The 144,179-nt window shown below is 39.8% G+C and overlaps 2 protein-coding genes and 3 long non-coding RNA genes across 6 annotated transcripts in view; 3 read left to right on the top strand and 2 right to left on the bottom strand.

Annotated features, from left to right (window-relative positions):
• The window catches only part of LOC131487518 (uncharacterized), an 8,555-nt gene extending 6,032 nt beyond the window's left edge, over positions 1-2,523 (bottom strand). The window contains exon 1 of the long non-coding RNA XR_009249798.1: positions 1,885-2,523. This is a non-coding gene — a long non-coding RNA (uncharacterized LOC131487518). The remainder of the gene's footprint in view (positions 1-1,884) is intronic.
• A 33,922-nt stretch (positions 2,524-36,445) lies between these two features.
• On the top strand, positions 36,446-86,214 carry LOC131487517 (uncharacterized). The gene is made up of 3 exons (XR_009249797.1): positions 36,446-36,729; positions 85,246-85,318; positions 86,058-86,214. It is a non-coding gene; the product is annotated as an uncharacterized LOC131487517 (long non-coding RNA).
• Positions 79,380-86,281, bottom strand: LOC131487516 (uncharacterized). The gene is made up of 4 exons (XR_009249796.1): positions 86,139-86,281; positions 84,069-84,114; positions 80,128-80,219; positions 79,380-79,972 (listed from the first exon to the last, which is right to left on the bottom strand). It is a non-coding gene; the product is annotated as an uncharacterized LOC131487516 (long non-coding RNA).
• Positions 86,282-86,437: 156 nt separating this feature from the next.
• PSMA1 (proteasome 20S subunit alpha 1) lies at positions 86,438-99,341 on the top strand. 2 transcript variants are annotated; one of them, XM_058688320.1, is made up of 10 exons: positions 86,438-86,550; positions 87,835-87,879; positions 88,385-88,486; positions 88,607-88,710; positions 90,740-90,828; positions 91,688-91,758; positions 91,904-92,033; positions 92,943-93,022; positions 96,605-96,715; positions 98,974-99,341. In XM_058688320.1, the coding sequence occupies exons 1-10, from the start codon at positions 86,548-86,550 to the stop codon at positions 99,028-99,030; spliced, it is 792 nt and encodes a 263-aa protein (XP_058544303.1). In that variant the 5' UTR covers positions 86,438-86,547; the 3' UTR covers positions 99,031-99,341. The 2 variants fall into 2 exon arrangements, with proteins under 2 accessions (XP_058544303.1, XP_058544304.1); XM_058688321.1 differs by having other exon boundaries at positions 86,445-86,608.
• A 4,451-nt stretch (positions 99,342-103,792) lies between these two features.
• Positions 103,793-140,424, top strand: COPB1 (COPI coat complex subunit beta 1). Its single transcript, XM_058688319.1, has 22 exons — positions 103,793-103,924; positions 104,639-104,788; positions 109,220-109,449; positions 110,098-110,267; positions 113,538-113,652; positions 114,885-114,977; positions 117,781-117,918; positions 120,444-120,563; positions 122,382-122,489; positions 122,579-122,725; positions 124,370-124,515; positions 125,738-125,834; positions 126,905-127,065; positions 128,173-128,293; positions 129,549-129,776; positions 129,934-130,113; positions 133,235-133,379; positions 134,672-134,791; positions 137,237-137,382; positions 137,924-138,013; positions 139,188-139,343; positions 140,023-140,424. The coding sequence occupies exons 2-22, from the start codon at positions 104,698-104,700 to the stop codon at positions 140,080-140,082; spliced, it is 2,862 nt and encodes a 953-aa protein (XP_058544302.1). The 5' UTR covers positions 103,793-103,924; positions 104,639-104,697; the 3' UTR covers positions 140,083-140,424.
• The last annotated feature ends 3,755 nt before the right edge of the window (positions 140,425-144,179 follow it).

The following is a 144,179-nucleotide window of genomic DNA, read 5'->3' as shown; positions in this document are numbered from 1 at the left end:
ACCTCTAGGACATGACAAGGAGTGGCCCAAAATTGTGTTTGTCCCAATATTTCCATCTTTGTGTTGGGGACCTGGAAAGGCTTGAATCTAGATATTTGAAATGGCCTGAACATAATAGTCAAAGAAGTAGAATTAACACGATTAAGTACACATCGCAAAAATCAGGTAAAATTTATCAAACTTGCAAATCTACTCCACACCTTCTAGGAAGGGAATTCATTCCCTGAGCAAACATCTATTGAGCATCATGTTTCTAGATACTAGTGACCCTCAGATGAATGAGACCCTGACACTGTCTTTGGACATCGTATAACCCACTTTTTATATGCATAAATTGGGATTCTCAAACATTTGCTGATTAGTAAAGTTTTCATGATGGTATCTTTAGCAATTGATCCTATTTTGTCTGGGCTGTATTATTATCTGTAAAGCATTGTTGGTGTATGCAATGATTTGAATATTTTGTTTGAACCTAGTTTACAAAAGTGAGTGGAAGGCAGAAAAATAAAAATGCTAATACTTATGGCTGAGTAATGAAAGATGGAAATTATTAAGGATGCTAAAAGCAGCAAATATGTGGCCTCAGTTACATTTCTATTGGACTTAGGCTGGTCGACTATTTAGTTACAAGTGCAAGAAACAAATATGCTCAAAATGCATAGATGTAGCAACAGAAAAAATAGATCCATAAAATTATGAATTGGAAAACAGCATCAAGAAATGCCCCAGGAATCCAAAGGCTAAAAGAAGCTTTAGTTCCATAGCTTTGTGAACTAAAAAAGCTGATACATACAGCTCGTGGCTTGATTCCTCTATGAGGGGGAGGAAAGAGGCTGATGCTTAACTTTCTCTTGAGAAAGTCAGCATACTATGTCATGTTTGATTCCCTACAAAATCCCCTGAAAAGAGCACCCTTTGCAAGCCCTTTCTAGCACTAAAATACATTTCTTCTGACTATTTTTTTTATTAAATTTTTTTAACGTTTATTTAGTTTTGAGACAGAGAGAGACAGAGCATGACAGGGGAGGGGCAGAGAGAGAGGGAGACACAGAATCTGAAACAGGCTCCAGGCTCTGAGCTGTCAGCACAGAGCCTGACGCGGGGCTCGAACCCACGGACCGTGAGATCATGACCTGAGCCGAAGTCGGACGCTTAACCAACCAAGCCACCCAGGTGCCCCTCTTCTGACTATTAAATGTCCTTTCCAATAAGCGGAGAGAAATAGAATTTGAAGTAAGATATTACTTTAGGAAATTCATTTTTGTGTATATTTGGTATTTAATTTATGCATGAAATATTCACTATGGTATTAGAACATTTTCAGTTTCATATAACAGAAAAATAAGTATGGCAAAACACTATGGCAGGTACTTTGAATCAACACAGTCAAAAACAAGTTTCCCTTTTCTTCACACTGCCCATCCTGAGGAGCTAGTCCTTCTCTTGAGAGAAGGCCAGACCAGGACTCTCCTAGATAATAAAAGTCTTCCGTGGGGCACCTGGCTGGCTCAATTGGTAGAGCATGCGACTCTTGATCTCAGGGTTGTAAGTTCGAGCCCCATGTTGTGTGTAGAGGTTACTTAAAAAAATAAAACCTTAAAAAAAAAGGTCTTCCAATTATATCTAGTCATCTGAATAGTCCTATTTTGTTAATCAAAATGTTCAGTAATTTAAATGTAATAGTTTAAAGTTCAAATTCCATTTAAAGTTAAAGTTTCTCCCCTTGACAAAGTGCTTGCAGTGAAAGATAGGTCTTAGCCTCGTCTCTGTTCCCCTACTTGATGCTTCCCCTCCTCCGTCCCCACTTGCCCCCAGGCTGCCTCTGGATCCTCCAATATTAAAACAGAGAGAGGAATAAGAACTGAAGGGTAGGAAATGTCTTACCTGACTGGCACCAAGGTACTTTGGTATTGGTTTCCTCTGGCTGTGGCAAATGTTTAAAGCTGTCTTTTTCTGGTGGATGTTCAAAGCTGACTATTCTTCTCGTGGGTGGTTTCATGGGTACTTTGGAGGCTCCCACATTGAACTGCCTGTACTGTGGGTGAAACATTTACCTCCCGCTGGTCACTTCTATTTCCTCCCACAGCAGTGGGAGTCAGGTGAACCAGCCCTTTGTTGGGGTCACTTCATCTTTTTGAGTAGGACTCTTGAGTGAAATTTGAAATGGCTCCAGGTTGGCTGTCTTCTGCTGAGCCCACATCTAATCCACAAGAAACACTCACTATCTTTGTCTCTGCTTTCAGCGTAAAGGCAACTGGCACTCAGTGCAAGCTGGGTTCTGTCTTTCTCTTTTTCCCTGTACTTTAGCTCAATCGCCACAGCTCTTGTCGTGCCTATCCAAGTTCATTTATTTAAACTTCATTACCACTTCGTCCACTGTATCACCAAGAGTCGTTTTTAGTACCTGTCCAAATATGGCTTCTCCAGGACTATCAGCATGATTTCCATTCTTTCTTACAAAAAAAAAGGGTCAAATTATAAGCATTTTTGAGATAATAAACTTATATGATTATTATTTTATATGTTATTATTATATATATAAACAAGTTTCTGTAACTATCATTCTTTCATTCCTTTGAAGGTCTAAAAGGAGCTGGAAAGCCTGGCACAGAGCTCTCTGCTAATGAATGAACACATCAAGCCAAGGAAGAGAATATGAAACACAATCCACTGTTAGCTCTTAAACAAATGTCCCAGAGAGGTGATGATGATAGGACAACTTTCCTTGCTACTTCCAATAGCTTGATGATAGCCCAGCCTTTTCACTGCCCCCGGCAGCTTTGTCCAAGTGCTCAGTTCTGGAAAACCATCTCCATTATAGTAATGGAGATTGCCTCTTCAACCAAAGTTTAGTGGTTCATGGGTTTCTCCATCCTGCTGGATCCCCTTCCACTAATGGGAGGAATCTGAGAGATTCCTGAGTTTGAGATAGGACCCATATACCTATTTGTGCTATGCTTGGTGTGAAGCATGAAACCATGCATACACAGTGAGGAACCAGTGCTCTATACTGAGAGTGAAAGGCTTTGCCAAATTTTAGGTGAAAGTGAAAGGTGGGGACTGGTGGCAGGTCAGAGTGGGGGTCAGTCTCATTATTTTTTTCTGACTACAAGCTCTTCACAGGATTTTCTCATGTGTGAAGTTACTGGGCACACACTTTGAAAGGTCTCACTTAGTCATGGTTCTGTGCACAGATGTTGGGAGTTAGAACTTGGATTTTAATCTTCATTCTCCCACAAACTAAAAGTGTGGCCTTGGACAAGCTACCTGAGCAAATTCATGGGATGAGGGGTAGAAGTGCTCACTTTTACTTTTTTTGAAAAAATTTTTAAAAAATGTTTTATTTACTTTTGAGAGAGAGAGAGGCAGAATACGAGCAGGGGAGGGACAGAGAGAGAGGGAGACACAGAATCCAAAGAAGGCTCCAGGCTCTGAGCTGTCAGCACAGAGCCCGATGTGGGGCTCAAACTCATGAACTGTGAGATCGTGACCTGAGCTGAAGTTGGACGCTTAACCAACTGAGCCACCCAAGTGCCCCTACTTACTTTCATTTCTTAAAGCATCTGAAAATCTGTTGAAATCAGAGTCTGGAGCCCATGGCTATCTTATCTTATGTAGACAGGATTATCTGGCCAGGGAGAACCCCCTACTCTATTTTTATGGAGTTGCCATGCCCCTAGAGTTACCAACAACTCAAGATGAGTCTTCCAGAAAGGAGACTGAATCAGTAATCAAAAACTCCCAACAAACAAAACTCCAGGACCAGATGGCTTCACAGGCAAATTCTACCAAGCATTTAAAGAACAGTTAATACCTATTCTTCTCAAACTATTCCAAAAAATAGAAGAGGAAGGAAAACTTCCAAATTCATTCTATGAGGTCAATATTACCCTGATACCAAAACCCAAAAAGACACCACCAAAAAAGAGAACTACAGGTTAGTATTTTTGATAAACATAGATGCAAAAATCCTCAACAAAATACTGGCAAACAGAATCCAACAGTAGATTAAACAAATCACTCACCATGATCAAGCGGGATTTACTTCCTGCAGGCAAGGGTGGTTCAGTATTCATACATTAATCAATGTGATACATTGCATCAATAAGAGAAAGGATAGGGGCACCTGGGTGGTTCAGTCAGTTAAGCATCTGGCTCTTGATTTTGGCTCAGGTCATGATCTCATAATTCATAAGATTAAGCCCCCTCGTCAGGCTCTGAGCACACAGAGCCTGCTTGGGATTCTCTCTTTCCCTCTCTCTCTGCCCCTCCCCCTCCACACTCTATCTTTCTCAAAATGAATAAATAGACTTTTTTTTAAAAAAAGAGGAAAAGGATAAAAAAAATCATATGATCATTTTAGTAGATGCAGATAAAGCATTTGACAAAGCAAAACATCCATTCATGATAAAAGCCTTCAACAAAGTAGATTTAGAGGGAACATACCTCAACATAATAAAGGCCATATATGAAAAACCCACAGTGAACGTCATACTCAATGGGAAAAAAACTGAGAGCTTTCTCCCTAAAGTCAGGAACAAGACAAGGACATCTATTCTCACCACTTTTTATTTAACATAGTGCTGGAAGTCTTCACCACAGCAATCAGACAACAAAAAGAAATGAAAGGCATTCAAATCGGCAAGGAAGAAGTAAAATTTTCATTATTTGCAGATGACATGATACTCTGCGTAGAAACCCCTAAAGACTCCACTAAAAAACTACTAGGACTGGTAAATGAATTCAGTAAAATTGCAGGATACAAAATCAATGTGCAGAAATCTGTTGCATTTCTTTTTTTTTTTAATGTTTATCTTTTTAAACCTTTTTATCCTTTTATACTTAAAAAAATTTTTTTTAATAATTTAATCCAAATTAGTCAGCATATAGTGCAACAATGATTTCAGTAGTAGATTCCTTAGTGCCCCTTACCCATTTAGCCTACCCCCCCTCCCACGACCCCTCCAGTAACCCTCAGTTTGTTCTCCATATTTATGAGTCTCTTCCGTTGTGTCCCCCTCCCTGTTTTTAGAATATTTTTGTTTCCCTTCCTTTATGTTCATCTGTTTGTCTCTTAAAATCCTCATATAAGTGAAGTCATATATTTGTCTTTCTCCGACTAATTTTACTTAGCATAATGCCCTCCAGTTCCATCCATGTAGTTGCAAATGGCAAGATTTCATTCTTTTTGATTGCCAAGTAATACTCCATTGTGTGTGTGTGTGTGTATGTATATATATATATATATATATATATATACCACATCTTCTTTATTCATTCATCCATCAATGGACATTTGGGCTCTTTCCATACTTTGGCTATTGTTGATAGTGCTGCTATAAACATGGGGGTGCATGTGTCCCTTCAAAACAGCACAACTGTAACCTGTGGATAAATACCTAGTAGTAAAATTTCTGGGTCATAGGGTAACTCTATTTTTAACTTTTTGAGGAACCTCCATACTGTTTTCCAGAGTGGCTGCACCAGTTTGCAGTCCCACCAGCAATGCAAAAGAGATCGTCTTTCTCCACATCCTTGCCAACATCTGTTGTTGCCTGAGTTGTTAATGTTAGCCATTCTGATAGGTGTAAGGTGGTATCTCATTGTGGTTTTGATTTGTATTTCCCTGATGATGAGTGAAGTTGAGCATTTTTGCATGTGTCGGTTGGCCATCTGGATGTCTTCTTTGGAGAAGTGTCTATTCATGTCTTTTGCCCATTTCTTCACTGGATTATTTGTTTTTTGGGTGTTGAGTTTGATAAGTTCTTTATAGATTTTGGATACTAACCCTTTATCTGATATGTCATTTGCAGATATCTTCTCCCATTCTTTTGGTTGCCTTTTAGTTTTGCTGATTGTTTCCTTTGCTGTGCAGAAGCTTTTTATTTTGATGAGGTCCCAATAGTTCATTTTTGCTTTTGTTTCCTTTGCCTCCAGAGAAGTTGCTGCAGCCCAGAGCAAAGAGGTTTTTGCCTTTTTTTTCCTCAAAGATTTTGATGGCTTCCTGTCTTACATTGAGATCTTTCATCCATTTTTAGTTTATTTTTGTGTATGGTGTAAGAAAGTGGTCCAGGTTCATTCTTCTGCATGTCGCTGTCCAGTTTTCCCAGCACAACTTGCTGAAGAGACTGTCTTTATTCCATTGGATATTCTTTCCTGCTTTGTCAAAGATTAGTTGGCCATAGGTTTGTGGGTCCATTTATGGGTTCTCTATTCTGTTCCATTGATCTGAGTGTCTGTTCTTGTGCCAGTACCATACTGTCTTGATGATTACAGCCTTGTAGTATAGCTTGAAGTCCGGGATTGTGATGCCCCTGCTTTGGTTTTCTTTTTCAAGATTGCTTTGGCTATTCGGGGTCTTTTCTGGTTCCATATAAATTTTAGGATTATTTGTTCTAGCTCTGTGAAGAATGCTGGTGTTATTTTGATAGGGCTGTTGCGTTTCTATACATTAATAAGGAAGCAGCAGGAGAAATTAAGACAACAATCCCATTTACAACCGCACCGAAAATAATAAGATGCCTAGGAATAAGCCTAACCAAAGAGATAAAAGACCTATACTCTGAAAACTATAGGACACTTATGAAAGAAATTGAAGACAACACAAAGAAATGGAAAAACATTCCATGCACATTGATTGGAAGAAAAATATTGTTAAAAGGTCTATACTACCCAAAGAAATCTACACATTTAATGCAATCACTATCAAAAACCAATAGCAAGGGTACCTGGGTGGCTCAGCTGGTTAAGTGTCTGACTCTTGATTTCAGTTCAGGTCATGATCTCATGGTCCTGAGATCAGTCCCTGCATCAGGCTCCACGTTGTGCATGGAGCCTGCTTGGAAGTCTCTCTCTCTCTCTCTCTCTCTCTCTCTCTCTCTCTCTTCCTCTGCCCCTCTTCTGCTCTCCCTCTCTCAAAATAAAATAAATAACTAAAATTGCTTTAAAAATTACAAAAAAAACCCCCACAAAATACCAACAGCATTTTTCACGTAACTAGAATAAAAAATCCTGTAATTTATACAGAACCACAAAAGACCCCAAATAGCCAAAGCCATTTGAAAAAGAAATCTTGCAAAAGAAAAGCAAAGCTGGAGATACCATAATTCCAGATTTCAAGTTATATTATAAAGCTGTAGTAATCAAAACAGTGTAGCACTGGCACAAAAATAGACACATAGAAAAATGGAACAGAATAGGAAACCCAGAAATAAACCCACAATTGTATGGTCAGTTAATCTTCAACAAAGCACGAAAGAATATCCAATAGGAAAAAGTCTCTTCAACACCTGGTGTTGGAAAAACTGGTCAACTACATGCAAAAGAATAAAACCGGATCACTTTTTTATACCATACACAAAAATAAATTAAAAATGGATTAAAGACCTAAATGTGAGACAGGAAATCATAAATATCCTAGAAGAGAGCAGAAGTAATAATGTCTCTGACATTGGCCATAGCAACTTTTTTCTAGATATGTTTCCAAAGGCAAGGGAAATAAAAGCAAAAATAAACTATTGGGACAAAATTAAAAAAAAAAAAAAAAAGCTCTGCACAGAGAAGAAAACAACCAACAAAACTAAAAGGCAACCTACTGAATGGGAGAAGATATTTGCAAATGACATATCTGATGAGGGGTTGTATCCAAAATATATAAAGAACTTACACCAACCAACACCCAAAAAAATAAATAATCCAATTAAAAATGGGTAGAAGACATGAACAGATATTTCTATGAAGAAGACATCCAGTTGGGGGCACCTAGCCAGCGCAGTTTCTTGATCTCTGGGTGGTGAGTTTAAGCCCCACATGGGGTGTAGAGATTACTTAACTAAATAAAACTTAAAAAATATATAGCAGTAGATACATGAAAAGATGCTCAACATCACTCATGATCAGGGAAATACAAATCAAAACTACAATGAGACACCACTTCACACCTGTCAGAATGGCTAAAGTCAAAAACACAAAGGGTTCCTTGGTGGCTCAGTTGGTTAAGTACCTTACTCTTGATTTTAGCTCAGGTCATGATCTCATGGTTTGTAAGACTGAGCCCTGAGTTGGGCTCTGCATTGATAGCATGGGGCCTCCTTGAGATTCTCTCTTCCTCTCTCTCTCTCTCTCCACCTCTCTCTCCTTCTCTCTCTCAAAATAAAGAAAATAAACTTTAAAAAAAAACACAAGAAACAAGTGTTTGCAAGGATGTGGAGAAAAAGGAACCTCTCACACTGCTGGTGGGAATATAAACTGGGGCAGCCACTGTGGAAAGCAGTAGGGAGTTTCCTCAAAAAGTTAAAAACTAAGGGGGCGCCTGGGTGGCTCAGTCGGTTGAGCATCCGACTTCGGCTCAGGTCATGATCTCGCGGTCTGTGAGTTCAAGCTCCGCGTCGGGCTCTGTGCTGACAGCTCAGAGCCTGGAGCCTGCTTCGGATTCTGTGTCTTCCTCTCTCTCTGCCCCTCCCCCGCTCATGCTCTGTCTCTCTCTCTCTCTGTCAAAAATAAATAAACATTAAAAAGAAAAAATTTAAAAAAAAGTTAAAAACTAAGAGCTACCCTATGATCTATTAATCACACTACTGGGTATTTACCCCCAAAATACAAAAACACTAATTCAAAGGGGTATATGCACCCCTATGTTTATTGCAGCGTTATTTACAATAGCCAAATTATGGAAGCAGCCCAAGATATGTGGAATTTAAGAAACAAAACAAATAGCAAAGAGAAAAAGAGACAAAGAAAGGGAGGGAGAGGGACAAACCAGAAAAGAGACTCTTAGCCACAAAGAACAAACTGATGGTCACCAGAGGGGAGGTGGATGAGGGGATGGGTGAAATAGGTGATGGGGATTAAGGAGTGCATTTGTCATGATGAGCACTGGGTGATGTACAAAATAGTGGAATCACTCCATTGTACACCTAAAACCTGAAACTAATATGACACTGTACATTGGCTAAACTGGTATTAAAATAAAATAAATTGGGATGTCTGGGTGGCCAGTTGGCTAAGCATCCGACTTTGGCCCAGGTCATGATCTTGTGGTTTGTGAATTTGAGCCCTGCTTCAGGCTCTGTGCTGACAGCTCAGAGCCTGGAGCCTGCTTCGGATTCTGTGTCTCCCTCTCTCTCTCTGCCCTCCCCCGCTTGCGCTCTGTCTCTGTCTCTGTCTCTCTCTCTCAACAATAAGTAAACATTAAAAAAATAATAATAAGTAAATAAATTTTAAAAAAGAAGAAAGAGAGAGATGGGTCTGACCTGGTCTCCATTTTCTCTCGGCTATAGCCAGAGGACCTCAGACAAGAACTCAGGCAGCCAGCCCCCTGTTTTAAAGTGGAAGGACAGCAGACACTGCAGGTTTCAAGTAGGAATTTCAAAAGACCCAGGGACAGCCACATAGCTGGGTACCCGGCAGATGAGAACTTAGTTTAGGAATGAAAGGGAAGAATCCCTAAACTCCTCAACCGAAGTACTTTGGGGACTGTTACTCCAGTATGACACCACTGATCTGATGGCCTCTCCCCTCACGCTCACTTCTGACACCAGTCCTGCTCTTTCCAATTTAAACAGCACCCTTGAGCTGGCAGCGATCCACCCTGGTTGCAACACCCTGTGCACACTGCATGCGTAACTGGGGCCCAGCCCCTGCTTCCTGAAACAGTCAACTGACAGTCACCTGAAATAGGGAGTCGTGGCTAAAATTCTGAAACAGAAAAACACATGGCCGTGAACAACGCTGTTCGCTGGTGATGAATGATTTACTTCCTTACCTACAATTTAATCCTCGAATATGCCTCTCAAGACATCTGGCTTACAAATAAATAAATAATAAAGCACATAAGAAAGCTAAAGAGCTCATATACCCTTTTTCTGCTTTGCCATCTCATGGTCCATGTTAGCTCTGTCTAGTTCTGGGCATCACATGATACAACACCCCTACCTATGCTTGGCTCTTCAATGAACAGGCCAATCTTTCCAAGAAGTCCCCAGGCAGACTTGCCTTAATGTCTTGCTGACCAGAAATGTATAAGGTGACCTTTTCATTTCTACACCATTCAGTAGCAGGGCGATAAGCACGAGGCAGCATGAAAGAGGGTGATTTACAAGGGCAAACATGGGGTTCTATTAGAAAGGGAAGAGAGAGAACCATGGTGAGTAAACAATACCAATGTCTACTCATCCACTGAAAATCTGCAGGCTCCTCTGTGCTACAGGCCAACTTAATTTTCTGCTGCCTTACTTACTCAGGCCGACATACTGAACAGTCAGATTTTGCTGAAAGAAAGGTGATCTTTGTGCCATACTAGCATTACCTTTAATCATTTATTTATTCATTTTTGGGTCTCTTTCACTTAGATACTTTTCCTCTTCCATTGCTTTTTTTGACAATAACCCTGGGCTCTCTTTTCTTCCCCATTGAGAAAACCTTTATTCTTTCATCCCACCACACCTCTTAGGTATATTAGGCTACATGGGATTACAGTGGAATTATGTTATTGACCCATAAATAAAACTCTATGAACTTCCTAATAAAATGGGTTAGAAATGTTATAATGATATTTCAAAAACATATCCATAAAACTCTAAGAATATTCCACCAAAAAAAGAGGATTCTGTGGTCACATAAGTTTGGGCAATGTTGCATATGCTTTCTTTCCTTCTCTTATTGATTATAGACTCAGAAGGTCTGAGAAGTCTTGCAGTTAATAAATTAACTCAGAATTAGTTCTGAAATCAAACTGCTTATGTTCAAATCTGGTTTCTACCACCTTCTAGGTTGTGTAAGTGTGCTGTAAGCCTCTGTTGCGTCATTTGAGAAAAGAGGAGTCTGATGGTATTATTTAACGGGGGTTACTGTCAGAAGGTAAGATAATCCATGAGAAGCTGTCAGCACAGCTTTTTCTCCTTCATTTAACAAATATTTAGTGACTATCTACTATGCACCACAGTCCCAGGTCTCATGGAGCCTGCAATCTAATGGAAGAACAAGAGGACAGACAATAAACAAGTAAATAAACAATAATTTCAGGTAGTGACAAGTACTATGAGTAAAATAAAATGTGGCGATGTTATATAATAACTAGGGGGGGCACCTGGGTGGCTCAGTCAGTTGAGTGTCCAACTTTTGATGTTGGCTCAGGTCATGATCCCAGGGTTGTGGGATCGAGCCCTGCATCCAGTCTCTGTGCTGAGCTTAGAGCCTGCTTAAGATTCTCTCTCTCTCTCTCTCTCTCTCTCTCTCTCTGTCCCCATCCCCTGCTTGTGCTCTCACTCTCTCTCTCTAAAAGAAAAAAAAAATAACTAGGATGGAAATGGCTGGTTAGGATGGGAAGATTGGAGACCGCATTTCTGAGGAAGGCACTTTATCTGAGACCCAAGATAGAATGAGACAGGAGTTATCTCTCCACTCATTCAGTCATTCATTCAACAAATGTTTATTGAGTACTTACCATATATGGCAGGGCTGTTTTAGGCACAGAAGAATAAACAAAATTAGGTAAGAACCCCTGTCCTAACTAACAGAGTTCATATTCCAGAGTGGGAAGACAAAAATAAAAAGGAAAATATATAGTGCACCAAAATGGTATTAAGTGCCATGGGGAAAAGCAGGGGGAGACTATCTAATTTTATTTTATTATTTTTTAAATCCTTTAAACATTTTTAAAAATAATTTTTAAATTTTATTTTTATTTTTAGAGAGTGATAGATTGAGAGAGCACAAACAGGGGAGAGGAGCAGAGGGAGAGAGAGAGAATCCCAAGCAGTTTCCACACTTGGCATGGCACCCTATGCTTGATTCCAACCCCAAGAGTTGGAAACCAACTGAGTGGAAAGCAAGAGTTGGATGCCCAACCAAATGAGTCACTCAGGCGCCCCTTTGTAAATTTTCTAAAAATGTTTGTTTATTTTGAGAGAGGGAGAGAGTGTATGTGTGAGCAGGTGCGAGTAGGGGGAGAGGCAAAGAGAGAGGAGAGAGAGGATCCCAAACAGGCTCTGCACTGCCAGTGCAGAGCCTAATGTAGGGCTCCATCTCATGAACCACGACATCATGACCTGAGCCAAAATCAAGAGTCAGATGCTTAACCAATGAGCCATCCAGGTGCCCCAAAACTAATTTTAAACTTTACAGTTTAAATAGGGTTGCAGGCATCCCTCATTGAAAAGGTGACACATACCCAATGAAAGACCTGAAAAAGATGAGGAAGTAAGTCTTACAGAAACCTAGAGGAAGATAATTCTAGGCTAAAAGAAGTGGCAAATGCAAAAACCCTGGAGCTAGAGCACGCAAGCCTGATATATTCAGAGCAGAACAAGGGGAGAGAATGCTCAAAGGAGAGTAAGTAAACAGAGAGTGGTAAGAAAGTGCCAGATCATGGAAGGATAAGCAAAGGTCTAGAGGAAAATTCTTCCAGGCAGATGGAATAACAAGTGCGAAGGCCCCGGATCAGGACCGAGGTTGGTCTATCTGAGGAAGAGAAAAATGGCTGAAAACTAGAGTCTACTAAGCAAAAGGAAGAGTTGAGCTCCAAGATGTCATCTGAGTCAGATCATGTAGAGCCTTATGTTATAATGACAGGCCAGTGTGTGAAATGTATATCTCTATGTTTTTCTAAAGACATTGAAAAAATAGCTATAACTATTGTTGGTATTCATGAGACATTATTCTGTGGCACAGATTGTGAAATGCTGCCTTAGGGCCAATTTTAACTAACACTCTTCCTCACCCCCCATATCAATCAATCCCCAAGTGCTGTGAATCACACCACAGTAGGACCATCGCAGGAATTTGCGAACAGGTCTCCCCAAACTCCACTTTTCTATTTCTTGGGTTGCGGAAGGATCAAATCACTCCTCTCCTCAAAAATTTCCTGATTTTTTTACTTGCACAATCAAGTTCATGCTCAGTAAGTAGAAAGGATTTCAAGGTCTCCCTCTAGGTGTCCCTCCACAGGTTCCTGTTAAAGGAGAGGGCTGGACAAATTGTGCTCTAAACATACATGCATGATCAGAGCCCTACCATTAGTCACGCCATTCCCTCAGCCTGTGCTCCCCTTGTTTGCTTTCATTGCTTGTTGGAAGTCTTCTCTTCCTTCAAAGTCAGCAGAGTTGATGCTCCTCTGAAGTTGGGCTTGATATTCGCAGGCAGAGTCAGTCCTCATTCTTCCAGCCATGTATCCATCCATGTTACATGTGTCTCAGTTTGCTGTGTTTGCCTTTCCATAGACGTAGTTGTTATCACGTCTCTTATTTCCATTACATTGCAAGCACATTGGAAGCAAGGGCTTTATTTTTGTCATGTTTCTTAGAATTAGTGCCTAAGACAATTGCTAGCACGGAGCAGGTGCTCAATAAGTTGCTGCTGAAATAAAATTTTAGAGGCAAGAATGCGACAAACAGCTTTACATAAAGCACTGGGACACAAAGAGAGTAATATTATAGTCATGCTGTCAAGGAATTTATAAATCAATAATGGTAGCTACCATTGACAGAGTCCTAGCTACGGCACAGGCACCATCCCTACAGTATGGCTGGGCTTGTACGCTATTTAATACTTATAACAGCCCAATGAGGCAGGTGTTGTGACCCCCCCAGTTTACAGAATGAAGTTAAGTCACTCGTCCAAGTTCATAGAGTAAGCAACAGGATTTAGTTTTACGTCCCTCCAGCTTCCAAGCCTTTGCTCTTTTTTACTATCTGTTGTAGCAATTGCGAATCTATCCTGGAGAATAAGTAGGTCTTTCAGGGGAAGGGAATTTTTTTTTCACAAAGGATTCGTTACATAGATGAATGGAAGAATGAAGAAGCCAAATAGGGAATGGAAAAGCAACCCAAAGATTTAGCAAAACCAAGAGGCTTCTCCCCTTGCTGCACAGGTGACACTGGGAGAAGACAGTGTTACCAGAGCCCAGAAACCTGGGCTGTCAGGCAGAGGAAGCCAGAAACACTGGTGAAACTGTCCAAGGGAGAGCTGGGGCCAGGTAGGGAGAGGCTGTCCGGTGGGACCCTGCCAGATTCCACAGAAAGCAGGGAAAGAGTGAGGAATACTCTGGCTTCTCCCTTCTGTTTCCAAGCCTCGATGGTGTGTCCCATGGCCTTAACGATCAAGAGCTCATGGAGGCAATACAAGAGCAGAGCACAAAAGGGTGGGGTTGGATCGAGACCAGCACAAGCATGCTACCTCTCTACCTGAGACGAAAGGACCAGGAAATGACATAGTACTCAATTTAGAGTTAGGAAGAACGGCAAAAATATTAAGCAAGTTCAGAAGAAGGGGAGATTTGTGGTAGCTGCAGTAGTAAGGGAGAGACTCCACATATATTTAAGTCAAGAAAAGAAAGTGGGTGTTTCTGGTAGAAAGAACATCTAGGTATTTTCCTGCAGGTAAAGACTACTACTCATTGTTCTTAAAAGTCTTTCTACTCAGGAGATAAAAGGGAATATCTATGATATAGGCACACAGAATAAAGAATAAAGAAAAGTAAACACACACACACTATCCAAGCTCAAGAAGCAAAACATCATTATCTGCAATTAGAAAATTTTTTTTGTGGTTAAATCAACATATATTTACAATATATACAAATGTGTGCATACAATAAAATATGCCATTATGACCATTTTTAAAATTTTATTTATTTATTTTTAGTAATCGCTATACCCAACATGGGGCTCAAACTCTTGACCCCAATATCAAGGGTTGCACACTCTTCTGACTGAGCCAGACAGGTGCCCTCATTATAACCATTTTTAAGTGTATAATTCAGTGGCATTAGTTACATTCACAATGTTGTGCCCCGTCATTACTCCTTCTGACACTTTTCATCACCCCAAAGAAAGTCAGTTACCATTGAGCTATAACTTTCTATCCTCTCCTCCCTAAACACACTGGTATCAATTTACTTTAAAGTTTTTTAAAAAATAAGATGAATTAATGAATGATTAGCAGAATGTTAATAGATACATAGACATGCAGTAATAAAATGTTACCAGATGGAGAGACATGTATAATGTAACAGTGAAATCTAAGTGGTGGGTATATAGGGGTCCTGTAAATTTTTTTCAACTTTCTCATATGTTTGAAATTTTTCTCAGTAAAATGTGGGGGAAATTCTACCCTTAGGCGTAAGCCACAGAGATTTTGACTTAACTGGACCTGGACATTAGAATTTTTAAAAAGCTCTCTGGATGATGCCAGGGTGTGACCAGGATTGAGGACCACTGCATTAAAGTATGCCATGGGATGATAGAGTAAGAGTGGGTACAACAGGGCATGGGGTAAGCAAGAGGGGTGCAAAGGCAAGGAGGCCTCCAGGCTGGGCTCTGTGCGCTTTCTGTGGCTGGACAGGCAGATGGCCCAGCTACCTGTCAAGGAGGCAAGAAGCTACTACCTAGCAGGTAACTGAGAATGCGGAATTGGTCAGGGTTCTCTGAAGTTCTAAAATGAGAATGAGAAGTTTATACTTAATTTAAGCATTTAATTTGGCATGATTCATCCTTGAAAATGTTTCCTATAGCTTTTAAAAAGAGTGTCAGGGGCACCTGGATGGTGCAGTCGGTTGAGTGTCTGACTCTTGATTTCGGCTCAGGTCATGATCTCATGGTTCATGGGTTCGAGCCCCGCATTGGGCTCCATGCTGACATTGCAGAGCGTGCTTGGGATTCTCTTCCTTTCCCTCTCTCTTGGGTCCTCCCCCACTCATGCTCATGCTCTCTCTCTCTAAAAAATAAATAAACTTTAAAAAAAATTTTAATAAAAAGTGTCTATTTTTTCAGAATGACAGTTTTATCATATTAGCTCCCTTTCATCTTGAAAACGGTTCAAGATCCACTTTTGACATGTATATACATACATTTTCATGTTTTTCTAACTCATCTTAAAACCATTTTGGGGGGATGAAGAGATGGGCCTGTTGGAGCAGAAAGAAAATATTGTAACCTGGGTGGCAATGGGCTCATGTGTCAGCTAGGAGAGAACAAGCAAAAGCTAGGCCTGGGTAAAGCAGGGGCTGGCAGTCAAGGTTAGCTGTCAGGCTTGGAAATTCGACAATGCAAAGAAGCATCTGCAACCAAACCAGTAAAATTGGTGACTGATGCTCCCCAGAGAAGTGATATCTATCCTGCCCAATCAAGATATAGGACACTACTCTGCTTTAAGTGCAAATATCCTCTGTAACCCTTCTTCCGCCCTCAGCTATTTTAAACTTTTACTCTGGGGGTTATGGTGGTTTGTAAGGTTGTTTGTTCCTGCAGTAAATGATCCCAGTTCATTTAACCATGTGAAAGGAGACAGGAACATTAACATCTGATCCCTTGTCATGGGACCCTCACCTGGCTCAGTGCAAATGCCAGCTGGAAGCAGAACAGGGCCCAAGGGCAGAGGCAGAATGGCACATGAGGAAGAGGACCAAAGGTCAGCCACAGAGTAGCTGTATCACAGGTGAGATCTAAGGGGAAACTGCTGAACTAAAAGCAGGAAGCAAACAGAAGTTCGGGAGCCAGAGGAATGCATGAGCACACATCAGGAAGGGGGTATGAAGATAGGAAGGGAATCGGGAGTGTTGTCTATGAATGAAGCTCGCTCTTGCTGGGGGCTCTCCCTGGAGAGCTGGGGGTGAGCAGGAAGGATTTAAGAATTGCGTATTATCACATAGCCTATTAACTGAGGCTCGTTTTGATGACCCTGAGCCTCCCAGAAGAGGCTAAATGTGGTATTTCCCATTTTGAAAGCAAGGGAAGTATATAAAACATTTTAGAAAAGTAATTTAAAAACATTTAAAAAAATAGTAAGAGGTCCTTTTATGCTAGAAAGGCTAACCTTCAGCTGCCAGGAAAATTCACGTATGTGTAATCCCACATTACCCCCATAAATCTAGGTAGCTGTGGCAGCAATTCAGAGAAGTAGAGGCTTAGCCTTTTAAATTTGGATGTCTCCTTTCTCCCAGTTAGACTGACAGCTATTTTCATTTCTCCCTCCTTTTTGAGTTGTAAGGTGTATTAACATTCTTGTAGAGCTTTGATCTAATTTAGAAATTTTGGAAACTTTCAAGGAAGGACTCCAATGGGCTGGCATAAACCATGTGTTTGTTTGCTATGTCCAGAGGGCTATGACACTGTAATTGGTCCCCCTGCGTACCATCATTGAGGGGTAGGAGGGAGAAGGAGTGGAAGTGGGAGTGGGGGTGGGAGGACAGAGACCTGAGGCCATATGGAGTAGCAAAGTAGTCCCCCAAAGGAAAGAGGCTACTGTTTTCAGAAAGAGGAGTGTGGGAAAGAATGCTCCGCAGATATCTACCACAATCTATCAAGTTTACACAGGTAATGTGTGAAATAGAGACCTGAACCTATGTTCGTCTACCTCTAAATTTTTTTTTTCTCCCACTGATGTGTCTCCTTTGCTAGGGGAAAACATTTTCAGTTGCTGCCAGACTCCTGGTATTCCACTGTGTCTGCCCTCTCTCTCCTATCCTGCTTTTACCCCCAGCCTGGAGTCCGCTTGGGTGGAAATGCAGCATATAATGGGCCCAGAGTTAATCATCTGCAGGTTTCCCCTGATAAGTCACAGTATGTTTGCTGCGCTCCTTCCAAGAGTCAACAGCAGCTGTGGGGATGTGCCTAGAGTGGCCTATGGCATTCAGAGCACTGGCCCAGATGGGAGGCAGTGTGCCGGGGAGCCTATCTGAACACCACCATCTGGAATGCCTCTGTTGCCCTGAAGGCACTTGTCTGCATCCCCAATGGACACAGCTTAGAGATGCCAAAAATGGAGCCAAGTTCACTGGATGTGCAAATGGCCTGACGTCAGTGGAATTTGCTCATAATTTAGGCCTCATGTGTGATGCACTGTCTGAACTCAAAGATCTGTCAAAATAATCAGGGAGAAAGAGGAGGAAGGAAGAAGAAAAAGTGGAGGAAAAGGAGGAGGAAGAAGAAAAGTAAGAGGTGCAGGCAAAGGTAGATGAGAAGAAGAGGAAATCAGGACATGGCTGGGAGTTGTGGCAGGACAGGTTCAGCTTTGGACTCCTGGGGCCAATGGTCCCTGTAAGTTTGTTGAAAGCAGCAGTGCCAAATAAAACATGGCCTTTTAAAGCACGGAATTACGTGAGAGCAGAGCTGTTAAAATCCATGCAGCAAAAATCCAGCTGGGCTTGGCCAGTGCCGCAAAGTACAAAATGATGATCAGTTGTTCTGCCAAGACCCAAGGTTCCTCAGACATGGTGGCCTGAGCAGAGTTTTTAGGATATATGTCCAGATCGCCATTCTTTAAAACAAGGAACTTGCTATTAAGAAATAGACATCTGTCGTTTTCGCTCGCCCTGTGTCCAGAGGTGAATTTATTGGGAAGCTCACAAAATTTAAGCTTCAGAGCCCTTCACTTGCATGGGTCCCTAGAAGTGCCGGGAGATTCTAGGAGTTACAGAGTGTTCTAGATGGGGCAAGGAAACTACGTGACAGGAAGCTTTTTTATAGATAAGCATTTCTGATAAATACCCTAAGTGGACCTCAAAAGAAAAGAACCCAAATCTCCCAGATTCCAGAATGATTAGATATTTATCCAGCTGTGCTCCAGGGACAAGGAAAGCATAGGGTCTCCCTGCTACTCCACCAGCTTAACTCTCTTCCCCGACTCTCCAAGATTCCAATAATTTGTTGTGGTTTATTTTCTCAGTCTAAATAAAATTCAATTTCAGATGTATTTTTTAATTTGTAATTTTATGCTAATTTTATTAAAGAGAGCCCAAAGTACAAAGCTTCAGGTTCCACAAAAATCCAAATCTGTCCCAATATGCCTCAACTGGTTTTCATCTGGTAACCACACCCTACTTTGCCTTTGTGGAAAGGCCCTTCTGCTCACTCAGGGGTAGGTCCATGGCCTAGGTCTCACCAAACAGAGAGACAGAGATTGGTTGAGGAATAAGCATGGGATACAATTTAGGCCAAGAGGAATTGGAGCTAGAATGCTTGCTGGATGTTTCTACCATGGTTGTTCCTTTGTGAGAACACAAGTCTGACGTTGCCAACAGCCATTCTGCTTCTACTAGAAGAACCTGCCTGAGAATAAAATTGGATAAGAAAGAAGAGCTGGGAGATGAAAAGATCTTAGCCAAGTGGTAATCATGTGACTTTGTGCTCCTGAAACCAACTATACTGAAGCTGGTGTACAGGGGCTCTGGGCTTTCCAGATAGACTAGCCAGGAAAGCCTTTTTCGCTTAAGCTAGTTTGAGCTGGGTTTCAGTAATTTGCAACTGAAAGAGTCTTAACTAATATGGGTTCCAACAGGTGAGAAAAGGATAACTATTATTATTTCTGTTCATAAGGTCGCACTTTGGTGTATTTGCCTCTTCTTCCCCCAGCTTTATTGAGATGTAACTCACACATAACACTGTATAACTTTAAGGTGTACAATTTGATGCTTTGATAAAATTCCTTTTGTATTTGCCTCTTAATAGTTGTAATAATAGGTAATGCTTATTGAATACTCTTATTAATGAAATAACCCATTGTAACTTTAAAACAACCTTTTTATCATACCCATTTTACTAAAGAGGAAATCGAGGCACATGGAAGTCAAATAACTTGTCCAATTGGTATGCACTCTGGTTTTAGACCTTGGATTGCTAATCACTACACTGTGTTGCTTGAGCCTACTGATTCAGAGGTTACTAACATCATTTTAAGAGCTCTCACACCATGACATCATTAGCTGTTGCCAGCCTATGGTTCAGATGCCCTGAACAAATGTTAGAGGTGGGCAATATGATACACTTTCCCCAGAATTGCCTAAGAGTGGCAGGTACCAAGAACATAATAAACTCTTAACCAATACATGTGTGCTGGCCAATAGGACCCAACATCATATCATTCTTTTGTTCAGGAAATTCCTAAATGGCCTCTCACACGTATTTCCCTTTGTCCTCTTTCCCTTAATTCATCCCATAACTACATAGCTCCCTGGTATCAGTACTGACATTTCTAGTTGGTAGCTCACCTGTCCTCCTCAACCCTTCAGATGTATTGTCATTGATATTGATGGGGAACCCCAACATAATTCCACTTCCACAGTCTTCATGCTGAACATGGGAAAATGGACTGAGGCCTCCCAGTTTGTCTTAAACCAATACCACTATGCCCCCAAACTGGATAACTCCATTTCCTACAATTCTGTCTTGTGCTATTCTGGACTTATTTCTAGGACTGGCTCTGTGTTCTTCTCTGCCTTTAGCTGCAGCCTGACAAGTTTACAAAGAGTAAAATCCTGGGTCTCACTGTCACCAAACCAAGTATCTCAGACTTGAATCCATGATCATCTAGTCCTTTCATTTTTCAGGAAACATTTATTGAGCACCTACTAGGCACCAGGGATTCAGGGATGAATGTGATACAGTTCTTTCTGAAAGCTCTCAAACTATTGAAGAGAGAAGTTGGATGGGACAGAGGTCAACAGTTCCCATGAACAGAGTGACTTGAAATCACAGTACAGGGAGGTGCCAACTCATGGAAAGGATTAAAGGGGCTTGTTGATGAAGAATTGCAGATGAAATGGCAGGGAAACTGGTCTTGAAGTGTTGGTAGGAATTAGCAGGCAGAGAAGAGAGAAGAGGATTCCAACCAGATGGAACAGCATGTTCAAGGCTAGAAAAGCAATAAAGAACATGCCTTGTTGGGAAATAACAAGAATTTTGGTGTGGCAGGAGGAGACAGTCTTTCAGAGGGAGCAGTGAGAGAGGAGTCTAAAAAAGTAGATAGAGGCCAACTTTTGACAAGTCCTAGTGTGCAGTATTAAGGAATGTGGAATTCATTCAGTATTCATAAGGAGCCTCTGAAAGATCTCAAGCAGAGAGTGACATGATTGCATTTGTATTCCAGATGGACTGCATGGACAACGCATCACACCCTTGCAGTAATTAAGCCCTTTTTTCCAGCCCGGCTCTTCGGATTTGAGGTTCTTTGGATTGACCCAACTCTCAGCCTCCATGATCACTACTGTTTTTAGATGTTTTTCTTTCCTTCCCCAAAGCATAATTAGCATACCCTAAGGATCCCCCTTTCCCATCAGCCTGGGTTATAATATTCCTTCAGAGAAGTACTTCTCAACCATGTGTGGTTGTGTGCACTATGGGAAGGGTCTATCATTTTCATTTGGAGGACGTTTTCAAAATACGCATGCTTTTGCCGTATCTTCCTCTCTTTTCCTGAAATTGTGATAGGCCTAAGTCTTGGGAAGATGGGCTGGGTTGGGTGGGGAGACCAGCATTGTGGAAGTTTATTCTTTTAAAGAATAGAGATCTGGCCATGGGAAGTCTAATCAAGATAATGTCCCTCTAAATTCCATGGTTGTTATTAAAATACTACAAAATCGGGGCGCCTGGGTGGTGCAGTCGGTTAAGCGTCCGACTTCAGCCAGGTCGCGATCTCGCGGTCCGTGAGTTCGAGCCCCGCGTCAGGCTCTGGGCTGATGGCTCAGAGCCTGGAGCCTGTTTCTGATTCTGTGTCTCCCTCTCTCTCTGCCCCTCCCCCGTTCATGCTCTGTCTCTCTCTGTCCCAAAAATAAATAAAAAACGTTGAAAAAAAAATACTACAAAATCTGCATTGATATGCTCGCTTCGGAAGCATGTATACACAATCTGCGTTGATGTTTGAATAATATCAATGTAGCTGGTTGAATGGTGGCCTCCAAAAAGATATGTCCATGTTCTAATACCCAGCTCCTTTGAATGTTACCTTATTTGGAAAAAAAACTCTTTGCAGCTGTGATTAAGTTATGGGTATTGAGATAAGATCACCTTGGATTATCCTGGTGGACCATAAATCCAATGATGAGGGTCCTCATAAGAGACAGAAGAGAAGATGAGGACAACAAGGAAAGACCGTGTGAAGTCAGAGGAGGAGACTGGAGTTTTGCATCCAATAAGGCAAGGCATGTCTGGAGCCACCAGAGGTTGGAAGAGGCAAGGAAGGATTCTCGTCTAGAGCTTTCAGAAGGAGTATGGGCCTGCTGACAACCTGATTTCAGACTTCTGGCCTCCAGAGTGATGAGAAAATAAATCTATTGTTTTCAGCCAACAGGTTTGTGGTAATTTGTTATGGCATCTTTAGAAAATGCACACACTCTCTGTTTAATAGGTTATGCTCAATAGTCACTTTTCAGAGAGAAGACAATTTTCTTTTTTCTTTTTATTTCTTTTTTTTTATTTTAGAGAGAGATGTGTGAGCAGGGGGGAGGGGCAGAGGGAGAGAGAAAGAATCCCACGCAGGCTCCACACTCAGCACACGGAGCCTAATGTGGGGCTCAATCCCACCATCCTGGGATCATGACCTGAGCTGAAATCAAGAGTCAGACTCTCAACTGACTGAGCAACCTAGACATCCCAGAGAGAAGACAATTTTCAAAAGTGTCCTGTATAATGGTGTAATGTAAATAAATTTGGGCAAGGTAACTTAATCCCTTTGAGCCAGTTCTCTCACCTACGAACATGTAAATAATAGCCCTATCCTCTAGAGTGTTTAGACTATTAAACCATATAAAATAAAACTACCTAGCAGACAACTAGCAAAAAAGGCAGGTGTTCAAAGATGTATCCATTTAAGAGTAGGACCCATCACATACAGCACAGACAGACACTCTGGTGAAACCAGGCCTCCCAGGTGAGAGCAGGCTGGTTAATGTGCAAAGTCAGGACCTATATCAGAATCTCTTTTGAATGTAACCACTTGACACCCATCTGGCGTCAGCTCCTGTTCTCACCAACTAACCACTGCCCTATCCCCCAACCTTCTCTACTTCCTGTTTACGTAGATAGCTGCTTCCTGGCCACGGGAACTGAACCATTTCAGCCAGACTGCTTTTCCCCTGGACCTATGCCAAGAATACTTTCTTTGCCCAACTCTAATTCTGCTTTCTTCTTGTCTTAGAAGCCATCATATTGCCAAGGAGCAAATCGCTGCTCCGAGACTCCACAGTCACACAGTTGGTTCTCTTCCTGGCTATTGGATTGAATCAGATGGACATGAGAAAAAAAAAATCAACTATTATATAGGCATCAAGAAATCTGCCCATCCCTGCTCGCTGCAGCCCCTCAGGCATAACCCTGACCTGTTTGTGCGAAGCTATCTTGACAAAGGCTAGTGGGACAGCAGTTGGTTGAATTCCACTAGAATGCCAGGTTGGGAGGTAGTTGAAATGATTTGATTTGTGGTTCTCAATATGAGGCCAAGAAATAAATAAACAAGCAAACATTTGGAACTGGAGGGTAGGCATGGGTAGTTTGAAAAAAAAAAAAATCCTCAGATGATAATGCTTTTCCCCACAACTCCAGGCTTATCATCCTTAACACTGTAGATAAGAATGGAAATTCTGGAGTCTGAGTGGATTCCAATTCTGGCTTTGACATCTATGAGCTGTGTGACATTACATGTGTTACTTAATCTCTCTGTGCTTCCGTTTCCTCATCTGTATAACAGTGGTAGTAATACCTCCCTTCATCACAGAATTGTGAGGAATGAATGAGTTAACATGTGAAAAACACTTAGACTATGTAACTGCTATTATTGTTACTTTGATTGAATTTATTGACCTGCTGGAGGGAGAGGAAGTTGGTCAGAGGCTGGGATGCCTGAATTAGTGATTTGAAGGTGATACAGGTAGAGGTGATGGCAGAGTTCACGGTATGACAGTGGAAGTGGCTAGTGGAAGCTGAAATGGAAGAAAGATCATCATCGGAAGGAGGAAGTATGGAGTAACAGAGAAGCGCATGCTCTCTGGGACCTGAGTGCCTGAGTTGAGTCCTGCCTTCACTACTTAACGGTGACAGGACCATGAGCAGATTACTTAATTGCTTCCTCATTTGTAAAATGGAGAGAATTACAAGAGTGACCTATCTTACAAGGATGTCATGGAATCAAATGAATTAATACACGACATGCTGATTACTTAGACTAGTGACTGGTCTAAGTGTTAGCTTAGTGTTAGCAAGTGTTAGTTCTTATTCTTACCATTTTTTTAGTTTACTTATTTTTTTTTTTTTCAGTAATCTCTACACCCAGTGTGAGGCTCAAACTCATAATTCCGAGATCAAGAGTTGCATGCTCTTCCAACTGAACCAGTCAGGTGCCCCATTATTCTTACCTTTTTCTTTTTCTTTTTCTTTTTTTTTTTTTAGATGAGAAGGTCAAGGAACTGAGAGGCCAACTGTTAGCTGGATGTTGGCATTATCCAAGGTGACAGCAAGGTCTGAGGTAAACAGGAACACTGTGAGCCCAGTGTAAAAGTCTTCAGTGAATGAGATGACCAGGAGGCTGATAGCAAAGCAGTGAGAAGGAGAAGAGTAATAATAACCAAATGGCATTGGCTGCTGGTGTGTGGGTCTTTCACAAGAATGTAGAAGCATGTGCTGGGAGCAAAGAGGACCCCACCACCATATCTTGGCCCTGAATGGAGGAAACAAAATAAAGCCAAGAGTTAGAGGGAACAGTCAGAGAAGGTTCTGAGGGTCCAGAGGGTTCTCTGTTAAGGGAGTGATGGTCCTGATGGCGTGGTAAGAGTCTGGAAGTTGGAGGAAGGATTAGGGTAAAGCTACCTTTGCTAAACATCACAGTAAGTGCTATGGACAATAAATGGTATAGATCAGCACTATTGACTAGAACCTTAGGCAGTGATGGAAATGTTCTATATCTGCACTGACCCATATGGTAGGCACAAGCTGCATGTGGCTATTGAGCCCTTGAGATGAGGCCAGTGCTATCAGTGATCCTAAATAATAACTGAGGAATTTTTCCCTCAATTCAGATGTAGAACCCCAGGCCCCACTTTCATCTACTTAATTGGAATATCTGGGGCTTGATCAGAGGTCCCCAGGTGACAAATATCCAACTAGATTTAGGAATTGCTGCATAATCTAAGGAGATTGGAGGTAAAGGGTATCCACTTGGGTATAAATATAGAAAGGGCTATCATATAAGGTCTGATTTGGGAGGGTTTCAGCTTTTTAATTTATTCTGAGTGGCATGGATCACATTGATAGTCTTGTTTTCATCACGTTTGGCTTCATTGATATGATAACATTTAAAACTAAAAGAATGTAAGAGTACAGAAAATTGTATTATGTTAAAGGTTAGTACTAGTGCTCCTAATAGGGGAGAATTAACTGCTTGAGATGAAATATTTGGATAACTGCTTGAATCTTGGTAAAACTTGGGTTGAATGGGGGCAAGCAAACCAAATGCAGATCTAGAAACCAAATGCAGAAGGCTGGAGGCAGAGAGGATTAGGAAAGTAGGAACCTCTAAAAATTCCCAAAAAGTAGGTGGAGGGGCAGGGGGCTTGTGTTACTCCATGTTATGGAACCAGGTAGTTGAGGCAATCTTATCTAGCTTGCACTGGTCAGGGAAGCCTCAGCCTTCATCAGTGTAACAGCAGGAAAGAAAGCAAAACATAAAATGGTCTGTGGGTCCTGCTATTAGAACCACCTGACTCTTAGGCTGGCCACATAAGCCACTGTGCACTCATGGGCCTCTCTGCTAGTTTATCTTGTCTCTGGAGCTGGTCAGAGTGGCCTGGTCATCTCTGGCCTCAGCTCTTATCACTCTCTTGAGGGCTGTCACAAGAAACTCTGTAGATGATAAGTACTGTAGGTCCTAGAGTCTAGGGGGTTAGGGAAGAGAGACAGCAGTGTGGGCCTGGGTGATTAGGTATCTGATTTGCCCTTGAGAGAGGCCAAATTAAGCCAGGCGGGGCCACAGGCAAAAGTGAGGCCCCAGAGGTAGGGACAGCTTCAGGGAGCAGGGGTCCAGAGTTCCCCAGGGCCTCTGGGATATAATTGAGACAGAGAAAAAGAACAAATGTATTCCAAGAATATATGTCAGCAGTTGAGCCTTAGCAACCAAATCTGCAGTAAGTCCAAGGAACAAGGTCAAAAATGGGAGACGCCCAATGTCAGAAGCAAGTAAATGCAGAAACTGAGCAGAAGACAGGGTCAAGGCAGGAATGAGCGAAAGGTACAGGATTTCTGGCCACAGTGTTGGTTACCTGGGGCTCCCTTTCTTCAGTGGGATGTGGAGGTTGGGGGAAAAATGTATGCCCAGCACATTAAAACATATCTTTTTGTAGGTGTGTTCAATATACATAAAATTTACTATTTTAACTATTTTTAAGTGGGCAGTTCAGTGGTATTAAGTACATTCACGTTTGGAGTGCAACATCGCCAGTTGTCCATCTCCAGAACTAAAGCTCAGGATCCACTCAACAACTCCCCATTCCCCCCCCTCTCTAGGCCCTGGTCACCACTGTTCTACTTTCTGTTTCTATGAATTTGACTATTCTGTGTACCTCATATAAGTGGAATCATATAGTAATTTGTCCATTTATATCTGGTTTATGAAACATACCTTATAATATTCCCTCCAGTTCCTAAGGAGCCTGTTGTCAGATGAGCCCTAAGTTGTGCCTCTAATTAGGTCTTCAGATAAACCAACCATCTGCCCCTTGTCCACCACTGGTTGTGATTCTCCCCTTGATGGAGATGTGTGCAGTCAAGGGGAAGAGGGTCCATTTCTCCCTTTCTGTTATTTCTGCTGATGTTGTCAATTTGCCTCCTCTGTCCCCCAACCTTGATCACCATACCAGTGTTAGCTCTATTTAATCATACCATGGCTCTCTCTAACCCTAAAATGGAATGAAATTGCTCCTCTAAAAAGTGAAAGCATTTCCAACAAATCTTAGATCATCTGGCATCTAAACAAGTACATTTGGGCTCATATAACCATGAAGCTGTTTTAATGAACTAAGGTTTGATTTGGTCTGGGACTCACTTGGTGACACCACCTAACTCAGCCTCCCTCACCTATCTTATTTGGGCCCATAGCAAGATGGATATGCCCTTCAACTGCCCAGCTCCACTCCACTCTCACCTAAAGATAGTCCTCTTGGGCTCTTGGCTGGCTCACTCAGTGGAGCATGGGACTCTTGATCTTGAGGTTGTAAGTTCTAGGCCCACGTTGGGTGTAGAGATTACTTTTAAAAAAATCTTAAATAAATACAAAAAAAAAAAAAAAGATAGTCCTCTGATTTTCCACCATCAGGCATCTGCCCTCCTCCTAGGTTTATGGCCTAATTCATCATGCCCTCTCTGTTCAAGGGTGTCAACCATATCCTTAGGGTCCCAGTCATTAGTTCCCATGGTCCTCTATACCATTTCTCCCAGAAGGCCTAAAAGTCTTCATGCAGATCAGACCACTGGTGGATGCTGTGACATCCCAGAACTCACAAGATGATACTCAGTTGAGTCTCACCATGACCCTTGTGGCTTGTGAATTTTATTTTTGAAAGAGATGATGGAGGGGCAAGTTGAAGACTGTAGTCTCATGACCAGACACTGTCCGGGGCTTTTCTTTAAAGGCTCTTGCCAACCAGAGAAGTTTAGAGACTATCGCCCTCATGGTCTGAGAGTAAACAATGAGGAGAGCTTCTCATTTGGGCTTTAGCAAAAACTGTGATTCAGACTCTAATTCCTTCATCTACTAGTTGGGTGACCTTGGCAAATGATTTAATTTGGTTAAGCCACAGTTTTCTCATTTGCAAAACTGGAATAATATAGCACCTAGTACAGAGTGTATCATTTTGTATTAATATTGGCTGTGAGAAACAGAAATACAATATAAGTGATTTAAACAATATTTGATTTCTCCTTCGAATCAAGTCCTGAGTTAGAAAATACAGAGTTTCTTTACAATCTCCTCAGGGACCCGGGTTCAGCTCATTGCTCTTCATTTCCCAGTGTGGGCCCCACCCTCATGGTCCAAGATGGTAACTAGAGAGGCAACCATCGCTTCTGTGTTCCAGGAAGCAGGATGGGGGAAAGGATGAAGAAGAGACGAAAGGCATGTACCATTTATCTTTTGAGGAAACTTGCTAGAAGCTGCCATATAACACTTCTGCTTGTATTTCATTGACAAGAGCTTAGTCACATGGTCACACCTAGCTGTAAGGGAGGCTGGGACATTCCAGGTAGGCTTGGGCACAGCTAAAACTTGGGAACCCTATTACTATGGGAGAGGGGCAAGGTGGATTTGGGAGGACAGTTTGAGGCTCTGTTAAAGATTCAAGTGCTTGTAAAGATTCAAGAGCTTCATCAATTAATGTTGACTATTTTTAATATTCTTCATTGAGGGATTACCAAGGAAGCAGGGATTACCAAGGAAGCAAGGGATTACTCAGGGAAGCAGGGGTAAGAGTATACCCTGAATGAAGAGAAAATGTAGCTTTCATTTTATCTTTTGTCTTTTTTTTTTTTAATTTTTTTTTTCAACGTTTTTTATTTATTTTTGGGACAGAGAGAGACAGAGCACGAACGGGGGAGGGGCAGAGAGAGAGGGAGACACAGAATCGGAAACAGGCTCCAGGCTCCGAGCCATCAGCCCAGAGCCTGACGCGGGGCTCGAACTCACGGACCGCGAGATCGTGACCTGGCTGAAGTCGGATGCTTAACCGACTGCACCACCCAGGCGCCCCTTTTTTTAAAGTTTTTATTTAAATTCCAGTTAGTTAACATGCAGTGTAATATTACTTCAGGTGTACAATATAGTGATTCAGTCACTTCCAGTGACTACATCACCTGGTGCTGGTCACCACAAGCATACTCCTTACATCACCTATTTCACCCATCCCCTCTCCTACCTCCCCTCTGGTGACCATAAGTTTGTTCTCTATAGTTAAGAGTCTGGTTTGTCTCTCTTTCTCTCTCTCTTTTTTCCCCTTTGCTCATTTGTTTTGTTTCTTATATTCCACATATGATGGTTTGTCTTCTTTAAGATAGTGACTCACCCAGACATGGTAGCCTAGGAGGTGCTGACTTAAAATTTTCAAAGTTGTTATCTCCTTTACAGATTTAAATAAGTGATACTCTAATGGGACTGTACTTGCTTTGAGAGTCTTATATTGACTCACTACAAGCCAATCAGTGGTATGGCAAGGCAGACTCTCAGAAGGGACCATATCAATATCCGAACTGCATATAGTCCCTAAAAGGGACAATTTTCAAAATATCTGTGTACCTCCTCATACCCCATTCACCATCACCGTCAGGGTTTCCTTTTGTGTAGAATCTTCCACTGTCTAGGGCCTGATCAGCACTCTCTCTGACATGAATCTGACTTCCCTTCTGCCCTCAGCTTATATTCTGTGTGTGGTGCAGCAAAGTGCCTGGAGAATCTTGCTTCTTCTCTACCTTAATAATTCTTGCATCAGTCACTAACTTGAGGTGATCTCATTCATTCTAGACAGCAAAGCCCCTGATCACATTCAGAGAATAACCAAAGCATTGGAAGAACTGGTTAATTAATTGGGGACAATTAGGACAGATTTCCACAGTCCCAGAGATATGGTGGCCATATTCTAGTCTAATGGCCTTCAAGAGACTATTGTAGCAGAACTGCACCCCATCTTTTTTTCTGTTGAAATATTACATTGCATCCCAGTATGTGGAACGAATAATAGCAGAGCTGGCCTCATTGAAGGTGGGAATGAGCCCACTGCCCAGCCCACTGGGCTTGCCTCTTACCTAGCACCTTCACCCCCCATGTGAGGAGTCCCTGGGTTCCTCAGTAAAACTCTAGGGCTCACTCCAGTAATATCAGTTTCAACGTTCCCATCCCTCGCTTTAAGGGCTGGTCAGGTAAAGGGAAAAAAAAAGGTTTTAGAAACAGACAGTCCAGGAGTGAAAGGTTGAGATCTTACTAGCTGTGTGATTTGTGGGTCACAATTTTCCCAATTTTTTTTTTTAAATGTTTATTAATTTCTTTTGAGAGAGAGTGCAGGCATACGTGAGCAGAGAGGGGCAGAGAAAGAAGGAGAAAGAGAATCCCAAGCAGGCTTGCTGCCATCAGTGCACAGCATGACATGGGGCTTGATCCCATGACTGTGAGATCATGACCTGAACTGATATCAAGAGTCACATGCTTAACCGACTGAGCCTCCCAGGCACCCCACAATTTTCCCATTTGTGAAAGGGCGATTATAAAAGTTGCTTTCCTGCATTGTAAGGAGAATTAAAGTAAGTTTAAGAATATATAGTTTCCAACACCAAAGCAGGTTCTCAATAAACGTTTTCTTCCCCTTAGGGTAAGATGACATCTAACACATCTTTTGGGTTTTTTTTTAAGTTTTTATTTTGATTCCAGTTAGTTAACATACAGTGTTATATTAGTTTCAGGTGTACAGTATAGTAATTCAACACTTCCATACATCACTCTGTAGACATCTAGCATGTCTTAACAGATGTTTAAGATCTTTTTCCCACTGCACTGACCACTGTGTGTGTAGATGAGTGTGCCTTCGTGCATGTGTCTGAGAAGGTATGAGCATGCCTTTATGTACATATCTTAAAAAGTACAGGCACCTGCGGGTACTTTTAGGCACGGGTAGCTAATGATTATTGTAGTTTGTATAAACTGTCCTCAGGCATTAATTGAGTTAAGGAAAGTACTATCAGATAAGGCTGTGACATAGAATGGACAGATAAGCTTCTTATGTTTGAAAATATTCATCAAAGAAAAGCTGGATCTATTAGCCAGCTATCACAATAAAAAATCTGAATATTGTTGAAGAAACAAAGAAAAGTTTCTGCTACCCACCAGTTTGGGCAGGGAAACCAGAGTACTCGCAGGCTCAGTATACAACACCTTAGGTCACTTGATCCTCAATATGAAGGTCAAGTGAAGGGAAGGGAGCCAGTGAGGCCAGAGACCAGCTCCTCCAGCATGGGATTCAAGGACACCATTCACCAAGAGGATGGCTCAGGCCTGGTATCCGAGGGAGTTCACTAAATTCTAAATTCTGGTTTAGAAGCAGAGAGCAGGGCATAACAGATAATAGTTGTTGAAGGCGGAACAAGGGCACCCAAAGATATGCACATCCTATCTCTAGAGCCTATGAATATGTTACCTTACATGGCAAGAGAAATTGTGGAACGATGGCAAGAGTTGCAAATGAAATTAAGGTTACTAATCAGCTGACTTAAAAAAATTTTTTTAATGTTTATTTTTGAGAGAGAGAGACAGAAAAAGTGCAAGAGGGGAAGGCGCAGAGAGAGAGGAGACACAGAATCTAAAACAGGCTCCAGGCTCTGAGCTGTCAGCACAGAGCCCGACAATGGGGCTCGAGCTCAGGAACAGTGAGATCATGACCGGAACTGAAATCAGACGCCCAACTGACTGAGCCACCCAGGTGCCCTTCAGCTGACTTTAAAATAAGGAGATTATCTTGGATTATTCAGGTGTGCCCTTTGTAATCATAAGAGTCCTTAAATATGGAAGAAGGAAGCAGAAAAGTCACAAGGAAATGTGATAAGCTGGTGGAGGTGACTCGATGCCTGCCATTGCTGGCTTTGAAAATGGAAGGGGACCATGAGCCAAGAAATGTAGATGGCCTCCAGATGCTGGAAAAGTAAGGAAACAGATGGTCCCCTCTAGGGCTTCTAGAAAGCAACACTTGATTTTACCTACCAAAACCTTTATTTTATTTTATTTTATTTTATTTTATTTTATTTTATTTTATTTTATTTTATTTTTTTATTAAAAAAATTTTTTAATGTTTTATTTATTCTTGAGAGCGAGAGAGACAGAGTACAAGTGGGGGAGGGGCAGAGAGAGAGAGGGACACAGAATCCGAAGCACGCTCCAGACTCTGAGCTGTTGGCCCAGAATATGATGTGGGGTGGGGCTCAAACTCGTGAACAAGAGATCATGACCTGAGCCAAAGTCAGACACTTAACGGACTGAGCCACCCAGGCATCCCCCAGTACCTTGATTTTAGCCCAGTGAGGCTGATTTTGCCCTTCTGATCTCTAGAACTATAAGATCATTTTTTAAAAATAAAGTTTATTTATTTATTTTGAGAGAGAGAGACAGACAGTGAAGTGGGGGAAGGGCAGAGAGGGAGAGAGAATCCTAAGCTGCCAGCACAGAGCCCAATGTGGAGCTTGAACTCACAAAACCATGAGATCATGACCTGAGTCAAAATCAAGAGTCAGATGCTTAACCAGTTGAGCCACGCAGGCACCCCTCTAGAACTATAAGATGATGTATTTGTGTTGTTGAAGCAACCAAGGTTTTGATCATTTGTAACAGCAGCATTAAAACTAACACAATGGGTGATGGGCAAAACCTGGGGGACAGGGGGAGTATGCATCAGTGAGCCCAGCTGTGGCAAAGTAAATGTCACAGAGACTGGGGAGGTAAAGCCAAATGTGTCAGGGCTTACAGTAGCTTAATAGCCAGCTCTTTGGCTAATTGTTTCATTTCTTGGTTAAACTGGTGATGGCCACCCCTTACTATCCAAGCCTGTAGAGGAAGGGTAGCAGGCAGTGTGGGCAAACTTGCCCAAAGTAAGACTTTTGTGTTTTTCCTAGTCAGTCACACTATGATCCTGAGAACTAATGGTCGCTAGAGTCCCCATTATAGTCACTGCTGGGGAATTCTGTGGGCTTCCTGACACTTAAACTATCAGAATTGCTTCTCAGACAGACTGTCTGAGTGTCTGTCTTCCTCTTATGAATTCTCAGAAACTCAAAACTCAAGTCTATTTTGCTTCCATCCTCAGAGCTGAGAAAAAAAGGAAATACCTCACTATGTGTAAGTAAATAACACAAGATGATCATGTTAGTAATGATAACGATACCATTTGATTTTCCTAAGAACACTTTACGAAACTTTGTAAACCTCATTTCTTTTAGTCATTATGATCCCATAAAGTACGTACTATTATTATCTTCAACTTACAGATGAAAGAACTAAAATCCAGAATGATTAAGGAACCTGCCCCACAGTACAGAGCTAGCCAAGTGGTAACCCAGCTCAATCTTACTCCAAAGCCCATGTGTTGTCTCCCATGGCTGTAAGTACCACACTACTTCCCCAGAATTAGCTGCAGATTGGAAGGCTCCAGTTTTCTCTAGCTCTCCCAATACCAGGGCAGAGGTTTTGACTGAACATTACTTGTTGTGACTAAAATAACAAACATGGTCCAGAAACCTAACAACATTCTTTCAATCCTAACCACCATGCTATATTGGTGCTCTACGTGCCATTCTCTTTTTAGGCTCTCCCAGCCAAATATATCCATCTCTTCATGGCCTGACTTCCCATCACCTCTTCCTTATTTCTTATCAAACCCCATTTGTCATGACTAATGGAGGAAAGAAGGGGAAAGCAAATAGGGCAGAGGAAGAGAGGGACTGGGCTATGCTGATGCAGTGGTAAACGTCCGAGTCCTTTGTGAGAAAGGGCAGAACGGGGCGCCTGGGTGGCGCAGTCGGTTAAGCGTCTGACTTCAGCCAGGTCACGATCTCGCGGTCTGTGAGTTCGAGCCCCGTGTCAGGCTCTGGGCTGATGGCTCGGAGCCTGGAGCCTGTTTCCGATTCTGTGTCTCCCTCTCTCTGCCCCTCCCCCGTTCATGCTCTGTCTCTCTCTGTCCCAAAAATAAATAAAAAACGTTGAAAAAAAAATTTTTTTTTAAAAAAAGCAAGGGCAGAACTGGTGCCCAGCAGCTCTAGAAACTGAAAGCTGGGGTCTTTTAGTTCAGGACCAAAACTAGCTACCAGCTCATGCTTCCTTTTCCCTGTATGCCTATAGCCTAGTCCTGCTGGGGATTCTGAGATCCATCTTACCAGAAGTAAAGAGGTAAGCCATAGGAGAAAACATGAAGAGAAGTGAAAAAAAAAAAGAGGCAGAGAGATTCAACAGAATGTAGCTCCAAGTCAGTTTCATTTACAATTTCTTGATGGCTTGCCCTGAAAATCCCACCCCCTGCTGTGCCTGCCCTGCTTTGTGCCCTTAAGGATTCCATACTGTCACTGGCCTTCATCAGAACTCTTTCTCCCTGGGGAAGATAGATGTCAGTCTAGGTCCCCAAGCCTTCATCCAACAAATATCACTGAGCACCAACTCTATGCTAGACAGTGCTCCAGTCACAGGTGATTCAGAGATGACCAAGGAAGATGTTCCCATCCAGATGAATCTTTCAGGATCAAAGTCTTATGTAAAGGAACCCAGAAAGCCTTTGCAAAGGCAATTAACTGGACTCTCAGAGAAACCAGAAGGTCTAGGCTTTGAAACAGACTGACACATTTGTTTTACCTCTAAAGTTCCTTAAGTCTGGCAACTCAGACCCTCCAAGTGCATGCTTAATCTTCAAGGGTGCAGGTTGTCACGCAGGGAACATAAAAGTTTCACGTTGGATGCCAACTCTGATCAACTGGTAGTGGTTGCCTGGAATCCTATCTTGAGGACTGTGAAACCCCATCAGGGCTGAAGCAGGAAAAGGGCTGTGGTAGATGAGCAAAGCCTGCCACATATACTTAAGAGATAAGTGGTGACTAACTGCTACACATTACTCTCCTAGCCCTAACATAGATTCTACTACGTTTTCCACAGTCATTTCCTACCTGCTCATTTCCCAACTAGGCAACAAGTTCTAGAGAAGGCGGCATTGCACAGTGGAAGGAGCACTGGAAGCTGTGCAGAGAAGTCTTTCTTTCTCTTCTGAAGCATGGCATGGTGGAATGGAATGAGCACAAGGTGTCCAGAATCAGAGAGGGGAGGCTTTGGAGCTAGGCAGCCACTGTTCCGATCCTGCACGTGTGACAGTGATTCTTGTTTTTCATAGTAGTTACGCTCTGTGAAGTCTCTACAAACACTGAATTAGCAAATACTGAACTATTATTACTCCTAGGGGAAATACAGGGGTAGATTCCTGCGGGCCTCCAGTCATGACATTTTCATCAGCCAATCAATGTATAGCTTTCGTGCTATTTAAATTTCTGTTTAAAGACAGAACATTTAATGTATATTATTGACTCACCTCACAGCCAACAGCACTGTAACTCTTGCCTAAACAAAGCTTATCTGACACATATTTTCAGCGTAAGGCACGTCACAGCCTTCGTGGGCTTAGGAACGCCAGACAGCACTTCAACATTACAACTGAGGCCATTTTAAACAGTGAAGTCATCAACAAACAGCACAAAATGTGAAAAATGTAGCACTAAATACACTGCAAAACGGAAACTTGTTTACAGTGTGAGAGCTGAAACAGAAAGGTTTCAGAGTGTTGCTTTTTTTAGGTTAGCTGGGAACATGCACGCTGAACAACTCAATTTTTTCACCACGCTGCACAGGTCTGTAAATACTGCGAAAGCACTGGGGGTATTGATTTAGGCTTACAAATAAATTTTAGTGAGTAGGCAAATTTGCAAATACAGATTAAGTGAATAATGAAGACGGACCGTACTTACCCTCTTTGAGCCTCCCTGTGAGCCATAATGCTACCTCCCTGACCCTACAGATTAAATGAGAGAAGGTATGTAAAATGCTTCACATGGTTCCAGCTAGTTTTTTTTTTTTTTCAACTTTTCATTTGTTTATTTTTTTTGAGAGAGAGAGAGAGAGAGAGAGAGGGAGAGAGAGAGAGAAGGGAAGGGGCAGAGGAAGAGGGAGAGAGACAGACTCTCAAGCAGGCTCCACACTGTCAGCACAGAGCCTGATGTGGGACTCGAACTCACAAACTGTGAGATCATGACCTGAGCTGACATCAAGAGTCAGACGCTGGGGCGCCTGGGTGGCGCAGTTGGTTAAGCGTCCGACTTCAGCCAGGTCACGATCTCGCGGTCCGTGAGTTCGAGCCCCACGCCAGGCTCTGGGCTGATGGCTCGGAGCCTGGAGCCTGTTTCCGATTCTGTGTCTCCCTCTCTCTCTGCCCCTCCCCCGTTCATGCTCAGTCTCTCTCTGTCCCAAAAATAAATTTAAAAAAACGTTGAAAAAAAAAAGAGTCAGACGCTTAACCGACTGAGCCACCCAAGCACCCCTCCAGCTAGTTCTTTATCCCATATATTTGCATCTTCACCTTTTATACCTTGTCTGCCATGCTCAATCCAGAGGGATAAGTAGGCACCAAGAAATTTCCAGCCAAACGTACCATTTTTATCCCTGGAGCATTAACCAAAAACGACTCCCACTAATGCAAGCAGGAAGGAGGTATTTCAAACTTTTACAAAGGACACGCTCTGGGAGCTCTAACGTGCAGTGGTCAGCACAGCCAGGACACCCCAGGATGGGACTGAAACAGGTAGGTGAGATGCAGTGGTGTGTCTTGTGGCCGTACCATCTGCCATCCCTGCTTCTCTCTGAGCACCTGCTACACTTTCTGCTTCTCTTGGTAGACAGCTTTCTGCTCCTCTCTCTGGCTTCCTTGTACCCTCAGAATTTTGGCTCAAATGTAGTGCTGGCTCTTACAGAGCTGATTCCAGCCTGACTTTACATGGCTGGGGCACACCTGTAGTCTTTGCCTGTCTAGTACTGTGTCCGGTAACACGGGAGGTGACTGTACCTCTGGCTTCAGGGTTGGCCCGTGACCCAGGCCACTGACTTTCTCCTGAGAATTTGATACTCTTAGTTATGGTCTATCACTTCCTTCGTCACTTTGTATATCTTTTTTGCTACCTCGTGAGGCTTTTGTTTGCTCAGAGCTCTTGTTTATTCATTGCTTCTGCTTACTCATGAAGTCTGAATACTGCCTTCTCTCTGTGTCTTTCAGCTTATGCTTTCACTGATCATCTTTTCTTATTTCTCCAGTTCTGATTCCTGAAAGAGAAAATCATTGGCACAGTTAATTGCCATCTTCTTGAGCGAAACTTCCATGCCAGGATACTCTATAGGCTCATGTCCAGCCTATTGATCAGCTGCTCCTAGGTAAGTGCCTCCCATTGTCCAATAAGCCGCAAGCAGGGTTGTACAGGTGGGAGGGGTGCATGTGGTATGGAATGTGGTCACCTATGTTTATGGATCAATATCAAGGTGGTTATCCAGATGCCTGTGGTTTTTTGTTGTTTTTTTTTAAATTTTATTATCAAGTTGGCTAACATACAGGATATACAGTGTGCTCTTGGTTTTGGGGGTAGATTCCCATGATTCATTGCTTACATACAATACCCAGTGCTCATCCCAACAAGCACTCTCCTCAATGCCCATCACCCATTTCCTCTCTCCCCTGCCACCCCCATCAACCCTAGTTTGTTCTCTGTATTTAAGAGCCTCTTGTTGTTTGCCTCCCTCCCTCTCTGTAACTTTTTTTCTCCTCCCTTTCCCCTGGTCTTCTGTTAAGTTTCTTAAGTTCCACATATGAGTGAAAACATATAATATCTGCCTTTCTCTGACTGACTTACTTCACTTAGCATAATAGCCTCTGGTTCCATCCACATTGCTGCAAATGGCATGATCTCCTTCTTTCTCATTGCCAAGTAGTATTCCATTGTATACATAAACCACATCTTTATCCATTCATCAGTTGATGGATATTTAGGCTCTTTCCATAGTTTGGCTATTGTTGAAAGCACTGCTATAAACATTGGGGTGCATGTGCCCCTATGAATCAGCACTCCTGTATCCTTTGGATAAATTCCTAGTAGTGCTATCACTGGGTCGTAGGGTAGTTCTATTTTTAATTTTTTGAGGAACCGCCACACTGTTTTCCAGAGCGGCTGCACCAGTTTGCATTCCCACCAACAGTACAATAGGGTTCCCATTTCTCCACATCCTCGCCAGCATCTGTTGTTTCCTGAGTTGTTAATTTTAGCCACCCTGACTGGTGCAAGGTGTTATCTCAGTGTGGTTTTGATTTGTATTTCCCTGATGATGAGTGATGTTGAGCATCTTTTCATGTGCCTGTTAGCCATCTGATGTCTTCTTTGGAAAAGTGTCTATTCATGTCTTCTGCCCATTTCTTCACTGGATTATTTGTTTTTGGGTGTTGAGTTTGGTAAGTTCTTTATAGATTTTGGATGCCAACCCTTTATCTGATATGCCCTTTATCTGATATGTCCTTTGCAAATATATTTCCCATTCTGTCAGTTGCCTTTTAGTTTTGTTGATTGTTTCCTTTGTAGTGCAGAAGTTTTTTGTCTTGATGAGGTCCCAATAGTTCATTTTTGCTTTTATTTCCCTTGCCTTTGGAGACATGTCAAGCAAGAAATTGCTGCAACAGCTGTCTATGTTTTTTGAACACCCCGAGTCCAATCTATGAAGAACACCTATTAACTCTACTCGGAAATGTATTTAGAATGTAATCACTTCTCACCATGCCTGCTGCTGCTACCTGTTCCAAGCCACACTGCCTCTCACCTGCCATGAGGTCACCTGCTTCTCTACTCTGTACTCTATTCCTCACATAGCACCCAGAGTGATTCCTTGAACACCTAAACCAGGTCATGTCATTCCTTTGCTTCACATATTGCAATGTGAATTTCACTCAGAGCACGACCTAAAGACCTGGCCCCCGTTATAATCTGACTTCATTTTTACCACTTTCTGTCTTGCTTACTCTGCTCCAGCCACACAGTCTGCCTTGCTTTTCCTCATATCATCAGGGCATACTCCCATCACAGAGCCTTTGCTCTCACTGCCCCACCTGTCTGAAGCATACCCCCCCAGATACTGGCTTGACCGACTCCTTTAGATCTTTACTCCTCCACAAGGCCTGCCTGACCAACCTATTCAATACTACACCTGTAGTATCAAATGCAGTACTGTAAGTACTATAGTATTAAACACGATAGTTCCCCATATCCATTCCTCTTCTCCTGCAGTACTTTTTGTTCCTCTACTTACCGCTTTCTAACATACTATCTAAATTATGCATGTTATTTATTGCATGTCTCCCCCCAGCTAGAATGTAAGTTCCACAAAGATAGAGATCTTTGTCTGCTTTGTTCCCTGATGTATACTGAGGATTTAGAATAGTGCCTGGCCCAAGCACTCCATAAATATTTGCTGAATTAAATTGAATTCCTCGGTAGGGAGCTATACACGTGGCAGTTACACTAAGGTTTCTCCATGCAATATAGAAGATCTCTTTCAGGGAAATTTATAACACTAAGTGCACGTATTAGAAAAGAGGAAAAATCTCAGATCAATCATCTAAGCTTCCGTTGAAGAAACTCGAAAAAGAACAAAATGAACCCAAAGCAAAAGAAATAATAAATAGCAGAAATCAATGATTTTTTTTAAGTTTCTATTTAAATTCCAGTTAGTTAACATACAGTATAATATTAGTTTCAGGTGTACAACATAGTGATTCAACACTTCCATATAACACCTGGTGCTCATCACAAGTGCCCTCCTTAATCCCCATCACCTATTTCACCCATCCCCCCACCTACCTCCCCTCTGTAACCATCAGTTTGTTTCTATAGTTAAGGAACTGTTTCCTAGTTAATCTCTTTCTTTTTCCCTTTGCTCATTTGTTTTGTTTCTTAAATTCCACATATGAGTGAAATTATATGGTATTGGTCTTTCTCTGACTGACTTACTATGCTTAATACCCTCTAGCTCCATCCATACTGTTGCAAATGGCAAAAGAAATCAGTTTTTTTTTAAAACAATACTATGAACAACTCTACATACATAAATTTGACAACTTAGGTTAAATGGACTGATTCCTTGAAAAACACAAACCAACCAAACTCGCCCAATGTGGAATAGATCATTTGAGTAGCACTATAACTATTACAGAAATTCATACCTATTAGGATGGCTAAAATAAAAAGTAACACCAAATGCTGTTGAAGATGCAGAGAAACCAGATCGCTTGCTGGTCCCACTGCGGGTGGGACTGTAAAATGGTACAGCCACTCTGGAAAAGTTTGGTAGTTTTAAAAAAACACTAAACATCCATGGGGCACCTGGGTGGCTCAGTCAGTTAAACATCTGACTTCAGCTCAGGTCATGATCTGGCAGTTTGTGAGTTTGAGCTCCATGTTGGGCTCTGTGCTGACAGCTCAGAGCCTGGAGCCTGCTTCAGACTGTGTCTCCCTCTCACTCTGCCCCTCCCCCACTCTCTCTCTCTCTCTCTCTCAAAAAGAAGTGAACATTAAAAAAAATTTAAATTAAAAAATTAAAAAGAACACTAAACATACAACCCCATACAACCCAGCAATTGCACTCCTGGGTGTTTATCCCAGATAAACGGAGACTTCCGTTCACACAAAAATCTTTACATGAATGTTTATAGCAGCTTTATTTATAATAGCCAAAAGCTGGAAACAACCCAGATGTACTTTAGTGGGTGAATGGCTAAACAAATCGGGTATATCCACCCCATGGAATACTCAGCAATAATAAAAAAACAAAAAACCAAAACACATTATTGATACATGCTACATTTTGCATACTATGTGAAATTACACAAAGTGAAAAAATTATGAATTTTGAGAAGTTAAAAAAAGAATTATGTTATGTGGGAAAAAAAACCAAGAAAAGTACATATTGTGTGATTCTATTTATAGAGCATTCTTGAAATTCTACAACAAAATTACAGAAATGAAGAACAAATTGATGGCTGCCAGGGATAACAGACTCAGTAGAGGTGAGGAGAATGGGACAGAGTTGCCTTATAAAAGGGCAGCATGGGAGGGGTGCCTGGGTGGCTCAGCTGGTTAAGCTTCCAACTTTGGCTCAGGTCATGACCTCGAGGTTCCTGGGTTCAAGCCCCACATCAGGCTCTGTGCTGATAGCTCAGAGCCTGGAGCCTGCTTGGGATTTTGTGTCTCCCTCTCTCTCTGCCCCTCTTCCACTCACGCTCTTTCTCTCTCTCTCTCTCTCTCTCTCTCTGTTTCAAAAATTAATAATGAAACATTAAAAAAATAAATAAATAAAAGGGCAGCATGGGGATTCTTGTGGTGATGGAATGTTCGTATCAATATCAATACCCTGTTTGTGATACTGTATTATAGTTTTGCAAGATGTTACCAATGGAGAAACTGAGTGTATTAGTTAGGGCTCTCCAGAGAAACAAGAACAGGGTTGTAGATACAGATGTGAATATTGATATAGATAGATAGATACAGGTATGTAAGACGGGATTGATTGTAGGAAATGGTTTGCATGATTATGGAGACTGCAAGTCCCACGAGTATGCATATTTATTTGTGTAATCATGTACATCAGACACAGGGAACTATTTGGAAGAAAAGACACCAAAATAACAGTAGTCATCTCTTAGTAGTAAGATTGTGAGCATTCTTTCCTTCTTTTTTCTTTCTTTCTTTCTTTCTTTCTTTCTTTCTTTCTTTCTTTCTTTTCTTTCTTTCTTTCTTTCTTTCTTTCTTTCTTTCTTTTTAAATTATGGGCATTTTCTTATTTTTGTATAGTGGACACATATTACATGAGCAATTTTCAAAGTACACCGTATTTTTAAGACATTGTTTAGACCAACCTTTAATCCATTGCCTGAAAACCTGCAATCAATCTCCAAATAATTAGTCATTTCAGTCTTTTATATCATAGAAATTAGTATTTCCCAAAGTGGCCGAGGTAGCTCTAATTATTAGAAATGAGAGCTGCTGAAAGCAAACGTCTGTACTGACTGTGCCCTCAGAGGGTTTAAGGACATGGATTTGGTGTTAGCACAGGTCAATTAACTTGGCTCATTCCCAGGGAAAAAGGGGGAAGGGACACCCCCCAATGTTCACAAAGGCTATGCATTACTCAAACATTGTCCACAAGAGACACGGAACATGTGAATGTGACACAAATCCATCTCTGCTCTGCACCCCTTCTCACACTGGACAATTCCTCATTTCCTCAAGTGGTCAGCAGGGAACATAAACAGATTTGAAAATATGTAGTTGTTACAATCAATAGCCAAAAATGAAAGCATGAAAAAAGCAATCCATTCACAACCAAGACCTTGAATGCCCACTTAAACTTTTAATGTCTGCCTAACACAAACCATAAAGAAAACCCCAAAACCTTAATGACACAGTAAAAGGAAATCAGACAAGATGGGGAGTTAACCTTGCTCATAACTGGAGAGACTAAACAAATGTGAAGGTAACGCTTCCTGTTGACAGACTTTATGCAATGCTAATTAATGGAGCATTAAGAGTTTTATAACTATAAAATACAAAACAATGGTACAATGCACCTGAAAAGAAGCGTACAAACGGTTAGTGTTCTGGGAGGAAAAAAGATCATGTTTCAGAACTTCCCTTTCCTGCATTTAAAAACACTGTGATATCACAGACCAGCCATGATCAGAACTCTCGGGCAGTTCAACTCCCAGTTGACGGGTCTGTTCTGAATCAGCATGGTGAAGGAGAACACGCGGGAAGAGGCCAAGGCTGACGACCACAGTGGGTGTCTCGGGAGGGTTTGTTTGTGAGACAAGGTACCTCAAGTAAAATGAAGCTTATTTTAAGACTCTGTCAAGTAATTTCACCTCACTGAGGATGGAAGCAGAATAGTAGGACCTCAGTGCACTAAAACCACGGACCAAGGCAACTCTCTCCACATCTGAAGGACCCTTCCTGGTGCCTCCCTGATCCCCCAGCTCTGGGCACTGGTTAGGCCATATCACAGTCCACGAAGTTCCAGCTCCTGAAGCAGCAGCAGCCCTGCAGGATGTTCATGCCACGTCTTCCCTTTTGTTCTGCTAGTGTGGGAGGCAGTAGCTATTTCCTGAAATATAAATCTCTGGTCTTCCTAGCTTCCCCTTTTGCTGCTTTTCCAGCTTTCCAACTGCTTTGTAACAAATTCCCTGAATTAAATCCCTTCTGTTTAACATGTCTACAGTGGCTCCTCTTCTCCTGACTGGACTCTGATTGCTACCTGGCCAGCTCTAGTGCTGAGCTTGGTTTGGTTGTTTTGAGCCAGAGTGCGGAAATCACAACCCGTTTCTCTTATCAGCAGGTATCCATTTCTGAGCCAAAAAAAAAACCAAAAAACAAAAACAAAAACAAAAACCAAAACCCCACATTCAGGGCATGGCTATCTTGAGTAGATGGTTTGTCAGCCCAAATGATCTGGTGCAGCTGAGAACAAGACAGTCCAGAAGTCGGTAGCGCTGGGGATGGATGGGAAGTATGGGGGTGAGGAGGGTTGATGATTGAGGAAGGATAACAAAGAGATTTGAGCAGTTGCCCCAACACAGCACAAAATCTGATATCAGAAATCTAGAAAGGAATCAGTGAGTGGTAATCACTGTGGTAACCAACTGGGTCAAACACCAATGGCAGGTACAGTTGCAGTCACAAGTAGTAGAATCCAGAAATAGGACTGAGACAGGCTGGAACAGGAGATGGAAGACACTTCTGAAATGTCAGGGGCAGCTATCAGAGATGTGCTTACACAGTGGTCTGCATAGTGGTCAAGCATAGTCACATAACGGACTTGAGAGGAATTACCATTTGTCTGAGTTTGCCCCCAATGTGACATATTCCCCAACCTACCCTTTCTTTTTATTTTCCTAATAACTGCATTTATTTCATAATTAATATTTTTGTTTTCTTAATTTTGTTTGAAGAGTTTCTCCTTTTTTAAGCAATAAAGTGATATGTTAATTTTAATGTAATGTATATTAGAATTTATAGATAAATGACAAGAAATGTATATAGTTCATCTGTAATCCAACCCTCCAACGTTAACCTTTCAGACTATTTTTATGTCTCCATATTCATATGCATATGCCTATGGTCCTATGTGTATATTTTATTATTTTTTTATTTTTTTATTATTTTTTTTTATTATTTAAAAAATTTTTTTTTTCAACGTTTTTTATTTATTTTTGGGACAGAGAGAGACAGAGCATGAACGGGGGAGGGGCAGAGAGAGAGGGAGACACAGAATCGGAAACAGGCTCCAGGCTCCGAGCCATCGGCCCGGAGCCTGACGCGGGGCTCGAACTCACGGACCGCGAGATCGTGACCTGGCTGAAGTCGGACGCTTAACCGACTGCGCCACCCAGGCGCCCCTTTTATTATTTTTTTAATGTTTATTTATTTTTGAGAGAGAGAGAGAAAGAGAGAGGGAGAGAGAATGTGAGTGGGGGAGGAGCAGAGAGAGAGGGAGACAGAGGATCCAAAGTAGGCTCCATGCTGACAGCACAGAGCCCAATGTGGAGCTTGAAATCACGAACCATGAGATCATGGCCTGAGCCCAAGTCAGATGCTTAAACGACTGAGCCACCCAGGCACCCCATTATGTGCATATTTTAGAACCAAAATTACTTCCCTTCTTAGGGGGAAATATGAGGGAAGAGTCTTATAATACTGGATTTTTAAAAAATGTAGACAGATTGAGGGGCATCTGTGTGGAGCCTGCTTGGGATTCTCCCTCTCCCTCTCTCTCTATCCCTTCCTCCTCTTCTCTCTCAAAATAAACATTGGGGTGACTGGATGGCTGAGTCGGTTAGGCATTTTACTTTTAATCTTGGTTCAAGTCATGATCTCACGGTTTGTGAGCTCCAGCCCTGTGTCTGTGCTGACATTGTGGAGCCTGTTTGGGAGTCTGTCTCTCCCTCTCTCTGCCTCCCCCCAACCCCACTTGCTCTCTCCCTGTCTCTCAAAATAAAGAAATAAACTTTATAAACAAATAAATAAATATTTTTTAAAAAGTAGACCAATTAACCAAATTAGAAATTTGAGAAATAAATTCAAATCCACACAATAAATTAATACATGAAAAAATTGTTGAAATAAGCAACAAATAAATGATTCCCTGTCAAGCCATAGGGGAGAAACTAGATATTACTTAAAAGAATATAAATATATTAAAAGACTAGAAATATATAACCCACTATATTTTGCCACAATAGATTTGGAGGAGTTTAATAATTAAACTGAAATCTATTTTCATTTGAAGATAAAAATTTCAAAAATGTATCATAAAATACAGAAGACAATCCAATAATATTTCTTTCCTAAAAGAAAACAAGGTATCAATGTTGGCATATTGAAACTCTTAAAGAAATCATTACTGGCAAGATTAGTGTGGTTTTTATGCTATAAAACATAAAGCCAACTATTTAATTAAAAAGTGAATTCAAGACAAAGAGCAACAGAATGAGAAACCACTGAAAAGAAATGTCAAATAAAGTTTATTATCTATAATATATAAGGGACTGATAAAAATATAAAAACTCAGTACCCTTTTAGGGAAAGATAAATAGCCAAAAGATATAAATAACAAAAAAATTTAAAAGTAAATAAACACCTGGGAAAATTCCCAGCCTCAGTAATAAGGAAGGAAGCTGAATTTAAAACAATGATGAGGTGACAATTCATTGTATCAAAAGTACAAGTGAGGGGTGCCTGGGTGGCTCAGCTGGTTAAGCATCTAACTCTCGATTTCAGGTCAGGTCATGATTCCAGAGTTGTGGAATTGAGCCCCACATCCAGCTCTGTCTGTGCTGACAGCGTGGAGTCTACTTGGGATTCTCTCTCTCCCTTTCTCTCTCTGCCCACCCCCACCCCCCGCACCTTCTCTCTCTCTCTCTCTCTCTCTCTCTCTCTCTCTCTCTCTCCTCTCTCTCAAAATAAATGAATAAACTTCAGGGGTACTAAGGTGGCTCAGTTGGTTAAGCGGCTGACTCTTGATTTCAGCTCAGGTCATGGTCTCATGGTTTTTGAGTTCGAGTCCTGCATCGGGCTCTGCACTGACAGTGTGGAGCCTGCTTGGATTCTCTTTCTCCCTCTCTCTGCCCCTCCCTGCCTTTCTCTGTCTCTTTCAAAATAAATAAACTTTAAAAAATTTTTTAAAAATAAGTAAACTTAAAAAAAAAGTACAAGTGAGAAAGATCCAATGTTAGCATAGTAATGGGTAAACAGGCATTTGAACATTGCTGATATCACTGCAAATTAAGAAAACCCTCCTAAAAAGCAACAGGGGATATACGTGTTAATCCTACTTTGGGAAAGAAAAAAGAAAAAGATTTTAAAAATGATTTTTAAATATGTACAACTTACTTGTGTGGAAAACTGGATATAAGTCAAATGCCCCAAATAGAGGCAATAAGTCATTATGAAAACATTGCTATATTAAAATTGTTAGAATACTGAATTGCTAATAAAAAACAATAAATCTGTGAACGATGTGTATTAATGGAAAAGGAAAAACAAAAATAGTATGCAAACGACTTCCTGTTAAGACTATGTAAACATTATGTCTACACAACAATAAAGATTTTAAAAAAAATTTTTTTAACGTTCATTTATTTTTGAGACAGAGACAGAGCATGAACGGGGGAGGGTCAGAGAGAGACAGGGAGACACAGAATCTGAAACAGGCTCCAGGTTCTGAGCTGTCAGCACAGAGCCCGACACAGGGCTTGAACTCACGAACCGTGAGATCATGACCTGAGCCGAAGTCGGACACTTAACCGACTGAGCCACCCAGGCACCCCAACAATAAAGATTTTTAAAGGAAGGAAGCAGAATCTCATAAATGGTGACTATTTTATGAAAAAAGGCTTCTTTGTAGTTCTTCTTGATCCATTTGGAATTTTTTTGCCTGGACCAACAACAACAAAAAAACCCCACTGCATATATTATGATGCAGTTTTCAATTAATCTTCCCAGATAATCAATTATGAAATTTGGCAGGTGACATATCTCACAATTCTCTATCCTAACTCCAACCCATCTGCATTCTAGAACTCCTCAGAAAATCTGAAATTTAGAACGGAAACTCCTACAATTTGGTCATTGTACTGGATTCTGTGGTATACCACCTCCTTAGATCTCCCACTCAAGACTGAGGCACTCATTTCTCCAGCTGCAGGGGGAGTTGGCTGACAACTCTCGGATGAGCATCTCTTCAAGAATTGCCCTCCCTCAGCTGAAGAAAGCTGCCTTGCCCAAGGTTGTGCCCACTGGCCTTGGGAGCAGCCACCATCTAATGTCTGGCCAGTGATGGGGGTGGGGGGAGGTCAGACTCTCTCGCTCAAGGAAGCACAGAGGAAGCACAAGGAAGCCTTCAGAGGAAGGGTCATCTCATCCCAGAGCTCCGGATGGGAGCCTTTGTTGTGACTGTTTACTTCTCCCTCTGTCCAACTTGTCACCAAGAGATACCAAGCCTAAGTCCCCAATACAGCACCATTCTTCTGGGAGAGCAACCAGCCACTTGATGACAAGTTGATTACACTGGAAGGGGCAGTGATTCATTTTGAGTGGAATGGATACGTATTTGGGGTATAGGTTTGCCTTTCCTGCCCTTACGCTTCAGCCGGTACCACCACCTAAAGGCACACAGTGTTTGATCCACAAACATGGAATCCTGTGTAATATTTTTATGGGACCCAGGCGCCATTTCACACACAGTAGCTGCAACAGTGGCACATAACTGTGGGATCCACTTTTCCCATTTCATACCACACTACACAGAAGCTGTCAGCTTGACAGAGTGATGAAATGGCCTTTTGGAAGTACAACTGAGCTACCACTTTGGAGGTGACACCTTGCAAAAATGGAGTGTCGTCTTCTAAGATGCAGCATACACTGTAAATCAACAATTATTGTAGGCATAATACGTGGTTCTGGAATCGAAGGGAAGGAAGTAGGAGTGGCTCTGAGCCCTGCTTACCATCACTCACAGTGACCCACTTGTGGTATTTATGCTTCTTGTCCCAGCAAGTCTAAACTCTGTGGGTTTAGAGGTCCTGGTGATTGATTCAGAAACTCTTTGCCAATGTTGATGGCAAATGGAGATGAGAGTGAGGGAAAAGAAAATGGGCTGGAGAGGAGGGAGCTGAATATCAGTTGCAACCTTCAGACCAGGAGCAGTACCAGGGGGCCTGGTGACTGTAGTTTGTCCTAGTAACCTTACTCTTGTAAATTTCCCTGGCAAAAGACACCAACAGGGATACTGGAGGAGTTCTCAGAACTTATTATGCAAAGTGAGTGGATCCAGTGCAAAGGGTTTGCTGTAATGAATGCTGTGGTGTGCCACTCAAGTCCTCCTTTCTGGATTGAGGCAATCAGACCCTCAGCTGCTAGCAATATTGGCAGCTGATGGCCCTCAGATGAACTGTTCTTTTGATATTGTCCTCAGCCAGGGAGTCATCTTGCTCACACAGAATGATGAGTCCATGCCCAGGGATGAAGGCTCAGCCTGCTTTGCTCCAAGGCAGGACAGAGTTCCCCGCAGGACTGACTGAGAGACCCATGTTGTGACTTCACTGCAATCCAACTCCTCCTTCTACCCAGTCTTACTTCCTTCACTCTTCTACTGGTATTGAATCCCTGGGCACTCTCCAGTAAACTTCCCGCAGACAAACCTTCATCTCAGAGTCAGTTTTTGGGGGACTCAGTATGCAAGAGTTACATCAGTTTTTTTTTTAAACAGAAAAATACTGTCTAACACACAGGCTTTGTGTGGCTATCACATATATAGGTATTAAGAATCCCTGGGTGATCTACATCTGGAAAGCTCATTGACCTTGCCAGTAACATTGATGTTATTTCTTCTCCTTTTGGAGACTTTGTTTTCCTGGGTCCCCATTGGAGGTGCTGAATACTAGAAGCAGCCAGGAAGTCTCAGTTCCACTTCTGTCTCATGGTCATTTCTTTTCTTCTTCAGCTCTCTGGCTGTGCCAGGCCCTGAGCTTTTCTATCCCATCTTTCCAGAAAGCTACTAGCTGTCACTTGTCTCCCTCCACCCACAGTCAAATAAGTTCCAGATGCTGAGGGAGTTGCGGGAGTCTCTCAGTGTCACCAGGAGGAGGGGAGCTTAAATTCCTCTGGTTACCAATCACCATCTTGTTTGTTTCTTTTGTTTGCCCCCACTGATTTTTCTCTCATGATCAGAGAGTTAAGTCATTGTCTTGCCACCGGGATTTCAACACCCTTTTGTAGTAAATCTCTGTATTACAGTTTCAAATGTTATTATTATTATTATATCATTACACTTCAAAATTTCTGAAAGACAAAGCTATAAATGAGAACAAAGCTCTTTCTTTCCTTCCTATTTTCCTTCCTTCCTTTAGTAAATGTCTTGTGTACCAACTGAGTCATCTCATAAGTGAAGCTGGGCTCTACCTACCCTTATTTAAGGTTATTAAATGTGATATTAAGGACACAATCATTCCTTCTTGCACATTCCCTAGGGTCCAAAGTTGGCAGCAGATGGCTGCTCTGGCTGAGTCTTGCAGCACACATCCCACTGGAACAACAACCCAGAGCTCATGTCCTTGGATGGAGAACATATTAACGGCATTCTCTTTGTGTAGGAAGGCCTCCAAGTTTTGTAAAGACCCACTATATTTAGTGTAATAAAGTGAAATGTCCCTAACCAGTAGATTTCTATCAACCAGTCAGTCTTCAAAGGCCAACTGGACAGGGAGGCTGGAAACCACAACCCAGGCCCCTCCCCAGTAGCTCCTTTAAGAAATCAGGCCCTCTTGGGCACTTCGACATCAAGAGCCACATAAAATTGGCCCTTCTCCATCCTCATTTTGTCGTTAACCTTAGTCCTCAAGCCTGGACACACTTCTCAATCTTTCTACAACCTCCAGGTTTCTGACCTTGGGATTCATTCTTCTACAGACAGCCTTGCCTCTCCCTCAGGGCCGTTTGGGGTCAGCAGAAGGAACTACTGGTCCTCTTCAGCACAGTAGCTCAAAGAGCAGTCTTTTCAAATGGAGAAATATGTAGAGAAGGTAGACAAAGACTGTGACTTTTAATATGATTACTCTTTCAGTTTCAGAACCCTTCTTGTTTCTTGCTCATCTTTTGTATCTGACTGTAGGTACCATTTCTCTGACGTTGACTGCAAACTTTTTTTTTACTCCTGAATCAGGACTCAGGCTCCCTTATGTGGGGACAAATCAAAGAAAGCAGCTGAAAGAAGTAAGAGAAGTTGAGCCCCAGAACCCTGGAATATTCTGAAATTGGAGACACCAGGTGCCTCTGAAGATGGGAATGTGGCATAGGAAGAAAAGATTATTTCAAAGTCTTTATAATGACCAGTTAAATGCCTAGATCTTTTTTGCAACAGCACAGCCAAGTGACTACCCTTTCACCACCCTAAAAGAGGCCAGGCAGTTTCTTCTTTTGAGAGGCTGGGTCAAAGGCTCTAGGTCTGGTGCACCAGACACAGTGGAAGACAGAGGATTAAATGAAAGTCTCTATAAGGAATGATGAACTCCCGTCACCCCCACCCTCCAGTCCCTTTCACCTGATAAGCTCCCAGAAGGCTAGAAGCCAGTTTATAAACTCCCATGCAAAAGAATTCCTCTGACTGACTGACTGACTGACTGACTAGCTTAAGAGAAAAGATCTTCACATAATGACATTTGGAGGTCCCTCCCCCCAAAAAAGATATGCTAAATTACTGTGAATCTTAACAGTCAACAAGCTCTGCCTATTCACAGGGGGGGCATTTAAGTGTCTCACTCTTTAATATGAATAGACATATTCATATTAAAGTCACTAATGCCCCCCTGTGAATTTATGAAAAGTCACTAATGTGAAATACAAACAAAAAGAGTTCAGTGGGAGATGACATGTAGGAAGTAAAAGAAAACTTCAAACATCAAAATTAATATCCTCAGAGAGGTAAGAGAAGATACTGCACCCACAGAGCAAGGACAAGATGTCATTTAAAAACAGAGCAAAACAAAAACAGGAATGGGGGAAGGGGACAGTCAGAGAACCAGATAGACCTTTAAAAACTAACAATATAAAATTCACTGGAAGAGTTAGAAGACAGAGTGAAGAAAATCTCCCAGAAAAGAAAAAAAAAGGAAATATAGGAAGAAAATTATATCAGGTTAAGTGATCCAACAATTGAATCAAGAGTACTAGAAAGAGGGAGGAGAGAAAATGGAGGGGAGAGAATGCTGAAAATAAGGACACACATTAAAAAAAGAATATACATGGTAATTTCTCAAAACTGAAGGAAATGTGTTTTCAAACTGAAAAGGGTTCATTGTGTTGAGTTCATTCCACACAATAGATGATAAAAGACCCTGTTCTAAGGTGTATCAACGTGAAATTTCAGAACATTTGGAAGGAAGGGAAGATCTCAAAACCTTCCAGAGAGTAGGAGGTGTTAGCATCAAATTTCTCAAGAGCAAGGTGAAAAGCTAGGTAACAAAGAAGCGATGCCTTTAAAATCCCAAGGGAAAATAATTTCCAACCTATAATCTTATACCCAGACTACCATTCAAGTGTGTTGCTAAAACAAAGGCATTTTTAGACATGCTAGGTCTCAAAAAATTTTACTTTTTATGAACTTTTTCTCAGGAAGCTATTGCAGGATGAGCTCCACCAAACCAAGTGAGTAAACCAAAAGGAAAATATGAGATCTGGCAAACAAGGAATCCAACAAAAGAGAGATGCAGAAGAAATTCCTAAAATGATGTAAAAGGGAAGTCTTGGAACGGCAGCTGGACAGCTGGCCTAGAGAGCTACCGGTCCAGACCTAAGCTGAACGAAGCACCAGAAGAGGTGTCTGTGAGAAAAACAAACAAACAAACACAACACTGATGGAGGAGAAATTCACAATTCTGTCAGAGGACTTGAGTAGACATTAATGATTGCCCTATGAAACTGAAATTTAAAAAAAGGTAATTATTAACCTAAGGGAAAACAAAACTATTATGTAAGATACAAAGCGATACAAAGTGAGAAGCTCACCTGTGAACAGTATTTCCACAGGCATAATAATCTAAACACTAAAAATGAGTTTAGCCAAAATTGTGATATAATTATAATGGGAGGATGGTTGCAGCTGAAGGGTGTGTGTTGTAGAGGGTGGTATGAGAAAGCAAAATCCTACCCTATGCAATAGGAAATGAGATAATACCTAAATTGAAAAGTCAAGGGAAAAAAAAGCAGAATAAACACCACAAAAAATAGCTAAACGATGTGAGTATGGTTGGCACTGCACAGCAGAAATCACAGGTGGGGAGGAGTGGGCAGAGACTGCCACTTTGTTTGCTACCGTTGTTAAAAGCTTTGTATTTTATTTTATTTTCTACTACGTACTTGTATATTTTGATTTTTAGAAAGACTAAAGAAAAAAAGTGAGTGAGGAAATAAGGGAGAAAAGAAAGTTAGAGTAGAAAACTAAGATGAAGTCAGACGTAATATTAGATCGAGTACACATCATCGCTAAAGATAGGCTGAAAATTTGACTCTGAGCTTTTTAGCATCCAGCACAAAGTGGGAAATGTAATCATTTATACAATTTCACCATGTCCAAGAGATAAAAACAAACCACTTACTCAGGAGAAATCTATCTATTCCTGGTACTGAGGTCTGAGAGACATTTTTCCCATCTGTCCTCCTAAAGAGGGCATCATGTGACCTAGTGAACCACATCCTCATCAACTTGCCCAGTAAATGCCCAGTAAGTGCAGTAAGTTTCATTGAGCTGTTCGTTATGATGGCTCTCAATGTAGGCTGGTGACAAAATGCCAGAGCAGAGTCCAGTAAAAGCATTTCTGTGAGGAGATAAAAATCTGCTCACCTCAGAGAGCACAGAAACATGGTGGCTAGCATGTGGGCCTGAGTTCCAAATCTGCATATTAAGAAAGCTACTTAACTTCTCATCTATAAGATGGGCCTAAATATTATCATTTCATAGGATTTTGTGAAGATTAAATAAGTTTATGCTTATGAAGCTCTTAAAGCAATGCCTGGCATATATAAGCACTCAAAGAAAAAGATAGCTATTTTTCAGAGAAATGTTTTTTTTAAATTTTTTGTTAACATTTATTTAATTTTGAGAGACAGAGAGAGGCAGAGTATGAGCGGGGGAGGGGCAGAGAGAGAGGGAGACACAGAATTCGAAGCAGGCTGCAGGCTCTGAGCTATCAGCACAGAGCCCAACACGGGGCCCGAACTCACAAATCGCGACATCATGACCTGAGCTGAAGTTGGACACTCAACCAACTGAACCACCCAGGCGCCCCAAGAAATGTTTTTTAAAAATGGATTTCGGGGGGCGCCTGGGTGGCGCCGTCGCTTAAGCGTCCGACTTCAGCCAGGTCACGATCTCGCGGTCCGTGAGTTTGAGCCCCGCGTCAGGCTCTGGGCTGATGGCTCGGAGCCTGGAGCCTGTTTCCGATTCTGTGTCTCCCTCTCTCTCTGCCCCTCCCCCGTTCATGCTCTGTCTCTCTCTGTCCCAAAAATAAATAAAAAATGTTGAAAAAAAAAAAATTTAAAAATGGATTTCGGGGCGCCTGGTGGCTCAGTCAGTTGAGTGTCCTACTCTTGATTTTGGTTCAGATCATGATCTCATAGTTCATGGGTTCGAGCCTCACGTTGGGCTCTGTGCTGACAGTGTGGAGCCTGCTTGGAATTCTCTCTCTCTCCCTCTCTCTCTGCCCTTCCCCCACTTGCTCTCTCTCTCCCTCAAAATAAATAAGCTTAAAAAAATAAAAGAATAAAAATGGATCTGATATGAGAAGACTACACTAAACAAAACAGTGAGATACTGGCGAAGGGATAGATACATTCATTAATAGAATAGTATAGGGAAACAAATCCACACAAATATAACCAAGTGATTTTTTTTTTTTAATTTTTTTTTTTAACTTTTATTTATTTTTGAGACAGAGAGAGACAGAGCATGAACGGGGGAGGGGCAGAGAGAGAGGGAGACACAGAATCGGAAGCAGGCTCCAGGCTCTGAGCCATCAGCCCAGAGCCTGACGCGGGGCTCGAACTCCCAGACCGCGAGATCGTGACCTGAGCCGAAGTCAGACGCTTAACCCACTGAGCCACCCAGGCGCCCCTAACCAAGTGATTTTTGACAAAAGTACAAAACATTCAATGGAGGAAAGATAGTCTTTTTTTTTTTTTTTTAATTTTTTTTTTCAACGTTTTTTATTTATTTTTGGGACAGAGAGAGACAGAGCATGAACGGGGGAGGGGCAGAGAGAGAGGGAGACACAGAATCGGAAACAGGCTCCAGGCTCCGAGCCATCAGCCCAGAGCCTGACGCGGGGCTCGAACTCACGGACCGCGAGATCGTGACCTGGCTGAAGTCGGACGCTTAACCGACTGCGCCACCCAGGCGCCCCAAGATAGTCTTTTCAACAAATGGTGTTAGAGGAATTGGATGCCCATAGCCAAAGAAATGAACCTTAATGTAGACTTCACACCTTATACAAAAACTAACTCAAAATGGAGCATATATTAAAATTTAACATGTCAGGGTGCCTGGGTGGCTCAGTCAGTTAAGCCTCTAGCTTCAGTTTGTGAGTTGGAGCCCCACATCAGATTCTGTGCTGACAGCTCAGAGCCTAGAGCCAGCTTTGGATTCTGTGTCTCCCTCTCTCCCTCTGCCCCCCTCCACTCTGTCTCTCTCTGTCTCTCAATAATAAATAAATGTTAAAAAAAATTTAATGTAATATGTCAAACTAGAAAACTCTTAGATAAAAACAAAGGAGAAAATCTGGAACCTAAGGCTAGGTGAAGATTTCTTAGATATAATACTGAAAGCATAACCTATAAGAGAAAATTTGATAAACTGGACTTCATCAAACTTAAAATGTTTGCTCTGCTCTATTAAGAGCAAACATGTTGGGACACTTGGGTGGCTCAGTTGGCTGACCGTCCAACTTCGGCTCAGGTTTGTGAGCTCAAGCCCTGCATCAGGCTCTCTGCTGTCAGGGCAAAGCCTGCTTCAGGTCACCACTTCTCTCTGCCCCTCTCACACTTGTTCTCTCTCTCTCTCTCTCTCTCTCTCTCTCTCTCAAATAAAATAAAACATTTTAAAAAATGTAAGAGCAAACCTGTCAAAAAGACGCCGTTAAGGGGCGCCTGGGTGGCTCAGTCGGTTGAGCATCCGACTTTGGCTCAGGTCATGATCTCACGGTCTGTGAGTTCAAGCCCCGCATCAGGCTCGTGCTGACAACTCAGAGCCTGGAGCCTGTTTCAGATTCTGTGTCTCCCTCTCTCTCTGACCCTCCCCCGTTCATGCTGTCTCTCCCTGTCTCAAAAATAAATAAACGTTAAAAAAAAAAATTAAAAAAAAAAGACGCCGTTAAGAGGATGAAAAGACAAGACAGACTGGGAGAAAGTATTTGCAACCCAAAAAGTATTGCAGAAAATATCTCGGGGCGCCTGGGTGGCTCAGTGGGTTAAGCGTCTGACTTCGGCTCAGGTCATGATCTCACGGTCTATGAGTTCGAGCCCCGCGTCGGGCTCTGTGCTGACAGCTCAGAGCCTGGAGCCTGCTTCAGATTCTGTGTCTCCCTCTCTGTGACCCTCCCCCGTTCATGCTCTGTCTCTCTCTGTCTCAAAAATAAATAAACATTAAAAAATAAAAAAAAATTAAAAAAAAGAAAATATCTCAACCAAACATCTATAAGGGGCCATAAAGAACTCTCAAAAATCAGCAGTAAGAAAACAAACAAATCAATTAGAAAATGGGCAAAAGAAATGGAAAGACATTTCTAGAAAGATGACATACAGTGGCAAGTAAAAGTATATTCAACATCATTAGGTATTAGGGAAATGCAAATTAAAACCACAATGAGATTTCACTATACAGCTATGAGAATGGCTAAAATAAAATATAGTGACAAAACCAAATGTTGGTGGAGAAATTGGCTCTATCACATATTGCTGGTTGTAATGCAAAACAGTATAATTACTCTGGAAAATAGTTTGGCAATTTCTTTACAAAACTGAACATATACTTGTCACATGAACCAACAATCAATACTCCTGGGCATTTACACACACACACACACACACACACACACACACACACACACGTATATGAAATAGGAATCTGAGTAAAGTCTACTGATTGTACCAAGGTCAATTTCCTGGATTTGACATTACACTATTCTTGTATAAGATGTTACCACTGGGGGAAACTGGGTAAAGGGTATGCCAGACCTCCCTGTACTGTATTTGCAATTTCCTGTGAATCTATAATTATTTCAAACTAAAGTTGAAAAAAAAATAGATGCTACGGAAAATGTTAGGCAAATCTTATTATTTTGGAGATTATTTTAGCAAGCTCTTTATAGATTGTATAAAATGATAATTTAAATATTTGAAGGGTTGCAGGGTGCCTGGGTGACTCAGTTGGTTGGGCATCTGACTTCGACTCAAGTCATGATCTCGAGGTTTGTGAGTTTGAGCCCCACATTGGGCTCTGTGCTGACAGCTCAGAGCCTGGAGCCTGCTTTGGATTCTGTGTCTCCCTCTCTCTCTGCCTCTCCCCTGCTTACCCTCTGTCTCTCTCTCAAAAATAAATATTTAAAAGATACTTGAAGAGTTAGGAGAAATTATAAAAATTCGTCTAAGAATAGTGCTTCTTTCAAAATATGGTAAAGGCAAAGAGGTGTGTGTGTGTGTGTGCGCGCAGGCTGGGCGCTTATGTAGGTGTTCACTTCAGGAAATGAAGTGAAGGCAACTAGCAGATTTCTGAGAGTCCTTACAAAATGGCACCTATTATTATAGCCCAATGTCTGGCCCTCAGCTTTTCAGCTGAAAAACTTGATTTTCTTGCAAACTGAGCATGGATTTCCTCTTAACTGAGCTCATAAGACTGATGGGCTATGGATGACAATCTCAGCCACACTCAGATATTCCAGAAAAGCCAAGTTTCTCTTTTTTTAAAAAAAGTTTATTATTTATTTTAAGAGAGAGAGCAGGGGAGGGGCAGAGAGAAAGAGGGAGAATTAATCTCAAGGAGGCTCTGATCTCTGAAGGAGATCATGACCTGAGTCAAAATTAAGAGTTGGACGCTCAACTAACTGAACCTCCCAGATGCCCTGTTCTTTTTTTTTCTTAAAGCTTACTTATTTTTGAGAGAGAGAGAGAGCACGCATCAGTCAGGGAGGGGCAGAGAGAGGAGGGGACAGAGGATCCAAAAGCGGGCTCTGTGCTGACAGCAGAGAGCCCGATGCAGGGCTTGAACTCACATACTGTGAGATCATGACCTGAGCCAAAGTTGGACGCTTAACCAACTGAGCCACCCAGGTACCCCTCAAATTTCTCTGTTCTTTAAATCAATTTACTTTGAACTCCAAATCCCCATCCTATAAGTTGGAGGAAATTCAACCAAAGTAATTCTTTGCAAAGGCATCGTTGGTGTGATTACTGCACAGACACCCACTATTGTCTCAAGGGTTCTCCCAAAAATGGTGACTGCGGCTTTTGTGATGCTTGGGACTCAGTAGTATTCAGTGACTAGAATCCAACCTCCCTGAGTATTCCATACAGCCTTTTCCCCCTGAGGTCTTATACCTTCTCAGGCTCTGAAATCTCCCCCTGCCCTGCCTTGGGGAAGCTCCTGGAGCAGCCTCTAACTTCTCTTCTATCCTTTCTCTCTCTGTTCTCCAGGACACCCAGCATCATCTGTTCAATCAGCTTAGCTCTTCCAGAAGGTGGGAAAAACCACTAACTTGAAGCTGCTTTTATTTTTGGTCCTGCCAAAATACCCATGGAAAGGAATTACAAAGCCTCGCTACCTTCTGAAATGTGGGGGGAAAATATATGGAGAACAAAATAAAATTAATATTTTAACAATTCATTCTGCCCAAACTACATTGAACCAGAAAAGCCACTTAATTAATTGGCAATGAGCAATAAATATCACAGCATCAGGTCACATCCACTAGCCCATTCTGCTCTCTTTAAAGGAGACAATCAAGATGCTAGTTACACTGTTGCTTAATGAGCCTAGAATCAGAACCAGGGATATTAGGACAATTCAACATTTAAAGGGGTCAGGCTGAATGAATCAGTGAACGAATGAGTGAATGAATGAATGAATGAACAAATAAGTAGGTCAAGCAGTCATAGCCTGATGTATCAATTCCACATTAGGCATACCTACATCGTGCTAAGAAAGCCGAAAACACGGGAAGTTCATTGGCTATAGTTCCCTGGATCCACGTTCACTTTGAGAATGTCCTTGCCAGTGGAGTTGCAATATTCAGAGGCATTTGGCTAGGACACTGTCTCCCAGGAGACCACTTGGATGAACACCACCACCATTTGTCCTAGAGACTGTTCTTTTTCTATGCTTCCACAACTCACCACTTCTTTCATCAAATAACAGGCCATTCCTGTAGGCCTAGGATTCATGTCTCTTTGGGATGATTTTGCATGGATCTGTTCCAATCAGTTGCACAGAGACTTTGAACTCTCAAAGAGGCATATACTTGGGCTACTCTTCCTGTACCTGCCACATACTGATAATGGTATGTATAAAACTAATTATATTAGAAGATCTTCAATGTGCGATTCTAAACACCAGAAGCATCCAAAAGAATTATCTTAAACATTTTTCAATAATTATACTTAAAAAATTATATCATTGTAACCATTAAAGAATAATTGTTAAGTGCAGTATGCATGACTATGGGTAAAATCTGCTGGATACAAATGATCCAATAATAATGTTACTGACATCATATTTTTTATGTTTGTTTATTTTTGAGAGAGAGAGAGAGAGAGAGAGAGAGAATGAGTGGGGGAAGGGAAGTGAGAGAGGGAGACAGGGGATCTGAAGTGAGCTTAGCACTGACAGCAGAGAGCCCAATGTGGGGCTCAAACTCACAAACCATGAGATGTTGACTTGAACCAAAGAACGACACATGAACGACTGAGCCACCCAGGCATCCTTGAAGTCAGATTTTTAAGTGTGGAGTGCATACTGTTAAGTGTTGAGTGGTCTCACTGTAAATGTTCCTAGGCATGTCTGGCTTAGTGGGTAACAATATCTTTTCGGATTATTGTATGTATGCTGTGTTGAGATATCTAACCTCAGATATGTCAATAACGTAGCATAGGACAGGCAAATCCATGACATTTCCTCCTGCTCTTTGCAGAGAAATAATGGATGTTCTAAAGAAAAAACTGAACTCTGAATGTGAAAGTGCTTAAAGCAATCTTTATGGTAATTCCTCACCTATATATCTATGCATATATTAAGAATTATTACCCTATTTTCTACTTTACAGAAGAATAGGAAAATATAATTAATAGTAGTAGTAACAGTAATAATAATAATAGATTTCAAGATCACTTTTCCCATGAAAAGTTTAATGTACATCACCCATGGCAGCAAGAATAAAATTCAGACTAAGCTTGTTCCCTTGAACTCTGTTTAGTTACCTTGTATTCTCTAGTATCCTCTGCTTGCTTTTTGTTTCTCTTTTCAATCTTTTTTTCTTCTCTAGTTTTCTTAAAATGGCACAAGCAGGGTGCTCCTCATTAGTAATGAGATCTTCCCAATCTTAATCAATTCATTATGTTCAATAAAGCAAGGAAAAAACACCGGCCAACTGGCTTCATGAATGATTTTGCAACAGCTTTATATCAAGATAAATGGATATGCCATTAGCATGTTAGGGCTTCTGAGTAATTCGGGTATAAATTTGGGCTTCCAAAGGCAGTATATGAGAAAATGAAGTTTTTAGCCAGTTTCACTTCAACTGGTTTGGGGATAAAACAGCATAATGTTTCTATCAAGTTGTGCTGTTTTATTTTGATTTGATTCCTTGACTATTTATGAAACACATGAATGTTTATGAAATACATGAACATATTTACTCTGAGCTTTGCTTTCCTCCAACTCATGCATAATGACCCTTTTTTATTTATGTAAACTTGAAATAATAATAATAACCTAGTGTGTTCAGCTTTGTCCTTTGAGATGGAGAGCTGCAGTCATAGCCCCAGAGGGAAGTCATGGTCTCCATTGCTCTCAGCATGATTACAAGTAATGACTGTGCTCAGAATCTTGTTCAGATAACCATTTCACCCAAAATACATTTTTGTTAAATACAGAACGCCAGGCATTAGGGTAAGATGAGGCTTAGAAGAGTTTACATGTTTTGCTTTGCTAAGGCAAGAAACATCCAGTTCCACGTACTATTATTGCCTACCACTGCCACCCTATTGCATTTGGAATATCAGGACAGAACCTGTTCCTGTCATCTTGGCTCTGGCCACAGCTCTGGTCTTGTGCACACTGTTGACGCTCACTTGGCCAGGAGGAGCCAAGGGTGCAGGCTGCCTACTGTTGCCATGTTGCATGAGGTGGCAAGAACATCTCTTTAGGTCTAATTTTCACTGTAGGAAATTATAAAAACAGATTACTGCACATGGGGCTTGCTCTAAGGCTAGAGTGAGATTTAGAAGCCTTACAGCCCACTTATTAAAATGCTTATGGTTCCCATTTCATTGTGAATGAAACAATAAATATTGAGCAAAGGAAGTTAATCCACATCCGGAGGATTGTACTAAGTGAAACAACAAAAGTTGTGCAGAGCTGAGGCAATGAGTTTCATATTAAAATTCACAGCAGCAACCCATAGGCACATTTCATCAAAAGCCTTAAGAGAGACATTGTAATGTATCTTTTCCACTGCTGACTCTATCAGGAGTCTAACTGAAAAACAAACAGCAACCAGGAACACCAGGAACACCAGGAATACCAGGAATACCAGGGTTGCTTTTTTTTTTTTAATCAGTATTTTTCTTTTAGCAACATAGCAGCTCTAGGGACCTATCAATGTTATCCACCTAGCAGTATCAAGGCATTTTTTCCTATAATGAAATTTAATTTAACATTTTATAGCAAGTATCTTCTAAAGAAATATTTTTAATTGATCTTTTAGTCATTCTGAGTGATAAGGAAAGCAGGTCAAAATAAAGTTATGCAGTTTTAGTATTTTTAAACTTTGTTTCCTATCTGGGGATTTTTAGTTTGTGTGGTGTATAAAAGATCTATGCGATATGTGAACCCAGTGGTGTTCTGGTAAAGTCAGCCCTTCAAATAAGTAAAGTCTTGGTGTACAGCCTTTGCCAATTTCCATGCTGTAAAATACTCCCATCAACACCAAATTCAAGCTACCGATATGATGCCACTGAAAGCACTGATGTCCACATTTGCCTCCAGTAAGTCAGTACAAACAAGCTCCAGCTTACCGCTGTATCTACACATGGGTGTGTGTGTGTGTGTGTGTGTGTGCATGTCAGTATACATACCTATATAAACACACGTGTTCACACACACATACTCCTGTGTGTATGGGTAAGTATACATCACACACATCCATGCACGCACGTGCATGCGCGCACGCACACACACACACACACACACACACACATACACACACACACACACACACACAAGGCTATGGAGTAGAGAGGAAGACTGAAGCCAGTTCCTACTTCGAAATCCCACCTCTACCAATCACTACTTATGTGACTTTGGGCAAATCACTTAACTTTTCTGTGCTTCTGTTTCCTTTTTTGCATAATGAACATAATAATAATGGTATGACTTAGAAGGCCTGTTATGAAGATTAAATAAATTAGCATATGTAAAGTACTAACAACAGTAACACGTGCTATATAAGCATCAGCTATTATTATTGCTGGGGCTATTAATATTATTATCTATATGTAACTCTGTGCATATATATATATGCACACAGAAATATTGATTTGGTGGGATCTTGCACAACGGAAGCCACTGCTGCCAGTACTTTCATCTCCTTCCCCACTCCCCAGCTTCTGTTCCATCTCTCCCCTCCTCCAATTTGCAGGTTCAGGTTAGCCTTGTAGGGATTAAACTCTGTCCCAATTAGAATCCACCAATCCTGAATGCAGATTGGTGCAGCCACTCTGGAAAACAGTGTGGAGGTTCCTCAAAAAATTAAAAATAGACCTACCTATGACCCAGCAGTAGCACCGCTAGGAATTTACCCAAGGGATACAGGAGTACTGGTGCATAGGGGCACTTGTACCCCAATGTTCATAGCAGCACTCTCAACAATAGCCAAATTACAGAAAGAGCCTAAATGTCCATCAACTGATGAATGGATAAAAAAATTGTGATTTATAATCACAATGGAGTACTACATGGCAATGAGAAAGAATGAAATATGGCCCTTTGTAGTAACATGGATGGAACTAGAGAGTGTGATGCTAAGTGAAATAAGCCACACAGAGAAAGACATTTACCATATGGTTTCCCTCTTATGTGGATCCTGAGAAACTTAACAGAAACCCATGGGGGAGGGGAAGAAAAAGAAAAGAGGTTAGAGTGGAAGAGGGCCAAAGCATAAGAGACTCTTAAAGACTGAGAACAAACTGAGGGGTGATGGGGGGGTGGGAGGGAGGGGAAGGTGGGTGATGGGTATTGAGGAGGGCACCTTTTGGGATGAGCACTGGGTGTTGTATGGAAACCAATTTTACAATAAACTTCATATATTGAAAAAAAAAAGAAGTTGTTGGAAACAGAATAAAAAAAATAAAAAATAAAGAATCCACGAATCTTCAGACTTGAGGAAGAAGCTGTTAGGGAGCCTCAAGTGTGTTATCTTGCCTGGGAATCCCTCTCTATCAGACCCCGGAGAGCTCCAGGTACTGGACATTGCCCTGGGTATTCAGCTACCTACCTTCATCCCCCAGAGTCTTGAGCTCATCTGGTTGCCTCTCTTCTGGTTTTTGCCTGGTGTATTTTCTTAATCCTTGTTCTGAGTGTGTATCTGGATCTCTGGACCTCCACTGCCAGGGTCTGACCTCATGATCTTGCTTTGGTTTGGAATCCCAACTAATGATCTTGTTCTGGACCTTTCCCATTTCCTGTCCATTTTTATTGCAACTCCAATCCTTTTGATTTGTAATATCTATAACCTTGATGGCTATTCAACCTGGATTTTCCAGATAATGTGAATTTTATATATTCTGTCATTATAACTCTAGTGGTTTGATGCACAAAGTATATTCCCCAGAGAATTTTTGATGAAAGAAAAAACTACAAACCCCATCGTCAAAACACATCCTTTTTTCTCTAACCCAGAAAAATCATGGTGTGCCTAAACTTTTAAGTTCCAGTGTTGAAGTGATTGCCAGTCTTACCGGCCAATCTCTCTCTTTTTTAAAATTTATTTTGAGGGGTAGGGAGGGGCAGACAGAGAGAGGGGGAGAGAAAGAGAATCTCAAGCAGGCTCGCACTGTCAGCACGGAACCTGACATGGGGCTCAAATCCAGAAACTGTGAGATCGTAGGAGCCAGAGCCCGCAAACCGTGAGGTCCTGACCTGAACTGAAATCAGGAGTCAGACGCTTAACCGACTGAGCCACCCAGGCACCCATCAATGCTCCAGGTTGTACTACTCTATCAGGCAGTATCATATTACCTGGTGGAAGTGGTTTGGAAAGAAGGCACAGTTCACATGAGGACACAAAAACTTCCTTGCCCCACATTTCAAATAATGGAAGAAATGTCACACCTCCTATTCTCACTTTTAAAAAATATTTACTATTTTTGTGTATACATATTGTAATCATCTGATATTTATTGTCTGAATATAACGGAGGCAAACTTGACTGTCTTCCTCCATTCCACCTCTTAGTGACCACAAGTATATTAATTAGTAGCTGTCTCTAATGATGGCATGCCCTGGTAAACTTCCCTGTAAATCAAAAAGTGGCTAAATTTCTGCAAAATCTAGAATCACTGGTGGGAACTTGATTACCCCACCATTTCCCACAGATTCAGATTCTGCAAGCAGCTTTTCTGCTTTGCCAGGCATTCAGAGGCAAACTCTTGAAAATATTCCCTCTCAGAAAACTGCAAAATTCACATTTCCACTCTAGAGCTCTAAATTACAATTTTTTCTTGAAATCAACGGTCTTCTGTTGAAAGGAAAAAGCATTATAGCATCATTTAGTTGGGGAGAGGGAGGGCTGGGACAGAGTAGGAAGGGGAGGGTTATAACCAGAATCCTTTTTTCTGTAGAAATTCCCATGCAAGCAAACCTCAGGTCCCTCTCTTTTTAGAACTCACTCACTCTTTTCAGAACTTAGAAAATTCAGTCTTTTCTACCTATTTCCCTTTATTAAAAGAGAAAAAAGAGTAGGGTTAGATAGAGAACTGGACTAAGTCATGAGGCATAGATTTTTAAAAAAAAATTTTTAATGTTTATTTTTGACAGAGAGAGAGGGAGAGAGACAGCATGTGCAAATGGGGGAGGGGCAGAGCGAGAGCGAGACACAGAATCTGAAGCAGGCTTCAGACTCTGAGCTGTCAGCACAGAGCCCGACACAGGGCTTGAACTCACACGAGCAGTGAGATCATCACTTGAGCCAAAGTTGGACACTTAACTGACTGAGCCACCCAGATGCCCCAAGATTTTCAACCAGCTTTTTTTTTTTTAATTTTTTTTTTAACGTTTTATTTATTTTTGAGACAGAGAGAGACATAGCATGAACGGGGGAGGGGCAGAGAGAGAGGGAGACACAGAATCGGGAGCAGGCTCCAGACTCTGAGCCATCAGCCCAGAGCCCGACACGGGGCTCGAACTCATGGACCGCGAGATCGTGACCTGAGCCGAAGTCGGACGCTTAACCAACTGAGCCACCCAGGCGCCCCATCAACCAGCTTTTCACTACCTTTCTTGATAAGCTCCCAGGGGGTCTACAGACAGAATTCAGGGTGTCAGTGAAGTTGGAAGGGAAACAAATTACATCATTGCCCACTGAAAGTTAGCATTTCATTAAGGATCTCCCCAACCTCTGCCCTGTTACTTCTTCCCATTTGTTGGCTTAAATGTGCCATGTAGTCCTTTGATCATCACTGAAGACAAGAAACCATAGAGTATTATTAGCAGTACTTAAGACGTTTCACCAATAGAAACCAGACATTTTCTTATTGCTTTTACATTTGTTGCTGATATCTCAAAATATCATGTCCATTCATCACTACTTCAAAATTATGGTAGCTAATAGATTTGCTGCTATATCTTATAATTTAATGCATTAATAAAGAAGCACATAGTGGCGCCTGGGTAGCTCAGTTGGTTGGGCGCCTAACTCTTGATTTCGGCCTAGGTCATGATCTCAGGGTCATGGGATCGAGCCTTCGTTGGGCTCTGCACTAAGTGTGGACCCTGCTTAACTCTCTCCCTTCTGCTCCTCTCCCTGACTTGTGTACATACTCTCCCTCACCCTAAAATTAAAAAAAAATTTTTTAAAGCACATATTTACAGTATCATATTTGCTTTTCAATATTCTGATAACTATTTCGATAGAATTGGTTTCCTTTGGATTCTTATGTATTCTATTTTTTAAACATCTTTATTGAGATATAATTCATATGCCATAAAGTTCACCCATTCAAAGTGAACAATTCAACGACTTTACTGTAGTCACAGAATTATGCAACCATCATTATAATCTAAGTTTAGAACATTTTCATCATCATGAAAAGAAACCCATACTCATTAGCAATCACTCTCCATTGTCCTCTCCTCCATCCCTCAGCCCAAGACAACCACTAATCTACTTTCCATCTTTATAAATCTGCCTATTCCAGACCTTTCATATAAATATGCAATGTGTGGTCTTTTGTGACTGGCTTCTTTCACTCAGTGTAATGTTTTAAAGGTTCATCCAAGTTGTATCATGCAATGTGTGGTGTTTTGTGACTGGCTTCTTTCAGTCAGTGTAATGTTTTAAAGGTTCATCCAAGTTGTACCTCGTATCAGGACTTCATTTCTTCTACTGTCAAGTAATATTCCATTGCAATGGATGTGCCATTTTGTTTATTCACATCGATGTAGATTTAGGTTATGCCAACTATTTAGCTTTTATGAATAATGTTGCTTTGAGCATCCCTGTACAAACGTGTGTGTGGATGGATATTTTCATTTATAATGGATTTATACCTAGAAGTGGAATTGCTGGATCCTATGATAATTCCATGTTTTACTTTCTGAAGAATTGCCAGACTGTTTTCCAAAGTGGTTGTACTATTTTATGCCACCAGCAGTGTTTTCCAGTTCTGACTTCTTAATATCCTCTCCATTTCTTGTTATTCTGTATCTTTTTGATTATAGCATCCTAGTGGGTATGAAGTGGTATATCACTGTGGTTTTGATCTGAATTTCCCTAATGGCTAATGATGCTGAGTAATTTTTCATGTGGTTATGGCCCATTTGTATATCTTCTTTGAAGCAATATCTATTCAAATCCTTTGCCCATTCTTTACTTGGGTCATTTGCTCTTAATTATGAGCAGTAAGAGTTCTTTATATATTCTGGATACAAGTCCCCTATCATATATATAATTTGCAAATATTTTCTCCCATTCTATGGGTTGACTGACTTAATGGTATTATTTGCAGCACAGATGTTTTTAATTTTGAAGTAGTATAATTTACCTTTTTTCTTTGTTGCTTGTGCTTCTGATGTCATATCTAAGAAACCATTGCCTAGGCAATGATTGCACAACTCTGTGAATACACCAAAAACTATTGAATTGTACATTTAATTAATTAATTAATTAATTAATTTAAATTTTAGAGAAGGACAGAAAGAGCACTAGTGCTAGAAAGGGGCAGAGGGGCAGAGAGAGAATCTCAAGCAGGCTCCACACTCAGCACAGAGCCCAATGTGGAGCTTGATCCCATGACTCTAGGATCACAACCTTAGCTGAAATCAAGAGTTGGTCGCTCAACCAACTGAGCCAGCCAGGTGCCCCTGAACTATACATTTTAAATGAGTGAATTATATAACATGTGATTTAATCTAATAGAAATACTTTAAAAAAATAGCAAAAGAAAAGAACAGGTAGGCTTAGAAAAATCCAGACTTTGGTGTCACTGTTTGGTCATGTCTGTGCGTAAACCAAAAAATCCTCCTTATTGTTTAAAAATACATAAGTGGGCTGGGCACCTGGATGGTTCAGTTGGTTAAGCATCTGACTTCAGCTCAGGTCATGATCTCACAGTTCACGGGTTCAAACCCTCATCAGGCTCTGTGCTGACAGCTCAGAGCCTGGAGCCTGCTTCAGATTCTGTGTCTCCCTCTCTCTCTGCTCCTCCCCTGCTCGTGCTCTGTCTCTCTCTGTCTCTCAAACATAAACGTTTAAAAATTTTTTTCTTAAATAATAAATAAATAAATAAATAAATAAATAAATAAATAAATAAGTGGGGCTTCTGGCTGGCTCAGTGAGAAGAGCATGTGTCTCTTGATCTCTGGGGTTGTGAGTTCGAGCCCCATGGTGGGTATAGAGATTCTTAAAAAAAAAAGAAAATTAAAACTCAATAAATCATGTCCTAAAATTAGACCATGATAATGGTTGCACAATTCTGTAAATATACTTAAAATGTATATACTTTAAATGGATGAATTTTATGGTATATAGATTATATTTCAATAAAGCTATTTTTTAATGTATGTTTGTTTGTTTATTTTTAGTTTATTTCTTTTGAGAGACAGAGAGCAAGTGAACGTGAGTGGGGAGGGACAGAGAGAGAGGGAGAGAAAGAATCTGAAGCAGGCTCTGTGTTGGCAGCACAGAGCCCAATGTGTGGTTCAATCTCGCAAACTGTGAAATTATGACCTGAGCTGAAACCAAGAGTCTGATGCTCAACCCACTGAGTCACCCAAGCACCCCAATTTTTATTTATTTTTGAGAGAGAGAGAGAGAGAGAGAGAGAGCAGGGGAGGGGCATAGCAGGGGAGGGACTGAGTGGGGGGGGGAGGGGATGGGGGTGGAGACAGAGGATCCCAAGCAGCCCCATGCAATGAGGGGCTTGAACTCATGAACCATGAGATCATGACCTGAGCCAAAGTCAGATGCTTAACTGACTGAGCCACTCAGGTGCCCCACAATAAAGCTGTTTTAAAAAAGACAGAAGAGGGATGCCTAGGTGGCTCAGTAGGTTAAGCATTTGACTTCGGCTCAGGTTATGATTTCATGGTTTATGGGTTCAGGCCCCTGTGTTGGCTCTGTGCTGACAGCTCAGAGCCTGAAGCCTGCTTTAGATTCTCTGTTTTCCTCTCTCTCTGTACCCCCCTACCCCCACTCATGCTCTATCTCTTTAAAAAATAAATAAACATTAAAGAAAACACACAGAAGAAACCATTGCTTAATCTACAGTCATACTCATGTTTACTAATGTTTTCATCTAAGAATTATATCATTTTAAGTTCTACATTTGGTTTTTGATCTACTTTGAATTAATATCTGTTTATGGTATAAGGAAAGAGTTTGACTTCACATACTTTATTTCATACTTTCAAGAACATTATTTTGAGAGAGAGTCCATAGGCTTCACCAGATTGACAAGGTGATTCATGATACAGAAAAAATGAAGAATCTTCACTCTAGAAATAGGACAAGACTCTTACTCCTCTGGGCCTCACTTCCCTTCCCTGGAAAATTCATGGGTAGGATTGGGAAGCCCCTTCTAGTTCTATGGTACCTTTTATTGTGCAGACATTATGGGTGGAAATCAATGACTCTTTTTTTTTTTTTAACATTTATTTAATTTTGAGACAGAGAGAGACAGAGCATGAACAGGGGAGGGTCAGAGAGAGAGGGAGACACAGAATCTGAAACAAGCTCCAGGCTCTGAGCGGTCAGCACAGAACCCGACGCGGGGCTCAAACTCACGGACCGTGAGATCATGACCTGAGCCGAAGTCGGACGCTTAACCGACTGAGCCACTTAGGCGCCCCAATGACTCTTTTCTTAAGAAAATACCCATGTCTGTGACACCAGTTGCTTCTAAGTATATATATACTTATTATACATATATATATAATAAGTATTATATATAATATATATAATAAGTATGTATATATGATAATGACTTACATTATATATAAGTACTACATATTGTACTATATATTTATATATATGTATATATAAATATATATAATAAGTATATATATATAATTTATTGTCAAGTTAGCTAACATACAGTGTATACAGTGTGCTCTTGATTTTGAGGGTAGATTCCTGTGATTCATTGCTTCCATACAACACCTAGTGCTCATCCCAACAAGTGCCATCCTCAATGCCCCTAAGTATTTTTCTCTATGTTTATTTATTTTTGAGAGAGACAGAGTATGAGTGGGGGAGGGGCAGAGAGAGAGGGAGACACAGAATCTGAAGCAGGCTCCAGGCTCTGAGCTGTCATCACAGAGTCCAAGGTGGGGTTCGAACTCAGGAGCAGTGAGATCATGACTGAGCCAAAGTCAGATGTTTAACCGGACACTTAACTGACTGAGCCACCCAGGCGCCCCTCTAAGTATTTTTTTAAAGGAAGCCATTGTCTGGCAATCACAGAAGGGCTCAGCCAGAACTTTATTGAGTGTTTTAAGGAGTAGAGGTGACACAATAGGGGAAGGAAATGTTTTCTGTTGAAAAGCAGTCAATTGCCTTCAACAAGTCGCCAACAAACTGGGGAAAGATTTTTTTTCCTCTGGTTTCAGCTGAATGCCAGCTTTTGGAAGGTAAATAGGGCAGGCCAGATGAAAGGGTAATAGACACCCCCAAATGAGGGAGGGCATTGTTTGTACAAAGTTAGCAGGAGGAGAGAGGCCAAGCATGCAACTGAGCCACTGGCACTAAAGTCATCAAAGGGGAAGAAAAATCAGGAAAATACAATCAAATCTTTACTTTTACAATGATAAAGGTAATTTTACAATTGTTACTCCATATTATTTACTTTTTCTTAAATTTTAAACATGGTATAGATGGTGTTATGTATTGGTTGGGTCTCTTTCAAAATTATTCAAATGATTATAAAAAAATCATTTGCACTTTTAACGGTGTTAGCATTAAATTCTATAAGCTATTTGATCACTGTCTATATGCATCGTAATTTTTCCTGGAATCTATTCCTCTACAATGGAACTACTGATAATAATAACCACAAAAAAGAAGCAAGCCATTTGCAAAATGTTCCATTAAATATGGAGTTTAGAAAAAGACTATGGGATATTTGCAGAAGGGCTAGCATGTTCTTCTGAGGTTTGTAAGCTATCTACCCTGATGCATAGGTCATGGTAAATTCTCCAAGTATTTGTGAATTTTGCATGTCACATGTTGACACCCTTTTATTTTTTATTTTTATTTTTTAATGTTTTTATTTATTTTTGAAGGAGAGAGAGAGACAGAGCATGAGTAGGGGAGGAGCAGAGAGAGAGGGAGACAGAATCAGAGGCAGGCTCCAGGCTCTGAGCTGTCAGCACAGAGCCCAACAAGGGGCTCAAACCACAAACTGTGAGATCATGACTTGAGCTGAAGCTGGACACTCAACCGACTGAGCCACCCAGGTGCCCCTGTTGACATCCTTTTATATTACAGAACCCCTTATCAAGGATGGGGAGAAAATCCTTAGAGGCTCAAAAATCCAGGACTTGCAGTTTTCCTCTCCCCAGCCCTTTCTCCTCTGGCTTTCTCCTCTTTCCAAGAAGTACTGAGAGTGCGGTGAAGAGGAAGAACGTGGGCAGAGCAGCAGCAGGGTCAGGGCTCAAGAGCACTGCCAGCTAGTCAAAGGTCAGCACGGAAGGGACTGTGTGTGAGAGGACAAGGAAGCTGAACTTCTCGTCCAGCTGAACTGGATGGCGGCCAATCTCTATCTCCTCCCTGGGCCTGCCTGGAACTCTCCACAGCTCTGTATGGCCCTGCATCAGAACAAAAATATGCTACAGAAATAGGGTCTAGTTTCATCTTTTCAGGTGAACAGACTGAGCCAGATTTCAGCTGGGGGTCAAGGGACAGAGGACAGAGAGGACCAAACTGGTATTTGCTCTGTCAGAAACTTACAGGCCTATTTGGAAAGACAGAAACTAAATAAAGACTTCTTATTAGCACAGGACTAGCATTGTGAAATCTGGTCAAAGGCTTTCAGGCAAGGACGCCTATATATCTATATATAGATATATCTATATATATCTATATATAGATATAGATATATATAGATATATACACACACACACACATATGTATGTGTATATATATATCTATATATATATACTCTCATGGTGATGGGGAAAGTGAAGAAAAATGCAATATTCTAATTAGGAAATAAAGCTATCGTTTTTCACAAATTCATAACATTTCTCATGCCAGCAATTTTCTTTTTATTCTAGAATGCAGGGATAGTGTTCCCAAGTTTTTGTCCCTCTCCTCAAAATGAAAGGGAAGTAAAATTCTCTTCACAGAAATAAAAAGCACTTTTATTTTTTTATTTATTTTTATTTTTTATTTTTTAACATTTATTTATTTCTGAGACAGAGAGAGACAGAGCATGAATGGGGGAGGGTCAGAGAGAGAGGGAGACACAGAATCTGAAACAGGCTCCAGGCTCTGAGCTGTCAGCACAGAGCCCAATGTGGGGCTTGAACTCAGGGACCGCGAGATCATGACCTGAGCCGAAGTCAGAAGCTCAACCAACTGAGCCACCCAGGCGCCCCTAAAAAGCACTTTTTAAAAAAAGGAGCAGGGGCGCCTGGGTGGCGCAGTCGGTTAAGCGTCCGACTTCAGCCAGGTCACGATCTCGCGGTCCGTGGGTTCGAGCCCCGCGTCAGGCTCTGGGCTGATGGCTCGGAGCCTGGAGCCTGTTTCCGATTCTGTGTCTCCCTCTCTCTCTGCCGCTCCCCCGTTCATGCTCTGTCTCTCTCTGTCCCAAAAATAAATAAAAAACGTTGAAAAAAAAAAATTAAAAAAAAAAAAAAAAGGAGCATTAAACCCACAGTAGATGAATTATTATAAAATAATCTTCCCCTCTAATTGGGCTTTTCTTCAGATTTTCTAAGAAAAATTGACATTGAACTCTATTTGTTAGTTCCTTTTTTGCTTTCATAAATTTTTTTTCTAACATTGACGTCCTAGAGGGAGTAGTATTTTATCGTTCTGTGAAAATCCGATTGCAATGCATCAGGTATCAATTGTTAGTAAGGTAGTATATGTAAAGCTGAAAAACAGACATTTACAACCAGAAATGATGGCCCTTTTTGCTCTGTATGGATTTAGGTGATCTCAGCCTATATTCTGGAAATGTGCATCGAATAATAAGTGATACCCTATCTCTCCTGAGGACATAATCTGTCCTACATGCCCATCTGGTTCACTGCTTTTTTCATGGAAAGGAGAATCCTGAGGAGTAGGTCCAACAGGGAGGAATGTTATGCAATGTGGCCTGAGACAACATAGTGGGATGGAGAGTCCCAATTTTCATCAACTTAGTTGCAAGGAGACAAGGTCATAGCACAGAAGACAACATCTGTGGGCCAGGCAAATGCAGAGAAGTAAGTGGTGAAGCTGAGATCAGGTGAGGGAAGATCTGAACAGAGTGAGCTGGGTGCAGAGGGTCAAGGGAAGTGTTTTAGTTCTGCAGCCATAAATGGGAAGCCACACCCAGTGCCCCTTTTACGTCTGTCTACTGTGGAGAGAGATTCTATTGCTTGGCATAGACCTGCAGCACTCCGGGCTAAACACTGAAAAATCTATTTTTATTCGCTCTTTTAAATACTTTCTTTTCATCTCAGTGCTGTATAGTTTTTTATCCTGTCATGTTTCCTTCCGTGGGTTCCTGTTTTTAAACTCCACTCTCTACTTGCCTGGGTGGCTCAGTCAGTTAAGCATCCAACTCTTGATTTTGGCTCAGGTCATGATCATGCAGTTTGTGGGTTTAAGCCTCACCTCAGGCTCCTCACTGACAGTGCAGTGAGATTCCCTTTCTCCCTCTCTCTCCCTCTCATGCTCACACCCTCTCACTCAAAATAAATAAACTTAAAAAAAAAAGAAGAAGAAGATTTAAACTCCACTCACTAAGGCTCTAGGTTCCTTTGCATTTTTTGCTTTGGTTTTGTTTTCTTTAAGAGCTTTGTGAAAGCTAGCACTTTTGCCTTTTTTTCCCCCTTTGTTCATGTAGTCTGACCTGGAAACCAGGACTTTATGTTGGCCTAGATTTCTCAGGTCTCTAATCAACTCTGCAGAAAGTAAAACAGCTTGGCAACAGGCATAATAATAATAATTAAAAATAATAGGGAGCACAGAACTAAGAAATGAGATTCAAAAATAAGGAAAAAGATACAGAGTCATAGGCTTTCATGCAAAAATATCTATTCTGACCAACTTAGAAACACCCTTATAAATCAGTTAATAGCATCTGTCTATGTGGAGAAAAGCAAAGCCATGGGGATTTCTGCCTTGGAGTGTGAAGTCAGCTTTGTGTATTCCCTTCTGGTGAAATGCTCATATACACACAACGTTTGAAAACCCACGATGAAAACAATGGCTGCCACCAGTTAAGATTTCCAAGGGCACTTCTGAAACACAAAATAGGTTTTTCTGGCACGACTTCTTCAGAGACGTTCTCACTTAAATCCATGCATGGTCATTTTATACCTCCCATTTATGCATTTCTTGTTTGCTGAACCTAAGTCTTGTCAGAGAGTTATTTAAAAAAAATACTTTTTAAAGTTACCCACACCCTAAACAGCAGAACTGCTGTGTGTATACACATGCTCTGGAAAGGCACAAGTCAGGTATTGGGTGTAGGCACAGGACAAACCGCATAGCCTGCCTTGGCAGCCCTGTCCTCACCTGCAAGCTGCCCACACACACTCCCTTCCAAACGGTGCTCTTCTGATGCCAATTGGCTAGCTGAGCTACCCGGGGAGGAAGCCTATGGGAGGGGCCGGGTGGAAGGTGATGTGGATAAATATTTTATAAACTAAACCTTAAGCTTAAAACTTGATTTACTCTTTCAACCCAATTCACACTGGAAGTCCAGTCTCTTAAAAAGCTTGGACATCGAAGAGTTAAAGGGGTATGGAAGCCCGTGTAGCCTGGGGCTGTCATCCAAGGCCAGCAGAAAAGGCAGCAGGAAGGGTCTGGTTCTGGCTAGGCTACAGACAGGCCATCTGGATGCAGGGAAAGCCTAGAATGCCAGAAACAGCTTTTCTTTTTGGTGTTAGGCTTCATTAAGTTCAGCCTGGGGAGTGTCTTTTTGCTTTAAGACCCAAACTGAGAGTCTTCTTTGAATAGGGATTTGATATTTTGAATTTTATGAAGCAAACACCTACTATATATATCCTTTTGGTAAGGAAGGTCACAAAAAGCAATGTATACGATTAAGCATATTTTTTTAAAGGATGTAGACCAGAGTCACTAGATGTAAACATACACAGAAACTATGTATAGTCTTTAAATAATTTTGTTAGGAATAGGTAAACCTGAATAGGTTGTCTGAAAAAAAAAAAAAAAGGTTGTTGGTTTGCTGTTTGTTTGTTTGTTTGTTTTTTTAATATTGTAAGAGTCTGTGACTCTGATAAAGAATCTTTTTATTGTTTTTCCTGTAGTTGACCTGAAAAAGCAGCTTTGCCACACTGGAATTGCTTTTAGGTCTTTAAAATTATTTTCTTTCTCCATTTTTGTTTTATAGTTAATTATATTACATTTGGCATAAAGTTGGCATGGGCCAGTTATAATTCCTTCCACAGGAAATTTTCTTTAGTAAAACTGAAAAAAGAAAAGAAATGCCGCAGGGAAATTATAGCCACTTCCTACTCTATATCACTGATGAACATACACTCCTTTTTGGAAACCACCCTCTTTCAAAGATATGATCTATTCTTCCCTAGCTATAGCAATCTGCATTGGATTTGTATGTGTTATTCTTAACAATTAAAGGAAAAGGTGAATGTAAATTCACTTGGACAAAACAAAACAGGAAAGAGAATATTATCCTTAAGAGAATTCTTACCTTATGGAAGAGAAAATGCACGTATCTTTTTGGGTGGGGAAGGGGGGTGGGGGGGCGGATTTTTTTCTCTCCAAAGCATTAATTGCCACCTAGCAGCAGAGAAGGGAATTGCACACTAACTTTGGACTTCAATTTTAGAAAACGTCGGTTTTAAAGGGCACGTTACCTTTTTTTTTTAAGATTTATTTAAAAAAAATTTTTTTTATGTTTATTCATTTTTGAAAGACAGAGACAAATCACAAGCACGGGTGGGGCAGAGAGAGAGGGGGGACACAGAATCCGAAGCAGGCTCCAGGCTCCGAGCTGTCAGCACAGAGCCCGATGCGGGGCCTGAACTCAGGAACCGTGAAATCATGACCTGAGCCACCCAGGCGCCCCATAAGATTTATTTTTTTAAAGTAATCTCTACACCCAACACGGAGCTTGAACCCACAACCCTGAGATCAAGAGTCGCACACTCCATGGACTGAGTCAGCCAGGCGCCCCTAACGTCCATATTATTTTTTATCATGACCAATATTTAAAGAATTATTAGCCTACTGATAGGTTAGGGTTTGAATTTTTTCTCTCTTGTCATGAGGGAAGAAAAAGAAATACAACAAATGAAAATTTTTGGCTTATTTATAAGAATGCTCTTTCCAGCATAAAATGTCTCAGTTTTTGTTTCTCAATTTACCCTTGCCACCTCAGCAATAGGCCAAAGGAAAAGAAATGCTAAAGTCACCCTGACAGTAAAAAAATGCTGGCTTTGGCTTATTAAAGGAAGAAATGTGTGTTTTTAATACAGAAAGTGGTTTCCCAAATAATCTTGGGTTGGGTTTCTGTAAAAAATGAGATCAGAATAGATTTTATTTTGCTAAGACAATAAGAGGTCATTTATTTTGAAATTTAGAAGACATCTTCCTATACTGGACGAAATGATTTCCAGACCAAATGATTATTCAAATCTGCTGAAGAAGGACATCCTTATTTCAGTTTACCAGTCACATGTTTACTTTAATAGCACTCACCCATACTGAATGCCAAAACTTTACAGGAGAGTCTCTATTATTAAGTTTCATAGATCTTGGCAGCTAAATAAAAATAACTTCTTGGGGCTCCTGGGTGGCTCAGTCAGTTGGGCATCTGACTCTTGATTTTAACTCAGGTCATGGGATCAAGCCATGTGACAGGCTCCGTACTGAGCATGGAGCCTACTTAAGATTCACTTTCTCTCTCCCTCTGCCCCTCTCCCCAGCTGGAGCTCTCTCTCACTAAAAACAAAACAAAACAAAACAAAACAAAACAAAACAAAAAATCTTCTTTCTCCAAAGACATCCAGATGGCCAACAGACACATGAAAAGATGCTCAAAATCACTCACTATCAGGGAAATATAAATCAAAACTACAATAAGATATCACGTCACACCTGTCAGGATGGCTAAAATAAAAAACACAAGAAACAACAAGTGCTGGTGAGGATGTGAAGAAAAAGGAAGGCTTGTGCGTTATTGGTAGGAATGCAAACTGGTGCAGCCACTGTGGAAAACAGTATGGAGGTTCCTCAAAAAAAACTAACCAAACATGGGGCGCCTGGGTGGCTCAGTTGGTTAAGCCTCCGATTCAGCTCAGTTCATGATCTCAGGGTTGGTGGGTTCAAGCCCCATGTCGGGCTCTGTGCTGACAGCTCAGAGCCTGGAGCCTGCTTCTGATTCTGTCTCCCTCTCTCTCTGCCCCCGACCTTCTCTCAAAAATAAGCGTTAAAGAAAAAAAACTTTAAAAAAAAAAACAACTAAACATAGAACTACCCTATAATACACTACTATTTACCCCAAAATTACAAAAACACTAATTCAAAGGGTTACACACATCCCAATGTCTATTGTAGTATTATATACCATAGCCAAACTATGGAAATGCCAAGTGTCCATCGACTGATGAATGGATAAAGAAGATGCGGTATACATATGCAATGGAATATTATTCAGCCATCAAAAAGAACAAACTCTTGCCATTTGCAACATTGACAGAGCTAGAGAATATAATGCTAAGTGAAATAAGTGAGTTAAAGAAATACAAATACCATATGATCTCACTCATATGTGGAATTAATAAAACAAAACAAATGACCAAAGGCGGGGAAAAAGAAATACCAAGAAAGACTTTTTTTTTTTTTTTTTACCTAAGCTTCATGCCAAAATGGTGCTTGAATTCATGACCCTGAGATCAACAGTTACATGCTCTACTAACTGAGCCAGCCAGGTGCCCCCCAAGAAACAAACTCTTTTTTTTTTATATAGGCTTCATGTGCAGTGCAGAGCCCAATATGTGACTTGAACTCATGACCCTGAGATCAAGACCTGAGCTGAGATCAAGAGTCAGACACTTAACTGAGTCAGACACCCAGGCGCCCTGAAACAGACTCTTAACTATAGAAAGCAAACTGATGGTCACTAGAGGGGAGGTGGGTGGGCAAGATGGGTAAAATAGGTGATGGGGATTAGAAGTGTACTTCTAATGATGAAAAATAAATAAAATAATTAAAAACTTTCAAAAGGGATTCAAACAAAATTAAATATTTAGGAGGACTTCAAAAGCTAACAAGTTGGAAAAAAGGCTCCTGGCTAAAAATGTAACTTATTTAAGATATTACATATGGAGGAGTGAGCGGCTCACTGGACACTTCCAGTTTGCCACTTTTTACCTAGCTAAATAATAAGTATTGCTACTGTACTGAGTCTATGAGTATATTATCACCAAGGCAACCAGCAACATTTTGGAAAACAAATTCTGGTTTAAAAATAATAATAACAGCTAATATTTTACTGAGTATTCACCATGTGCCAGGCAGTGTGTTAAGCACTTTAAATGAAAAATTCACTTAGTCATCACAATAATCATAAAAGATACTAGCCAAAGTATGTCATTTTACAGGTTTAAGCAAGAACAACAACAACAAAACAAAGGTTCAGAGAGGCGAAATTAGGCATTACAGATGTTAGAATTTGTAAGTAGCTAAGCTCAAATACAAACCCAGTTCTGTCTTAATACTGGAGTGCCCCACTATTCAATTCTCGGAACTCTTTTCTATCTACTCTTTAGTCTGTGGTTCTAAATAACTTCCTTATGATGATGACTCCCAATTTTATTTTATTTTTTTTTAAAGATTTTATTTTTAAGTAATCTCTATACCCCTCAAACTCACAACCCCAAGATCAAGAGTTGTATGCTCTACCAACAGAGCCAGCCAGGTGCCCTGATGACTCCCAATTTTAGATCTCCAGCCTCCATCTTGCCACTGAACTCCAATTCATATGCCAACAAACTATGCCTTAACTCCACTAGGATGCCTAACAGACATCCCAAAGTTGAAATATTACAAAATCATATCATCATCTTCCCCCCCAAAATCTGCTCCTTCTACCTCTCCTTGATTGCAGTTCACTGCAACTCCATTCTTCCATTTGTTCAGGACAATAATGGTAGCCATTTTGAAACCTCTCTTTTTCTTACAGGCCACATTCAACCCATTAGCAAAATGTACTGTTGGGTCCACCTTCTAAATACATGCAGAATCCAACTAATTCCTACCATCTCAGCATTACAATCCTGGTCCAAGCCATTGTCATCTCTCACTTGGATTACTATAAGAGTCTGGATCTTGTTAGTCTGCTTGACCCCTATAATCTGATCTCAGCACATGGGTCAGGATAATCTTTTTAAAATGTCAGTCATGACATTCATCTGTTCAAAATCCTCTTGTAGCTTCCCATCTCTCTCAGAGTCTTTACTATGGCCTGAAAGCCCTATATTATCTGTAACCCCTGTCCCATTTCCTCTCTGATTTCATCTCATTATATTCTTCCTCTGGAATTTTGATCTGTTTGTTTATGAGGTATTCTCAGTATCTTAGTGATAATGCTTAGCATATAGTAACATCAACAAATACATATTGAATGAATGAAAAATATCTGACTCCAGAAATTTTCCTTTTCATCATTCCCTTCTATGGGCATATTGGTGGCTCCGGGAGTTGAAAGTGGTTGGCTGGACTCTTTAGAGCAGGTCTTATATCAAAGCCTCACTTGTGGACCAAAAGAAGAGACATTTGGTCTCTTGGGGTATTAATGGTTTTCAGTTCCTTCAAGAATGATGTGGGGACTTTGCTCAGGGTACATCTTGACTGTTAACCAGTAGTTGCAAATTTGATCAATTAGGGTATTTAGTAGAAAGAATAGATGAAAAAAGCAGTACTATGCTCCAATTTAAAGGTCATTTTTTGTTGGTTCAGGATGTTTTAGAATTAAATTAAAATAAAGTGTAATAAGAGCCAAGTTGAAATTTTCGCATGGACATGTAACATTCATTGTTACTCAACTATCTAGATGATATTCTGTAATAATTGCTTCATTTCTGGAAAAAATATTTCTAAACAACTCAAGTATGCCAATGGCTTTTGTACAGGCCTCACTTTTGGTAATACCGAGGGAGGGAAATTATATCATGGAGTTTAGATAAAACTTTAAACTGTTAGTCTTCCAAATTATGTCCATTAGTTCCAATTGTTCTATTCTAAGCTTTGGTTATTACCAAAGAGAAGAGAACCTTAGCTTCTGAATAACCAGAAAAAATAAAAATTTAAAAAGGTAGTAAATATAGATAAGACTGCATTTAGAGTGAGCTATCTAAAGGCTATGAAATGTCAATTAAATAAATTATGATACATTTGTATGATGAAGGATCTTACTGTTATGCAGACATTTAAAATCATGTGACATGAGGGGTGCCTACGTAGCTCAGTCAGTTGTGCATCCAATTCTTGATTTCAGCTCAGGTCCTGATCCCAGGATCATGGGATCGAGCCCTACACTGGGCTCTGCGCTGGGCATAGAGCCTGCTTGAGAATCTCTCTCCCTCTGCCCCTCTCCCCTGCTTGTATTCTCTCTCTCTCTCTCTCTCAAAAATAATAAAGGAAAACTTAAAATTTTTTTTTTAACGTTTATTTATTTTTGAGACAGAGAGAGACAGAGCATGAACAGGGGAGGGGCAGAGAGAGAGGGAGACACAAAATCTGAAACAGGCTCCAGTCTCTGAGCTGTCAGCACAGAGCCTGACGTGGGGCTCGAACTCACAGACCGTGAGATCATGACCTGAGCTGAAGTCGGACGCTTAACCAACTGAGCCACCCAGGCGCCCCAATAAAGGAAAACTTAAAAATTACAAAAGCACATGGCATGAAATGTTTATGGTATAATGTTTAAATAAAAAAGCAGGGTAAAAAAAGCATTTATAATTTGATATAAATTTTTGTGGCAGGTTATTTTGTTGAGATATTAATTCTATGTATCGCCCTGCCCCTCGCCCCCATTCAAGCAAGTATCCAGACCCTCATATTTTTGTAAGGCAAAAAGCAAAACATAGGCTCTTGTTGTCTTTTGAAATAAGGAGGAGAAACAAAGGACAGAAATGCCTTTGAAGGTGAGGTGGAAGACAGATTCCTTAAGACTTAGAAGCCTGAAGCTCAAATGTTGAGTAAGCAGCTAAGTCTTCTGTCTTGCTCTGTGACAGAACCCAGGATGGTGGCAAAACCTCAAAGGGGAAGGCTGCACCTGGGTGCTTGGGCTGCCAGGTTCACTCATTTGATTCCAAGGGTGGTAAAGGAGTATCAGAGTCATGAGACCTGAAGGGAAGATGGCATAAAAGGGAATCTTAGCAGTAAATCAATGTGGACAGACAACTAAATAATTTCCAGGTATTTCCATGATAATTAAGGCCCTAGAAACTTTGTACAATCCTAGATGGAGAGGAAATGCTCAGTAACCAAGACGGACTTACCCACCAGCATGGCAGGATGGGAGCTCAGGTTTAGATTCAAGTTGATCTGAAGAAATGCAATTATTTACTTCTGTGGAATAGGAGAGCCATACCTACAATATGCATATGCAAATACAATGTATTACAAACTATAAATATTAGAAAATACATTCTCAGGATAATTTTCCTCCTTTAGATATATATTATCGTAGGGAAAAAATCACTAAAATTTTAATAGGGATTTTTCTCTACATAGGGGATTATTTTTCCACACTGTTTGCATTTGAAACAGTTTAAATAAATGTGTATTCCTTTTATTTTTGAAAAAAAAATATAAAACCAACTATAAGCTTTTATCCTATATATTTGAACAGGTAAAAAACAGAGAAGGGTATATATCATAATCTTAGGTTCTATTTCAGCTGTTTCAGATCTACTAGTATTAATATTCTTAGAGGTATAATACAAACTCAACTTCAGGAAAAGAAAACGGGTTTTTCTCACATTAAAAACAAAAAGTATCATATACCTCCTGCACCCTGTAAAATTTTTAAATATTATTGAATCAGTCAGGGTCCCAGCAGGAAACAGCACACTCCAAAGGCACAACTGAAGACAGTGTAATCAGAATGTGGGCAATGAAACAGCAAGAGATGATATAGTACCACTGCTGACTTGTGGCCAACATGGAGGGAAGGTGGGAGGTTAATAAATACCCTGATCTCTTTCTCCGACTGCCTTCTGATCTGCTAGTGCCCTCCATCAGCTGAGCTCAACCAGAAGCCACTGGAGAAGGGACGGTGAGATCTATAGCGGCAATGGAGACTATCTAACACAGTAACATCAAGGGGCAAGCAATCCTACAATTTTGTTATAAATATTTCCAAATTTATGGATTAATAGTTATAAAATTCCAGTTATAAAATAAATTAAGTCACACAGATGAAAAGTACATCATAGGGTATATAGTCAGTAATATTGTAATTAACTTTGTACAGTGACAGGTGGTGACTACATTTACCATGGTGAGGATTATGTAATATATAAAATTGTCAAATCACTATGTTGTGTACCTGAAACTAATATAATACTATATGTCAGTTATACTTCAATTAAAAAAATATTTTAGGGGCGCCTGGGTGGCTCAGTCGGTTAAGGATCTGACTTCAGCTCAGGTCATAATCTCACAGTTTGTGCTTTCAAGCCCCACATCGGGCTCTGCACTGACAGCTCAGAGCCTGAAGCCTGCTTTGGATTCTATGCCCCACTCTCTCTCTCTCTTCCCTTCCCTGCTTGTGCTCTGTCTCTCTCTGTTTCTCAAAAATAAATAAACATTTAAAAAAATTTAAAAATGGGGTGCCTGGGTGGCTCAGTCGGTTAAGTCTCTGACTTTAGCTCAGGTCATGATCTCATAGCTCATGAGTTCAATCCCTGCATCAGGCTCTGTGCTGACAGCTCAGAGCCTGGAGCCTGCTTCAGATTTTGTGTCTCCTTCTCTCTCTGCTCCTCCGCTACATGTGCTCTGTTTCTCTCTCTCTCTCTCTCTCTCTCTCTCTCAAAAATAAACAAAAAAATTTTTTTAATTAAAAAATATTTTTAATAGAAAAAAATAATTCCAAATTTAAAGATTTCTCCTAGAAGGGTACTGGAAAGACAGTGTTGGACACTAATCTTTGGTACTGTGCAATACACTGGAATTATTACTAGTACTGCTAAGGTACTTTTATTCATCCCTGATTTTTTAAACTATGTTAGGCGCTAGTTAGTGTGACACTTTGTGTGTGTGTGTGTGTGTGTGTGTGTGTGTGTGTGTGTGTATGCGTGTCGCTGTTCTCCAAGAGCTGGTGATTTAATAGATGGAGACAATATGTAAACAAATAAGTGCAATTGTTATATGTGTGTAGCAGGATGTTAAAGTGAGACTCTTTCTATCTCATTTTTATGTGTGGTTCTAAGAAAGTAAATTATTCCCACATGCCACAGTAAAGTGGAAGGCCACCAAAAGTAGAAATTGCAAAAAGGGGGGGGGGCTGCTTTTGCAATTTACCTGTGTATCCACTTCTAAGTCAGAAAAAAAGTTGAAGTTTAGAAGATTTTGAGAGGGTTTTTAATGTGCAGTGTGTTGACATTGGTTTTTCCTCACCTCATGCCCAGGGAGAGAGGCTTTAATGGAACTTTGATATATGTCCCTTAGAGCTGGGGGTTATGGGGGTCACAGTGGATTCGTGTCAGGATTATATTTGAGGCATTCATTCATTCAATACTTCAGTAGCACTTATTTTTTTTTATTTTTTTTTAACATTTATTCATTTTTGAGAGTGAGAGAGACAGAGCCTGAGTGGGGGAGGGGCAGAGAGAGAGGGAGACACAGAATCGGAAGCAGGCTCCAGGCTCTGAGCCATCAGCCCAGAGCCCGACATGGGGCTCAAACTCTCGGACCGCGAGATCATGACCTGAGCTGAAGTCAGACGCTCAACTAACTGAGCCACGCAGGCGCCCCTCAGTAGCACTTATTAAGCAGGTACTATACCAGACACAGGTGACTACAGCAGTGAATGAAACAGATGAAAAGCCCCTGCCTCCGTGCAGCCAACATTCTAGTGGAATCTGGACAAGCAAAGATGGCTGGCTAACTGCAAAGATGAGTTTTGAGTGGTCAAAATCTATACTCAGAGGTGTGAGGCAAAGCCATTCTGTGGATATCTGGATCAGATATGGGTTGCTGAAGAAAGTCACGTGGAAGAGTAAAGAGACCCCCACAGAAAGAAGCTGGAGGCATATAGCACAGATGCAAGCAACTGACATTGGGCTGATTGCCAGATGACATATATTTACCCAAGTGCAAGCAAGAGATTGCCAGTATTTGCTCATTGGGGTAAGGTGACGAAAGAGGTGTTTCCAAAGAATGCATACAGTTACAAGTGTTGAGTGAAATTGAAGAAGTACTGCTACATTTGCTGACCCACTCTTCCTACAAAATATCTTTACTGATCAATTTTTCAACTCTTGGTTAAAGATCAAGATGCATCCTAAGCCAAATCCCCAAAACATGAAGAGCTGAAAGTCATATAAAAACTTTAGTAAGTGCTTAGGACCTTCAGTTTTGACCAAAAGGCTAACCAAATGCCCGTTCTGATGGCTTATGAGAGGAGCTTTGATATGAGCCTCTGAAGAGTCTAGCCAATCACTGTGAATGAAGGATATATCACAAAGCCCTAAATATTTATTTAGGAGATAACAATCAAAAGGACAAGTTTGAGAGTGAGAGATTCATCATTCTTTCATTTTTTCATTTAACAAATATTTAATGAGTACCTACTATTATGCTAGGCTTTGTTCTAGGCACTAGGAGTAGCATAGTAAATTAAAAAAATTTCTGGTGTGCCTGGGTGGCTCAGTGGGTTAAGCGTCCAACCGTTGATTTCAGTTCAGGTCATGATCTCACCATTGTGAGATCAAGCCCACACGGGGCTCTGCATTGAGTGTGGAGCCTGCTTGGGATTCTCTCTCTCTCTCTCTCTCTCTCTCTCTCTCTCTCCCTCTCTCTCAAAATAAATAAGTAGACATTTTTTAAAAAATCCCTATGTTGAGTGTTACGTGATTCCCTGTTACATACTTACAGTACCCCTCATGCTGTCCCTCCCCTTAACTTTTACTTGAACTAGCTTCATTGGGTTTCTTTTCTTTGTATTCAATACATTCCTTCTACAAAAGTAACACGGTAGCAATAGGTTAACTACCTAAGGGCAGGGGCTCCTGGAAATCAATGAGAAAATGACTAATAATAATAAACTGAAGAAGGGAATTAAGTGGCAATTCACTAAAGTAAGGTAAACAGACAAGAAATACATGAAAAGATTTTTTTTTTTTTGGCTAGGAAGCAAAAAATACAAGTAAAATTAAAGAGATTTTTTTCCTTTTTTTTTTTGCCTATCAACTTGATAAAGGTAAAAAGTACTTACCCTATCCAGTGCTGGTGAAAGTATAAAGAAAGTGGACTCTCAGGCACTGTAGAATATAAATTGATATAAGTTTTTGCTTTTTTGTAATTTAGCTATATTTATCATAATTGTAAATGCAAGTTCCCTTTCACCTGGCAATTCCATTACTATGAATTCATCATAAGGAGGTAATCAGGAAAGTACAAAAATGTGTGTATGTATAAAAATATTCATTATAGTATTTTTATAATAATGAAGACTTGGAAATAAGCTAATGGTTCACCCATAGTTTAGTTAATTATTGTATTTCTACACAATGGAATACTATGCCACTATTGAAAATAATATATATCATTACTTATGAACACGAAAACATGGCCATAACTTTTAAAGTGTAGTATAAAACAGTTTAGTATGATCTTATTTGTAAAAACAATTATATATTTATTACACATATTTTTGAAGCATGTGAATATACGCATATGCAGAAAAGAATTGCCAAAATGTTTATGTACTATATAACAATTATTAAATGAGTAGTTACTTTGCACTGAACATTCATTAAATAATATTTATTAAGCATTTAGTATATGCTAGGCATTGTGCTGGGTGCTAGAGAAACAGAAGAGAACAATCTGCTAATTTAATCCACTAAATTAACAGTGATTTTTAAAATGACAACAATTTGGGGTGCCTGGTGGCTCATTTGGTTAAGCATCCAACTTTGGCTCAGGTCATGATCTCATTCATGTTCATTCATGAGTTTGAGCCAGGCTCTCTGGTGTTAGTTAGCATGGAGCCTGCTTCGAATCCTCTGTCCCACTCTCTCTCTGCCACTCCCCCGCTCACTTGCATGCTCTCTCTCAAAAATAAATAAACATTTAAAAAGATATAATATAATAATATGTATAATAATTTATAAATAATATATATTAATATATATAATATAATAAATATATATAATATATATTCTTTTTTAAATGACAACAACCAGTATTGGTGAATTTAAGGAGGAGGAGGGCACCCTCAAATACTATTGTGGTTGGCACCGAATCCTAACCACTAGACCACCAGGGAGGTTTCATATACTATTGTGGAGAGTATAAACTGATAAAACATTTCTGGAGGGCAGCTTAGCACTTTTTATTAAAAGCTTTGGAAAAATCCATTTCACTCGACTCTGCAATTCCATTTTTAGGAATTTATTCTAAAGAAGGAAGTACTGGTGTATGCAAGCAAAACTATGTACCAAGCAGTTCATAAATGAATTGGTGAGTAGGGGGGAACCTAAATATTAAACAACAGGGATTTGGTTAAATAAAACATCGTATGTTCATAATGCAGAATACTAGGGAGTCATATTTAACCTGAAAAATATTTGACAGAGAAAAAAAGACCAAAATATCACAGTGAAAGGTTTAAACAGACTGTGATACTAAATTGCTCCGAACTCGAGCAAATCACAGAAGTGACCTGAGTCTGTTACTTCATCTGCAAAAGCTTAGATCATTAAGGACCAAACTTTCAATGTGGACCTTGCCTGAGTCTAGGTACTTAACTTTCCTACTTTATAAAGAAAATATGTCAACGTTGGTACAGGGTAGGTGTTAAATTGGCAGATGTTTGCAGAGCTGTGCTAAACTCTCTGTGGATTTGCCAAAAGTTCTCAACAGAGAAAATACGTGTTTCAGAAGAAAATGTCCAGTTTTTCTCAGTGGTCTGATCTACCCGATTAAAACATTATAACAAAATAAAGAAAAAACAAGCATCTTGCTTGATTTTGACACCAGAGAAAGGCATTAGTGCCCTCATGGAGTTCAAAGTCTTGTAGGGGAAACCAGTAATGATAATAAAGAGGGACCAATGGCAACAGAGCCTTGAAAAATGATTTCTCCAGGGAATGGAGAAAAGGATTTCCGAAGTAGAAAGAAATGCGTGTACACAAAGTACTTGACGAAGAGTGTGGCTGACACAAACAAACGAACCATTATTTTGTGTCCTTTCTCACAGCCTCGCTCTTCTTCCAGTCACACAATACCCCAAATCTCTGTGGACCCTGAATGAGAGATTTCGAGCGGCACACTGCATCACCTGTAGTCGCAGGCGTCGTCTCGAACGATTTCAGGTGTATCAGCCGAGCGGTGAGAAACTGGAGGGAATCGGCAATACACAGGTAATAATCACTGAGGATCCAAGAAGGGCGATTTTGTAGTGGCCGCCCCGAAGCTCTCAGCCGCCGCGGGCACTCCCCGCCCAAGATTTCCCGCCAATCTCAACCCCGCCTCCTTACGAGGCCCCGCCTACTGGGGGGGTGTGATCTGGGAGTTTGAGGGTGGGGTAGCGCTGTGAGCCTATCGATATCTCTGGGATAGATTGCCTTGCTCTGCGCCGCCGCCGTCAAAATCCGAAGACTTGTTTGTAGATCGCCGAGCGGTAGTTTCGGCCGCGCTCCTGGGTCCGCACCTCTGCTGGAGGCCGCAGCCAGACCCGCGCCGGAACCATGGTGCGTTGGATTCCGAGCTCAGGCAGGGTTGGGGCAAAGATCCGCCGACTGGGGGATGGTGAGCCGCCCCTTCGGTCATCCTCAGAGCGGCCTGGGGCCACGGGGTATGGGGACCTCGGCCGACGGGAGGGTTCCAGCAGTGATTCAGCATCTCCGGCCTGGCGGGGAGAGGGGCGATGGGTAGTCAGTGCGGCCTTTCTCCCGTGCTTGTTGCGCTTTCTGCCGGGCCTGGGACACTACTTCCTCGGTCAACTAGATGAGCTCGCCCCTCAAGTTCCTACAGCCGGAGTAGTTTCGAGCGGTTCAGAATGGCTCCTCGTGCTCTGTGTAGGAGAGGAGGAAATAGGGACTTGACTTGGCGGCTTCCCTGTACTGCCACTGCGGGCTTGATCCCAGGGTTTGGGTTCCAGGACAGCGTCCATTTTCCTTGTGGGCCCGTCTCATTTTTCTCTCCCCTACAACTCGATCAGAAAGGGTTCTTTTCATTCACTTTGTCCAAGTGAATAAACCGAGGCCGAGAGAAGTGGTGTTACCACGGACACAGCCTAGGGCTCGGGGCTTCCAGTCTCATGTCTGCCATTCCAGCACTCAGCTTTCTCACCCCCCAGGTTATTTCCCCAATATTGTGCTGGTAGACTTGTTTCAGTACCCTTATTAAAGCAGTAATGGTTCTGGCTCTGTAGCTATTTGTGTTAACATCTAACTTCCCGAGAACATTCTTGTGTTTTTTCTTCAATATGAATGTTTATACGTACAAGGCACCGTTTTAAGTGCAGTAAGGGTTCAAAGATAAATCTGACATGTCCCTAATCATAAAGTAGAAAGGGAGTGTAGATAAAGAACTGATGGGAGTATGTGTTGGAATTTTGGGAGAAAAATAGAGAAGACCTAGAGAGATAGACATTTGAGCGAGGTTAAAGAAAAAGCGCTTTTGATCATTTATTAGGGCCCAGTATAAGAGAAGAGCCTAAGCAGAGATGGGAAGGAAAGGCGACACTATGAACTTTGGGAACGGAACCCAAAGGGAACGCTATAGATAGTGGTAGAATTGGAAGTTGGAAAGATGGGTCCTATCTAGATCTGCTCCTCCCTTGTAGCTCATGGTAAATTTAGAATTTGCTTGCAACTGAGTATAGCAGTAATCTTCCAATGAGTTTGTATTAATAGCAGGTGTTAATGTTGAATGGAAACAGATGGAAGAACAGTTTTTAATGATAGAGCTTGTTAAAAACTGGAATTTGTAGTGTTCTTAAGTTAACGGGTCTTTTTTTGTTTTATTTTCAGTTTCGCAACCAGTATGACAATGATGTCACTGTATGGAGCCCTCAGGTAAGAATGTTGTGGTTTTCTTTATTTTAATTTTTTTTTTTTATGTTTATTTTGGAGAGGGAGAGAGACAAAGCGTGAGCGGGGGAGGAGCAGAGAGAGAGAGAGGGAGACACAGAATCCCAAGCAGGCTCCAGGCTCTGAGCTGTCAGGACAACACCCGACAGGGCTTGAACCCATAGACTGTGACATATGACCTGAGCCAAAGTTGGGCGCTTAATCAACTGAGTGAGTCACCCATGTGTCCCAGTAAAAATGTTTTATACTATATCTGTGAAGTGACTTTAGAAACTCATGAAAGTGTAAGCTGTGGCAAAATGGAATATAATCATTTTAGACATCCTGGAACCTAAATTTATCATTAAAGTAAGTTTCCTAGTTTAAAAGAAAAATCGTTTGAGATTTAACCATACTCCCCTGAGATTTGGGACCACTAAATCAATTTTAAATATATAAAAGGATCTTACAAGATGTGTAAGACTCTTAAGATGTGTTGTTTTCTCTTCAGGGCAGGATTCATCAAATTGAATATGCAATGGAAGCTGTTAAACAAGGTTCAGCCACAGTTGGTCTGAAGTCAAAAACCCATGCAGTGCTGGTTGCATTGAAGGTAAGTACAGCAGTAAATAAATCTTCCTCGTGTAGAAAATGGAACTGTCAGATAGAAGTTTCACTGCGTCGGTAATAAAATCGTAAATGTATTTTTATGTTCTGTAATGTCTCTGTTTAGAGAGCACAGTCAGAGCTTGCAGCTCATCAGAAAAAAATTCTCCATGTTGACAACCATATTGGTATCTCGATTGCGGGACTTACTGCTGATGCTAGACTGTTATGGTGAGTATGATCTTGAAAAGCAAAAGAAACATCCATTTGGATTCATCAAGATACGATGTTTTAGGAGGTTGTCTGGCAGAGTTTAGAAGTTCAGATTGTGAATACCTTACTGGATTTGGGCTCAGTTACTAAGTATTCCATTTCTTGATACCTGTAGTAGTAACTACTACAATTAGCCATGTTAAGATTAAAGCTTTTGAGAAGTCACCTCATAATGCGATACTTGTTAACTCAGTGTTTATTGTTTGAGACAATGTTGTGTCTAAGAAGAGCTTGACACTTTTGTCTGGTTTCTAAGGATTGGCAGAACTACCCTTACTTTAATATGCCAGTATTTGTAAGACATTATTTTTTGCGAAGCTCATTACTGGATATTCATTCTGTATGTATGAGTCAGATATACATCTTGTCTTCTAGGAACTTAAAATCTAGTAGTATATCTTTAATACAAGGTAGAAAGTGGAGAGGAACAGGTAGATTTCTGTGAGAGTCCAGAGGAGATAGAGATGAGAGACATATAAGTGAAGAGCTGGGCCTTTGAAACCACTTAGGATTTGAGGTGAGGCTAGTTACTTCCACCATTGATGCTTTTAGTATGTTCTGCTTCAGAGTTATTGTTGAATAGCCTAACATGTAGAACACTTAACACAGTGCCTTTCAGGTAATTTATGAATGTGTGTGTTGGGAGGTCGAAGGTAGTTAGCCAAAACTAATCTCTTAAGCCTGTGATTTAGTGTTTATTTATTTTTGAGACAGAGACAGAGCATGAACAGGGGAGGGGCAGAGAGAGAGGGAGACACAGAATCTGAAACAGGCTGCAGGCTCTGAGCTGTCAGCACAGAGCCCGACATGGGGCTCAAACCCACGAGCTGTGAGATCATGACCTGTGCCGAAGTCACACGCTTAACTGACTGACCCACCCAGGTGCCCCGAGCCTGTGATTTAATTAGGGAAGAAAGAATATACGCACGAAATGCAAATAGTAATGCCACTGTTGAAGATTTTAGAGTTATCCAGTGAGTCGCCTGCTCTCTTAGGTTGGCAAGATAGTGACGGCATTATTGGTTTCTGAGAGCTCTTGAAAGTGTAAAATATGTTGCATGGTCAAACGTTTTATTTACCCCATCTATCTAAAATACTGCCATGTAAATGTGTAATCAATGTAAAAACTTCATTAATGAGATATTTTGCATTGTTTTATGTACTGAGTCTTTGAAATTTCAGGTGTATTTTACACTTCCATTACATCTCTGTTCAGGCTAGCCACCTTTTAAGTGCTTAATAGTCACATGTAATCAGTACCTGCTATATTGGGCAATGCAGTTTAGATAGCCTTGGGAAATGAGCTTAAATAAAAGTAGTGAACAAATAGCATGGTTCCCACAGTCAACATTTGATTATCAGATGTGACATACACATAAACTAGACAAAGCAACATGGAAAGAAAGGTGCATATCCATTTCCCTGTTGTTTATCCTGTTGTCTTTAATCGTTAGGCATGAATTCTGTTTTCCCCAATGTTACATCTGCTTGAATCTTGGTACGTTTAACAGTGAGACTAAACAGTCTAGTGTTCTGTGTCTCCTTTAGAGTGCTGCTTATGGAGAGGAGCAACATTGGCAGAACATGTAGCAATGTCCTTGTATGGATTCTGTTCCTTGCATTTGCTCTTTTGGGGAAATTTCAGTCAGCTTTCAAGAAAAAAAGCAAATAGTTACTCTTTTTGCTGGTTTAAGACCTAGAATTAAGACAATCTTGTTGACAGTGGGAAAGGGTAAGAAAAGAGAGCTTGCTCTTTTTCTCTTGCTCAGCCTTCTCTAAACTACTCAGAGACCAAGTTTATCTAGAGCTAAGGAATATTTAGTCTTTTTAAAAACCTCATCATGCCCCAGAGTTCAGTGTAAAAATGCATCCTTGTGGCGTGTCTTTCTTAATCCATGTGAGGAAAAGCAAAAAGAAATCAAACTACTTTATTTAGATTGAAATAACTCTGATTTGAAATAACTAATTTTTCTTGTTTCTTTTTTAGTAATTTTATGCGCCAGGAGTGTTTGGATTCCAGATTTGTATTTGACAGACCTCTTCCTGTGTCTCGTCTTGTATCTCTAATTGGAAGCAGTATCCTTTTTATGTTAGGATTTATGGATGTGAAATTCAAAGAATTTTGATACTTAATCCTTATGTTAATTATTATATAAAATATAACATAATGCTTATGTTAATTATTGGGAATATAATACATAGGATAGGTAAGATTCTGAAAACTTTAAGGTTAGTTACTTTTCAATAACAATGTTTAAAATTTAGAATTGTGGGAAGTTTTGCCATGGAAAAATGTTCTAAGTAAAGCATTAGATTGCTCTTTCATCAGCCCTATTCCAGACATAGAGAAGCCCAATTCAGGAAAACTATTTAAGTATCATTTTTAGAGGAGATTTAAAGTTTTTAATTGCTGGTTCTAGATGTCCCCCCAAATTCTTAACCTCTCACCCAAAATAGATGAGGTACTCTACATAAGAGGAGATCATTTTGCTGGCACTCATTCTTAGGTTTTGTGGATAGTCTTAACATTTAAAAACATTTTTTCTTTTTTAATGTTTTTTTATTTTTGAGAGAGAGACCATGCGAGTAGGAGAGGGGCGGTGGGTAGGGGGTAGGGGGTGGGGCGGGACACAGAATCTGAAACAGGCTCCAGGCTCGAGGCTGTCAGCACAGAACCTGATCCAGGGCTCGAACTCCCAGACCCTGAGATCATGACTTGAGCCAAAGTCGGATGCTCAACCGACTGAGCCACCCAGGCACCCCCTCCCAACATTTTTTAATATGGAGCCAAAGAAATATGGTTCTTTTATTTTCTCTTTGCTGTGATGGATTATGCAGCAATTAAAAAACCAAAGCTCTTTGTTAATAATGTTTAACTTGAAAAAAAAGATAGTACTTTATTCCTTGTTAGAACAGTTTCTTTAACTAGTTTAAGAGACCCAGATACCAACGCAACGATATGGCCGGAGACCATATGGTGTTGGACTGCTTATTGCTGGTTATGATGTAAGTTCATAGAATATTTGTTATATTTTGATGATTTTTCAAAACTGACTAGAAATTTTGTAATTTTTAGCTCAAAGTCAAAAATTGTGTGTGTGTGTACATGTATGTATATATATGTATGTGTATTTTTTTTTTCTGTTTGTAGGATATGGGCCCTCACATTTTCCAGACCTGTCCCTCTGCTAACTATTTTGACTGTAGAGCTATGTCCATTGGAGCACGTTCTCAATCTGCTCGTACTTACTTGGAGAGACATATGTCTGGGTTTATGGAGTGTAAGTAATTTTTTTTGTCCCCTCCAGAGATGAGCCAGAGATGAGAACCACTGTATTGGTTACCAATTATAAGTTCTGTTGACAACTTTTAGTTTTCTATGATTCATTGTTATTTTTAGCCACACAGACATTTCTGTATAAGTAGTGCATAGACAAGAAATTAGGGTAGCTATGAAAAAGAAAGGTAAAATGATGATGGAAGATGTGATCATGGGGCAGGTTTTCAAGTGCTTTGCTTAAACAGTGGTCTTGGACTTTAACACATGTTTTTTGGACATCTCTTTAGGTGCCTGTGTGGTTGTTTATCCTTCATTCTATTGGGGTGTATTGCATTATTGGGCTTTTGAATATTAAACCAGCTTTGGATTCCTAAGACAAATCCCTCTTGATCATGATTTATAATAGTAACTATATATAGAAATGTTTACATAAACATAATTGTTGCTGGATTCATTTTGCTGATATTTTGTTGAGGTTTTTTTGTGTCTGTATTCATAAGGATAATTGATCTGTAGTTTTATTTTCTTGTGATATCTTTGTCTACTTTTGGTATCAGGTTAATACTGGCCACATAGAAATATTGGAGACTTTGTTTATAAAGAGCAAATAAATTCCATAGAATACATTTTACAAAAATTTGAGCTGTAGCATTTGTGAGTGAGGATTCTCATTTAATTTAGCATAAAGGTGAAATTTAGTAACAAAAATCATGTATTCTCCTCTTTAAGTAAAATAATAGCAATGTTATTTATTATTATTAGAAGATTATATGGCTAAACATTAAAATTTTGGCTTTTTATTGTGATATATTTATTATGTGACTAAAACCATAATAACAGACTGTAGACCTGATAAAAGCAGCCTCATGTGAAGATGAAATTAAGAAATAATTGTTAATTTGTTACATAGGCAATTTGAATGAACTGGTTAAACATGGTCTGCGTGCCTTACGAGAGACACTTCCTGCAGAACAGGACCTAACTACAAAGGTAGATAATCATGTTTTTCAACTTGAAATTTTAACATTACAGGTCAATCACTTATTTCATAAGTATAAGTAATAGAGGAGTGTACACAGTTCTTCAATTTGGGAGATTTGCCTTGGTTCATTCTTTCTCTTTAAGCTATTCACTAAGTGATCTGATTTTGCAATGATTTTTAAACATTTCTTTTTGGTGTAAAGCAAGAAAGCCAGTAAGTTTTATGTAGAATGTCCTACATTTCTTTAGCAGGTCAGAATACCTTTGTATTATTATTATTTTTTTAATGTTTATTTATTTTTGACAGAGAAAGAGACAGAGCATGAGCAGGGGAGGGGCAGAGAGAGAGGGAGACACAAAATCTGAAGCAGGCTCCAGGCTCTGAGCTGTCAGCACAGAGCCCGATGCAGGACTCGAACTCATAGACTGTGAGATCATGACCTGAGCCGAAGTCGGACACTCAACTGACTGAGCCACCCAGGCGCCCGATACCTTTTTGTATCATTAACTCAGTTAACAAATGTATGTATTGAGCACCTACCACATGCAGACAGTAGGCATTGAGAATATAAGCACAGCAAGCATCTTGGCCTTCATGGAACATACTATCCAAGTTGGGGCGAGAAAATTTACCCATAAGTAAATTATATAATATATTAGAAGGTGATAAATGCCACAGAAAAAATAAAACAGGTTAAAATGAGAAAGACCGTCTGGGTATAGGAAGGAGGTGTGCTGAGGAAAATTTAAAATAGGGTGGTCAAGGATGGCCTTGGATGGTCAAGAAAGTGAAATTTGAGGAAAATATCTAAAGGAAGTGAGTGAGTGAGCCATTCAGATGTCTAGTGCAAGATTAATCCAGGGAATACAAGTATAAGGGCCTTGAGTCCAGAACATTCCTTGTAGTTGAGGCAGGGAGGCTAGTAGTGTTGGAGTCAGTGATCAAGAGAAAGAGAAGGAATAAAGTCAGATAAATGGAGGCCAGATCATGTATAAACCATTGTAGGTATTTTGGATTTTATTCTGAGTGGGCTGTCAAGAGTTTGAGCAGAAGAATACCATGATTTGATTTAGGTTTTAAAGAGTCATTCTGGTTGCCATTTTGAGAACAGGTTATAGTGGGCAACATGGGTGAAAATAGTTTTAAAACTGTTAAGGTAATGCAGATGAGAGAATGTGGTGAATTAGAGCAGAGCTGTGGAGTTGGAGAGGGGGGTAAGTGGTTCAGTTTGGGATATGTTTTGAAATTAGAGCTAAAAATGTTTGCTAACGAATTGGTTGTGAGGGTGTGAGAACAACAACAAAACAAGTTGTTTTCAAAATTTGGGGCCTGATAGATTAAGGAGAGGTTTACATTTACTGAGATGGATAGGACAGTAGAAGGGACAGGTTTGGGGGTGGGAGTTGTGGAAGATCAGGCAGTTAGCTTGGGACTTATTAAACCTGAAATGCCTATTGTCCATTGGTGATATAAAATAAGCAGTTATTGGGGCACCTGGCTGGCTCAGTCAGTGGAGCATGCGACTCTTGACCTCAGGGTTGTGAATTCAAGCCCCATGTTGGGTGTAAAGCTTACTTTAAAAAAAAAAAAAAAAGAAGCAACATTTATCAGATGTGTCTCCCCTAAAGTTTGGTGGAGAATGGTCTAGCCTAGACTTACAAATTTTGGAGTCTTTATGTAGAAATGGCATTTTGAGACTGGATTGGATGACACTGCTAAAGGAATCATAGTTTTGTAAGAGGTTTAAGGCCTGGGCCAGGGGCACTCTAACCTTCAGAGATTGGAAGGTAAGTATCAGCAAAAAGGACTAAGAAAGATGACCAGGGAGATAGGAGGAAAACTTAGAAAGTGAGACATTCTTGAAATCAAATAAAGAAACTATTTCAAGGAGGAGGGAACAAAAAATTGGTAATACATCAAGGAAGATGTGGAGTGAGAATTAAATGTAATAGGGGACTCGACTAGACGGTTTCATTGGAATGGTGAGCCAAAAGCCTGAAAGGGATGAATCAGTAGAGAATGGGCAAGGACGGACTGGAGGCAGTTCTGTGGAGATTTTCTCTTGCAGGGTCAGAGAAATGGGTGGTGACTGGAAGAGAATGAAGGGAAGTTTTTTGTTTTTTTTTTAATTAAGATGGGAGAAATTACAGCATGTTTGGTGCATTGTTATAAGAATAATCCCTGTAAAGGGAAACGTTTATGTAGGAGGAATATGAGAAAAACTGCTAGACCAGTGTCCTTAAATAGTACACAGGTGGAAGAAAGGTAGACAGACCTTAGAGAGGAAATTGGACTATTCATTAACACAGCAAGGGAGAGGATCTAGGGACATGATACCATGGGAGCTTGTGAACATTCTCTTCTAATTGCTTCTGTTTTCTCCGTGAAATGAGAATGGAAAATGTTAGAAGATGTCCAGGACAAGAGATTGAATGATCTAGGGACCCATATAGTACAATGCAGGAATGATCATTAACCATAGTGGTATCAGTCGGCATTTTATAAATCCATTTTGTTACAGTGATTAGATAATTATTATGTAATATATATGTGAAGAATTTATAGCCTGATAATCTTTTGAAAATAATTTTTCCTATCATAAAAGTAATTTTTTTCCAAAGAAATCAGGAATGTACATTAAATTATTTTTATTTGTTTAAAGTACCCATAATGCTATCACTGCAGATGACTATCTTTTAAAATTTGGGTTTATAGTTAACTGTTGACATGTACACTTTGGAAAAGTTTGCTCAGGTATCTGGGATTCTGATTTCATGTTTTTACTGAATCATAGATAATGATTCAATGAAATCATTGAGAGAAGGCCTATATATCCTTATGCCTCAAATTTTCACTAAAATTTTAATTTTACACTGGATAGCATTCACTGAGCACTTTAAGAATTGGTCTTTAATTTTAATATGTAGAACATAGTTCTAGGAGCCCACCAACTTCAGCACTTTATATAACCCACTACTTTCTTTCCTTATTAAGAACCATCATCTCTTTTTTTTTTTTTTTTTTTTTTGTTTTAATTTATTTTTTTGGGACAGAGAGAGACAGAGCATGAACGGGGGAGGGGCAGAGAGAGAGGGAGACACAGAATCAGAAACAGGCTCCAGGCTCCGAGCCATCAGCCCAGAGCCCGATGCGGGGCTCGAACTCACGGACCGCGAGATCGTGACCTGGCTGAAGTCGGACGCTTAACTGACTGCGCCACCCAGGCGCCCCAGAACCATCATCTCTTAAACAAGAAACAAACCTGATTGTTTCTTAGGAGTTAGGCTTACTGCTTAGCTAAGTGACTTGCTCCATTACACTGGTCTGCAGCACGTTCTCATTATGATTCAACTTGCGAATTTCTTGGTGGCATAGACCTTTGAAGTTACTCGTGATTATCAAAATATGAAATTTGCAAGTTATAAGAGTCTACAGTTTTCTTCCTTTTTTCTCTACACTTGAGTGTTTTTCAAGTCTTATTTAAGTGCTATATAAACTTTCATTCTGCTTTGTTTCACCCATTTAATCATAAACATTTTTCCAACCTAAATTCTCTTGATTTTTAATTTTTACCTTTTTTTCCCCCTCAGAATGTTTCCATTGGAATTGTTGGTAAAGACTTGGAGTTTACGATTTATGATGATGATGATGTATCTCCATTCCTGGAAGGTCTTGAAGAAAGACCACAGAGAAAGGCACAGGTATATAACTAATCATTACACCAGAGACTTTAGTTCTGTCATAAGCTGCTGTTCCTACTACAAGTGTGTAAACCTACCATTTTTTTTTTTTTTTCATTTTTTTTTTTTTTTAACGTTTATTTATTTTTGAGACAGAGAGAGACACAGCATGAACAGGGGAGGGGCAGAGAGAGAGAGGAGGACACAGAATCGGAAGCAGGCTCCAGGCTCTGAGCCATCAGCCCAGAGCCCGACGCGGGGCTCGAACTCGCAGACGGCGAGATCGTGACCTGAGCTGAAGTCGGACGCTTAACCGACTGAGCCACTCAGGCGCCCCCTACCATTTTTGTTTTTAATTATTGAGGTAGGCTCATAATTCAAATGACAGTAGGAGAACTTAGAACTGAGTAATGTGAAATACTGAGGGAGCAGTTATCTACGTAAGTGAAAAAGGGTTGATAATCTAGTTATCTGTTGCTATTTTTCACAATTCTATGGGTTGATTGGCTAAATAATTCTTTTGCTAGTCTTACTTAGGGCCTCTTGTGTTGAAGTCACTTGAAGCAGGGGGGCTGGAACATCCAAGATGGCTCTGCTTATGCGTTTTTGTTTTTTTTTTCTTTTAATTTTTAATGTTAATTTTGAGGGAGATGGAGTGCAAGGCAGGGGAGGGGCAGAGAGAGAGAGAGGGAGACACAGAATCCGAAGTAGGCTCCAAGCTCCAATCTGTCGCCACAGAGACTGATGTGGGGCTGGAACCCACCAACCACAAGATCATGACCTGAGCTGAGGTCGGATACTTAACCAACTGAGCCATCGAGGCACCCCCCCCCCCTTTTTTTTTTTTTTGGTTAATGTTTTGTTTTATTTTATTTTATTTGTTTATTTTGAGAGCGAGCACAAGCAGGGAAGGAGCAGAGAGACACTCCCAAGTAGGCTCCACACTGTCAGAGCAGAGCCCGACCCAGGGCTCAATCTCATGAACCATGAGACCATGACCTGAGCCAAAATCAAGAGTTGGACACTTAACTGAGGGAGCTACCCAAACTTCCCCTTACATGTCTTCTTTATTCAGACTTTCTTGGTATATCTTAGAGGGACAGTTAGAAGGCTGAGACTGCTGCTAGGATGGCTGTGTCCTCTCAGAACCTTTCTTCAGCAGGGTAGCGTCTCAGAGCTTGTAAAAGTTCAAAAGCTCCAAAGTGGAAGCTGCCAGACATTCTAAAAGGCTGAGGCTCGGGAGTGGCACAGCATCAGTTTTGTACATTTTATTGGTTAAAACAAGTCACAGGGCCGGCCAAGAGTCTATAGGAGTGAGGACTGAGGGAAAGTTCATTGGGAACCCTCTGGAAACTAAGTTGGCTCTTCACAAATACTGAGAAAAGGGTCAGGAAATACTGGTCTTTTTGGTTGAATATTTAGAATACACATTGGCGGGGCGCCTGGGTGGCTCAGTCGGTTGAGCGTCTGACTTCCACTCAGGTCATGATCTTATAGTTCATGAGTTCAAGCTCCACGTTGGGCTCTGTGCTGACAGCTCAGAGCCTGGAGCCTGCTTCGGATTCTGTGTCCCCCTTTCTCTTTGCCTCTCCCCTGCCCGTGCTCTGTCTCTGTCTCTCAAAAGTGAATAAACATTAAAAAATAAATAAAATTTCTTTAAAAAAAAAAAGAATACACATTGGCTATTTACAGATACTTATTTGATAGTTGTATAATTGAAAATAAAGTGTTCTGGAGAGACACTTTTTTCTACAGTGTGAATTTTTTTTTTCACCTTGGAGAGGATATTGTTGGTACTATTTAGAGAAGCAAGATTTGCATTGTATTTAAACCTGTTGGTAAGAACCAGCACTGTTGGGGAGAATGCTGTGAGTTCCACACAGCTGGTTGGTTTGACCATGTTTTCACTCTGTTTATTAGTGCTAAAGAGGAAGAGAATGCCTAAAATCTACTGATTATATTCTAAGGCTAGTAGCGATGATAAAAGGAAGGACTTTATTCCTAACCAAGACAATATGGTAAAGTGCTGGAATTGTTCAATGATGCTTTGGTTTTCAGACCTATAAAATTACGTCTGTTTAAAAACAAAAAAAAACAAAAAAAAAAAAAAACTTTGTTCAGAAATTTTAACAGGACAGTCAACTAAAATTGAATATCCAAAATCTTTCCTAACCCCTTTTCTCATAAATTCTTTCAGACTGTAATAAGTGTGATAAGAAGTATATATTAGTCAAGTGATTTTTTTTTTGACCTATTTTGTTTTTTTCTTCCCCTTACAGCCTGCTCAACCTGCTGATGAACCTGCAGAAAAGGCTGATGAACCAATGGAACATTAAGTCATAAACCAGTCTATCTGTATATTATCAAATATGTAAGAATTCAGGAGCACGTACTGATGACAATAATCTATACTTTGAACCAAAAGATGCAGGGTGATCTTATGGTATGTTTTAGGAATCAGCCCAGACGTGTTTTTCCCAAGCTACTTCTCTGAAACCATATGATGGTATGCATTTTTTTTTTTTTTGAGAGGGTCTATATAATCATTTTCTAGAAAGTATAGTTATCTGTACTAATGTTTTTATATGAAGAACATAGTGTCTTTGTGGTTTTAAAGACAACTGTGAAATAAAATTGTTTCACCTGCTGGTGTATTGGGTTTTTGTTTTTTAAGTAGCTTCAACTGTACGAGATTACAACTGGTCGGTCATCTGCCCTGTTTGCCAAATTAAATTGCCTTATGTTTAGTGACGGGGAAAATAATACCTTTTATCTATCACAACCTTACACCAGTTCCCTGTGTGTGGACTTGCTACATGAGAATCTATGGAGATTTGTTTCAGAATACAACTTGCAAAGTTCAACCCTGGAGATTTCTTTTTTTTTTTTTTTTTTTTTTTTTTTTTAAATTTTTTTAACGTTTATTTATTTTTGAGACAGAGATAGAGCATGAACGGGGGAGGGTCAGAGAGAGAGGGAGACACAGAATCTGAAACAGGCTCCAGGCTTTGAGCAGTCAGCACAGAGCCCGACGCGGGGCTCGAACTCACGGACCGCGAGATCATGACCTGAGCCGAAGTCGGATGCTCAACCGACTGAGCCACCCAGGCGCCCCCAACCCTGGAGATTTCTTAATAAACCTAAGAAACCTCCCCTTTGCAACCACCATAGTAGCGAGACTATTAACATATGAATGGTTTTTCTTTCCAACCAGCAGATGGCAGTAGTGCTAGCTCTGGTCTCCGTGTAGGGAACTTCCTGCAAAGATAACAAAGGGAAATTTTAATCCCAAACCATCATTTCCTCTCAGCCTGCCCAGCCCCACTCCATCGTAATCTTTAGGCTGACTTCCATTATTTTTGTGAGTGGTGTATGCAGAAATTGCAGAACAATTTTTATCTTAGGCCATGCAAAATGAAATCTGAGGAAATCTGATTTACAAAACAATCCAACATTTCTCTGCTAAGAAGCCTAGTGGAGTTTTTTATTTCCTGAGATTCCTATCTAGAAAGGAGCAGTTCATTTGTAGATAGGGAATTTGGATTTTAGACCTAATTCTACTAATTAGTTACCATTGTCTTCGGGCAAGTTACTTAGCTCTATTTTAAGGAACTCCTTTGGAGAATTAGTGTGAAGGTTAAATGGGAGAATTTATGTGAAAACTTGGACACTTTAAAATTCATAAATTGTTACTTTACTTTTTTTTTCCAGATCACCTAAAACTTTAAAAGCTTGAGTAGATTTAAATCTCTAGCTTCTTGAAGGGAAAGTGCTAGGTGCTTTCTGGCAAACTTGTTGAGAGAAAGACCTGACTAAATATAGGAATGTGTATGAGGTGTTGGGTCTGTGTTCTGAAAGTAGCCTCAGGAGTCTGCCATTTGAGCTTGGGATGAGACCACAAGTACCATGTGGCCATTTGACCTACAATAGATTTGCATTAAGCACATGCAACTTTCATAAATGCAAAGTGAAGAGGGAGTTCTCCCACAGGCCTTCAGACTCAATAGCTAGTATAGTCTGGAGGACGGAACATAAGTGGGAAATTTCATAATCTGATCTTTAAAGCCTCAGGCGGGTCTCTTCTGTGCCTATCATTGTGCCAGCCTCTGTCTTGTTGAGTGATTGTGTTGTTTAAAGATAACATGTATAATGTATATCGTTTTGTACCTGTTCCTAAATGTAAACCAATTACTTGACTGGTGCTCAGGTGGGAAAAAAATGTGATCTGAATAGTACTTAAGAGGCAATTTTAAAGATTGTTTTTTAAATATTTTTTTGAGAGAGAGAGAGAGAAAGAGAGAGAGAGAGACAGAGTGCAAGCGGGGAGGGGCAGAGAGAGAGGGAGACACAGAATCTGAAGCAAGCTCCAGGCTCCAGGCTCTGAGTTGTGAGCACAAAGCCTGACTCCAGGCTGGAACTCACAAATCACAAGATCATGACCTGAGCCGAAGTCGGATGCTCAACCGATTGAGCCACACAGGCGTCCCCGGACGCGATTTTAGTAATCTTTTTAATATATGATGTTAGTCTTATACGTTGACCTTAGAATTTAAAATCGTTTCCACCCCAGTAAGATTCAGTCAACTCCACTGTTTGTACAGAGTTCATTGTAATGCCTTTTCATTGTCACTTTGTCTAGTGTGTTATATTCATTCTGTTTAGTCTGTGTTAATGATAAACAATAAAATTCCTAGTTGTATCCTCTCATAAAACCTATCACTGATACACAAACAATCAATTTACCTGGAATTTATTAGACATCTATATGTACAGCTTTGAAGAACTCATGGTTAAAAAATAAGAGGCAGTAAAGTGGGTCACAGGATTCAGGTTGTGGGACCAGCTTTCTCAATGTTTGATGATTTTGTGATTTGAAAGCAAGTCCCTTTTCTTTAGGCCTTGATTTCCTAGATGCCTGTTTTTATGATTCTTGGTATATGACTCTCAAAAGGTCTTTGCTCTCAAAAAATTTAAATTTCATATGCATTCAAAATGATATAATTACATAGTAGAATAGAAAATAGAAGTCCCTTGGGGCGCCTGGGTGGCTCAGTCGGTTAAGCGTCCGACTTTGGCTCAGGTCACGATCTCGCGGTCCGTGTCAGGCTCTGTGCTGACTGCTCAGAGCCTGGAGCCTGTTTCAGATTCTGTGTCTCCCTGTCTCTCTGACCCTTCCCCATTCATGCTCTGTCTCTGTCTCAAAAATAAATAAACGTTAAAAAAAAAAAAAATTTAAAAGAAAATAGAAGTCCCAAAACAAGGTGCATGTTATGATAAACCAGGATTTTCAAGGTCATGATATCTGTTGAACAAGCTCTGTACTTAATATACATCAATACATATACACCACCAATGACATTTTAAGTGCAAACCTAAAATGAGATTTTCTAAAACATTGTATTTTCTTGCCCTCTTCACATTTAATAGTTTCCTTAATGACTCTGTCATGGTAAGTCTCAAATTTTCTTCTGTAACACAATGATCCTCCAGGGCAACTGAAGTGGGTGTGGTTGGTCCTACACCATAGTGGCTCTAAATTGAGCTTTCATATTGCTGTCTAGTTTTTATGCTTTTGGGGGCCTTAGTTCATGCCAACAGATTGTCACTTTTTGATATGTGGGCTTGGAAACCAGATACTGTACTTGCAAAATTTCATGTTAAACACATGGAAGTGAAAGAACCTGTTGTATATATATCTTGGGTTGATCTCAAGGGAATTATGTTGCATGAAAAAACAATCTCAGTGGTTACATTGTATAGTTCATATATATTACATCCTTGAAATGAAAAAATTACAGAGATATGGGAAATTACAGACTTTCCAGAGATGAAGGAAGTAAGTGGCTGTGACTGTAAAAGGATAGCAGGAGGGATCTTTAAAAGTCTTCTGTATCATTTCTGGTGGTAGTCACATGAATCTAAATATGGTAAAATTGCATAGAACTAAATACACAAGTGAATGCATGTAAAACTGGTGAAACAGAATGAGGTGAGGACTGAATTATATCAATGTCAATCTCTTGGATTTGGTATTGTACTATAATGATGCAAAATGTTACTACTGGAAGAAACTAGTGGGCTAGTATATGGGATCTCTAGATCAATTATTTCGATGAAAAAAAAATGTTTTTAATCAATGCACGGGTTTTGAAGAGCTTTCTTAGAAAGTGCTATAAATGGGTGACCTTCGTGATATATTCTGGGTGCTTGAAGAATTTACATTTTGCTTGGTGGTTCTAAAAATCTCAAATAGCTAGATTCTGGATACATGAAGCAATATTTGTATTGTCTTCCTAACTGAAGTGAACCTATTAAGGGCAAGTTCTGTCAGATGTCTTTGTATTCACAGTATTTTGCTCAAGGGTTCAAAAAAAATGTTTAATGATAATTGGGCAGAAAACCTTTGCTGGGAAGACGCTGTGTGGGGGCACATGGAACCTCAAATGGGCAAAACTAAAGGTGCCATGGCTGATTGTAGCTGTAACAATTAGGTTTGTGGAGACAGGTAAAAATCCTTTAAAATCGTTAATCTCCCTTTGTACGTTAAAAAAAAAAAAAGTTAATTTCTTGGGTGCTCAAAAAGGATCGTGAAAGGGACCATTACGAGATAAAGAGTGGCCTTGATGTTCCAGTAAACCCAGCCTAACTGCAGAGGCAGAGATTCAGACTACTGGAGAGGAGACGTTAAGAACTGAAATGGATCTTCATAGAATCTAGTGTTACCTATTAGAAGAAATGAGGCGACTTTCCCAAATAGTAATTAGTTACTTTCCCTGTTTTGTTAGTGGGTGAACTAGAAAATGGCTTCCAGCTCCCAGTCTGGTTGGTGCTCTTTCCCCCTGGACCACACAACCCTATTTTCCTCTTTCCGGGCACCTCCTCCCCTGCCTGTTGCAGTTCCTGAAAGAAACAATTTCTAAGTACCGTTTAAATAACCACAGCGCTTAATTCGGCGCTTGGCTTGCGGGGAAAGTTTAATGCTTCTCCCCAACGTTGTCTAAAACAACCGTGGACTAGAGGAAGAAACTTGCAGCGTACTTGCAGAGCGCAAGCGCAGGACAGAGAAGGCATGTCCTCTCTGCGTTGCCGTAGGCGCTAGGTGGCTTGGCCTCGTAACCCCCACCCCCTTCCACGTCAGCCGAAGACTGTACGGAGCGGCGGCTGCTGCTGCGGGTTGGAGCCGTAGTCGACGGTCCCACCGTTGCCCTAGCTGCCGCCCCTTGGAGCCAGGTAGCGGGCTACAAGCCCCCAATCTCGGAGGCGTGTTGGGCTGGGCTGAGTCGGAGGAACTGGCTCTCCGGCGGGAAGATGCGGAAGGGGAGCGACTAGGCCTCTCGCGTCCGGGCCTGGCCAAGTGGAACGGGGGGCTGGGAAGCTTTGGGCCAGACGCCCCTTCCCGTCCTTGCGTACTGGCCAGGGGTCTGATCTCTTCCCGGGCTCCGGGACTCACCATTCCAGGGCCGGGGGCTGCCTTGCAGGAGGAAGAGGAGGGGTGGGGGTGCAGCGCACCCATTGACCCTCGGACACGCAGTCGCGTCCACCCATGAACGCGAAATGTTTGCAGGTTTTTAGCTGAGTACTCGTGCGCAGGTCTCTTGAGCAGTTCAGATTGTGTGTTATGTTCAAAAATCATTGTTCTGTTAAATGGTGGGGTGGGGCTGGAGGACTGTCACTGTATTGTGGGCCTTAGTGTTGCAGTACAGCATTCTCAAGCCCTGGGCGGGTTTGTGGGGTGGGAGATAATATACCTTAGACCGAGGCAGACCGTGTTTTTTATTGTTAGGCATTGTTTTTATGGGACCACATATAAATTGATCCCACTCTTCTAATACTTTAAACTCACTAGCCAAACGGAATGAACTTTAGACAGTAAAGATCACAATAGTTACTGGTTGTGTTTTTGGTTTTTTACTTGTAACGATAGCCTTGTATTTCTTTTTTCAGATTTTCTGGCATCTATCATCCTTAAGTCTTGTATCGAGATTTGATTATATCCCGAAACCATGACGGCTGCTGAGAACGTGTGCTATACCTTAATTAACGTGCCCATGGATTCAGAACCACCATCTGAAATTAGCTTAAAAAATGATCTAGGTAAACTCTGATAATATTTTGAATATTAAATGGAGAAAAAAATGAAAATAAAAAGCTCCTTTTCATTTCAAGTTTCTTTATAATTAGAAATACTTAATTTTGCCTAAATACTGTTTTCTAGGATCTCTTTAATAGACCTTTGGTCTTACTGAAAATGGAAACTTGTTACATTTAGGCTTGCAATATTGGTTTTTGGAAATAACATCTCAATTTGTCTTAGTAAAGCAAAAGAAATATAATAGTTTAGTTGTTAGATATAATGGCTTGTGTAGCTTAATATATTATGCTGAAGTATAGCTGACAGTTTTCTATAGATAACAGGTTGAGAATGTGTATTTGAATGTCTTAGTTTCTTTGTGCACTGAACTTCATATTCCTTAGCTTGTAAAACCAAAAGAACTTTGTTCTTTTGGGTTCGCCACCTATTGAACAAATGAAGTCAACCCTTTTTCAAGCTATTGAGGTTTAAAAAAGTTTAAGCTTTTTTAAAGCATTTTATACAAAAAGAAAACAAGTGGATTTTAAAAGTGTATATTCTGTCTCCTTTTTGTGAGTGATTCTGTCAGAAACATTTTTTTAAAGCAACGCACATTCCAAAATAATAATTCTTGTTTCATTGAACTACTGAAAATAAGTTTAACCTACACAGGTGACTCTAATCCAAGAATAGAGTGAGAATTATGCTTCAAATCTTGGAAATATCTTTTAGAAGATAATTTGCAGTTTGAAAGGAGACAATATTTTACTTGCCTCATTCCACCTCTTAATCAGCAGCATTGAATACCTCCTGATTTTAGGCTACTGAACATTAGGTTTCTATTGAGATCTATTTTTAGAGAAGGAAAAAGAAACCCTCCTTTATGGCATTTAAACCCATACCCCTATATACAAAAGCTACATATAGTTCCTTTTTTTTCATGTTTATGTAAGATAGTAGAATGAAATGCAAATTAATAAATTTTCATTACTTTTTTTACATTCTTCTTTAAAAAAATTTTTTTTAATGTTTATTTTAGAGAGAGGAGAGACAGAGTGTGAGTGGGGGAGGGGCAGATAGAAAGGGAGACCCAATCCCAAGCAGGCTTCAGGCTCTGAGCTGTCAGCACAGAGCCCCACTCAGGGCTCAAACTCATAAACTGTGAGATCATGACCGAGCCGAAGTTGGACACCCCCAACTGATTGAGCCACCCAGGTGTCCCATTTTACATTTTTCTTAAGGTTTATTAATTTTTAAGAGAGAGCGCGTGAGCACTAACGGGAAGGGGCAGAGAGAGAGAGAATCCAAAGCAGGCCCCAGGCTCTGAGCTGTCAGTACAGAGTCTGATGCGGGGCTGGAACTCACAGACAGAGAGATCATGACCTGAGCCGAAGTCAGACACTGAATCGACTGAGCCACCTAAGCACCCCACTATTTTTTTTCTTAAAATTTAAAAGTTTTCGGGGCGCCTGGGTGGCGCAGTCGGTTAAGCGTCCGACTTCAGCCAGGTCACGATCTCGCGGTCCGTGAGTTCGAGCCCCGCGTCAGGCTCTGGGCTGATGGCTCGGAGCCTGGAGCCTGTTTCTGATTCTGTGTCTCCCTCTCTCTCTGCCCCTCCCCCGTTCATGCTCTGTCTCTCTCTGTCCCAAAAATAAATAAAAAACGTTGAAAAAAAAAAATTAAAAAAAAAAAAAATTTAAAAGTTTTCGCTTTTAGACCCTAAAATACTGAGGTTATAGATGGGAAGATAAAGAACAGAATCTGTCCTTAATTGTAACAATATCTTTTTTTTAATTGCAGCTGCCTTAATTACCTTCCCTTTACCAAGAAAGAAAGAAGTAGTCTTAAATCTCAAATTTTATGTGTATGTGCATATATATATTTAATGTTTATTTATTTATTTTGAGAGAGACAGAGAATCCCAAGCAGGCTCCTCAGTGCGGAGCCCAACATGGGGCTCAAACCCATAAACTGTGAAATCATGACCTGAGCAGAAACCAAGAGTTGGTCACTTAACCAACTGAGCCACCCAGCTGCCCCTGCTGTATATATTTTTTACTGTATCTCAAAAGATATCAATTGATATGAGAAAAAGTTTAGAAATAGTTTCCAGTTAGAGTAACAAATACTTTTTGTTTGGTGATATATTGAGTTATTTTATGTATACTTTTATTAGTCAATCGATATGAGTTCTGATGACTTTACATTACCCGGAGTAGGAAGTACTTGGTTTATTTTGGTTTATTTGTTAGTAGTGCCATAAAGGACAAGAAGTTCTGAAAATTTTGAAGATATAGGAAAAAAAGTATCCTTTACCTCACTTTGAATTGTTGGAATAAGTGGAAATTGGGGTTAAGAGGGCTGGAAATATAAATGATTGTAGACTTTTTACAGGTTTTCTATTTAGTTACCAGTTAAAAGTTTCTGCTAAACTTTTAGAATTTGCTAATTTGGGAAAAGTAGTAAAAAAAAAAAAAAACTGGAACAAAAGACATCAGCATTATAATGATACAGTTTTATGCCTTTTGGACTTTGTGTCCTTTATGTTATCAAACAGATTAGGGAAAAAAAACTTTTCTTTTTTTTTTTATATTCAGGAAGCTTCCGGACAGAGATAAGACCTGTTTAGGCTCACAAATCCAACTTTAGCTACTTAAAACTTTGCCCGGTCTGTCATCTTATCATAGTTTTTGCTATCAGCTTCTGTCACCTCTCCTGATGCTTTGTTTTTGTCATCCTCACAGACTTAAAAACTGAAGATTTGCACAGATTGATACTTCATCATTTTTCGGTTTCTTGAGTTGATGTGGCACATACCAAGTTTTTCGTATGTGGCAGGATAATACTCTGAAGCAGGGAGAGATGCATGAGAAATTGGTCTGTTTTAAAAAAAATTTTTTTTTTTAACGTTTATTTATTTTTGAGACAGAGAGAGACAGAGCATGAACAGGGGAGGGTCAGAGAGAGGGAGACACAGAATCTGAAACAGGCTCCAGGCTCTAAGCTGTCAGCACAGAGCCCGACATGGGGCTCGAACTCACGGACTGTGAGATCATGACCTGAGCCGAAGCCGGCTGCTCAACCGACTGAGCCACCCAGGCGCTCCTTTTTTATTTTATTTAAAAAAAATTTTTTTTAACGTTTATTTTTTAAAATTTTTTTTAACGTTTATTTATTTGAAATTGGTCTGTTTTAAACAAAAAAAATTTTTTTTTGTTTTGTTTGTTTTTAACAAAAATGTTGACACTTGTGAGATGGATAAATTTGGCAAGAACCTTTACTGTGATTTAGTCCAAATATTTGAAGATATTCTCTATTTTGCAACATGTAAAAATATCATACCAAGCTAGTAATAGATAAATAGCCTTAGGGGGCTAGAGAGAAATTTTGATTTACCTGCTATGATTCTTCCAAAGCTTAAATTTTTTCTGTAACTCTACCAGCTGGTCATTCACAGTCTCTTGTCTCTTTGGCAACCACAAGAAACTCTTGATTTGATAGCCACTGAGCTCTAACTGCTGGAACTATATTTCTAGTTTTATTCTGTTCCTCATGATAACTCCTTGAAATTATTAAAAACTTCTGTCATCCCTCTTTGTTGTTCCATCTCCTAGGTAATTTATTTCTGTGATCTAAACAGTTGTATTGGTGTACTTGCCTCTTACATTCCTGCCTTCAAATTTGAGATACAAGAGATTTTTACCCTAAATTCTTCAATTTGCAGTGATAATGATATGAAATTATAGGTTGTTTTGCATAAAATAATTTATAGTATAAATTGTTTTACGCTAAGTAAGGACAATAAACTTATTTCTTAAACGTGTCATCCTTAATTCTAAATAGTGGCTTTTCCTCTAGTACATTGTAATTTTCTTCCAGTTTCTAAGGTGATTTCTTAAGATCCTGAAGTTTTATAGTCTGTAGAAATATGATGGGATTTTTGAATTAATCTAGTGTATTAGTTCCCAGCCTTTTGAGTTTGAAGATCTAATGTTGAAAAAACTGCCACTGATCTTCCTCCTCCTTCCCCTCATGATAGTGGTTGTAACTTTGATTGAGGAAATACACACTAACTAAAAGCCACTTTGAATTCAGAAGCACTTATCTTAACATCTATTTACACTTTGAAAAATAGCTACATATGTGTTTGAGAAATGCATTGTTTGGTATACCTGTAGATTCATGGCTTCTGCAGTAATTCCATGGGTTAGGGACCAGAGATCTAATCCAGTGCCTTCATGTTATATGTGAAGTATGAGGTTTGGAAATAAATGACTTGTGTAAAGTCATTCAGCTTATTTGTGGCAGAGATAGGTGGGGAGCCCTTGCCACTCTATTACATTACCTTTATTGCCATTACTGCTAATAAAGTGAGAAAACGTTTTCTTTTGTTAATTGTAAAATTATCTGAGGAATTTTCCTTTGAAATGTGTGGTTTTTTTCTCTTTAATCAGAAAAAGGAGATGTGAAGTCAAAGACTGAAGCTTTGAAGAAAGTGATCATTATGATTCTGAATGGTGAAAAGCTTCCTGGGCTTCTGATGACCATCATTCGTTTCGTACTACCTCTTCAGGATCATACCATCAAAAAATTACTTCTAGTATTTTGGGAAATTGTTCCTAAAACAACTCCAGATGGAAGACTTTTACATGAAATGATCCTTGTTTGTGATGCATACAGAAAGGTAAACCAAACCATGGTTATTTCTGATTATTGCTTTGATTTTTGATTGTAAAATTGGTGGAATGGGCTTAGTTTTAATTTTTAAAATTGGATCTTGGGTAAGATAGAAGTTACTGATATTTGGAACTGAAGTTGTAAGTTACTGTAAAAAGTTTTGTTAATTTCTTTGGACATTTTCCATACATTTTTATGTGTTCTTAATAAAAAATAGTGACACATAGAATATGAGACATTGCTAAGATAAGTAAAAATTGATTTGACAGGGGCACCTGGGTGGCTCAGTGGGTTAAGTGTCCGACTCTTGATTTCGGCTGAGGTCATGATCTCACAGTTCATGTCAGCTATCAGAGCAGAGCCTCCTTGGGATCCACTCTCAACATTTCCCTTGCACATGTGTGTGTTCTCTCTCTCTCTCTCTCTCTCTCTCTCTCTCTCTCTCTCTCTCTCTTTCTCTCTCTTTCTCTCAAAAATAAATAAATAAACTTTAAAAGAGAAAAATTGATTAGACAGGAATCTAAAGGAAATGGGTAATCTAGATCTTTTTCCTCAAACCTGCTTTCTTATTTTTTACATAGGAAAATTTTACACTTAAAAATTGTGTGTTTTGTAAAATGCTGGAACTCAATATTTCATATTTAAATTTTATCAGGATCTTCAGCATCCTAATGAATTTATTCGAGGATCTACTCTTCGTTTTCTTTGCAAATTGAAAGAAGCAGAATTGCTAGAACCTTTAATGCCAGCTATCCGTGCTTGTTTGGAGCATCGACACAGCTATGTTAGAAGAAATGCTGTTTTGGCCATCTATACTATCTATAGGTAAGTAAAGGTATACCTGCGGCTTAGTTTTGTGAGGATTGTTTAGTCTTTTAGCCTGGAGGTTCCAAAGCAGTTACTTGAAAGTCATATGTCTTTTACAGGTAATGTTTGGTTTGGCTTGAACAGTATTTTTTTCTTAATATCATTATATTGTCATCATTGAAAAGATCTGACAACACTGGGTCCTAGTTTCTGTCTGACAACAATATGCTGATATTGAATGACAGTAGCTCCCTTTAAATAAGTTGTACACTCTCTAGTTTACAGTGCCTGTCATTCTTAACTGTAGTAACTTCAGTGCGCTTAATTAATTTATTAACTGGTTTTGACCAGTTAACCTGTTAGGTCAAGTTAACCCTGTAGGTTTCGAGTTTTTTGACCCTGTTTTTGAATTCTCTTTATGTGGAATGTGGTTCTTGTCTTTTTACCCTTAGAGGCATAAGGAGGGAATTTTTTAATGAGAAAGGTTGCAGTTCTCAACTGACTCCTGTTCTTGGAAAGCTGAAGATTTTGGACTTTAAAAATGATTCAGAGAACCAGTTAGATAAGGCTAGAATGCTTGGTTTTTACAATCACTGGTGTCAATCCATTTAGAAGTAGGATGTGATTTTTGTAAATGTCTTTGTACTTTAGGAGTTGATTGTTAGGTAATTTCACAGTTCTTTTATTATTACATGAGATTTTGTTATCTGTTAGGGAAGTGGTATTCTGGTTAATAATGTAGAGTTCTTTGTAAGTTACCGTACAGACTACACAAATATCAGAATTTAAACCAGATTGCACACACAGAAATTAGTAAATTTATAAGACAGTTGGAAATTTGAACACTGTATATGATGATATTAAGGAATTTCCGGTTTAAGATATGATAATGGTATTATGATTACTTTTTTAAAAAGAATCCTTAATTATAATATGCTGATATATTTACAGAAAAATGATAAGTGGTCTGAGATTTGCTTCAAAATAATATGGGAGGAGAAGTGGGCAGAGGTGTAAGTGAAACAAAAATGATTATAAATTAACAATTGTTAGGTGATTTTTTTTTTTTAATTTTTTAAAATTTATATCCAAATTAGTTAGCATATAGTGCAACAATGATTTCAGGAGTAGATTCCTTAGTGCCCCTTACCCATTTAGCCCATCCCCCCTCCCACAACCCCTCCAGTAACCCTCAATTTGTTCTCCATATTTATGAGTCTCTTCTGTTTTGTTCTTCTCCCTGTCTTTATATTATTTTTGTTTCCCTTCCCTTATGTTCATCTGTTTTGTCTCTTAAAGTCCTCAGATGAGTGAAGTCATATAATTTTTGTCTTTCTCTAATTTCACTTGGCATAATACCCTCCAATTCCATCCATGTAGTTGCAAATGGCAAAATTTCATTCTTTTTGATTGCCAAGTAATACTCCATTGCATATATATACCACATCTTCTTTATCCATTCAAACATCGATGGATATTTGGGCTCTTTCCATACTTTAGTTATTGTTGATAGTGCTCCTATAAACATGGGGGTGCATGTGTCCCTTCGAAACAGCACACCTGTATCCCGTGGATAAATGCCTAGCAGCGCAATTGCTGGGTCGTAGAGTAGTTCTGTTTTTATTTTTTTGAGGGATCTTCATACTGTTTTCCAGAGTGGCTGCACCAGCTTGCATTCCCATAGGTGATAGTTTTTAAGCTAGTATTCATTATTCTATATACTGCAAGTACTTAATTTCCAGAATAGGAAGTTAGTAAGTAAATAAATACAGTGCATAATTAATAAAATTCAAGGTACTAATTTTTTTTCTGATAATTTAAGTTTATTTATTTCTTTTGAGAGAGAGTGTGAGTGAGCAAGCAGGGGAGGGGCAGAGAGACAGCGAGAGAATCCTATTCAGGCTCCATACTGTCAACAAAGAGTCTGACATGGGGCTCAAACTCACGAGATTGTGCCTTGAGCTGAAGTCAGGAGTTGGACGCTTAACCAACTGAGCCACCCAGACACCCCTCTGATAATTCTTTTTTTTTTTTTTTTTAATTTTTTTTAATGTTTATTTATTTTTGAGACCGAGAGAGACAGAGCATGAGCAGGGAAGGGGCAGAGAGAGAGGGAGACACAGAATCTGAAACAGGCTCCAGGCTCTGAGCGGTCAGCCCAGAGCCTGACGCGGGGTTTGAACCCACGAACTGTGAGATTGTGACCTGAGCCAAAGTCGGACGCTTAACCGACTGAGCCACCTGGGCGCCCCTGATAATTCTTAATGAAGAATCTTTTAGTACCTTGAGATGGTCATTATGAGCATTGATGTTATATTCCTGAAGTATATGAAAGACAACTATTAGAGATACTCAGGTGATAGATAGCATGTGGAATAAGTCACCTTTTTCTTTATTGAACTAGAAAACATATAATTTGATAATTTAATAGATGAAAATGTAAGTTTGTGATTCCTACCCACGATTTTTAAAAAATTTTCTTTTTTAATGTTTACTTTTTTTTTTTTTTTTTTTCAACATTTTTTATTTATTTTTGGGACAGAGAGAGACAGAGCATGAACGGGGGAGGGGCAGAGAGAGAGGGAGACACAGAATCGGAAACAGGCTCCAGGCTCCGAACCATCAGCCCAGAGCCTGACGCGGGGCTCGAACTCACGGACCGCGAGATCGTGACCTGGCTGAAGTCGGACGCTTAACCGACTGCGCCACCCAGGCGCCCCTTTTAATGTTTACTTTTGAGACAGAGACAGAACATGAACGGGGGAGGGGCAGAAAGAGAGGGAGACACAGAATCGGAAGCAGGCTCCAGGCTCTGAGCCATCAGCCCAGAGCCCAACGTAGGGCTTGAACTCACGGACCGCGAGATCATGAACTGAGTTAAGTTGGACACTTAACCAGCTGAGCCACCCAGGTGCCCCTCCTACCCACAATTTTAATTGATTTAAAGTTCTAAAGGCAGGGCACCGGGGTGGCGTGGTTAAGTGTCTGACTCTTGATTTTGGCTCAGGTCATGATCTCATTTAATGAGATCGAGTTCCATGCTGACAGCATGGAGCCTACTTGGGATTCTCTCCCCCACTCTGTCTGCTCTTTCCCTGTTCATGCTTTCTCTCTCTCTGTATCAAAATAAATAGAAATAAACTTAAAAAAAAAAAAAAAACCTTTAAAAAAAAGTTTCAAAAGGTAAAACAATTGATAGTGTTATAAAGCTTGATAAAGATTAATTTTGAGTTACTAAAATAACAGTAGTTTTTTATTAAATATGAATATTACCTGTTTTATTTCAAGGAATTTTGAACACCTTATACCTGATGCTCCTGAACTGATACATGATTTTCTAGTGAATGAGAAGGATGCAAGTTGTAAAAGGAATGCATTTATGATGCTAATTCATGCAGATCAGGTGAAGTACTTTTTAAAAAAATACTTTTGTGTCTGTAATTCAATGAGAATTAAAAGTACTACATAGTCCTAATCAAATTTTTTAGTAATTTTGTTTATAGTAGAAGTGTTTGTATATTTGGGGTTTTTTTTTTAGATTTTTGAACTTGATTTGTGTAAAATAGTTTTTCTTAACCCCTCTCCCGACTATTGCTTATACATATACTTTTTTTTAAGTAAACATTTGAGAGATATTTAATAAATAGCCACTTGACAGTTTTTCCAGATTGAAATTATTATGGTCCTATTTTGTGGCACTCTATTTTGGGGCTTTGAACCTGTTTTTCCTTCTGTTGATGTAGCTCTAAAATGGCTTAACAGAGAAAAGTAGTAGCTTTGTATAGGGTTCGCCCTGAGCCTGAAAGAAGCGTGGCCTTCAGCATAGATGTGTATCCTTATTAGGCTCTTCAAATTTCATAAGTTGGTGTCAACTCTACATCCAGCTCTGCTGGTACTGAAAGTGAATGGGTCTGCTGGTGGCTTGGCAATGACTCTCCATACTTTGGTGGCATCTAATCTTGGAATTTTTGCTATCCAGTATTATCAAAAGTGGAAAATAATATGCTTGAAGACTGAAGGATAGGGACTCTATCCATTTCTCTGGAACCTAGATGCTGTCATTTCATCTTTGTGAACAAGATTATAAGAAAGCTGCTTATTTAGGCCAAGATGTTTTGTCCTCTTGTAGTGTTGGTTTTATTAACCTGTATATTTGGTGTTATGCACTTTACCTACATGGGGGCCGGTGGGGGGGACATAATCAGAAAAAGTTCGGTGAAATTTTCTGATACTTTTGCTGTAGAGATACTGTTGAGGTCATAGTTTTCTATATCACACATTCAGTATATGAAAATCAATGAGATTTTTCTTTTAGGTCTTAGAAATAGGAATAACTATGCACCTAAATAGCTGGTTTGTTTTGATTGTATGGGTACTCTGAGTCATATAACACATAGTGGTTTTTCTTTTCCATTTAGGTGCTAGAAAATCCAGACCCCAGATTTGTGGCCCATTTCTAGAAAATGTATTTTTCTTAATATTTATGTGTTAACCTTTTTTCCCCCTTCTTTTAATTTTTCTTTGCCCTGTTTGCCTCATTTGTTTTATATTCAGTTGTGTATGTTTAAGGTTGCACCAATTAAGTCCTTTTATTGAATGAAATGGAATTTGATAAATACATTTTTATTTTGTTAGGATCGAGCTTTGGATTACCTAAGTACTTGCATTGATCAAGTTCAGACATTTGGAGACATTCTTCAGTTGGTTATTGTTGAACTAATTTACAAGGTAAGACTGATCTATAAGGGGTAAAATAAACTTCAGGAGTTTAAGACAAGGTTAAATCATCTCTTTCTGGAATGCTGCTTATTTGCTGGGATAATGTTTTAGTAGTAGAAATATTTTATAGCATTGCCTGTGAAAGTCTTTTTTTTTTTTTTTCTTTTCCCTTTGGTTTATTTTGTTTTCCAAGCACTTCCTGTTTTTTTAAACTTCCGTAAAGAATTCTATTAAAAACTCATGGCTTGACCCAGTACAGCTGCAGAGAAATCATTGTGCACTGTTCCGTAACTGAATAGATTGTGAATCAGGCTTTGGAATAAAATTCAGGTCTTTTCTTGAGTACACACCAGGCTACTTTGGACATCTAAAAACAAACCAGAAAAGCTTTAAATACTTACTGTGTTCCTTGTTTGTAAAAAAGAATAGAGAGACTTTAAATATGTCAATATGACATTGTAGGCCATTAAAACTAGGTAAGAGATTTGGGTTTTAAAATGAAGTGCTTTATTGGAAACAGTTAAATTTGATATAGCCTTAGAAAGAATTGATTGCATCTTAATGTCCTGATAAAAGATGTAATAGCATCCAGTTTTGCTATTGATACCATTCATTGGAGGACAACAAAAATATACATCAGGAATGACTTTGCTAAATAGGATGACACTAACAAAGTACCTAGAGCAGACACTGCTGGTTACAGCTGTCTTTGATTCTGAAAGAAAAGAGCCCCTTTCCATACAGGGTACCAGTCATTTGGAGCTGGCATTTAAGTTGAAACAGAGCTGTAAATATATACAGTAAAACCTTGGTTTGTGAACGTAATTCATTCCAGAAACATGCTTGTAATCCAAAGCACTTGTATATCAAAGTGAATTCCCCATAAAAAATAATGGAAACTCAGATGGTTCATTCCACAACCCAAAAATATTTATATAAAAATGATTATAGTACTGTAACATAATACAAAGTAATGAAGAAAATACAAAATATAAAGAAAAATAAATTAACGTGCATTACCTTTGAAAATCTCCATGGCTAGTGTCAGGGAGACAAGAAAGGAGGGTTATTGTGTAGGATGACTTTCACTATCACTAACAGAATCACTGCTACCTATTGGCTCAATCGAATGTTTTTCTTTTCATGCAACTTTAACAAGGAACCTATCCAGTGACACTTGCTTTTGCCTCCTTTTGAGGATTTTGCGGAAATGTGACATTGCATTATCGTTAAACAGATTCATCACTCACACTGCTACAGCCTTATTTGGGTGGGGCTTTTCTATAAAATTTTGCACTGTTTCCCACATTGTACACATCTCCCTAATCTCTTTTGAAGTGAGGTATTCCTCCACCTTTTTCTCTTCCTCTTCTCAGAGGAGATGCAGATGTAGCCTTCTTATAAAATCTTGCAGGTTCGGCTACTTGTATACCTCATTCGTACTTCTCGATGATTTCCTTCTTAACTTGCACTGTAATCATCTCCTTACTGCCTTTCTTTTCAACCTTTTTCTGCATGGGGCCCATTGTATATGCTCGCAGGGATGTTGACTACAGTATAGTATTAATAAACTCTTGTCATATAGTGTATTTAATGTAACTTCCAATAAGGCAACAAAGGAAAGGGTCTGTATCTGCAGGCAGCCTGACCTAGAATGAAGCAAAGTATTCGTAAGCTTACTCTTGTATGGAAAAGCAAAGGTCTGTCCGTAGGTGCTTTGAAGTGACAAAAAATACACTAGTGCCAGTTGTGGGCACCTTCCAACATTCTGAAAAATCACTGATTTCTGCCAAACACTGTGGCCTGAGATGCATCCGAGCATGGAAGATGATCACTCACAATCCATCATCGAGAGAGAGAGAGAGAACCATTGGCTCAATTATGATCATGTGACATTTGGTGTCACGTACTACTCATATAGCAAGATTTCGCTCGTTTATCAAGTTAAAATTTATTAGAAATGTTTGCTCATCTTGCAGAACAAGTTACTTGCAATCCAAGGTTTTACTATAGTTCCCGATTAATTCATTTTATGGTTTAGAGATGCCACTTAGGTTCTCAAAAATAGCGGTTCTCTGCTATTCAGTGACTTCTTTGTCTAACAGAGTCCAGGTTATAGTAAAAGGGAATAGTTTCTGAGTCTTGCCTGAATGAGAGAGATTTGACTGTACATATGTTAGGAAAATCTGACAGAAATACCAACATCAAAAAAGAAAATATTTGCTTTATAGGTAAAGGTATTAAAATATATTTAGGACAACATAGAAAATTAGTTGTCTCCACAGTATGGAATATAGTTCCCAATAAGAAGTAGTGGTACTTAAAAAGGGGGTTATCTTTCTTGCTTTAAGAACAGATATTTTCCTTTTATTAGCTATTGAGATTGATATCCGTTATGTTTTCCTTTTTGGCATTACATCTGGAATAAAAATTTAGAATCAAATTTAATATCACTTGGTTAATAATTTGTCCTTGATTTTGTTACTCTAGATTTTCTTTTTCTATTTCATTTGTGTGTAGTATGCATATCTTTTATTATAAACCATTTGAAAACCTTTCGTGAGAGTATTTATGACTGAATGAATAAATGAATGAGTAGCTATAACAATTATCCAAACTAAAACCTATTTCTTTCTGAAATTACCAGCCACAGTGTCTCATCTCATGTTGGCTGACATCTTCAGATGCCCTTATAAGACTGTTCTTAGCTTTCAGATGATAAGTAGCATCCCATAAGCTGACACCTATAAAAAATCTGTTTGAAAGCAAGTATCCCTGAAGTCCGTTGAAACCTAAATGTTTCCTTCTCCAGGTCTGTCATGCTAATCCATCAGAAAGGGCTCGTTTCATTCGCTGCATCTATAACTTACTACAGTCATCTAGCCCTGCTGTAAAATATGAAGCCGCTGGAACATTAGTGACACTTTCTAGTGCGCCCACTGCAATCAAGGTACTGCTTATTTCTTTTGGTGCCAGTTTGATGATACGTATGCTGTCTTAGCACTATGATTTAGTGGCATTGCAGTTTACTATGTGATTACATGGCACAGAGACAACAATTTATAAATGTTGTGAACTTAATAGATTCCTTACATACCCCAATGTTGTTTTCTTCCTTCCTGCTTTCATATATATATGTGGGGAGAAAGAGTGACAGAGAATACTAATATTTCTGGTTTCTGGAGAATGATGAAGATTTTAAGATCACTCTCCATACTTTAATTACATTAAAACCTAGATCTGGGAAATGAATTTTAGATTCTACATGATGGATCCTAAAAAGAGTACATATTTTCAATAATGGAGTATTAAGTTTTCTCTTTAATTTACTGTATCAAGACTGCACGATGAACCTCTAATATATTCAGAGAATGAATTATTCTATAAAGCCAGCTTGTATAAATAGGAGACTTGATTGCTTTAGCTGCCAATACTTAGAAGAAAAAATTTTCTGGGACACCTGGGTGGCTCAGTTGATTAAGCGTCTGACTTCGGCTCAGGTCATGATCTCATGGTTCGTGGATTCAAGCCCTGCATCGGGCTCTGTGTTGACAGCTCGGAGCCTGGAGCCTGCTTCTGATTCTGTCTCCCTCTCTCTCTCTCTCTCTCTCTGCCCCTCCCCTGCTTACACTGTCTCTGTCTCTCAAAAATAAATAAATGTAAACAAAAAAATTAAAAAAATTTTTTTAACTCTATTTTGAAATAATTTTAGACTTACAGAACAACGAAACAACAAAAGATGTAAAAGTAGGACAAAGTTCACCCTTCACCAGCTTCCCATAATGTCCGTGTCTTGGATAGCAATTGTCTAATTGTCAAAATTAAGAAATTCCCATTGGAACAGTAATATTGTTAACTAAACTGTAGACATTATTTGAATTCCACCAGTTTTCCCCACAAAAATGTCCTTTTTTGGTACCAGGATTCAATCCAGGATCCCACATTACATATAGTTGTCATGTGTTAGTCTCCTCTAATCAGTGACACTTTCTCAAGCCTTTTCTTGTTTTTCATGACCTTGACACTTTAAGAGTAGTGGGTGGGTCACTTTGTAAAATGTCTGTCTCAATTTGAGTTTGATGTTTTCTAATGGTTAGATTGAGGTTATGCGTTTTGGGGAAGAATACTGTGGAAGTGATGTACTTTTCTCAGTGTATTAGATCAAGGAGTATGTAATATTAAGGTATTATTAATGGTGTTAACCTTGATCAGTCAGTGAAGATGGTGTCTGCCAGATTTCTCCACTGTTGAGTTATGATTTCTTCTTTTGTAATCAGTAAATAACATGAGGGGCTGCTGGGTGGCTCAGTCAGTTGAGTGTCTGACTTCAGCTCAGGTCATGATCTCACAGCTTGTGAGTTTGAGCCCCATGTCAGGCTCTGTGCTGACAACTCAAAGCCTGGAGCCTACTTTGGATTCTCTCTCTCTCTCTCTCTCTCTCTCTCTCTGCCCCTCCCCCTCCCCCACTCACACTGTGTGTGTGTGTGTGTGTCTCTCTCAAATAATAAAACATTAAAAAAAAACTGTAATCCATAAATAACATGGGAAGATACTTTGAAATATCCTATTTCTGCTCAGACTTAAACCAAATAATTTTAGCATTTTTGTACAGCAATTTTTTTTTTTAATGTTTATTTATTTTGAGAGAGAGCGCATGGAGGAGGGTCAGAGAGAGAGGGAGAGAATCCTAAGCAGGCTCTGCACTGCCAGCACAGAGTCTGATGTGGGACTTCAACCCACAAACCATGAGATCATGACCTGGGCCGAAATAAGTAGTTGGATGCTTAACCGACTGAGCCACCCAGGCTCCCCGTATAGCAGTTGTTAATGTGATATTTTAATGGTGGTTTTCTATTTTCCTCATTCTACATTTAATAATTGGAGTTCTGCAAGGAGGAGCTGTACTTTTTCCTCCCTCCCCCTTTCTTTCTCTCTTCATATTAGTATGGCTATTTCATTCTGTATATTGTAGTCATTATTATTTAATTTTATTGGTCATGTTACTCCAGCTTTGGTCATTGGGAGCTCTTTCAGGTTGTTCCTTTGTCTTCTGCTTTTAATGAGTCAGGGTCATTTTTATGGTCTTAATTTTTCTGTACTGTAATGCAGGTGTGTTAGACTTTGCACCTAAACTAAAAGATACTCAATAGCTATATTTTAGGGAATACTCTGTCTGCTTTTTTCTACCTTTTCCTTAGTTTCGACTCTCAATTTTTGACTGTTGGTATTTCTACCTATAGCAGCCCCTTTTCATTATTTTAATTTGTGATGCTTCTTAACTTTTTTAAACTTGAAAATAATGAAATTTGTTAGAATTTAGGAAATAGAGGGACATATTCCTTTGGGGAAAATACATAAAGTTTTAGTACAGTAGTAGTGAATATATTTTGGCTTCTTAGGGGCTTTTTTTCCTTATCTTCAAATTCTGTGTTTAAGATGGGTGTGTGCTTAAAACATGTTTCTTTTTTTATATAGGCTGCTGCTCAGTGCTACATTGATTTAATTATTAAGGAAAGTGACAACAATGTAAAGCTCATAGTTCTGGATCGATTGATAGAATTAAAAGAGCATCCTGCTCATGAACGAGTACTACAGGTAAACATTATCTGGAAGAGAAAAATCCTAGATAAAATCTTTTTCAAGTTGAGATAATACTTAAGCCTTGCTGTCTTGGTTAACATAAATTCTTGAATCGCTCCTTGGCCTTTTGGCTAAGATCAAGTGTAGTAACATAAATTCTGGAGACTGGGCAATTTAAATTTTGGTCAACTAAGATGTAACTTTTGAATCACCGTAGTCTTTTGGGGTATTGTCTTTGCCATAAAAATTTTTTTTCTAAAATGAATTGTTACCTTATATCCTATTTGTACTGCATTGGATATTCTTAGTAATAGAAATACACGCATTTTAATTTGGATATAATTGACAGTTTGTGAAAAATAATTATTCCAATTGATTGAAAATAAAAGGTAATTGAATTGGGGGCACATGGGTGGCTCAGTTGGTTGAGCATCTGACTCTTGATTTTGGCTCAGGTCATGATCTCACAACTCGTGGGTTTGAGCCCTGCTTTGGGCTCTGCACTGAAACTGTGAAGCCTGCTTGGGATTCTCTCTCTGCCCTTCCCCTGTGTGTGCGTGCATGTGCTCTCTCTCTGTCAAAATAAATAAATAAACTTAAAAAAGATAACTGAATTCCATGGAATTATCAACATACCTGTTTAATCTGTGAGAATAATGATTGTTATAAAAGTAAAGCCGCATGACAGCTGACTCCAATGCTATCCCGGATCAGAGCAACAACAAAAAATTTACAGGACATTTTTGGGACAGTTGGAGAAATGTGCATTATAGACTGTGTATTAGTTAATATCATTGTTCCCAGTGTTAAGTTCTCTGAATTTGATCATTGTACTGTGGTTATGTAAGAGCTTGTCCTTCTTTGGAAGTGTACACTACAATGTTTAGGGGTAGAGTTTGATAAAGCATATGCAACAGAATTAACAACTGGTGAATGTAAGTGAAAGTTACACAGGAATAGAGTTTTAGAACTTTTTTATCAGTGAAATTTTTTTAAATAAAATTTTAAAGAAGTAAAATCATGTGTAAATTAGTTTTGCTATATTTTAAACATGTTTTTAAATTTATTTGTTTTGAGAGAGAGCACACGCATGAGCGAATAGGAAGGAGGGGCAGAGCCCCTGACAGCGTGGAGACCGATGCCAGGCTCAGTCTCCTGAATCGTGAGATCAAGATGTGAGCAGAAATCAAGAGTCAGACGCCTAAACCGACTGAGCCCCCCCGGGTATCCCTAGTTTTGCTATATTTTAAAGTATATTCCTTTAAAACATAACATCTTCCTGCAGAGCAAAAATAATGTTATCACATTTAATGAAATTATTGATAGTTTCTTAATATTATCCAATGCCAACTCCAAAGTCAGATTTTCCCAGATGTCCCTGAAATGTACTTTTGTTTAGCTTGTCCAATTCTTGACCATATGGCTTACCTGATTATGTCCTTATGTCTCAGTTGGAGCAGTATTTTTTTTTTCATGACGTGGGCTTGTTGAAGAGACCAGACCAATTGTCCTGTAAGATGCTCTTCCTTGTGGGTTTATTTAATGACTTTCCAGTGGTGTCATTCAGTTTGTTTCTCTGATTCCTATATTTCCTGTTAACTATATGTTTGATCTAAAGCTTGATAAAGAGTAAGTGTTTGTAGTTTGCATCCTATGTGATATTATATACTTCATATTGCATTACATCAGGATACCCCAGATATCTGGTTCTTCTACCACTAGTGATTGTATTATTGATTAAAGAATTAAGGTGGTGATAGATACCCTATTGTGTGGTTAAGATTTTTTGCTGTTAATATTTGTGTTAATTCTGGAGTTTTTGTTCTTTCTCAGGATCTAGTTATGGACATCCTGAGAGTATTGAGCACACCAGACTTAGAAGTACGCAAGAAAACTCTGCAATTAGCACTGGATCTTGTTTCTTCTAGGAATGTTGAAGAGGTAAAACAAAACTCTGAAAGAAAGCACTGTTGTAAGCTGTCAGGCCAAACATGGTATAATTCCCAGTTAACTTTTATTTGGTTCTCTAGCTGGTTATTGTTCTGAAGAAGGAAGTGATTAAAACAAATAATGTGTCTGAGCATGAAGATACTGACAAATACAGACAACTCCTTGTGAGAACATTGCATTCCTGTTCTGTCCGATTTCCAGATATGGCTGCAAATGTTATTCCTGTGGTATGTAATTCCAGTGACTTTAATTTTGAAATTCTCTAAAAGAATGAAAAGAGTTATGTAGCACTTAGACTCTGGAACTGTCTAGTAGATTCACTAAATCTTGTGGTCAGACGGGAGGGATCTTGATGTTCACTGTTAAGCTTGGAAGGTTAAGGACTCTGACTTCTTTCTCTTACATCTACATCAAAAACGTAAACAGGGCGCCTGGGTGGCTTAGTCGGTTAAGCGTCCGACTTTGGCTCAGGTCATGATCTCACAGTCTGTGGTTTCGAGCCCTGCGTTGGGCTCTGTGCTAATAGCTCAGGGCCTGGAGCCTGCTTCAGATTCTGCATCTCCTCTCTCTGCCCCTTCTCCACTCGCACTCTGTCTCTCTCTCTCTCTCAAAAGTAAATAAACATTAAAAAAAAAATTTTTTTTTTTTTAATTAAAAAAAAAAACAACTAAACAACAGGGGTGCCTGGGTGGCTCAGTCGGTTAAGCGGCTGACTCTTGATTTCAGTTCAGGCCATGATCTCAACAATTCATGAGTTCAAGCCCCCTGTTGAGCTCTGCACTGACAGCGTGGAGCCTACTTGGGATTCTCTCTCTCTTTCTCTCAAAAATAAATAAACAAACAAACAAACAAACATTTTTTTGTTTTACGTAAATACAGAAAAACACAGTGATGAGTACTTCCATGTATTATTATAATTGATGTTTGTTACAATTACCTGTGGCAAAATTATGTTGTGTATATGTGATTCAGTAGGGCAAATAAGTATTTATCTCAAATAGTTTTATCTGTTTACAAGTTGAAGGATTTAGGGGCACCTGGGTGGTTCAGTCAGTTAAGTGTCTGACTTCGGCTCAGGGCATGATCTCACGGTTCTTGAGTTCGAGCCCCACGTCGGGCTCTGTGCTGACAGCTCAGAGCCTGGAGCCTGTTTCAAATTCTGTGTCTCCCTCTCTCTCAGCCCCTCCCCTGCTCACACTCCACCTCTCTGTCTCTCAAAAATAAGTAAAACGTTAAAAAAAATTTTTTTTTTAAGTTGAAGGCTTTAGGGGCATCTGGGTGGCTCAGTCAGTTAAGTGGCCAGCTCTTCATTTCAGCTCAGGTCACGATCTCCTGGTTCGTGGGTTTTAGCCCCGCATTGAGCTCCGCACTGACAGTGCGAAATGTGCTTGGGATTCTCTCTCTCCCTCTCTGCCCCTCCCCTGCTCACTCTCTCAAACAAACAAACAAAAAAAAAAGTTGAAGGATTTAGTTATAGGAAAAATATATATACCTAGAATCTTTGGCTTCTGTCACTGTCAGATAAATGAAGTATGTTATTATAATTTGAAATTTTATCTTTGAACTTCAGATTTCCTCTGAAATGATTTTGCTTTTAGTTACAACTGAGGTGTATCCAATTAATTTATTTTGAGTTGTGTATTTCCAGCTTTTGTTTTATAGTGAGTTTTTTTGTAGTAAACTTGGAGGCACAAAAACCAGAAAAGACATTGTGAGTTTGTTTATATAACAGTACTTGTCTCTCAACATTTTGTTACATCTTTGAAAATCATTAATTATATTTCTTGTGAATTTGTTTACTTCTTAAAACTTAGATAATTTTCTTTCTGAAAATTGTATAACTTACGTATTTTTCTTTTTTTTCCTTTCAGTTAATGGAATTTCTCAGTGACAATAATGAAGCAGCAGCCGCTGATGTCTTGGAGTTTGTCCGTGAAGCTATTCAGCGCTTTGATAACCTGAGAATGCTTATTGTTGAGAAGATGCTTGAAGTCTTTCATGCTATTAAATCTGTCAAGTAGGTTTAACATCTGTTTAAATGTAAGGTCAAGCAAGCATTTTACCGTTTCTATCTTTAAAGGGTCATTTGGTAGAAAATACAAGAGAGAAGAAATGAATCAAAACACTAAAACCAACATAAGTGTCATAGTAAACATCACCTTACCTTACTCTCTGTAAATCAGCAACCTATGGGCAGAATTTGTTTTTGTAGGTATGATTGACCTAGGTTTCTCTATCTGTATTTCCTCTAAAACATGGTGTATCCTAAAGTAGCGAAGGAACATATTTTTAAAGGGTATCACTTTTTGGGTATCAGTATTTATATCCCCCATTAGCATTTACTAAAATGAGGGATTGAAAATGCAGCCCAAATCTGACGTCATGCATTTCCCTTAAAATAGCTTTTGCTAATGAGAAAGGACTATTGCATCCAAACTTTGCTTCATTGAAAGCATCTGATAGGTGGAGTGTAATACACTTCCATTATATCTGCCTGGATAGAAAAGAAAGGACCATTGGAAAATTGTTTTTGTTTGTTTTGTTTTTTTGTTTTGCAAAATTGTTTTTATGATATGACAATGAATTGATATTTGTGGAAGTGAGAAAGATTTGCTTCCTTTGTGAGAAAAAAGTATACCTAAGTTTTGCCTTCAGTGGCCATCATCTCTTAGAGCTTTAGTTTCTAAAATTTTTTTGAATAAATTTAATGAAAATCTTAGGGAAAAGGTGACTGAAGATTCTATTCAGTTTAACATTTTTAATTAGAGAATTGTTGCTTTCCTTCTGTTTTTGGGTTTTTTGTATTACCAATCCTTCGCACTCCTTCCTAATAGTTCTGTTCAGCATCTTGTCTATTCTTTTCAGTGGCTGTAATAAAAAGTGAATTACTTTTTACATCAAAGTAATACAGTTTTTATAGTAGTAAGTGATTAAAATAAAATTTACCTTAACTCTGTCCTAAATGGAGGATAACACCTTTCTGGGAAACATTTTGGTGTTTTATTTTTACTAATGAGTTTACCAGTTTTAGAATATTTGTGATAATAATGGGTAAGAACACTTATTTTCTTTTTAATCCTTGTGATTTCTGGAGAGAATCAAAGAAACTTAGTGCCTTTATTACATTCTTTCTTAAAATTTCATCCATATACCCTTGGAACTGCAGAATCTTGTTGTTTTCCTTGAGCTTAAATTCACAGAGAACAATCTCTGCTTCAAGAACTGTGTTCTTCCCTTAGGATTTACCGAGGAGCATTATGGATCCTGGGAGAATACTGTAGTACCAAGGAAGACATTCAGAGTGTGATGACTGAAGTCCGCAGGTCCCTGGGGGAGGTATGTCTTACTTTAGAAAAAACTACTTAAATGGTGGTATTTACTTCAGTAAATCTGACTTTTGTGTGGTGGTTTGCTTTCTTTCATGTTTTTAGTTAGTAGCGTCAGGGTTAAAGAACATTGAAAAATATGTCTTAATTACCTCTATCATTAAGGCTTAGAGGCTGTGGGAAATTAGGGGCATCCCTCTCCCTTGCATTGAGCTGCATACAGCATTGTCTGTATTATTTACTGTTTAGGGTAAGGTTTTATTTGAACAAGAGGTTCTATGTTTAAAAAAAAGACTTGTAAAACTCTGTGCTAGCCTTTATGTTTTGAAAGGAGAATCTAAATATTATAAGAACTAGGCTGACATTAGAATATTTCTGTACTAAAACTGGCAGTGTTTCCTCATCCCACCATATGGTAGAATAGGAAGAACAGTGCTTGTCAGGAGACCTTGGTTACAGTTTCGCTTCTGCTGGTAATTAACTCGGACCTTGGATCTAAGTTTCTTAACATGACTGGACTTTAGGTTTTTCACTTATGAAGTCAGGGAATTGACAGTTAATGATTGAAGAGCTCTTAAGTTAGATGATTGGATTGGTATTGAGGAATAAATACATAGTAGCCATTTGGTTTTTTAAAAAAGGTAGTTGATGAAGTTACTATATACATATAAGTCAGGTTTATTTCATTTTAGCATAGGTGCTGTTAGGGCTAGGATTGCAGGGGAAGGGATAGAGAAGAGGAGTAAGGCTTAGTGAGTATCTACTCTGTCTTAGTCACTGTCCTAAGCATTTTCCTATAAAGTAACTTGTATGAATAGAATTAAGATTTCCATTTAAGAGAGAAACTGAGACTCAAAGTAGTTTAATTAACTTGCCCAGAACCATTCAACAAGTAAGTGGCATTCACTCCAAAGCCCTGTTCTCCTCACTACATTGCCCAGGGAAGGAAAGAAAATTGAATGCAGAGTTGCAAAAATCCCCTCGGGGGAATTGCCTCCTCCATAGAAATGATTGAATATTTAAATGCAATTTGCTTGCGGTTGATATTATTACTAAATTGATATTCCAATTGATTTTTAGATCCCAATCGTAGAGTCAGAAATAAAGAAAGAAGCTGGTGAGTTAAAACCTGAAGAGGAAATGACTGTGGGGCCAGTTCAGAAGTTGGTAACTGAGATGGGCACCTATGCAACTCAGAGCGCCCTTAGTAGTTCCCGACCCACCAAGAAAGAGGATGAAAGGTAATTCGCAGCACCTGTACCTTACCATCTGTACTGTTTAAGTTATCACTCCTGTGATAGGACAAATGGTTTTTCTCTGATTAGTTTGCTTTTTTTGACCAAAATGGAAATCTTAGCCATTTAAGATACTTGAAAGGAGGACATTTAATTTCTTTCTCCCAGGAATTGTGTTAATGGCTTGAATCTCTGCTTCTTAAAACTATTTTCATTGAAATAACTGTTCTGTTTAAAATTAATTTAGTCACATAGAAAATGCAAAGTAGAGGTAACTTTGTGAGTTTCATTGTCTGTATTAGTACTTGGGAAACATATTTTGAAGATTTTCCACTTCTAATTGATGGAATAACAATTTGATGTTTCTGCCTTATTTTGCACTCCCAATTTATAACGAAGAAAAAAATGATGCCTAAAATTTTAACAGTTGTTTACTATATGCTAGGCACTGTGCTAAGTAGTTTGTCTATTAACAACAACTTGTTGAAATGCAGTATATGATTATCCCCGTTTTACAGAAGATACCTCAAATTCCTCTTCTGTTAGAAAAGTTTGTAACTTACCCATAGGGACACAATAAATAGTTAAGCTGGAATTTGAATGTAGCTCATTGGCTCCAGTACATACACTGGTAATCATTTTCTTTTTCCATATTCAGTGGCTCTAGCATCTTTTGAGGATAAGCTGTAAAACCATGTATATTTTCCTTTTTCCATTCTAAAAGCTAAGGAGGAAACTGAGAATCCTTTTCACTGAAGGGTGGCAATGATATTGTTAAATAGGCTTATTGGAATCATTTCTGCAAAAACTGTATGCTGCTTAAGAAATGGTGGTTGGGGGGGCGCCTGGGTGGCTCAGTCGTTTAAGTGTCCGACTTCAGCTCAGGTCACGATCTCGCGGTCCGTGAGTTCGAGCCCCGCGTCGGGCTCTGGGCTGATGGCTCAGAGCCTGGAGCCTGCTTCCGATTCTGTGTCTCCCTCTCTCTCTGCCCCTCCCCCGTTCATGCTCTGTCTCTCTCTGTCTCAAAAATAAATAAAACGTTAAAAAAAAAAAAAAATTAAAAAAAAAAAAAGAAATGGTGGTTGGGTTTCACTTTTTGTGGTTGCTTTGCAGACCTCCCCTAAGAGGATTCCTTCTGGATGGAGATTTCTTTGTTGCTGCCTCCCTTGCCACAACTCTGACCAAGATTGCCTTGCGCTATGTAGCTTTGGTTCAGGAGAAGAAAAAGCAAAATGTAAGTTTATTTATCCTGCATTTACCTAGCAAATATTGAGTGTCTACTATATGCACTGAACAGTGAAGGACCTAAAAGGAAATGCTGAAGTTGTTGTCATTAAAGGGCTTATGGGGATGCCTGGGTAGCCCATTTGGTTAAGTATCTGACTCTTGATTTCAGCTCAGGTCATGATCTCATGGTGGTGAGATCAAGCCCTGTGTCGGGCTCCATGCTGACCGCGGAGAGCCTGCTTGGGATTTTCTCTCCCCCTCTCTCTCTGCCCATCTCTCACTTGTGTGTGCGTGCATGCACACTCTCTCAAAATAAATATTTAAAACTATTAAAGAGCTTATGGTAATGGGGAAACGGACATATATATATATAATACATATATAACGTTATTGTAAAATTGACAAAGTAATACGATAATTGTACCTTGTGGAAGAGATGTAAGGGTTTATGAAGCCAGTCCGTTTGTTTGCTAGGATCAGTCAAGGCCCAGTGAAGGAAAGACCTCTCTCTCCAGTATTTTCATCTAGTCAGTCACTGTCTATTTTATCCCAGAAGTGTCTCTTAAATGGATTTTCATTTCTGGAAAACAGTACAGAAAGCCAGGGGGTACTGGTCTAGATTAGAAAGGACTAAAGAGAATAACAGCCAAGTAAGATTGATGAAGCTGATCCTGGATCAAAAAAACAATAAAAACATTTTGTGACATTAGGAAAATTTATTTGAATATAAGTGTATAGTATATATATTTTTAGATTGCTCTATTTCTCAGGTGAGATAACGATATTGTGGTTGTATAGGAAACTGCCTTGATTCTTAAGATGTGTATGCTGAAGTACTTATGGGGTGGAGTACCTTGTTTTCATATGGTTAGTCAAAAAAGGAAGTGTACACATACAGGTAGAATAAGAAAGCATATGTGGCATAATGTCAGCAACTGGTAAAATGTATCATTCTTTTAACTTTTCTGTAGTTGGAAATTTAAAAAAAAGATAGCACTGGCATGTGAAGGGGTTAGGTAAGGGAAAACAGTTAAAAAGCCATTGCTATTTCAGTTGAAGGTTAATGAAGGTATTAGAGGGTGGCAGTTAAAAAGATAGGAAGGAAAAGGGTGTATCAAATATATGGCGATAAAATCTAAAGCATTTGAAATCTTATTTGAGTGAAGCGAAAATTAGGTTTATTCCTTGGAATATGAGTTATAATAAAGTGACATTGAATTGGAGAACTGTGACAATAGTAATCCATTTCTCTACTTTTCTAGTCTTTTGTTGCTGAGGCTATGTTGCTTATGGCCACTATCCTTCATTTGGGAAAATCGTCTCTTCCTAAGAAGCCAATTACAGATGATGATGTAGATCGAATTTCCCTGTGCCTCAAGGTCTTGTCTGAATGTTCACCTTTAATGAATGACATTTTCAATAAGGAATGCAGACAGTCCCTCTCTCACATGTTATCTGCTAAACTAGAAGAAGAGAAATTATCTCAGAAGGTAAGGTGTATATGATTAAGTCATAAAAGCACTTTGTGGTTTTTTTATTTTGTTGATTTTTCTGTTCTCATATGTGAAGGCTGTCCCTATAGGCCTACAGAAAGCTGTCTTCCTTTCTGTATTAAAGAGAGATGTGTGTACTGTTTCCTCAACACAGAAAGAATCTGAAAAGAGAAATGTGACAGTACAGCCTGATGACCCCATTTCCTTTATGCAACTAACTGCTAAGAATGAAATGAACTGCAAGGAAGATCAGTTTCAGCTGAGCTTGCTGGCAGCAATGGGCAACACACAGAGGAAAGAGGCAGCAGATCCCCTCGCATCTAAACTTAACAAGGTAACAAAATGTCAAATACATTGGTAAGTTATTTAAATTAGCCACTTAAGAAAGTAGTAATTGGGCACCTGTGTGGCTCAGTCAGTTAAGCGTCTGCTTTGGCTCAGGTCGTGATCTCACAGTTTGTGAGTTCAAGCCCTACGTCGGGCTCTGTGCTGACAGCTCAGAGCCTGGAGCCTGCTTCAGATTCTGTCTCCTTCTCTCTCTGCCCCTCCCCCACTTGTGCTCTGTCTCTCTGTCTCTCAAAAATAAATGTAAAAAAAAATTTTTTTAAACAGGAGTTTGTTTGTTTATTTGTTGGGGGGGTGGGGAGGATGCAGAGGGAAGAGAGAATCTTAAGCAGGCTCTGCACTGCCAGTGCAGAGCCCAATGCAGGGCTTGATCTCAAGACCATGAGATCATGCCCTGAGCATGATCAAGAGTCGGACACTTAAACGACTGAGCCATCCAGGTAGGTACCCCTAGTCTCACTGTTTTTTTTTAAACATTTATTCACTTTTTGAGAGACAGAGACAGAGAGTGAGCAGGGCAGGGGCACAGAGAGAGAGACACAGAATCCGAAGCAGGCTCCAGGCTCCAAGCTGTCAGCACAGAGCCCGACGCGGAGCTCGAACTCACGAACTGTGAAATCATGACCTGAGACGAAGTCGGATGCCCAACTGACTTAGCCACCCAGGCGCCCCATGGTCTCGCTGTTTTTTAAAAGAAAAATAACTTGTTACGCAGCATCAGTTTTTGTCAAGTCACTGTGATCAGTAGGTTCACGAAACATGAATTAAACTCAAGATACTGGGACGCCTGGGTGGCTCAGTCAATTAAGCATCCGACTTCAGCTCAGGTCATGATCTCACGGTTTGTGTGTGAGACAGACAATGGGCTGTCTGCTGTCAGAACAGAGCCCACTTCAGCTCCTCTGTCTCCTCTTTCTGCCCATCTTCTGCTTGCGCGCATGCATGTGTACCCTCTCTCAAAAATAAACAAACTTTAAAAAAAATAAAATGCTTAAAACCTCAGATTCCAATAAAGTATTTTACTATACAGTAGTACTGTAAGTCCAATAGATGGTTTTATAACTTGTTCCAGTTGTTTGTGGAATCATAGACTAACACATAAGCTGGGAGATCCTAAAAGATTAACTAAAACTTTTAAAGGACAGGGCTCTGGCCTCTACTCTGACACCCTGCCCTCAGTTTCTTCTGTCCCCTGTTACATTATATTTTTGTAATGCTTGTTTATTTTTGAGAGAGAGTGAGCACAAGCTGGGGAGGGACAGAGAGGGAGACAGAGGATCTGAAGCAGGTTCTGCACTGATAGCACAGAACCCAATGTGGGGCTCGAACTCACAAACCGTGAGATCATGACCTGAGCCAAAGTCAGATGCTTAACCAACTGAGCCACCAGGCACCCTTTGTCCCCTGTTATTTTAAGCAGTGTGACCCCACTTTTTTATATTCTTAGTATTTTGAGTACCATATAGGATTTTATTAGGACAACTATTCTTAATACATAAATTCACAAATCAATGATCTAGTTCACTCCTTTCATCTATTAGGTGAGAGTAAACAATCTCAAATTGATTGGTCCTAGATATGGTTAGTAGCAGAATTGGAACTACTGAAACACTTTCTCTCCCTTATAATTGGGAATTGACATCAACAATATTAGAGTTTTTAATTGTTTTTAATTAATTTTTTTAAATTGTGATATAATTTCCATAAAATCAAATTTATCCTCTTAAGTATTCTTTTTTTTTTTTTTTAATATTTATTTTGAGAGAGAGAACGTATGTGCACAAACAGGGGAGAGGCAGAGAGTGAGGGAGAGAGAATCCCAAGCAGGCTCCTCCCTGTCAGTACAGAGCCCAGCGCAGGGCTCACACCCACCTTGAGATCATGACTGAGCTGCAATCAAGAGTCGGACACTTAACTGATTGAGCCACCCAGGCACCCCAAGCCTCTTACAGTTCGGTGGCACTGAGTATATTCACATTATTGTGCAACTGTCACCAGCATCCATCCATCCCCAGAACTTTTTTCATCTTGCAAAGCTGAGACTCTGTGCCCATTGAACAATAACTTCCCATACCCGCCTCCCCTCAGTCTCTGACAACCACCAGTCTGCTTTCTATCACTATGAATGATTGTTCCAGGCACCTTATATTAGCAGAATCATACAGAATTTGCCCTTTTGTGACTGGCTTATTTCACTTAACCTCTTCAAGGTTCATTCATGGTGTAGTATGTGTCAGAATTCTTTTTAAAGGCTGAGTAATATTCCATTGTGAATAATTGTTTATCCATTTATCTGTTGATAGACACTTGGGTTACTTCCACCTTTTGACTGTTGGTGAATAATGCTTTTTGAACATGGGTGCACAAATATCTCTTTGAGGCACTACTTTCATTTCTTTTGGATTATACTCAGAGGTGAAATTGCTGGATCATAAGTCCCTTACCAAGTGTATGATTGGCAAATATTTTCTCCCATTCTATAGGTTGTCTTTTCACTCTGTTAATAATGTCCTCTGATGCACAAAAGTTTTTCATTTTGACATAATCCAGTTTTATCTGTTTTTTTTCTTTTGGTGCATGTGTTTTTGGTGACAATATTATGTTTAAAATGCTATACTTGGGTGTTTTTAATGCTATACACCCAATGCTATACTTGGGTGTTGTACTTGTTTGTATAAAATTTCTCTTTGTGGAATTACAAGCATTTCTTGCTATATAATCTATTTAGTTCCTGAGCTTAGGTAGCAGGAACTACCACATGATCTGGATTTTATTTAGTTCCCAAGTTTTGGAGAGCAACTAGTAAGTTTAGATGCTGAGGGATTTAACTGAAAATGTATCCAAATCTATTCGGTTCCTAAATGGAGATCATGTTTAATGTATTTGCTCATCTTTCTCCTACCCAGCTGTAAAGTCTAGCACCTGTTATTTCTAATGTCTCCGTTTCAGTTACCCACATCTACATTATAAAATAGTTTTATTATATCTACTTCAAAATGATTTGTCTAAGTACACCTGTTAATTACCTAACAGAGTTGGTCATTTGGCTAGGGATATATTTGGTTAAATGGTCTTGGTAACTTGATTATCTCTTTATTTTTGTTTGATAGGTCACCCAGTTGACAGGTTTCTCAGATCCTGTATATGCAGAAGCTTATGTCCATGTCAACCAGTATGATATCGTCCTGGATGTACTTGTTGTGAACCAAACCAGTGATACTTTGCAGAACTGCACGTTAGAGTTAGCTACTCTGGGTAAGGACATTTACCATAAAGGAAAGATATTATTATATAGCAAGTCTTTATGACAAATTAATAAGGGAAATGTACAAGTTTTAGTGTAAGAATTCTCTTGAGTCTTTGTGACATTTTGTATCAAGGCTTATTAGTTTTACATTTAATGTTTAGTCTCCTTCAGCTCCCAATATTTTGAACCTCTGTGACACTGCCTTTCTTAGGTTTATGCTCTTGGTACATCCAGATGGGTTTGTTCAGTAATCTAACCAATATCAGTTTTTCTAGATATTAAGACCTATTAAAGTTATGGATTTACCACATGGTTCACTTAGTTAAATTTTTAATTGCCTTAGAACAGAACTAGGGATTTTCTGAGTCTGTAACTAATACCTACCAAAGTAATATATTATTGTTACAGTTAGCAGCTTGAGATGTCTTTTTCTTCTTAATAAAGACACATGAATCCTACTCTCTCTGACCACTTCTACAGCTGGCTTTGAAGTTGGAAAATACAAATTGTGTACAGGAATAGTGAGTACAGTGCCTTTTAGAAATTTTGTGTGACTGAAGCAAGAGTTAAAGGACTTTAAGATATCAAAGGAAAAGATACTTCTGCCCTCTCTTCCTCAATATAGCTTGATGCCTGTATTAAAAAAAAAAAAAGGGGGCGCCTGGGTGGCGCAGTCGGTTAAGCGTCCGACTTCAGCCAGGTCACGATCTCGCGGTCCGTGAGTTCGAGCCCCGCGTCAGGCTCTGGGCTGATGGCTCGGAGCCTGGAGCCTGTTTCCGATTCTGTGTCTCCCTCTCTCTCTGCCCCTCCCCCGTTCATGCTCTGTCTCTCTCTGTCCCAAAAATAAATAAAAAACGTTGAAAAAAAAAAAAAAAACAAAAAAACTCTTTCTAAGCATTTACAAGTCTTTCTGTGGATTATTTTATCTTTGTTTATAATGGAGTATATTATAATTTAAAACTTAAGATTTTTGAGAAGTTTGTATTCAGTCATTGAGATAAAATGGTATGCCCCAAATAGACACACACACACACACACACACACACACACAAATTAAATATAGAATTATTCTGAGAAGCCTGTTTTTAAAAATGCATATTGATGTGAATAAGATGTTAAATGGTTTATTTTTTTCCTCAAAATATTTGAATCCTAACATTTCTCTTGTTCCTTATTTTGCTAGAAGCAATTAAGTTGCATACATCTTAAGATTTTATTTTTTGGGAGATGTGTGATTTATGATTTGAGAAATATATATGTGATTTAATAATTTTTTAACCATATCTCAATGTTTTCTCAGGGGATCTGAAACTTGTGGAAAAGCCATCTCCTTTGACTCTTGCTCCTCATGATTTTGCAAATATTAAAGCTAATGTCAAAGTAGCATCAACAGAAAATGGAATAATTTTTGGTAACATAGGTAAGGAATTGTTTTATAGCCTGTGATGTTTGAATATTTTTATTAAAGAATTTCTGTAAAGAGTAGCTGTATGCCATTTCTTGAGGACAGCACCTGAATCTATTCCATTCATTCATTCATTCATTCACCCATTCATCATTTATGGGGCACCTGCTATTGTAAGCACTGTACTCTGTTCATGGATGTACGGAAATGAACCATAGAGGGTCATTGTCTTCAAGAAACTGCCAAGCAAAAGGAGGAGATAGATAAGTAAATATATAAGCACAGCACAATGTGATTGGTACTAGTTTATATACTATACGCTTTGAGATCATACAGGAAAAATGCTGACTGTACTGAAGGCTTTACAGAGGAAGAGGATATGTTATCAAAGGATAACTTTTGAACTGAGTCTAAAACGTTGTATAGGCATTGGTTCCCAGACCACCTAGGGACTAACTTACACAGAGGTGTTTAGTCAGTAGCATTTTTTAAAGTAAGTCCTGTGTCAGGGATGGGGCCACCATGGTGAGGACAACAGATCTCTCCTCACGTAGTTTGTGGTAAGGGAGAACAGACAAGTAGAATAGAGAATACAGAGAAAACAGAGAATACGTGTAATACAGAATGGTAAGTGCTACGAGGAAGCTTGTGCTGGGGAAAGTGGGAGTCTGTGCAGACATTTGGTCACTTTTCTCAAAGTGGTGGGGGGAGTGGGCAGGGAAGCTTAGGTAAGTCATTGTGGAACAACTAAATGCTCAAGTGGCGTTTTGAAAGATTACTAAGTGTTCCACAGATAGGCAAGGATTCAGCTGGAACACATGCAAGTAGTTTGACATACTTGGAGTTCAAAGTGGCCTGGAGGGTACAGAGGTTAGGAAGGTTAGTAGGAGCTATATTTTGTCATGCTAAGGATTTCAGTTTGTCCTAATGTAAAGGGGAGCCACTAGGGACTTAAAAGTGAGTTATGTGATTAAACAGCACAATAGAAGGCTGATTGGAGGAGGCAGGAAGGTTAACTAGCAGACTATTTTAGTAGCACAGGTGAGAGATGACAGACTCTGAACCAGTGCAGCAGAGGTTGGGATGAAGGGAAGGGCTGAATATTATCAGTATTAAGAAGATAGAATGCCCAGGACACGGACTGATTGAGGAGGAAGGGGCTAGAATAACCCTCAGATTTTTTTATTGCCTTTCTTGTGTTGATATTTATGGCAGTCACCAAAACAAGGAAAACAGGAGGGAAGGACAAATTTGAGAGAAAAAATAAATATTAAGCAAGTTGAGTAATAAAGTTTCTAAAGATGTCAAAGCACAGTTTGATAGGAGTCTGAACAGGAGGTCTCAACTAGAGATAAATATTTGTTTGAAAGCCATAGAAATGGAAAAATCCACCCATAGAGGGCATGAAGAGGGATTTGAAAACCGAATCTAAGAGAACAGGAATACTGAAAGCTGGGTCAGCCGAGGAGAATCCTACAAAGGTATCTGAAATGTGGTCAAGAAGAAGTTAAGGAAAACTCTTCATAAAGAATCTGAAACTTCAAAAGGTCAAGTAGCATGAAGTCTAAAAGCAGGGTCCTTTGGATTTGGCGATCAGTGAAGTGAAGTAACACTTTTGGTATGTCTTGCACAGTGGTGGTGGGTTGAAGACTAGGAGATGGAGACATAGACAGTGAGCATAGACTCTTCTGAGTTGGAAACTTGGTTTTGTTAAGAATGAGAGAGGGTAGTAGACTAAAGAGAAGTCAGAGGGGGAGGGAGATCTGTGAGTATGTTTACAGACAAAGGGAAGAAAGTCCATAGAGAATACAAAGGTAAACACATGAGTGAGGGAGGTAATGATTGGTGGAATGAAGCCCTGGACCAAAGCAGGGATCACAGATGCCCTGATACGTGGGGTAAGGAGGTGAGAATGGATTCAGAGAGAGAGAAACTTGTTTGTAGAAAGGGGGCTGGAAATTGAAGGAACTTATTCTTGGTAACCTCAGTTTTCTCTGAAAGTGTGATAGAAATATCAAGACGGTGGAGAAATGTCAAGAGAAGAGACTCCAATCAGATTTCGACTCTGCTGTGGAAAAAAGCAGTCGTAGAAGCAAATAATTGTATCATTAAGCACCATGGCTCCTCAGTATTCATTCAAAACTATTAGTTAAGCACCTACTTAGGGTAGTTGCCTCCATGAATACTACCTACTTACATATCCACCTGGGGTGCCTAACACACTGCAACTGCTGTGTATTTACCAACTGAGTTTGAATCCTGGCCCTTCCACTTAATCAACTCTGTGACCTTGAGCAACTTACATGACTTCTCTTTGTTTTTGTTTTCTCATCCATAACATGGAAAATCATATTACAACATAGGATTGATGGGAGTATTGGTTAATATTTGTAAAACATTCAGATTTACCTTTAGATTGCCTCTGGTGATTCAGGACCTTTTTGTGTGTGTGTATTGCAGTTTATGATGTCTCCGGAGCAGCAAGTGACAGAAATTGTGTAGTCCTCAGTGATATTCACATCGACATCATGGACTATATCCAGCCTGCAACTTGCACTGATGCTGAGTTCCGTCAGATGTGGGCTGAATTCGAATGGGAAAACAAAGTTAGTCCTTGGGAGATTTCCTTGAACTCCTTATCTTCCTATTTGGCTAGTGTTGAGGGATGGTCTGATAAAATTAGTCCCCCTAAAAAGTGTCAGATATGAGAAGCTGTCTCTCGATAATCTATTCTTGCAAATTAGTCTTCACCAGAAATCATGCAAGTAGGTCAGTAAGTTGCTGTTATAAATTGGTGATTAAAGACATGTATAAATAATAATTGCATGTATAAATAATAATTTACCATTGAATCCAGTGTCCAAAAGAGGTTTTACAAAGTGGCCTTAATTTTTATTGGAAATATTTTATATGCAGCATGTTGATCTTTTATGAAGTTATCTATGTATGAAAGTTCTGATGCCAGCTTACAGTTTATTGGATTTTGTAGAGATGTCATTTACTTTTTCTGTTGCCCATCCTCCCCAATAAATACTGAGGAGGTTCTATATGACATCTGAGTGTTTTCTCAACCTGAAGATAAGAAATTCACAACTTTCTCATGGTTAGGATTCTGATCTCCTTGACCTTTTTCTTCCCTCTGTGCAGGTGACAGTTAACACAAATATAGTTGACTTAAATGACTATTTACAGCATATATTAAAGTCAACCAACATGAAATGCCTCACTCCAGAGAAGGTAAGATTTAACTGAGAACTTCTTAAATCTGATAAGAGAGTAGTATGGCAGATTCCTGGCTTTGTTGTATTTCCTTTAGTGTGTTTTTGTTTTGTTGAAAACAGAGAATGAGAAAAGCAGTGTCATTCTGGACTAGCTAAGAGATAAGTTATCCCACAGAATGCGTCAGTCCGCTTATCCCTTTCTACCAGAATGCATCAACCTGCTTGTTCCCCCAGTGCAGTGACCCAGTTGAGAGTCAAGTTCGTTTTCCTTGTCAGTCTTCTCCCTTTCAGCTAAAGGCTCCTTCCAGAATAGGTTGTGATACTGGATTTAAAAATGTCCATGCCCTCTTTTCTCTTGGCTCTGATTGTGGGTCAGAATATATCTGTTCGAATACAGAATTTTCTACTAAGTTGTATATGTATGAAAAAAGACTAGAAAGAAAAATTAAACTGAGGCTCTATGGAAATTTTTTTCTTTGTAGAATTTCTGCTAATGTTATAATACTAATTTTACCAGTAAAATTCTGCCAAATAGGTTTTAATTCATATATTACTTTATTTAATAAATAGTCTAGCAGATACACAAACAAATACTATATGCCCAGTACTCTGTGAGCTGCTGGATATATAGTAATGAACAAAACAAAAATGGTCTCTTCCTTCTTGGAACTTAAGGTCTGGTGTAATCAGGAAACTGTAAGTAAACAGGGAATGTAAAAATACAAACTGGAATAAGTGTTGTGTCTTTGATTGAAGTCATTTTTCCTAAGGCATAATACAGACACGGTAACCTTCACACTTTTTAAAAAAAAAATTTTTTTTTAATGTTTATTTATTTTTTGAGAGAGAGCAAGGGAGGGGCAGAGACAGACAGAGACACAGAATCCGAAGCAGGCTCCAGGCTCTGTGCTGCCAGTAGAGAGCCTGATGTGGGGCTTGAACATATGAACTGTGAGATCATGACCTGGGCCGAAGTTGGACGCTCAACTGACTGAGCCACCCAGGCACCCCAGTAACCTTCACACTTTTTACATATATAGTTCTCTGAGTTTTGACACATTTATGTAGTCATGTAACCATCACCACATGGTAAGTTCTGTGTTGAAAAATGATAATTTACCTATGCTGATGGGTCCTGCTTATGTGTAGTTGTCTAGTGAAGTATTGAATTTATCGCAAATTTCTTTCAGGCTCTTTCTGGTTACTGTGGCTTTATGGCAGCCAACCTCTATGCTCGTTCCATATTTGGAGAAGATGCACTTGCAAATGTCAGCATTGAAAAGCCAATTCAACAGGGACCAGAGGCCCCTGTTACAGGCCACATAAGAATTCGTGCAAAGAGTCAGGTAACGATTGGGGGTTTTTTTGAGATCATCTCTAAACTGAATAAAAAGGAAGAATGCATTTCTTCATTATTTCTATATGTAGTATTCTCTATCATACTAGTGTTTTATGTATTAGATGTATGTATGTATGTAATAATAGTATTCTCTGAATAGAAATAAAACTTCTGCTTCATTAAAATGGCCCACTTTTTGGGCCTGTCATTCTGGATTATTTGCCTAAAACAGATTGGTTCCCGTAGGGTGTTTGTGAAATGGGTTCTCTATAATTTTTGAAATCCAGGCTACAAATCTATTGACTATTTGTAAACCTAGCACTAAAGGTACTTAACAAAGTAAAGTTGAGTTGAGTCTGTTTTGTATATCCTTGCTTTCATTATTATTACTTTTTAATGTTTTATTTATTTTTGAGAGAGAGTACGAGCTGGGGAGGGGCAGAGAGAGAGAGACAGAAGATCCAAAGCAGGCTCCGGGCTCTAAGCTGTCAGCACAGAGCCCGATGTGGGGCTCGAATTCATGAACTGCAAGATCATGACCTGGGCTAAAGTTGGATGCTTAATGGACTGAGCCACCCAGGCGCCCCTCATTCTTGATGTCTTATTGAATGGGGACTTGGTTAAGATAGAATAACCTGATTTTATGTAGTTTTAATAATCATAAACATTTTCATTCTTCTTTACAGGGAATGGCCTTAAGTCTTGGAGATAAAATCAACTTGTCTCAGAAGAAAACTAGTGTATAAGATTAAAAAAAAAAAAAAAAAAAAAGTCCTTGCAGTTTTACAGTTAATATTTAGGTATGGGCTTACTGGACTCCCAACATCTTTTGTACTCTTTCATGCTTTATGTTATATAGAATCTGAGTTCATGCTGAATGCATTCCAGCCAATAATTTAATAGCCTTCCCTGAAATCAAGATTGAGTTTAAAATTATAGTTTGTCTTTTGTCTTAACAGTTCTGAATGCTGTCCTTAAAGTATATAATATTTCTCACATGTACCAAGACCATTTTCACAGTATAATAAACAGATCTATTCCTAAATCTTTTGTTATTTTATAAATAAATCTATAATTACATAACTTTAGTTATGTAGCAATGGATTTCTTTTAGTTACAGTTGATTTTATACTTTTTAATATAGTTTATTTTAGAAATGTTTTATTTATTTTTGAGAGAGAGGGAGAGCACATGCGCATGAATGGGGGGAGCGGCAGAGAGAGAGGGAGGCAGAGGATCCGAAGCAGGCTCTGCACTGACAGCAGAGAGCTTGATGCAGGGCTTGAACTCATGAACTGTGAGATCATGACCTGAGCCAAAGTCGGACATTTAACTGACTGAGCCACCCAAGTGCCCCTTTTTTCAATTTTTTTTTTAAATTTTATATTTTTAAAATGGGTTTCTATTATAAATTTAAATGACCTTTTGAGTTGTGCATGTACAGACTTTATTAAGAGAATTTACAGGGGCACCTGGATGGCTCAGTTGGTTGGGATCCAGCTCTTGATTTTGACCCAGGTCATGATCTCCCAGTCAGTTGTGAAATCAGCCCTATGTTGGGCTCTGCATTGGGCATGCAGCCTGCTTGAGATTCTCCTTCTCCCTCTGCTCCTCTGCCATGTGTGTGCATACACTCTGTCTCTCTCAAAAAGAGAATTTGCAAATTCAGTGATAGGAGGAGGCGCCTGGGTGGCTCAGTCAGTGAGTGTCCAACTCTTGATTTCAGCTCAGGTCATGATCTCACAGTTCTTGGGTTCAAGCCCTGCATTGGGCTCTGTCCTGGCAGTGCGGAGCCTGTTTGGGATTCATTCTCTCTCTCTCTCTCTCTCTCTCTCTCTCTCTCTCTCTCTCTCTCCCCCTACCCCACTCGTGCTGTCTCTGCCTCTGTCAAAATAAATAAATAAACTTTAAAAAGAAAAGTTCAGTGACATGAAATGAGACAGGCCTTGATTTACTTGATTGAGTTTTACTTATTTACTGTTTCGGCAACCAGTATCTCCAAAAATGCCTTGTGTTCTAAAGGCTTTTCTCTGGCGTTTAGCTCTAGGGGGAAATATCAAATAACTTGAGAAAATAGATCCATCTTCAGTGTAAAAAAGTATTATGAACGCCAACTTAAATAAACATACTATTCTTTTTATTTTAGAGAGAGAGCACACAAGAAGGGGGAGGGGCAGACAGAGAATCTTAAGCAGGCTCCATGCTCAATGTGGAGCCTGATGTGGGGCTCGATCCCATGACCCTCTGCTCATGAGCTGAGCCAAAATCAAGAGTTGGATGCTCAACAGACTGAGTCGCCAAGGCACCCTAGTGAACATACTATTCTCTTAAAAAATTTTTTTTAATTATTTATTTTTTATTTTTTGCTTTTATTTTAATTTTACTTATTTATTTTTAAATTTACATCCAAATTAGCATATAGTGCAACAGTGATTTCAGGAGTAGATTCCTTAGTGCCGCTTACCCATTTAGCCCATCCCCCCTCCCACAACCCCTCCAGTAACCCTGTTTGTTCTCCATATTTATGAATCTCTTCTGTTTTGTCCCCTTCCCTGTTTTTATATTATTTTTGTTTCCCTTCCCTTATGTTCATCTTTTTTGTCTTTTAAAGTCTTCCTATGAGTAAAGTCATATCATATTTGTCTTTCTCTAATTTCACTTAGCATACCAGTTCCATCCACATAGTTGCAAATGGCAAGATTTCATTCTTTTTGATTGCCAAGTAATACTCCATTTGTGTGTGTGTGTGTGTGTGTGTGTGTGTGTGTGTGTGTGTGTGTGTGTGTATACCACATCTTCTTTATCCATTCATCCATAGATGGACATTTGGGCTCTTTCCATACTTTGGCTGTTGTTCATAGTGCTGCTATAAACATTGGGGGGGGTGTGTGTCCCTTCGAAATGGCATACCTGTATCCCTTGGATAAATACCTAGTAGTAAAATTGCTGGGTCATAGGGTAGTTCTATTTTTAATTTTTTGAAGAACCTCCATACTGTTTACCAGAGTGGCTGCACCAGTTTGCATTCCGACCAGCAGTGCAAAAAAGATTCTCTTTCTCCGCATCCTCACCAACATCTGTCATTGCCGGAGTTGTTAATGTTAGCCATTCTGACAAGTATGAGGTGGTATCTCATTGTGGTTTTGATTTGTATTTCCCTGATGATGAGTGATGTGGAGCATTTTTTCATGTGTCAGTTGGCCATCTGGATATCTTCTTTGGAGAAGTGTCTGTCCATGTCTTTTGCCCATTTCTTCACTGGATTATTGTTTTTTGGGTGTTGAGTTTGATAAGTTCCTTATAGATTTTGGATATTAACCCTTTATCTGATATGTAGTTTGCAAATATCTTCTCCCATTCTTTTGGTTGCCTTTTAGTTTTGCTGATTGTTTCATTTGCTGTGCAGAAGCTTTTATTTTGATGAGGTCCCAATAGTTCATTTTTGCTTTTTGTTTCCCTTGCTTCCGGAGACGTGTTGAGTAAGAAGTTGCTGTGGCCAAGACCAAAGAGGTTTTTGCCTGCTTTCTCCTCGAGGATTTTGATGGCTTCCTATCTTACATTTAGGTCTTTAATCCATTTTGAGTTTATTTTTGTGTATGGTGTAAGTGGTCCAGGTTCATTCTTCTGCAATAAACATACTATTCTTATAAATGTTTTTTTATTTATTTTTGAGACAGAGACAGAGCATAAACGGGGGAGGGTCAGAGAGAGAGGGAGACACAGAATCCAAAGCAGGCTTCAGGCTCTGAGCTGTCGGCACAGAGCCCGACACGGGGCTCGAACTCACGGACCGCGAGATCATGACCTGAGCCGAAGTCGGACGCTCAACCGACTGAGCCACCCAGGCGCCCCTAAACATACTATTCTTAATTATTCTGAAAAACAATGAAAAGTGATCATCCAAAATAGATCTTTTTATCATTCACATTTAGCTTCAAGTCTTATTTTATGTTTGTTACGAATTCTGTTGGCGGCAGCCAGCTCCTGGGGCTGCACTGTGACGAAGTCAGCTCCAGGAGTTTCAAAAAGCTGTGCTGTTCCCATGTCTCCTCCAAGCCTTACACACTCCTCCCCTTTCCTTACTTTACACCCGGGCTTGGGCACCTTCACTTCTCAGTGTGACTCCAAATGGCTCTCTGTGCTGAGTTCCCTAGAGTCTGGCTGTGCTGCCCTGTTGGCCCTTGCATTCCTTGGGGATGATTGAGGTAGTCTGATCTTTTAGCCAAGTCTGAACACTGAACTGTCATACTTTGTCTTCCAGCTAGGCTACAGGCTACATTCAGGATGTGTCCATAGATAAGGTGTGTGAAAGAGAGCGGCATCTCCTGTTTCAGCACTTGAGAGAGAACAGAATGATTTGTTTGGAGTATAAAGGAGATTGATACCTTGTATGATGTCATAAACTTTGAAGCCACTTGCTTTTTTTTTTTTTTTTTTTTTTTATTTATTTTTTTTTATTTATTTTTTTTTTTTATTTTTAAAAAAAATTTTTTTTTTCAACGTTTTTTATTTATTTTTGGGACAGAGAGAGACAGAGCATGAACGGGGGAGGGGCAGAGAGAGAGGGAGACACAGAATCGGAAACAGGCTCCAGGCTCCGAGCCATCAACCCAGAGCCTGACGCGGGGCTCGAACTCACGGACCGCAAGATCGTGACCTGGTTGAAGTCGGACGCTTAACCGACTGCGCCACCCAGGCGCCCCAGCCACTTGCTTTTTTAATCAGAAAGAACCAGAGGATTACAAGGCATTTGAGATTCCAGAGCACTGAGATCCCAAAGCAAAGTAAGTGGCTACCAGTGGGGAAGATACTAGGAAAGCAGGAAAGGGGTCAGTTTCATGCA

Source organism: Neofelis nebulosa, chromosome 10, assembly GCF_028018385.1.
Source record: "Neofelis nebulosa isolate mNeoNeb1 chromosome 10, mNeoNeb1.pri, whole genome shotgun sequence".
In the NCBI taxonomy this organism is placed as follows: domain Eukaryota; kingdom Metazoa; phylum Chordata; class Mammalia; order Carnivora; family Felidae; genus Neofelis; species Neofelis nebulosa.
Note: the sequence above shows the minus strand (reverse complement) of the source record. Positions and strands in the feature narration are given on the sequence as shown.

What these genes read in the sequence shown, in the direction of transcription:
- PSMA1 (XM_058688320.1), top strand. An exon ending in TGCTTATTGCTGGTTATGAT is followed by an intron (nt 91,759 to 91,903) that starts GTAAGTTCATAG and finishes TTCTGTTTGTAG; the next exon opens with GATATGGGCCCTCACATTTT. An exon ending in GACCACAGAGAAAGGCACAG is followed by an intron (nt 96,716 to 98,973) that starts GTATATAACTAA and finishes TTCCCCTTACAG; the next exon opens with CCTGCTCAACCTGCTGATGA.
- COPB1 (XM_058688319.1), top strand. Translation starts at nt 104,698, where the DNA reads ATGACGGCTGCTGAGAACGTGTGCTATACCTTAATTAACGTGCCCATG. An exon ending in GCCATCTATACTATCTATAG is followed by an intron (nt 110,268 to 113,537) that starts GTAAGTAAAGGT and finishes TTTTATTTCAAG; the next exon opens with GAATTTTGAACACCTTATAC. An exon ending in TCCGCAGGTCCCTGGGGGAG is followed by an intron (nt 125,835 to 126,904) that starts GTATGTCTTACT and finishes ATTGATTTTTAG; the next exon opens with ATCCCAATCGTAGAGTCAGA.